The sequence below is a fragment of the Larimichthys crocea genome, chromosome XVIII (assembly GCF_000972845.2).
Source record: "Larimichthys crocea isolate SSNF chromosome XVIII, L_crocea_2.0, whole genome shotgun sequence".
NCBI lineage: Eukaryota > Metazoa > Chordata > Actinopteri > Sciaenidae > Larimichthys > Larimichthys crocea.
Window position 1 is genome coordinate 16,099,832 of NC_040028.1, and position 131,032 is coordinate 16,230,863.

The 131,032-nt window shown below is 41.5% G+C and overlaps 8 protein-coding genes and 1 long non-coding RNA gene across 22 annotated transcripts in view; 5 read left to right on the plus strand and 4 right to left on the minus strand.

The window, feature by feature from the left end:
- The window catches only part of cog3 (component of oligomeric golgi complex 3), a 22,481-nt gene extending 20,997 nt beyond the window's left edge, over nucleotides 1-1,484 (minus strand). Inside the window, exons 1-3 of the mRNA XM_019263173.2 lie at nucleotides 1,258-1,484; nucleotides 774-920; nucleotides 627-688 (exon numbers count right to left, since the gene is read on the minus strand). Coding sequence (XP_019118718.1) covers nucleotides 627-688; nucleotides 774-920; nucleotides 1,258-1,425 — 377 coding nt within the window. The 5' untranslated portion in view covers nucleotides 1,426-1,484. The remainder of the gene's footprint in view (nucleotides 1-626; nucleotides 689-773; nucleotides 921-1,257) is intronic.
- A 1,540-nt stretch (nucleotides 1,485-3,024) lies between these two features.
- On the minus strand, nucleotides 3,025-31,244 carry mid1 (midline 1). Of its 8 annotated transcripts, none has more exons than XM_019263176.2 (11): nucleotides 31,140-31,244; nucleotides 15,923-16,644; nucleotides 13,453-13,512; nucleotides 9,974-10,069; nucleotides 9,375-9,482; nucleotides 7,387-7,535; nucleotides 7,165-7,292; nucleotides 6,432-6,575; nucleotides 5,693-5,854; nucleotides 5,385-5,592; nucleotides 3,025-4,961 (listed from the first exon to the last, which is right to left on the minus strand). In XM_019263176.2, exons 2-11 carry the CDS (start codon nucleotides 16,586-16,588, stop codon nucleotides 4,613-4,615), a joined length of 2,070 nt encoding a protein of 689 aa, XP_019118721.1. In that variant the 5' UTR covers nucleotides 16,589-16,644; nucleotides 31,140-31,244; the 3' UTR covers nucleotides 3,025-4,612. The 8 variants fall into 8 exon arrangements, with proteins under 8 accessions (XP_019118721.1, XP_019118723.1, XP_019118722.1 ...); XM_019263178.2 differs by lacking the exon at nucleotides 31,140-31,244 and adding an exon at nucleotides 27,459-27,480; XM_019263177.2 differs by lacking the exon at nucleotides 31,140-31,244 and adding an exon at nucleotides 24,884-25,142.
- Nucleotides 31,245-38,590: 7,346 nt separating this feature from the next.
- LOC104928707 (rho GTPase-activating protein 6) lies at nucleotides 38,591-57,634 on the minus strand. 2 transcript variants are annotated; one of them, XM_027291002.1, is made up of 13 exons: nucleotides 57,361-57,634; nucleotides 45,787-45,946; nucleotides 45,371-45,439; nucleotides 44,295-44,557; nucleotides 43,908-44,103; nucleotides 43,743-43,798; nucleotides 43,507-43,657; nucleotides 43,236-43,384; nucleotides 41,774-41,953; nucleotides 40,966-41,063; nucleotides 40,548-40,804; nucleotides 39,964-40,038; nucleotides 38,591-39,862 (listed from the first exon to the last, which is right to left on the minus strand). In XM_027291002.1, the coding sequence occupies exons 1-13, from the start codon at nucleotides 57,505-57,507 to the stop codon at nucleotides 39,294-39,296; spliced, it is 2,370 nt and encodes a 789-aa protein (XP_027146803.1). In that variant the 5' UTR covers nucleotides 57,508-57,634; the 3' UTR covers nucleotides 38,591-39,293. The 2 variants fall into 2 exon arrangements, with proteins under 2 accessions (XP_027146803.1, XP_027146804.1); XM_027291003.1 differs by lacking the exon at nucleotides 57,361-57,634 and adding an exon at nucleotides 49,412-49,731.
- A 3,828-nt stretch (nucleotides 57,635-61,462) lies between these two features.
- On the plus strand, nucleotides 61,463-93,236 carry frmpd4 (FERM and PDZ domain containing 4). 3 transcript variants are annotated; one of them, XM_027291001.1, is made up of 17 exons: nucleotides 61,463-61,551; nucleotides 75,346-75,462; nucleotides 81,004-81,164; nucleotides 81,460-81,562; nucleotides 82,589-82,634; nucleotides 83,601-83,705; nucleotides 84,715-84,822; nucleotides 85,213-85,344; nucleotides 85,780-85,899; nucleotides 86,109-86,245; nucleotides 86,530-86,656; nucleotides 86,868-86,957; nucleotides 87,044-87,226; nucleotides 87,395-87,527; nucleotides 87,620-88,588; nucleotides 89,078-90,286; nucleotides 91,471-93,236. In XM_027291001.1, exons 1-17 carry the CDS (start codon nucleotides 61,478-61,480, stop codon nucleotides 92,697-92,699), a joined length of 5,043 nt encoding a protein of 1,680 aa, XP_027146802.1. In that variant the 5' UTR covers nucleotides 61,463-61,477; the 3' UTR covers nucleotides 92,700-93,236. The 3 variants fall into 3 exon arrangements, with proteins under 3 accessions (XP_027146802.1, XP_019118712.2, XP_019118713.2); XM_019263167.2 differs by lacking the exon at nucleotides 61,463-61,551 and adding an exon at nucleotides 67,793-68,653; XM_019263168.2 differs by lacking the exons at nucleotides 61,463-61,551; nucleotides 75,346-75,462 and adding an exon at nucleotides 75,649-75,880.
- A 171-nt stretch (nucleotides 93,237-93,407) lies between these two features.
- tlr7 (toll-like receptor 7) lies at nucleotides 93,408-98,188 on the plus strand. Its single transcript, XM_010743042.3, has 2 exons — nucleotides 93,408-94,787; nucleotides 95,018-98,188. The coding sequence occupies exons 1-2, from the start codon at nucleotides 94,773-94,775 to the stop codon at nucleotides 98,162-98,164; spliced, it is 3,162 nt and encodes a 1,053-aa protein (XP_010741344.3). The 5' UTR covers nucleotides 93,408-94,772; the 3' UTR covers nucleotides 98,165-98,188.
- A 312-nt stretch (nucleotides 98,189-98,500) lies between these two features.
- On the plus strand, nucleotides 98,501-103,112 carry tlr8a (toll-like receptor 8a). The gene is made up of 2 exons (XM_010743041.3): nucleotides 98,501-98,638; nucleotides 99,810-103,112. The coding sequence occupies exons 1-2, from the start codon at nucleotides 98,636-98,638 to the stop codon at nucleotides 102,897-102,899; spliced, it is 3,093 nt and encodes a 1,030-aa protein (XP_010741343.3). The 5' UTR covers nucleotides 98,501-98,635; the 3' UTR covers nucleotides 102,900-103,112.
- Nucleotides 103,113-104,707: 1,595 nt separating this feature from the next.
- LOC109139449 (uncharacterized) lies at nucleotides 104,708-106,398 on the minus strand. Its single transcript, XR_002042189.2, has 2 exons — nucleotides 106,350-106,398; nucleotides 104,708-105,671 (listed from the first exon to the last, which is right to left on the minus strand). It is a non-coding gene; the product is annotated as an uncharacterized LOC109139449 (long non-coding RNA).
- Nucleotides 106,399-118,220: 11,822 nt separating this feature from the next.
- Nucleotides 118,221-126,227, plus strand: egfl6 (EGF-like-domain, multiple 6). Of its 3 annotated transcripts, XM_010738539.3 has the most exons (13): nucleotides 118,221-118,658; nucleotides 119,930-120,036; nucleotides 120,390-120,482; nucleotides 120,686-120,805; nucleotides 120,910-121,029; nucleotides 121,902-122,036; nucleotides 122,125-122,247; nucleotides 122,675-122,737; nucleotides 123,119-123,358; nucleotides 124,779-124,853; nucleotides 124,942-125,037; nucleotides 125,119-125,381; nucleotides 125,622-126,227. In XM_010738539.3, the coding sequence occupies exons 1-13, from the start codon at nucleotides 118,585-118,587 to the stop codon at nucleotides 125,727-125,729; spliced, it is 1,617 nt and encodes a 538-aa protein (XP_010736841.2). In that variant the 5' UTR covers nucleotides 118,221-118,584; the 3' UTR covers nucleotides 125,730-126,227. The 3 variants fall into 3 exon arrangements, with proteins under 3 accessions (XP_010736841.2, XP_010736842.2, XP_010736843.2); XM_010738540.3 differs by lacking the exon at nucleotides 122,675-122,737 and having other exon boundaries at nucleotides 118,222-118,658; XM_010738541.3 differs by lacking the exons at nucleotides 122,125-122,247; nucleotides 122,675-122,737 and having other exon boundaries at nucleotides 118,222-118,658.
- A 2,170-nt stretch (nucleotides 126,228-128,397) lies between these two features.
- The window catches only part of rab9a (RAB9A, member RAS oncogene family), a 4,494-nt gene continuing 1,859 nt past the window's right edge, over nucleotides 128,398-131,032 (plus strand). The window contains exons 1-3 of one of the 2 annotated variants that reach the window (XM_027291108.1): nucleotides 128,398-128,610; nucleotides 128,838-128,975; nucleotides 130,142-130,357. In XM_027291108.1, the coding sequence (XP_027146909.1) occupies nucleotides 130,181-130,357 (177 nt within the window). In that variant the 5' untranslated portion in view covers nucleotides 128,398-128,610; nucleotides 128,838-128,975; nucleotides 130,142-130,180. The remainder of the gene's footprint in view (nucleotides 128,611-128,837; nucleotides 128,976-130,141; nucleotides 130,358-131,032) is intronic. The other variant, XM_027291107.1, reaches the window with a different exon arrangement.

The window sequence follows — 131,032 nt, forward strand, 5'->3', positions numbered from 1 at the left end:
GAGGAGGGATCCCTCTCCCAGGACGGACAGACGTATTGACTGAATGATAAATGATTACAGTAGCAGTGGAACCTGTGATAGAGAGACACAGATGCACAGTGGCAACAAATCATAAACTAACTATAAACTGTAATAGAGATAGTAGATATGTCACCCCACTCTTCAGCGACCTGCACTGGCTGCCTGTAGCTGCCAGAATTAAACACAAAGCTCTGACGCTAGCCTACAAAACCATCTCAGGATCTGCCCCTGCCTATCTCAGCGTCTTACTAAAGGCTCACGTCCCGACCAGTGCGCTCCGCTCCGCTCATACAAACCGTCTAGTTGTACCCTCGCCTCTCGCAAAGCGAGGTCACTCTAAACTCTTCTCTGTGGTCGTCCCCAAATGGTGGAATGACCAACGGCTACTAGAACAGCAACATCCCTTTCTACCTTTAAAAAACTTGTAAAAACCTTTCTGTTTCGAGAATGCTTCCCTGCCGAACAAAACTAACAAAACTAACAACTACTCTGTGTCCTTTACACCTTTCTCAGCTTATGTCCTCCTCTGTAAGTCGCTTTGGATAAAGGCGTCTGCTAAATACAATGTAATGTAATGTAATGTGTGAAAGCATGCATGTGTGCACCTGTATTTGACGCTCTCGTCCTGGTCCATGTTCGCCTGCAAGTTGGCAAACCAGGCGAAAAACTGCAACACAAATTGACACATTAATTAACTCATGCATCTTATTTGTTGGTGCATTATGTCTGCAAACACACAAACAAAGAGTCACCTGCTGTGCTGTCTCTATCCTGTCATTCTCCATGTCCAGCATCTGGAAACCTTTCAGCAGGACGTCCTCTGTTGATGCCGGGACAGTGGCCGTGAAGGAGGACTGCAAGGACCGTGAGGACAGGCTGCACAGGTCCTCGATGGGAAGCTGTCAGAGGAAAAAACAAACCCAACAAGCTGTCAGAGGAAAAACAAACCCAACAAGCTGTCAGAGGAGAAACAAACCCAACAAGCTGTCAGGGAGCCTGACGTGGCGGGGTTTGAGCGCAGCCCTGCTGGTTTGCACACAAGCTGACTTTAACTTTGATATCCTGTCCACAGAGCAGACTTTACGCACACACAGAGCAGACTTTACGCACACACAGAGCAGACTTTACGCACACACAGAGCAGACTTTACGCACACACAGAGGCAGCTTCGTGTTTTATTCTCGCTCACTGACACGAAGTCACTCAGCGACCCTGTTAGCCTGCGAGCTAACTCACCTCGGACGGGACAGCGAGCGTCTCCGCCGCCGCTCGGAGCTCCAGCACCGAGTCCATCTGTCTGTCCGTGAGAGGAGCCGTGGCGTCGGTGCGACGGTCCCACAGCGACAGCTTCTCCCGGGTTTCTTTGTCCGTCAGGTCCAGCAGAGACTGATCCGTGAACGACATGGCTGCTCCGAGCTAGCACCAACGTCAGCAGCAACACAGACAGGCCACTTCCGGTTCCGGGAGCGCGTGGGCGGGGCCTGGTGAGGTGAGACGGCTGATCCAGGTAAAAACAAAAAGGGAAAAAACAGAAAGATACAAAACAGGAGGAACAACACAACAACAACAACAACAACAACAACACAATAAAAGTAAGAAATTAAGCATAGAGCATAATAAGTAACAACAACAGTAGGAGATAAGTAAGTAATAAATAAAATAAAATAATAATAAATAATAACGGATAATAATAAAAATGATAATAATAAAACCAACAACAACAACAATGAATAATTAATAAAATAATATAATAATAATACTGCAAAGTATAAGACAGTAAATAGTAACAGAGAATAATAACAATTAAGAATAATAATAATAATAACAATAATAATAATAATAATATTATTATTATTAATAATAATAATAATAATACTTAATGTAATAATAATAATAATAATAATAATAATAATAATGATATTAATATATATTTATTATATATAATATATTATTATTATTATATTATTATTTTATATATATATATATATACATATATATATATATTTACATTTTATTTGGTATTTTTCCATGTCTAATGTTGGATTAAATAGTTAAAGTCATTTCTTTTTGTTTTTCTTTCCTGTGATTACTTGGAGTGCGTCATGGTGCATGTTTGAACACATCATATGACTGTCACTTCATAATTAACTTTCCATCATGCATAAACACATTTAAACGGTTTACAACTGTAATAAATAAATGCTTAAATAAAAGCTAGATATGAGCTAGATGATGTTTCGAATCATCTTCATATAGTTACAACTAACAATACATAACTATATGTATTCAGTATTATACATACTAATATGTCTTATCTTAATTAACCTACACTGTATAATTCTACAAATAATTTTCAACTGTTGCTGCTACACAAGCTGTAATGTCTTAGTGTATTACTTTCACTCTGTCCATACTGGTATATATACATAATTCATATATATACATAATTGATATTTATATCTGCACTATTATTTATATATCCCCGTTCACATACATGCTCTGCACTTTACTTTCTTTTGCACTTTTGGTTAGATCCTTTGTTTAGAACTGCATTTCATTGTCTTAGTACTTTGTGCAATAACAATAAAGCTGAATCTAGTCTAATATAATACTTCATATTTGTCTTTATTTTGATTGTTCCTCCCAAATTCCATTTATTCTGTATTTTTCTTGAAATAAATTTGCCTCACATATCACCTGGACAGCAGCTGAAGCCCATAATATTATTATTATAAAGCAAACGCCAGAAGATTAATAGACCAACTTGATGGGTGGAATTTCTGGGTGGGACAGATATGGCCTCTGGCAGCATAATCATTTATCACAGCAAATACAGATCCAGCAGGTGGAGCCCTGGGGCATATTTTTAATACTTTAAATTGAGACGTTCTGTTCATTTTCATTATTCTGCCAATGAGTTTTCTATTCTCTAAGGACTCACTCAGAATAAAGTATTTGATCAGATTTATTGTAAGTGTTGCAGTCACAATTTGTCTTATCCTCCCAAACATACAGAGCCTTACTAAAATGTTTGCCAACTCCACCATGTCTTGTCGTAGAAGATAAAGCACAAAAGAACAGAGAATATCGTGTTTGTTTAGACGTGTTTTTATAATGGAAATCAGACAGTGGATAAATATGTTTGCAGTTTTTTGTTTCAATCAGCTGTAAGTGATGAAATCATTGCATGTACCTCACAATCAATAGTCCATTGTCTTGAGAAGAGCATTTATATTTTACATATTTTCTTCAACATTCTCTGCTTGGGATGAAATGATACAATCTTGTCAGAAAATCTTTATGAAATTGTTACTGACAAATGATTTGTTTAAAACATTTTAGTCAAAACCAGAACTATGTAGCGATGATTGCACAAATGGCTTCCATTATTTCTTTGCACACATCTCAAAACCCAACAGAGCCCTGGTGGCATTACATGGGAGGAGGTTGTGCTCGCATAGTAAAGATGTTTCTGCAGGGCGTCTCATGAGGAGGTCACGCAGAGTTCAGATTGTATTTTTTTCTCTTTCTTTTTGCTCTTGTCTACTTTAGTTGAAAGGAGATGCTGCAGAATTCAAGCCACGTTACTCCAGAACAAAGAGAGATGTCAGAGCAAATCTTGTCAGAAGTTATATTTTGGCACAGCGAGGGTCAGAGCGAGTTCTGTAAATCAACACTTTCCTCTGCGGCGGTGGTGATTTTCTTTTCACTGTGGTGTCGTCGTGAGAGCTCGTTTAAGGTTTAATGAGAGATCAAGCTCAAATTAGTGTAAACAGCAAGTACACGGCATATTAAAACATCGTCTTCCTGAGTGACATGCGGCATGTCTCAAAACGAAGAGAATAAGTCACGCGGAAAATCAAATGAAGTCACTTTTATTACATCTTGTCAGAAAGAAACTTAAATGTGAAGGCTGTGATGAACTCTTTTAAAACGGCTATAATGAGGAGCTGGATAATCTATTAATGCTGAACTGCGCTGGAGCATTTACAGATAATAAATATTCGAAAACTGTTGAATTGAACCGATTCCACATTCAAATTTGTAAGTGAAACTATTGTTAACTGTTGTTATATAGGGTCTATTTAAGTGCGCTGTCCTTACATAACAACGACAAGGAAAGGTTTTGCATTATTAAGTGGCTTAGAAATACATTTTAGAGTGACAACCTTGTCTTCTCAAAGTGCTATGACTTAAACATCTTTCAAAAACATTTTAAAATAAACCTATAATACAACCTTCCAGAAACATTACACTCAGTCCACTTGCCACTCATCACCCTTAACAACATGTGACTGGAAAAGCATGTAGAAATAAAAAAAACTTTTTTTTTTTTGGAAATATCTCCAAACTTAAGCAAACCCTTATAACCATCCAGCAGTGTAATGTACATAAATGTGCAAAGCAAAGAAATACATCTACAAAATGTCTTTAAATAATTCCAGTCAACTCAGGTTTGATTAGGAATGTACACGGTTAGGTTACTGTTTTCATTTTGTCAACAGTACGCGGGCATCACAGTCAATGAGGTGCAGGCAGTTCTGGTCTCTTTTTGGGTTACACAGGAGGAAATCCAGCACGACAGGTTTTGTCAATTGTTGTAGTCTGTCCCCTCTAAGTGATCTGGGATGGGCAGTCCAGTGAGGATTGTTAAACACCTGTTCCACACGTTGAACACAGGGCAGACTGGCTGAGCAAAGGCGATGTCAAACGTATACAAGTGCTGAGAGCTGACAGCGTCGTAGAAAGACAGAGACCCGGAGTCGTAGTCCAACAGTATCCCCAGACGCCGCAGGTGTGGGGAAGGCTCAATGGGCATCTCCTTACTGTTGTGACGCACCACCCACGAGTTGTTGCATCGGGACAGTACCCAGGAGGCGGAGTTTTTGCCGACCCACTCGTGTTTTGGCGCTGACTTGTATGCAATGCCCACTGCAAACCTGCATGCCCAATGGAAAAATATAGGAATTATATTTCAATAAATACCTGAACATTTCTAGCATTGTAAACGTGAAATGTTGTTGATCTTCAACTACATACTGACGTTAAGTAGGTATAATGTTCACCATATTTATCTTAGTTTAGAGTGCCAGCGCACTAACTACAGCTTAAACACGGTACAGCTGAGACTGATGTCAATTATCACAATTAATTCTGTGGCGAACACGAATATCTGAATCATATTTCATGGAAAAACATTATTACATTATTGTACACAATACATTTCACTCAAAACCACAAATGTCAACCTCTTGGATGATGGATTTGTCATATGGGGATCATTCAACTTCCAAAAACTTCCAATCTAATTTAATAATCCATTGAGATATTTCAGCACAGACCGAACAGGTGAATATTTTTACCATGTGCTTCCTCCTATCAGAGCTTCCCAGTAATGGCGGCCACTGTCGATGTAGACGTTTCCTGTAACACCGTAGCTGCTGTGGCTGGAGAAGCGATCCTGACTGTGGCTCTTCTTGGATGATGTCTCGTCCCTCTCCACTGTCAGGTTGTCGTGGGACAACCTCAACTTCCGGTGAGCTGACTTGGGGTCCAGTTTGAATGGCTGACCTTAAAAAAAAAAAAGAGGAAATGGTGGTTTGTAAAATGCATTCAAATATTCGTGGATGATTAATTAAATAATACATTCAAGTTGGTAAACTTGACATACTGTTGGTCTTGAGTTTCCCTGGTTCACTGCTGCGGTTTCCAGCCTGGTTTATGGCCTTCACTATGAAAATGTACTTGGTGCCACACTGGAGCCCGTGCACGGTGTAGTGATTTTGCTTTATGTTTGGTACAATCATCCAGCTTTCAGCAGAGTTACACAAACCTGCAGCCCAGAGAAAGAGATAATCACTGACAAAGAACGAAGCAATTTATCATGAAAACTCACCTCGCGGCTTTACTCAGCATTTGAAATCAAGAAAAGAGACAATAAAGTGTAATTGTATGCAGCGCTTCAATCTATAGTTGCTATATTTGACTCGTCAAATATAGTACTCATCCAAGTGTGCTTGAGCGCTGAGACAGATGAGAATAAATTGCTTGATCGAGCATGTTGTGACCTTGTTAGAGCAATCAATCCAAACAGTATGCAGCGCATTTCAACCCCCCCCGAGATGTGCATATGGATGTAAATCCACTCTGACTGAAATGTTATTTTTTCCCCCCATATCCCTTCCTAGACACTGGAGTGTATTTTGGTAACAACTCATTACCCCTCAGAGCCCGGACAGAGCTCTGCTGCTACAATGCAACATTATGTTTCGATATTGTAATGCCTCCCCCTCCCCAAGCAATTTAAAGACCTCCATTGAAATCCCTTTCAAATCCCTCCATCACTGTCATGTTTCCCAGCACTGACATTATGCTTCACTCGCACACAAGAGACCTCCATATGCACTTACTGACAACATTAGATTGGCTGGTGAAGATGGCGTACTGTAGTTCATACGATACGACAGAGAATTCATCGTCTGATGTCCAGTGAACCGTGATCGTGTCATACGAAGCCGTACATAGTTCCTCGCGGATTATTGGTGGATTTGGTGCTGCGGTTGGAAAACACACACACACAAAAAAAAAAACAGGAATGAAAGCTGAATATAAAATAACAACAACAAAAAAAGCACCATCCATTTGTGTGTGTGCGTTTTATTCTGATAGATGTAATTAAACTAGGTTGCAATTCCTCCAGCTATTACAGCTACAGCCCCATGCAGAGTTAAATTCACACTGCACGCCGGGCGCCTGAGCATAAACAATCAAACCTGTTTCATTCAGCGGGAAAATAAAGCTTCACTGTAGCCTAACATTTGTGAGCGCTTTTTTTTGTTGTTTTGCTTTGTTTTCTGTTAGGCCCCATTGTTGAAATATCTTCTATCCATGCCAAAGCCTTTCAATTATATGAATCTAAAATTGAAGGCTGTGGCGAGGACGATTTCAAATGCTCTGTTTGGATAAACGAAGCCAACAAATCATCTAAAATGATCAGTTTCAAGAATTATAGAGTGTATAGCTGCCCAAAAGTCCTCATCTGGCAGCACAAACCGAGCGTGCGTTCGATTATATGAATTAACAGATGGCCTATATGTCTAACGATGCAAAAATGGTGTGCTTAACTTGCAAGACCCAACTCACCTGTGAGGTAATCCAAGCCTTCAAGCATTTTCTTCTCCCTTGTGAAGTCCAGAGCAAAAGTATCAAACGTGTCGTTCAAGTTGATTTCTGGTAACAGGATTTGAGAGGATGCTGTTGCCATAGAAACTCTAGAAACAACAACAAAAAAGCACACGTGACTAAATGGTGACAGTTTTACACATCGCATCTATCGTTTGTTGATCGTGTCCTTCGCTACCTCACCTCTCGCAGACACTTTTAGCCGTCTGGAGGAAGCGAGTGTGGTCTGTCTCCTTGAGAGTGTGGTCGGCCTGAGTGATGAGGGAGGAGGACCTCTCGATGCACTGTTTGCAGCTGGCTATCTGCTGGGCTAGTTTCCTCAGCCGCACAGACTGGGCAGGAGAAAAGAAGAAAGAAAAAGGGTAACTTTGATAGATGAAACGCTTGATAAATAACCAAGCAATGTACTACCTACTGTAGAAAGCACCGACCTGCCAGATGCTAGATTTGATTTTAACTTGCCAATTAGAAAACCTAGCAGGAGAAAATCAGATTCACACCTCTAGCAAATTGGATTCTTCGCTTGTGTAATACCCACAAGACTGTGAGCTTCGACCTGTTCTAAAAACCTATACTGGCATGAGAAATATATTTATGAAACACTGCCATAGTAACCAGGCCCTTCTATCCAACATCTGCGCCTCATCGGCTTTAGTGGCTGAAAGCAACCTCAGAACTTGACACAAGGCACAGGGTGAGGAAGGAAAGAGTCCTCCTCCAGAGAGGTCCATCACAGGAAGCGGGGATGATTTTACTCTGACACCGAGCAAGGCACAGCGTGCCATCGCCTCACTAATGGTATCCAACAGGGGGGAAAAGGGGAAGGAAACGATTCAAGGGGCATAGCATATGCACATCAAATGTATGGACGCTGTGCCAGAAGCACTCCAGAGATGAGGACTGATCCGGAAGACAAAACAAGGCAATAAACTCTGCGGTTTGTGGTGATTATTCCAGTGCAAGTAGCTTGCAGGGCTAGGCCACATGTTTACTATTAAAGACAGATTAAAGAACATAAGCATACATTTCTTGTTTGAAAGCGGCAGACAATTAGAAAGTCATCACTGTCAGATTAAGACCTTGTAGTCCTCAATTTAATACAACAGATCCGCCACAAATTCTACATTCACGAAGAAGATAATGTAACGTTTGTTAAAACTTTGCAAGAAGCTGCTATTGAGGTCGTAGTAAGTTGTGGTGTTGGACGTTTTAATGTGTTTTAATTCTCTTTTCCCCCTCGTGTACTGCATGCTCCTGTCTGCAGCTGTAACTCAGGTAAAAGGCCGCTGGTTAGATTCCTGGGCCTCCCCCCCCAGTCCAGCTGATGTGTCATTGGGCAAGATACTAAACCCCAAACGATTGTGACATCGGTGTGTGAGTGTGTATGAGTGAGATTAGTATCATCATGAGCACTATTTCATGTTTATATTCATGTTTATTAACATACTACGTCCTCGAGGAGGAGAAGAGAGGTAAAATATTACCGCGCTGAAACGAACAGTCAAAACGCCAACATAAGCAATAACACATCTTAAAAATCTTTATCAGTTTAAGCTACTGTCTTTGTTTGGATAAAGAAAAGAGAGTTGCATCATGAGAAATATATATTTTTTATCCTTATTTCCTTCATTCAGATAAATCTGTCTGGATGAAGGATTCGGGAAATGCCTTCAGAGCAGCAGAGTGTTCTTAAATCAACTGAGGTATTTATTTTTAGGAAAATCAGATGCTCTGGCTCTGTGACTCAAAAGTAGCATTAACATACAGGATGCACAAACCAGGGCTAATCTGGGACATGCTACAGTGTTGTATAACAGTAGTGTCACAGCAATGATGTGAGTGGAACGACTTCAGTGATGTCAGTCACTCTGTGAGGCTGTAGCAGCAAAACCCTATGATATACTGAACTGAGTAGGTTTTTATTTATCGCTTATGGTATATTATTTCAGAAGAAAAAACTGTGTTTCTTGATTCTTTCAGAAGTTCCATAAAAGAGTAACACTGAAGACACACAGTTTGTCCAACAACAGTGATTTGTTACTGCTGTATCGTGATAAGCGCAGCGCCCTCAGCGTGTCGGCCGTGTAAGGGAGGAAAAGGTTATCGACGCGCACAAGGTGATAAACAAACAAAGGTTATCAAGACAGAGGTGACAAAAGATGATACAGTACCTTCCCCTCCTTTATCTTGGTCGCTATGATTTGTCTCCGCTGCTGTATGATATTAATCAGCTGGTCACACTCCTCGAGCAGCTTGTTTTCCTGTCGCGACGCGTTTACCTGGGCAGAGCACAGATAAGAGAGACGGTCAATAATGCAGTGATGAGTTGTGTAATTCATTTGCTTAGACAAAATGTTTTGCTGCTGCACATCTGCGGGCTCATTTGATTCATTAATTTGACGCAAACCCCGTGTGACAGGGAAAAAACGCATTAGAGGATAATTCTGGCTTCACATGTTGGGCAGGAGGGTTGACCTCGTTCACAGTTTGTCTGTTTATCCCAAACACATGCATGATCACAGCCATTGTAATGAACAAACATGTTTTATTGTATCCTACTTATGTATATTTTCTTTGAAAATACAAGTTTACAGAAAGCTGCATACATGCTACAGAGACGATAGCTCCCTTAATTTTTCTGACGTGATGAAAAGCATCTCTCAGATATAGTAATTCATCACCAGGTTCATAATCTAATGAGGTGTTATCCATGAAACACCACAGGAGCAAGGAGCCTGCTACCTGAAAGGGAACAGATAAACAGCCTCACCTCCACATGTTGGCAGGTTTGGATAAGTTTGCCCATCAGACTTTCCAAATCACTGGTCCTCTTGATTAGACTGCTGAGGTTGGAATCCAAGGCTTGCTGCAAAAAGGAAAAATTAAAAATGAGTATTTCATTACAAACTGCCCATCGCATCAAAAACTGCAAACACCTGAATAAATCTTGCAGGAGAGCTGGGTGAATGGGAACATAAGGGACCATATCTGGCCTGGGTGGTGTAATGGCCACAGGGGAGAACACACAAGGCTGCCTCTGGATATGACTGGGCCACATTTGGGCTCGGATCAGTGTAGAGTCCCAAGTCCTTCTCTGTGTGCCAGAGATCCCATCATACTGCCTGCTGAGGCCACGGAGCTTAGCAGAGCATCTGCCAGTGATTTGGACAAGTAAACCGCGGCTGTGTTAATCACTGACTCAGATCAAAGGCTTATGTTTCAAACTTAATCTCTTACTGTAATTGGGGAGCCTGATGACTGCGTACTGTGGTGGTAGAGAATGTCTTCTGACACAAAGCATTTTTTGTTCTGACAGATCAACGTGTAATTACATCTACGCGTGCTATCAACGATTGGAATAAAAATGAAAGTGCAGCAGTGACAAAACTGAAAATAGAGGTATGGAAAATGCTGTAACTCAGTGACACCTGTCACAAATTCGAATATGTGAGTCATGTGTGATGCTGTTGTTGATTTAAATGGAAAAAATCTCGATTTTTAAGTCTTAAAAATCAATTTGAATGATATTTGTTATGGTCAAAAAATGTATTAAATGGTCAAACTGTATTATCATGGAGAGATATAACACTTGGTTTAGGAAAAACAGATGCTAATAATGTCAGAGAGGTTCAGACTGTCAGAAATATGTCTGATTTCACTTTATCAAAAACAAAATAGTCAAAAGAAGAGAACAGCCAGAGAACAAAAGCTCTGTAAAGAGCCGAGGCAAACAATAGGGAGACCTCTTTCGGGTCAGATGTTTCACATTGTGATTTCATAAGGTTAGTGCATCAGCGTGCACGAAAATAGCAGATAGCTTTATTTTACCACTCTCGCAAATATGATTTATTTATATGAGAAGAGAACGCGATGAAAGCCATTTGAGATGCCGGGTTTGCAGGTACGGGTGAGGTGAGTTCGAAAACTTTTAAAACCGACGCACAAGACATAATATATTAATCAAAAGTGATGTTGGATATAGACTCTCCAAACTATTTTGTTGTTTGAATATGACAAGTATCAAAGAGAGATTGGAAAAATACAGAAAGCGTGAGAGACAAAAGCGAGTTCATCCTCCTCTCAACATTTTGGTGCACTGAAGTTCTCCTGCAGCGTTAATACCGTCCGTGTGTTTAGACAGCTCTCTCTCTAATGGAGGTCTTTTTTCCTAGAGTCATTTCAAGCTGATGAGAGGAAAGAATAGCAGCTTCCTTTTGTACGTGAATGCTTCTGGTCCCACACCTTTGCTTTGGCCAGTCTCCCTTCCTTCCTCTCTCGGTCCTGACAGGTCACTGTCAGGTCTTGGGGGGTTTTATCCTGTGTCAACATTAGACATTTTATCCATTGTCGGAGTTTGTCACTTCATCCTGTGAGGACCAGCTGTGATTTTGACTTTGTTGAAGGATGGTTTAAGCTTTTTTATTGGATCAGAAACACATCACAGTGTGGTATTCTGCTTTGCAAATACACTCAACACCTCCTTACAGGCCAAATCTTTCTTGTTATGCACAGTATATTAAAGACATATTGAATAGTTTGACTTGCTGCAGTTTCAGAAAAGATTAAAAACTTAGATGTTAGGCTGTGCACGGGATTGAGACGTGTCACAGTCAAGAATCGCAGGGGTAAATTGTTTATTGTACATTTACGTTGGCTGAATGCCATTCAGCTGCTCCAGGCTTCAGGCTCCTGGTACTGTGCATGGCTGGCTCACTGTCACACTGTCATGGCTTACAGGGGGGACGCCTGAATAGAGCGTATCCATCTTTAATGTTATTAGTATCATCTTCGCTCTACCTATGACAAAATGTCTGCTGTGGGAAAGTCTATTAAAAGACTTGTGAGTCAAGGTGGGAGTGGAAGCAGGTTCCCAAACCTGTTTTCGAATTTCACAAAGACTGCAATGATGCATGCAGCCTTCCGTTTAAACTGGTTAGCCTTAGAAAAACCTCAGCATCAAATTATATAACAGATGAAGTGCCGAGTGAAATGCTGATTCTGCAGGTCAGAGGGTTTTTGATGTCTTTCTAACAGGATGCACTGTAGCCCAGGTGCTTATCACTGCTTCTAGGTTCTGTAGAAAGAACATTAATCACGCGATAATTATAAGGCATATGAAAAGTAGAGCAACTACAGAAGGTTCGGGCTCTTCGCTGTGTTACTAATAATCACAGCACACCAATGAAGTCTTTTTAAAAATGATTTTTTTTATCTAACGTGACAATAACTATCTATTTTTTCACTTCAACTGATGCTGTGGTTTAGTGATTATCCCTCACTGGAAGGTCCTGGGTCAGATTTTCATTCCTGGTGTGCATACTCTCTCTCTTTTCTGTTTACACGAGTTTCTTCCCACAGCTCAAAGCCAGCCGACCCGAATTCAGTTTAAACTTGAAATTGCCTGTGAGTGTTTTGTGTGTTTACACATCAGCCCTGCGACTGGGCAAAATGTTCTTCTCCCTTTACCCGACTGCGTGTTGGGATATGCTCCTGCCACTCCTCTGACCATAAATAGGAATAAATAAATGAAATAAATGGCAGATGATGGGGTAGATAATAGCATACATAATACCAGACCAGGATCATGACACACAATGCCAGACTCATAAAAAATGACTGCATTAACCATTCTTGCACACACACACACCGACACGCACTCACATCTTTGCAATGTCACAATATCCCTTTGTGTGGGAATTTCTGAGAAATGGGAGGCACTGTGACTGTAAACATGTGTTTGGAAAAATCAGCAACTATGAACAAGCTCAGCTGCATGCCACCTGGGTCCTGTCCTGTGTGCCAGGAGAGAGAGAGAGAGAGAAAAAAAATCTCTCTAAGATGGAAATTACTGTTTCCTATGTCACTCGAGCCTTCTAACAATGCAGCTAAGTGCGTGTAATAGAGGAGGTCAGCAAAGATAAATCAAAACATGAATTGGTGGAATGTGTCCCATTTAAAAAAATGACATCAAGCATTGAAGATATGATACAGAAGAGAAAGGATAAAGGATAAAGGACTCTACTCATCTCAAGTCCAACCCCCTGCTGTCTTTAAAACTTTATTATCTATGAAGAAATAACAATACATTAACTACCAAAGCAGTGATTCTCATGACTGTGTGGCAGACCTGTTGCAATGAGTGCAGAATATATTTTAATTCTGTTGCTTTTCAAAGGATAAAGCCCTTGAAAAGGCAACAACAACTAAATCTCTCCCTGAATGTGGAATCAAAGAAATGATGCTGATCACCTGGTCTGCCTCCTGGTATGAACGATCACGCCCCAGACAGAGAAAGCGGCCGGGAGATTTCTGCACAACGACAGCATGATCAAACAAAGGAGACAGGTTAAGACTGGTCCTCTGAGCTATCCTTGCAATGCAAAATGTTGCAAAAAAAAACGAATTGTTTGCTTTGCAACATCCCACGGTCCACGATGACTAAGCATTGTGATTGTAAAAAGAGAGGATCGGGGCAACACAAAAGAGTTTCGGGTGTTACTTGAGATACTGTGAATCCCCCCCCCCCCACCACCACCACCACCCCCACCACCACCACCACCTCCTCCCACTGCTTTTGTGAGTCATGCATGGACACTGTGAGTGTTTGTGAAAACAAAAGCAGACCCTCATTTTTATTTCATGCAGTGGGTGCCATGCTATTCTCAGGATACGCTTCAGGATGGACTGGAAAGCTCGAAACAATTGTTCTAAATACGAAACTAAAATAGTAACGCACTTTAAAGATTTAAGAGGATTTCCCTCGCTTCAATTTCATCCCAGCGCTAAAATTGCTATTTTCATGTCAAAGGCTTCATAATTACGTGTTATGTGGTTTTCAAATGAGCCCATGTGGTTGCTTGAGACACGTTAGAGGCCCGACAGTGTGACCGGTCAAAATCTCTTAAGATAGAATCTGGTTCGCGTCTATAATGGAAGGAACACAGAGACACCTTTTTATATTCTCCAGCTAACAGCCCCTTTCTCATGCCTTATTGATATCGGCCCATCTGCTGAAAGTGAGCGGTTCCACTTAACCTCAAACTGTGAAAGCAGTCTCATGCATTGGGTGTCAGAGAGAAAGAGAGAGAGAGAGAGAGAGAGAGAGAGAGAGAGCTTTCTCCTCACTTCATTTAAACTATTTATCTAAGGCTTAGGAGTTAATTTGATCTCAAAGGCCGGCAATATTTAATATTTTTTCACTGTAAATTAATCCCATGAAAGGACTTGAAGATGTAAATCTTTAAAAACAAGTCGTGAATATATAGCTTCATTTTTTTTTTTAAAGTCTTTAAACAGCTGTGCGCTGCATTTTTTTTTACTTCAAACAGAAGTAAACAGCGTCTTTGTCTGGGACTATTTTCGGCCGCAGAGCCGATGCGCTTAGCAAGTGTTTACGACAAGAGTGATGTTTATGTGGGATTGACTCAGAATAAACAAAAGTGCCCGTGTTCAGCACGATGAGGGAGCATGTCACCCAATGCCATTGTGTGGCTCCATGATGTGTTTTATTTTGGACAACAATGAAGGTCTATGGCACGGAGGAATAAGATATATCAGGCTTTGGCTGCACACACTAGTTAGAACGGACGTTTTTTTTCATGGGATTTGTTGACAATATTTAAAATTCATTAAGTGGGGAAGTCATTTTGTAGGGTTAGTTGTTTCATACTGTCCATACACATTATATTGTACAGTATAGTGCAGCTGTAGACCTGCTCAAAGATTATACTAGCTTCACATTTAATTTCATTTGCAGCATTAACTTATTTGCACCAAATAATGTCAATTATTTGCATAATTTAAAGACAGGTGGGATTTTATAAATTTTTAACAAAGTAAAAAAGTTGGTGTTTGATTTTATCTAATCCAAATCCTTTATTGACTCTTATTAAGTGGAACTTTCATCACCTGCAAGTCTTAAAGTTAGTTTTTTTAAAGTAAAGTAAAGTTTAAGTCACCTGTTGTCAGGGCGAGAAGCCAGAAATATCTTCTAAACTCAATCGACATTAACATGAATCAGGCTCGCGCAATTAATTTTCACGACCTGCAGCTTCGACCCGATAATGAGGTGAGCAGCGGAAGATGTGAAATGTGGCTTGTGAGCTGATACAGATTGGTGTGACCCACTGAAAATACATTTCTGAACCAGATGTTTTCACAAGCTATCACGATCTGATTCAGTGATATGTTATGCATGTATTAAAACATGTGCCACGTGCAGCTAGCTCATTGTTGAACTACAAAAAGTGAACTCCTGCTCATAGAGTCGTCGTTTCCAATGAAAAAAAGGAGCGATAAAACATTTTGTAAGAGATTGGTTAGTGTCGGGGCCTTACAAATCTGTCTATGCCGCCATTTTGGCTCCAAAATCAGAACCCAACCTTACAAAATAATGTCTAAAGCCAGTCGTTGATTATAAAACAGAGGGAGCAAATAATAAGATTTAGTTTTAGCCACTATTGTTACAGTACAAGATGCTGGTTTGAAATATATATATATATAACTTTTTGGAATTTGCTGATGAACTGTGGTTTATCTCAGAGTCTGCGCACAAAATTCAAATAAAGAAATGTATTAATAGGTTGTGTACATAGAGTGCAACCTGAAAAGAGGTTTGAACAAATGCTTTGAATTTTGTGAGACTAACATCAGCAGGGAAGGTTTTCTTCAGTGTGTCATACATCTCCAAACATTCCTCTAACTACACATCACTTCTTACCTTGAGTTTATCATATCGGTCACTCAGAGCGGCCACTTGGTGGTCCCGGTGTCGACCCACCAGCTTACACAATGCACAGATCAACTGTTCATCTGTCACACAATACATGTTGACCTTCTCATCCTCGTGCTCCAGACACATGAGACCTCGCAGATGGGAGTCCAGCAAGGGCTCGATCAGACGGTGGCCTGTAAAAGGCTTCTTGTTGGGATGTGTGGCCTTGAGACATTCGTCGCAGTATGACACCTCACAGGTGACGCAGGTCTTCACGGCATCCTGCGGAGGGTCCTGCTCGCAGAACTGACACTGCACCCGGTCACCGGGAGATGTCATGGCTTTGCAGTCGGGGACAGCTCGCTCCCGCCGAGTCTCGTTAGGAGAGTTAGGTCCGCTCAGGGAAGCCTTCTGGTAACGGTCGATGATGTTCTGTAATGTAACGTTGCGTTTTAGTCCCTCTAGGCCCCTCTGGTTGAGGGTGATGACATACCGACAGGTCGGGCACTGAAATGCACTGATGGATTGGATTGGCTCGCTGGGGGTGCAGTGTGACACCAGGATACGATGGGCACAGTTGAAACAAAGGCTGTGAGCACAGGGCAAGAGCAGTGGGTCCTCAAAAAGCTCCAGACAGATTGGGCAGGTCAGCTCCGACTCCAGTGTTTCCATCTTCAGGCAAAACAAAACGGGGACGTCAGCGAAATCCAGGGAAGCTGATCAGCTATCTGTAAAGAGGGGACAGAAATTAATTAGAAAATGGTGATTGCTATGCCAAGAGATAAACTGTGGGAAGTTATTTTTTTGAGCAGAAATACCACCAAACTTAACTGTGAGGACTTTCAGCTTTATTTTATCTCATGTGACATTGAATATCTTTGGATTTTGGACTGTTGATATGAAATTTCTACGATTCAACAGACTGAACGATTAATCTGTTAATGTTAAAATAATAAGCAGATACACAGATAAAGAAAATAATCATTGTTGCAGCCTTAATGTCCAAGTTTAGACACGTCCCACTTCAATAAAGTGGGACACTGTGTCCGTTATCAAGTGATTATGATAATAAAAACAAACTTATTCATCCCTGTTGTGATTTCATTTGATTTCCATTGCAGTATTAAAATGTGACTGTAAAGAAAACAGCGTGCTGCAGATCTTCCATGTCTGAATATGGAAATGAAACTGCAAACAGTAATACGAGCAAGCAGGACTCAGGACTCACGCACATACTATCACGTGTCCGAATATCATACATGACTTCAGCATGGTCCGTTTGTCTGAACTTACGACTCAAAGTATGCAGCAACTTCTCATTTTAATTTGGCGCAGGAATAGTCTAGCCTGTCCCCATGTGTTCCTCTCTATACTGTAGTCCGTAGGCCAGCAGGCCAGTGTGGACTGACAGCTCAGCCAAGCAGAAGTCTATTGGCCTGCTTGCTGATGGCTGGGGCTCCACACTATCACAGACACTAAGCCTTTGTTCCCGGCCAGTCAGACACCCCAGCTGCGAGTGGACACACTGTGCTCACAGCGTCTCTCTCTGTGTGAACTCTCTACCTCCACTCATTATGTGTGAAGAAGGCAAAAGCTCATTATCAGGACAGTCGGGCACAAGTAGCCTTTTGAAGTTGTGAGGATACAGCAATTACCTCTGAGCCACAGACCTGGGTTTGTTCTTCCCATTCTATTCAAATCTTCACAGACATTCAGCTATCCCACTGCCACTGTACAAGACAAGAGGCGATTGTTGCACTTGTCTCCGGTGACAACTGTGATGCATCTGTGGGCCTTTGTTTCGTCGCTATTTTGTTCTTTACAGACAAAGCGGGCGAATGCAGGTGTCTAAAAGTTATTACAGACGATCAAAGACAACCTCCTAACCGTGCAAACCCTCTCAATGTGTTCGACAAAACACGGTAAACATCACCCTTTTTGGCACAGCCATTGTTCTGGAGTTAATATTTTATCAATCATTTCCATATTCTCTTTAAAGTTTCAGATACTTCCCCTCGCACACTTTATTTCAGTTTCACTTCTAAACTAACCGCATGTTTGCAACGAATAATTCATGCATGTAAAAGTGGCATGAAGCCAAACTAATCTCTACAGAGTAACCGTGGATTTTAAACTGTTAATTACTTGTCCGGCATTCGATCCATTTGTTTGGCTTTTTTTTTTAAACTTTAACACACGAGATGACGTCTCATCATTTTTCAGCAAAGTTTTCAGCTACGACACAAAGGTTCCTGTACTCCCACAGGTCTCAAACAGGTTGATCGTTACATTGTCCAGACTGTCCTAAATACTAAATGAATAAAGAGCTTTGTATGACAAACACAATGAAAAGACGCTAATCCTCTGATGTCATCGCCTATGGTATAAAATACCACAGAAAGCTTGTAAACCAACACTGTGGCAAAGAGCCACTGCAAACTGCATTACAGCCCCAAGTACATTACGCACTCCTGAAAGCTCTCCCATTCATACACAGTTTACTTTACCCACCGATGGATTTCGCCCCACTTTGCACTGCCGAGACATTTCTGCTTGAAGGGAAAACTTCTGACCTAAATCATGAAAACATATTTATGACAACAAATGCACCAGCATGCCGTAGAGATGGCACAATTCTTCTTCGCAGCCCCCTCAAGTAATCCTGCAGCAAGAGCTGTCATTAGGCAAAAGATTGAGCAAGAGGTAGCAAGCACAACAGGAAAAGTTGCCCGACAATTCCAGGAAAGCCAGCTCCACCTACAGCTGGAGCGCTGGCCAGCACTGGAAGAAGAGAGAGAGAGAGCAGACAACAGAGAGAGAGAGAGAGAGAGAGAGAAAGAGAGAGAGAGAGAGAGAGAGCAAATAAGCAGTGGCACAGGATTGTGCACAGCCCCAGTCCATGTCCTCACAGGCAGGTTAGTGTCCTCTCAGCCATGCCCATTCAGAAATTCAAAGCATCAGGATCAGTTTCAGGTTTCCTTGTGTGACCGTCCCTCTGTTTTCTAGCAGCACAATGCTGAGGTTTGGAACTTTTCTTGGCTAATGCCACCAGGGATTCAGAGAGAATAAGCTGAAGACACAAACACAGAGAAGGCCACCTGAGAGGCAGCAGGGAGGTGGGACAGAGGTCTGCAATTCCCTCAGCATCCACAAAAACAAGGTGGAAAAAGGTGAATTACATCACAGCCGGTGTCTCCGGAGGCTTGTGATGTGGAATACACAATTCAGAAAAACCCACATATAAGCTCTGAAATCCTTATTCAGCTTCCTGAAATTGAAAAATACCTATCCTCTCTGACAGACAAGACTACAGATGAAGACAGAAACTGCATAACATCATCTGCCACATACAAGTATGTCCCAGTCGGCCCTCATGTGGGAATCACCGAGGTACCATCTGCTTACCATGTGCCTCTATTTCCAGACACACCCCCGCCGTGCTCCATTTGAATTCTCCTGTCATTCAACGGAGTCCCCAGAGTGACTATCCCGTCTGAGAGACAGACACACACACACTGTAAATATTAAAGACGAGCTAAAGTTCAGACAAAGCGGTGGGTGTGAGCGACATTGCTTTGGAGATGCACGTGGGAATGTGACTGGCATTCCCCAGGTTTCCCATGGCATTCCCCAACTGGTATCATAGAGCAAACACAACTGAAGAGAACCAGAAGAAAAGTAAGATAATAATAAAAACCAGGGTTTGTTTTTGATTTGAGTCTGCTTATTCTTCCTTTCGTCTGCTGCTGAGTGATACACGTCTATGCTGATACAACACTTTACATGCAAGTCTGATACCAATACTCATAGACAATGTGTCAATGTGCCGTTTCAGTATGAGTATTTCCGCATAAAAAGAGTACAAATCCATGTTTTAGTCAAAAGCATTAGATCTGATGACCAACAAGATTCATATTCCAATTCACTTAATTGTAATGCAGCCTTTAGGACGAGAAAACCACAAAAACTACATCTCAGCATATAATAAACAGAATCACATTGAAAAATCTAGTCAAACCAAAACCAATATTACATCTATATATTACTCTAACAGTCATGCTTGTTATGAGCAAACAGTTTGAAGAAAAATCTGCGTAATTTTCCTCCTTTCAGAGTGCAGCAGAGTTATGATTCGCAGTGCTCAGTGCTGAATATTTTTTGGATTTTTCAGTGCTGATGACACTACCGATATTAACAAACACACATTTTTTGCAGTGATATCTCAAACATGTTGATGTGGCAGGATATTTTAGGGTTTAAAGTCAGTGTAAAGTCAGAATAAATATGAGTTCTGAGTTTGTCAGACCAAAGAAGAAAGTGTTATTAACCACCCAGCCAAATTTGAATGATTCAAAATATCGACAACTTTATGAAATTAGGTGTCAAAATCGGGTAAAAATTCATTCTCAGCTCCAGGACTGTGGGGGCGTGTCCTCTGAAGGCGCTGAAGCCACGCCCCCACTCATAGGAGCAGTCAAGCAGCCATTTTGAAGCGACTGAAACGTGTCAGATGAGTTCAGAAAATGACACGACTAACTCTGAAACACTCTGAACGAGATTAATTAATCTCTATCTCTCTGCTAGGGGTGCAGCTCAGGGTGGCCTCAGCGTGTCATCGAGCCACCCTTTAAGGACCGCCCACAAAATCCTGGACTGAAAAACTGTTTTAACCTCTAACTCATTCCAACATATTTAATGTATTTTGCCTTTACACAGACTTTAACAATTAACCTTATTGGTCCAAAAAGACGTCAGCGCACCGAAACCTCACTGGAAATTGTATACATAAACACAACAGAACATAATAAACAGATCTAAATAACGTCAAACATCTTTTTCAGAATTATGTCCTATAAAAAATAGCACACATGCCAGCACAGGTTCTGCTGACATGACAGGTGTGACACTTCAGTGCCAACTGCACATTTGTGGTTTATTTGATTAGGAAGTAATGGGTCATTTAGGGATGAAACAATTACAATGTCTCAGATAGGAAGACAATTACCTGCTCAAGCACTTTCTAATCCTGTCGGTTATGCTCTTTTATCACCTTTAATGATGGCTCTTAACCATGTATTCAGCCACTGAAAGAGTATGATTACTCTTTGTCTTCTTTCCTGGGGCAGACACCTAACATATTTATCTGTAATCCTGTCTTCACAGCGTAGCTGTGACCAATGTGTGGCCTGTTGCTTGCTCCCTAAAGCAGCCAGCCAGCTCAGCAGCAGCAGCAGCAGCAGCAGCAGCAGCGGCCCACTCAAGCCTAATGTGATTTACAGCTGTAGCAGCACAAGCCAGCTGATTAGACTGACAAATCTACCTGATCTGCAGCTGCACACATTACTGAGATTAGCTGCATGAAGCCTGGACCCGGCAACATCCATTCTTACTGTTATTTAAATGAGTGTGGAGGGCAATTTAATTACAAATCTAAACAGTGAGGCTACCGAATTAAGAACTCATCTGTCAAACTGGATTACTATGAAAAGTTGGGAGTTTTTCTTTTCTTGCTGTGCACTCATCTGGCAATCTGATGTCCACGGACACAAAATGGCTCTGAAAGTAAAAGATGGCTCCATTAAGATAAACAGGATGTTTTATAATGGAGCCCCAGATGAGGAAATGGCACCAAAAAATCAATAATGTACATAATGTTTGGAGCTAATGGTGTTCTTACACACTCAAAAGTGGAACCAGAGGTCTAACAGTTCAGCCAAATCTTTCTAGATTTCTCTGTTACTTCTTACTGTTTGTGCTGTAGCATCACAAGTTGCACCAAAAGTCAGATTTCCTCATGGCTTGGCAGGTGACATCATCATAAAAAAAAATAATAACAACAATAATAAAAAAAAAAAAACTGTATCCTTTCCCACCAACCACAGGAACTTCAATGGTTTTCCAAGCATGCAAGTCTGCAGCAGCTCATGGAGGAAATGTTTCCAAGCATGCAAGTCTGCAGCAGCTCATGGAGGAAATGTTTCCCTGAGCTCAGAACTGCCGGGAAGAAGTCAGTATGTCAGTTAATATCAACGTGTAGAAACAAGTTATAAGTCGGTCGTACCTCGTGTGTTTGTTAACAATTTGCAGACGTCATAAAAAGTTTTTTTAATTATTATTTTATTGATGATGAAAACGGTCAAAGAGCGACATCGTGTGGCTGATTAACAAACTGCAACAGAAGACTACTCAGAATCTACTCAGAGTCTATTCATTTAAAAAAATGTCACCAAAAAATAACTATAATTCAAATGATACTGCAAACTTAATTTAGTCTAACTATGCTGGGTTTTTTTTATACTAATTGCAGCAACAAAAACAATCATCATCATCATAACTATTAACATGCACCAATCCGCCCTCCCCTTTGCTGACAACAGATGCAACATTACTTCATAAAGACCTCCACATGTGTTGCCGTGGTGACAGCTCGATATCTGTTTGTCACACTGGTGATCAAAGGCGGCTCGCTCTGGTGGGAAGATGTCTAACATTCCTCCTCACAGGAACAAGCTTGGTTACTAATTAATAAGGGAGACCACAGACCCAACTGCAATGTCCTAGTTTTACTCTCCATTAGCCTCATGTAAAATGACTCCTATGTGTGTGTGTGTGTGTGTTATGCATGTGGGCCTATCTCTAACTGTGTCCACATGTATTGGCAAGGGAGAAAAGTCTGTATCTCTTTATCTTATCAGTGGAGCAAATGGTATTTTGTAGGTCGTGAGGCTACCAGATAATGGATGAAAGTCTGAGGTCTTTTTATCCCCCTCAGTAAAAAAACTTTTATGATGACTAAGAAAAGGTGATACTTAGAGAGAAGGAAAAGAACAGGAACTGTAATTGTATCCTCAGAAATAATGTTGCAAGGTAGACTCCAGTGATCTCATTCAAGTGATATCATATTCTTTCAGATGGAGAGAGTGCACATTCATATATTTTAAAGAACTTCTACAGAGCAGACACTGACAATGAACACCTACTTTGGTCTGCTCTCTCTTTAAAGGCATTTTAATCACAAAATCCCCCCTTCGGCCTTCTCACTTAGTCATCTTATCTCTTTAAGTATTATCCACAGCTGAGAACATGAAGGAATCTGTGAGCACAACAAGGCCAAACAACCTCAGCACTTGCACAAAGCCCAGCCCTGGAGGCTTGGAAACATATGATGACTCAGTGTTTTGGTAGCAAAACACAGAGGCTCAGTCACATAAAAATACAGACTTATAGTTAAAGATGACCTTCTGACTTACCCGCCACATGATTACATCCATAAACAGGCAAGAGAGGAAAAAGCCACCTTTGAAGACAGTCAGTGTGGATAGGTTGGGCTCTGCCAGGCGGATCCAGAGCAGTGGACTAAAAAGTTTGAGTGGAGTAACTTGTCTCTCCCACTTCTTGTGAGTGTCTGACCCTCTAACCCTGTTCTCTAAAAACCTACTGAAAACCAGCAGGAGGATCGCAACTTTCCACCCTTTTTCTCTCTTCTCACTGAGGACTGTACCTATCCCATCTAGACACAGTGGGCTGCAAATTGTTACACTGGCCAATCACATAGAAGGGGCAGGACTTAAGCCGGTTTGGTCTGTCACTCTGGGCTATCAGAGTATGGAGCGTTGCCATAACTCCCAACAAAGCTTTGTTTTGTTGTCCTCAGAGAAACATCATCCAGAGATCTGATCAGCGTGCCACAAAAGAGACATTCACTTCATTAATAACACATTCTTTCTTGATTTGTTGTGCACGATTTCAACCGTGACATTTGCAAATAATATCAAGCATATTCAGGCAGAATATGAACTGCTGTTAGATTTGTCCTCAACAAGCACAGTCAGGGATTGCTGCAGCTGGCAATGAGATTCACGCTTAAGGCTAGATTCAATACATGCAAATGAAATAGTGCAGAAGCAAACACAGTAATCGATATTGAGTATACTCTACAGAAAGAGCAGCTTCGCTCTGTGTGTGTCCGAGTCAATGGGCTGATGCGGATGATCACATGGATGAGCAAAGACACATAAACAATCCATTGTTTTTGCATCCTTTGCTGGCAGCTGACATGTTCTTTACAGCGCAGATGGTGATCAAACTAACTTTTAGTTGGCAACTTACATGTAGCGACCTTATTTCTCAGAGCCCAATACACCCTTTTGTTTTTTCCATGTGGATACACTGAAATGGAAACACACAGGAATGTATTGTGGTTGCGACAGTTGACTTAGGTAGTGCTGAAAGTTGTCTCAGATAGTTGGCACCGCTCTTTGGCAACGTGGAAAATGTTCCCAACACAAACATGTACTGGCTGACACGACTGGCATCCAAACATCGATGCCGATCCATAAAGTTTGATCAGTTTCTCAGCTCTGGATTCGAGCCCACTGTTTTTACTGTTTAACTATGAGGTTTGAGGTATTTAGTTAGGGGGGCCTTTACCTTAACTGACCCTGTCAGCGACATCAACTCAGTGCTTTTAATGCAGTATCTCTGTTTAAAACAAATGTTTATGTTATGTGGTAAGACCCCAGCACATCAGGCATGGATAGATTGATTTGGATTAGTAGCAAACCAGAAACTCCTGCCAGGACCTCTTGTGTTTCAGTTTAGCCTGCGGGGTTCGATGAAATATTAAAAAGCAGTGCAATGAAAACAACTTAGATTTGAAGGCAGATAATGACTCAAGTAACACACACACTAACATATTGGTAATTACAATGCAAACACAGTGGTGTACCTAATTTAGGAAGCCTAAAAAAAAAAATCATTTAAACATGAAAAGAAAAACACAATAGCTGCAAAATCAACCACTGATATTTTGTTTATCCAAAAACAATTTCATAACATATATAGAAATATTGAAAAAGCAAGGTAAAGATTGCAAAGTGTTTTTTATTTTAACAGCAAAACTTTCTCTAAAAGACTTTAAGGGGACTTTTAAAGTGTCACCCACTGGAAATTCAGATGATCCCTTACCTCTCAGTCTGCTACTCAATCAACCAGACAGTCCATAGTCCGGGTGACAGATGAATACAGAAATAAAGCCCAAGAAGCGATATTTCAGAAAACACCGGCTTTCCTCAGAAGCTTCCTTTTAGCTCCTACTTTCTCTCTGGGCTCTCCTGTTTCGTCTGTCTAACTGCTATCTCTGAAATTCTCCTCACACAGCCTCTTCTACTCTAATCCTCTCTAAAAAAGAAGCTGAAAAACTGCTCCAAATGGTTCAACCAGGCGTCGACTTCTCAGGCTTTTCCGTCTTTGTATTATTTTGTTGGCTGGGATCATTAACTTACTCCCATGAGAACATAAGGAGGTAAATAACACCCCTCCTTCCTGTGGGAGGCTGTCAATCACAACTGATGATGAGGTGGTGGAGGGGAGGTGGTGGTGGTGGTGGTAGAGGGGGGGTGCGCTTTTTTAGTTGCCAAGACGGAGCTCCTGATTGGTCACCAGGGAACAGAGGTGCCCTGCATGACAAATGGGAAGCACTGGGATGGATGGGCCTGCGGAGATGCTCAGCTGAGGTGCACATTTATAATCGACTTTTTTTATGCAGCGCTCATTTGCAAACAAAGGCGCGGAAATGAGTGACTAATCAGAGTTGACACAGCAAATGTATTTAACACGGCTGGATTCATGAAAATGCCATTTATGTTGTATACTAACGAGCTGAACGTTGGAGGTCAACATGAAGAATCAAAAAAAAAATCTTTACATGACTCTTTGGTACAGTCTGGTCACTCAGTGGGGACACTGGGGAGGAAGGCATAAAGCTTCCGTTGCCATGGCGGTGTGGCAGGAGCAGCGATGCATCTTGGCGCTTGAGCCAAATGCCACTCTAATCTTTTCATTGGCAAACCCTCAGCTCTCTCTTCACAGCTTGTTTGTTTCTCAGTCAAGCCTACTGCTGTCTGTCACTCTCTGCTTCTTTCCAACATCCCATGCCAATCTGAAAGTCTGCTGCATTTTGTAAGGAAACCAAATGTGTAAAGACACTGTTAGCAGAAAAAAAAAAACAGTTCCCGAGATGGGTCACTCTGCTCCCAGTGACTCCCAGACTAAAGTCTCAGGCTGACAAGCAAGGAGAGACAATAGACAAATTAAGCATGACTTCCACCGTGATTCCTCTAATGCATTTGTAAACAGCACAGCACACAGCCATTTCCTGGGTAAAACACACACACACACACACACACACACACACACACACACACAGCTACATTATTCTCACATCACCACTCAGATGTATGCCACCTTTCCGGTAATTTACAACGGCAAGAAAATCTACAAGACAGTGTTATTGCCTCTGCCCAAGGCCACACACGGCCGTGTATCCATAAATTGTCTGTGAAATAATGACTTTGCTACTTCATTCCACTCGGATGCGATGAAATGCCATAAAACTCATGACATTTACATGGATTGTCGAGTCACGTTGACATTTGAGGCCAGTGCTTCTTAAAGGTGAAAACGGTGGGACACAACCGCGGTCGATCCAAAGTCACTCCTCTCGCTTCTGAACTGTAATAAACATTAAGTAGGAAAAATAAAAAAGTCTGTGTCTGTTTTAACCATTCCAACAAAACAGAAAGCTTGTCCAGGCTGCGGTTTGAAGCGACCGTTCCCACCTCACCCACTGGAAATCCAACCTGATCCTTGATCCAAGCTCACACATGAAGTTTATGTGGCTTCCAGTGCTGAAAATATACGAAGAAAACCATGTGTGTTTGTGTATTCCCGGGCCTCGGTAGCAATTTAACTTGCGCAAATCATAACAAATGCGATGATATTGTTTAAAACCAAATATCTTGACTGTTCCATCACAGCCATTTGATAAAATACGACTTAAAGGCACAACCTAATCTAGTCCAGAGGTTCGGATGCCGACAATAATTTCTTGTTTATGTTTTTTGTATAAGTGGCAATCATGATGTTGATGTTCTTGGTGTAATCCTTGTAAAATTACTTCCAGAAATTATGTTGCATTATACTATACATATATTCTCTTATCAATAAGTAACAGCACTGTAGAAATAATTATTCAAAACAAATGAATATTCATCCCCGCTAAATAAGGCCATTTGCTGCCTGAGGCGGTCCTCTCGGTGGCAGTTGGCACATTAGAGTGTATTAATTGGGAAAAAGAACTGAAAAGGGCCAGAAAAGCTCCTCCTGAAGGAGTAGATAACAAGTTGGAACAAAATAGGCTGTGAAATCTGAGGTTATACAAACTTTTGATGGGTAAAAAAGAAACAGGATTCCTCTCGGGGACCAAACCAGGCTAGCAGCAGAAATTTGTACAAGCTACATCATCAAGGTTATGCTTCACCTTGGTGCCCAGCCACTGGCAAGTGCAAACTCATTTTGCAGTGAACAAAGAACGGCTGAAATCTACACAATGTAAGCTGTCCAAACCTACAGTATGTCGAGAAGAAAGAGTCACGTCGCCCCTCATGGTCAACTTCACCTGGATTGCTCACTAAAATAACACATCACAACTTTTCTATTAGATCCAGCAGCCAGAACAAAAAAGGCAGTAAGCCTGACTTACATGCTAGATTGTCCTCTTGGGTGATCCTGGGTGAACACAGCAAGAAGAAGATGCATCTCCCAGTGACGACTTTAGTGGCACATGGATGAGAGACTAAACAAAACATACAGTAGCATCCAGGCTAGACTCTTCACACACTCCCTCCCTCATTGCAAGAGCACCCCACCCTGCCACTGCCCCAGCCCGTATGCTCATGCGAGCGTGAAACATGCCCAGGAAGCGTCACTTCCACTGGGTCATTTCATGGATACTGTCTCCATTAATGCTTTGGCCCATCAACCCCCAACCACCCCTCCTCCTCCTCTGTGGGGTTGCTCTTGCTCTTGCCCCTGGCTCCACACCCTCTCGGCAATAAGACAAAGATGTCGCAAATGGAGAGACAAAAGAGGAGGGGGTGCATGAACCTTGGGGACCATATTTTGATGAGTTCCTGACTAAACGACCAGGCCCCGAACAGATGGGATCAGTCTCCGGGGCTGTGCTGCATGGTTGCATCAAATATACAGCTCTATACATGCCCCTGTATTCACTAAACTCGTGCGATCACAGAACGCATAAGACAGCACGGAGTCGAATATCATGTTGTTTGCTATTAGGCCCTCAGAAACAAGTGTAATTAGAGTCTGAGTGCACATGCCTAATTGAGTTAGCACATGCTCTGGCATCAAGATTGTGTTTTTGAGTGCAAACAATGATCTAAGCAGCAATGATTGTTCTCCTAAATAGGACAGTCCAAAACAGCCACTACTTATTTTGCCAATAAACAATAAGATGAAAGCGTACTGTGTCCTCATCGTGGCAAAGGTTCAGGATTTTAATTGCTTTCATCCCCAAGGCATACTGCCCATAACTAAGCAACACAAAACCAATCCAAACATCAACCAATTAAATGAGCACCAAGCCAATTAACACAGGCGCCAATTTATCTTTGACTTGGAACAGACGTGATATTTTGGTGCAATTAAAGGTAGAATTCGGCTTAACGGTTTGAGCTATTTATCAGGAGGCCTGCTGGGTAGAGACTGTAAAATATCTGCTGCTGTGCACGCTCGTCACATTAGCCAGTGTCGATGTGCATTTCATGTGCTTTATGATTAGCTGGCACAACATACAGGACTGTTGCAAGCATTGACCTGGAACTGATTCCTTTCCTGAGTATGTTTTAGCTATATTGGTGCTGCGTTAATGCTGTGCCAACAACAGAACCAATAGTCAGCCTAGTTTTCATCTCTAATATGATGTAGAAGACCAATAAATTCTGTAAGTTTTAACGGGTGTGATTGAGTTTAACATAAAAGACTCGAAAAATGAGACTTCAGGGATGTAAAAATGCCTTAAAGACAACGTAGGTCAACGATATCAAGGCCAAAGGAAACATTCAAACATCACTCCCCATGAAAACCATACTCTGCGGTCGAAAACAACACAATGAAATACTGTGCTGTCTGGCATTTTCTCGCTGAAACGAAACAGTGAAGGAGTTTTTGGGGAAAGTAAGGTCATGTGTTGTGTTCAGTCCACACCACAGCCTCATGGCCTGAAAACTGAAAATCTTGGCTTTTATTTTTTCCTGAGAAAAAAAAAAAAAAAAAGCATCCTTCAGAAAGGGTGCGGTGAACGCCTGCCACATTCTTCGCTGCTCGGAGAAGTCTGTAATTGCTTCCAGCTTCTGAGGAGATCTACTGTATAAAACTGGTGTCACGTCTTTATCAAGAATCTTCAGCAACACTGAACTTATCTCTTATCAGAGACGAGGCTGGTGAAACTCTCAAGCTTTCCTGTCTGCCAACTCCACCTAAAAGCCAGTATGTAGTCTTTTTACAAGTGGCATTTAAAGACAACTCTTAAATGCATAAAGTTTTACTTCAGCACCTGTACTGTTCCTACGTATTGCAGTCAGAGAAAACCGAATCACTGCACTAAGACCGCCCACACTAAGAAATGCTGGAGGAGGTTTGAACATCTGTTGTGGTGTACCGTCTTCATGTGTCCAAGGAGACAAAGTCAAAGCCAAAGGCAGAAGCCCAGCTGTTAGGATCTGGGTCATCTGCATTCAGGCTGAGGGATGTTTTTCGAAACTATCTGCTGAGGATAAGACACCTTTGACAGTGCTGTCACTCTTACAGTTAGCGCCTATCGCCGATAACCACAGCAGTGTGTAGAAGAACATCAATTCAAGAGGCCTGTGTCTGCTGTGTTCCAGATGCTCTAAAAAGGGTAAGGAGCAGTCAAACTGATCCGTTTTCTGCTTTTGCTGTGAACCTTGGCTCGGTATGGGCCTACAAAATATCCTCACTTCATCTACATGTCAACAAAGCATTCCTCCAAGACAGCGTAGGACACATTCCTCATTCTTGGCTCCATAAAACACATTCTCTAGAGTTTAAAATGGGTTAAACATTTGCTTTTTTTTTTCTCCCCCAGCAGCGGTAACACTGATAAAAGAATATTCTCTTCAGCTGCACGGTGTGGAGTCGACACACACACACACACACACACACACAGCACCCCATTTCCATCCACAGTTACTGAACCAGCGTCGGCTCTCGCCCTGTCACAACAAGCAGCCCCAGAGAGCTCACAGCTGCTGATGGAGACAGTTTTGTTTATGATTTGGAATGAAAATCGGCGAAACACGACTTTGTGATGAGAGGAAGAGAGAGATTTTCAAAACAGATTGAAAAATCACCACACAGTCAAAGCACTCAAGGAACATAACAGTGCAGTCATGCAAATGAACTGCCTTCCCTGTCCACTTTATAACATGAAAGGAGGTGGCGGAGTGAATAGAACTCAATACCAAAGGCACAAAAGATTAATACGAATAAGAAAACTTTACTTTCAGTCTCTTAAAACTTGGGAGGAAGAGGGCGTCTCGTGGCAATAGCAGAACCAGATGCCTGCATAAAGGAAAGTACTGAAAACCAAAATGAATTCGCCAGAGTTCCCCATCCGCAGTTATCTGGCACAAATACGCATTCTGTTCTCTCTTAGAACAACACGGCATCGCTTTGACTCTCACCAAAACAAAAGTTAGAAGGGAGAAAAGGGCCACTCGTGCTCATTGAAAATCACAAGCCTCGTTGTACAAATACACAAAATCTTGGATAACTCGTGTATGTTTTTCCGCACAGGAAATGTTTCATTTTTGCCAGTTCACTAATTTGCCAGCAGCTGTTTTATAAGGAAGCTGATATCGGTGTGTGTTCCACTTACAGCAGATGTGATGCATGTGCAAACAGGATGAAACCTGTTGTTGAGAGAGCATATCCGGTTCCCCTCTAAATTAAAATTCTTATTGAGAAACACACGTGTTACACATCTAGTGCAGTGCTTCTTCTTCTTCTTCTTCTCATACAAACCTGTTGTTCACTTCTGGGCATCCGTGCATGTGTGTCTCTAAACTGTGCAGGCTGCAGTATGTTGATTCACATGTAGAGGGAAAGCAGCACCCCGAGTTTTATAGATAGAGATTCAGTGATTGATGTGTGACACGATACAATTATTCAAATATGCAGTAACTCAGGTAGACCTTAACGGGAGCTGCTATGCATGAGGATTTAGGCTCTGACTCAACATATAGCTCAATCCTGCCATTAACAATGCTACTCTGAAACAACTTTAAAACCTACCGCCAATTAAACCCATAACCTGATGCCTGTAAAGGTTATCAGATCTTACCTGCTTCCCCATGGCTGCGGTGGTATGTGTCTCTCCCTTGGTGAATAAATACTAGGCTAATACAGAGTGTGACTGTTAGGCAGCTGGTACTTCCCCTGAGGTAAAACAGACAGGAGACAGGAGGTTGAAGGTGTTTCTGTCTACACGTACACTCCCCTTCATCAGGGTGTGTACACACACATACCTCACTGACATACACTCTGCTTCTCATCGGCTCTACAGGTTCACACAGGAGCACGGAAAGCTCCTAAAGACGGGTACTTAACCCTTGAGCAAGCTGACACTAAATAGGTGAAGACATTCGTTAATAGGGGAAGACATTCGAAAATCTTTTCATGTGTCAGTATCACTGGCGCTGGCAATGGGACTGTTAATGAGTAGCTTTCCACATTTTGTGCAGTTGAAAGAGAAAAAAAATTGCGTGTCTTAGGCTGGACACAGTACGGATGCATTGTAAAGGCCTCATCAGATAATAGGAATAAAAGGCTTTTCTTCCATCACCATGGGCGGCTCCATTGAGTTACCAAGCAGAGGGGAAAAAAATAAAAAAATCAGGCTCAGACTGAAGGATCCACAGCAGCCAGCAGGCAGAGAGAAAGAAAGAAAGAAAAAAGAAGCTCGCTATTAAGCAAGAGAGAATTGGTTTTCACCACCCTAATGAGAATTCATCCTGCGAGATGGATGAGTCAGTCTGAAAACACAATTCCACGCTCGTAATAATGAGATCATATTTGAGGAATTGGGTGTACATCTCTCAAGTGGAAAAGAAAAAGAAAAAAAAGTCAAGGTTACTAAGATTTTGAGCAAGACCCAACCTTTACCTCGAGGAATTTCCCCCCCTTTTTCAACCTTCAAATAAAACACAAAGACTGATTATCATTCATAGTGCATACCTGTCAAAAAAAGAGTGCCGAAACGCTGTGGTGATCACCACATCAGAGCAATTGCATGGATGAAAGCTTTTAAACATTTAAATCTTGTGGGATCAGGGGTCTGGCCAGGCAATAGTCCGGCACTGCACTAAAAACAAATTTAAAAAACGGATCGGAAAGATCTGGAAATTGACAAAACCACTTGGGGAGAAATCAGAAACCTAGAACTCTATAGGCCAGATTCTTTTGGATTAGAGAAAGCAGGAACCACACAGGAGCTTAAATAAAGTTATACTTACTTATATATTACTGCATGACAGAGCGGAGTGAACCATGCTGCTCGCTTTTATGGGCAATGTCATGGGGCAGCTAAATCCCAGGCTGAGGGCTGTTCATTGACAAACCAAACGTCTGAATACTACAGTTTGGTTCCACATTAGCTCAGGGTTGGGGGAAATGGTTAAGCCTCATACCACATGACTGCAACAGGCCCTTGTTTCATGTCTGCGTCTGTACTGTCCACTGTTAAATAAAGGCAAAGAAGAGCCGACAGCCATGTTAGCGACTCTGTGAGGCTGCACTTTGGAAATTAGATCAAAGCACCACTGCTGACTCTGGGTTTCGGTAAGTGCTGTGTGGGCAGATAGTGGAGTAAGCAGGGATAACTGGAGCAAGGGTAACAATGAAAGGTTAAAGATGATGATGAATCATGAACAGGGCCTGGTCACGGTTCTTAAAACGAATTAAGGTTGGTGGATAGTATATTGGATTGTATTTGTAAAAAAGGTGGTGCCCACATGCAAGCCTGGCAGCTTTTTTTGGTTCAGCCGCAGCTTTCAAGATGACGGGATCTGCTTACAGTACATATCAGCAGGCCAGGAAGTATAAAAAAAAAAAAGAGCTGTGGATTAAAGGGACTTTTTACACACCTGTTCAGGTGGGATGATTACACCTTTGCAGTATGATTCATTCGAGTATATGGAGTTGGATGACTTCAGCAAATTTCCAGCAAAAACAACCCCCCCCCAACATCGACCTCAGTCTGATCAGCCAGATTAACTCAAGTGTTTGGCCCATGTACTAGTTATTGGTATTAAAAACAAAACTGATATCAGTAAGATCACAAAGATGTGTTTTGCATTAGAAAGATCCCAGTAGGCCACAGAAACAAATCTGAAGTATGCTCTCAATTATGATAAAAACTCATTTCATGCTTTTGGTGCCAGAAATACAAATAAAGATAACATTCACTCAAATTCAAATAACAAAACCAATAAATTTAAACCCTTTTTGTGGGACGCTGAGTTCCTCCTTTGTTTTGCTCTAAGGTTCGACCTTCTATAAACCAAACCTTCAGTTGCCTTTGTAGCTGATATCACATCGGAAAGTCAACAGCTACTCAATACTAGCCTACACTTGATAACTTAGGTTCACCCAGACCAACTATTTTAAATCCTTAAACTTAAATGACCTAAAAATGGAGAAAGAGACCGTGTTACACTTGAATTTACGACACTTTTTCAATGTGAGGTTTTCCTTAAAGACGAGGGATGACTAGAGAGTGGCTAACAAACATCTTAGAAACTAGAGTACTTCAGTATAAGTCTGTGTAAAGGCAATTCTGAGATTTCTTTCGAAATGCATTGAATATGTTGGAAAATAGCTGTTGAAAACTGGTGAAAAGACTTTGAACAATATCTTACTGAAATGTGGAGTTAGAGGTTAAAACAGTTTTGGGCGGTCCTTAAAGGGCGGCTCGATGACACGCTGAGGCCACCCTGAGCTCATTTTTACCTGATTTTGACACCTAATTTTATAAACATGTCGATATTTTTAATCATTCAAACTGTGTGCTTAATAACACTTTCTTCTTTGGTCTGACAAACATATATTTATTCTTAGTTTACATGGACTTACATGGACCTTACATGCACCTTTATGCCACTTACATTGGTCATGGAGGTGCTGCAGAGATAAGATGTGGAATTAAATACTGGATCGTGATTGTTTGCGTTTGGGAGGCTGGTCACAAATGAAGAAGAGGGAAAAATAAAACATCTCCAGGCTGGGTATTTTTTTCCAAAGCTTGGCCTGTTAGTGGTTAGGACATTAAATGGGATATTCCTAAGGCAGACTGCTACATTTGCGGCGCAGATACAAAAGCTTATGTGTGCTGACAAAGTTGAAATCATTTGTACTAGATGGTTTCTCATGTTTGTAGCTTTGCTCAGTGGTTGCTGCATTAGAGGTTGTTTTCACGATATGAAATATCACTGCCAAATTGATAACATATTTCCCATATTTCTTCTCAGTGATCTGCATATCGGTATGCCTGTTGCAGTGTGGAGACTGTAGGGTGAAGCAGCAGGACAAAAATAACAAGAATGAGGCCGCATATTATTGCAATCTGCTGGTTTTCTGAAAACATATCTGAATATTAGGACCAAAGGGACTAAAGATGAAACCAAGACCGCTAAAAGGAAGAAATCTGCCAGCAAAAAACTGAAGGACACATCGAGGAGAAGGTTCATAAAGAGCGTCTACTGCAGGAAAAGTAGTGTGAAATCTTAAAGGTGCCGATTAAAACCTTTTCTACTTTCATGGGATCACAAGCATATTACCAAAGTGTTTATGTGTTTGCATTGTAACTCTTAGAACTGTTTCATTTTTGAAGTCACTCTATGATAATTACCTAGGTCGATCCTCTGCTTAATTATTAACTGCTGGCACTTTCTTTGATGCATAAAAAAGCATGATTATATGTTTGAGGCTTGATTTAATGCTATGTGTCTTCTGCAGCCTCCAAGCGAGCAGCTCCTCTTGCAATCAGCGCACAAAGGGGAATTACATGGAATCTTAACAAACCTAGCCTACAGCGCGCCGAGAGCTGTCAGTGTCTCTACGCAAACCGCACAACTTGAATATTTTCTGGTAATAATCACTGCAAAATACACAGAGGTCAACGGAGAGTTGCCGAAAAGCTGATGTTTACATTATTAGCCTCTACCCTTTGGTCTTGGACATGGAACTCATTTCACATGATAGTGCTGTGTCTTATCAGAATGGACATATTTAAACAAGACAAGCCTCGTCCCAATGGAAAAGACATCTCAAAACTTATGATATGTGACTGCTAAATCACTTGCTGAAAGGTTAAAGCAGTATGTCAGCCGTGAAAAAAAATAAAAACAAAATCAGTTAGAATACCCATGTGTTCATAGCTGTCCCATAAAACAAACTTAATAGCAACAAGCTTTTGGAGGGAAAACATCTGGATACTTTAATTCCTGATGTTGCATGGGCGTCACTCTTCCAGCCACATAATTCTCTGTTTGTTGCGCAACTTTGAAAGGCTGAATAAGAAACTGCCTGTTGAAAACTCTGCCTCTCGGTGGCTGTCCTGAAGTGTGCTGCTGACACAATTTAAATAGCAAATCATTCGGCGTCCCGCGTGCCAAAGAACTGACATGTTGAGGTTGACCCAACTTGATCCCCTGTCCCACCCGATACACAGCCTGCATCCCAGCTGAACTGCTGCGCTGTATCATCTGGACAATCAAGAGGGGAGGAAAGAGGAAAAAAACATTGCTGGCAATGCACTCACTGAAAACCATGGCGTATCTGAGGGACAGGACGACCACATGTGCGGGCCACAAACATGCCGTATTTCATGGCCTGCGCGTAACGCTGATCATTCGAACGCAAACATCCAAATGAACAAATTCAACAGACAACAATGTGGGCCTTGTTTAAAAAATGAGAAATATTTATCAAATTTATCCCAACTGGAGCATGAGGCAGAGCAGATGGGGTGAATGAAATGAGATTTTGTGGGCTGTATAAACACAGCTCTGGTGTCTGCTTCAGTGAGCTTGTAGGAAAAAAAACGGAAAGAGGAGAAAAAATATTTCTCAGTATACTGGTCTGATAATCTCCAAACATAAATAAATCGATTGAGAAGGCTTGAAATTCAATTAAAAATAAAAGAATCTTAACTAGAAACCACTGCTTCAAACAACCCCCCCCCCCAAAGAACAGAGAGGAGTGATGCTCCATGAATCTTAATCCAGTCCAACGTTGCACCACACTTGTCTTATCATACCTCTTTGTATATTGAAATTTCACATTTCGTCCATAAAGTTTTGAACAGCTTTTGTCCATAGAGCTAAGAAGCTTAATGCAATCAATGCTAATCCTTTAATCTTACACTATTTTTTTTAAAATGAACTTCATTACCCCCGTCATAACAATGACTCCTATATGTCACTGTTATTGACATTTGGGCCCTGTGCCCAATCTTGCATTCATTAATAGTCTGCTGACTATTGTGTTGCACATTTTTCCCATTACTGAAATGATGAGCATTGTGTCCATCCATTATTGCCATACGATGCTGTATACTGTCCCTCTCTCCCGCTGGCTTTAGAAAGACATTTTCAAATACAAAAGGAGGACAAGTGGAATCATAAATCAGCACAAAATAGCTTCTGGTCTCGACTTTTTGAAAACGTTAATGCAGCACATTAACTTTAAAGCAACAGTGACGGCGATAATTGTATTTGACTTAAAGGCAAACTCCTTGATTTTGTTATAAAGTTAAATAAAAAAGAAAAAAAGAAAAGAATCAACAATAAGCTCAGGGAGTAAATCCTCAAGGCTAAGTAATCACTTAAGATCCATGGCAAGTTATTGACAAGCAGTCGCTGCACGGCAGCATATTAAGTAGTCCAGAGTTGGTGTATAAAATGACAGAAAATGGACCGAGGCTTTGCAGCGTTTGACTTTAAAGTGGTTTGTACAATACGCCTTAATGAGCTCCGCTGGGTCCTATTTTTTTTTTTATCCTCTGCAGAGATTCGTATATCAATCTCGACCTTGAAACACCGGGGCCAGGCCTCTCTTGTTTCTGGACATTCAGCCTCATTTCGGTTGTGACCTTCCTCTGTCCTCCCTGCAGCAGCTGCTCCTGATGCCAGTGAGTGGACTCAGACAGGATGGACCCCCTGATGGGAGCAGTTGCAGCTCTCTGCCAAAGGATCAAATTACATCCATCAGTGCTGCAAAGATAAGATGTGAAATTAAATATTGGATCATGGTTGTTTGCTTTTTTTGGGAGGCTAGTCACAAAAATGAAGAAAAAAAAAAAAAAAGCATCTCCAGGCTGTTTTTTCCTCCCAAAGCTTGGCCTGTTAGTGGTTAAGACATTAAACGGGACAGTCTTAAGGCAGACTGCTACATTTGTGGTGCAGATACAAAAAGCTTATGCAAACTGCAGTGATTTTTGTGTAAAAACAAATCCAGACATCCTGTTCTGTCTCTTTGGTCTCATCAGAACGGGACCGCGTGGTGGCCAAATGCAACTCAGGGCTCACACAGCTGTGCGGAGACAGATATGGCCTAGAAAGTGTAACCACAAATCTTTATGTTGAGGATTGTTTAACAAGGGGGGAGTTTATTATCAGGTCCAGGACGTTTATTGTTAAAGCATAACCCAAAGTCAAATGAATCACTCTAAAACACACTTTTGTAATTTATTATTGATATAAGATTGTACTGTCGTATCCTCAAATATCATGATTTTTACAATCTATCTGTGATCTGTAGCAGATTTTTAACGGTATCCATTCCCTGCAGAGCTGCACACTTCCAGCACCTTAAGAGTTCATCTAATGGCAAATGTAACTGTTATAGTCTCAGCTCTTTTATTGTTATTCACATGAAGCAAGGGTTACTGTTGATAAAAAAAAGAAAATGTACTCGAGGCCTTTTAGAACAAAAACCTGATTATCCATAACACATGAAAACACGGTGGGAAAAGGAGTGTAATAGGACTGAACTTTAACTAATAGCTGTTCAATTCGTAATGAGTCATTAGAACCAGCTGTAAAGTGCATTAGGATTAGAGCGAGAAAAACAGGAGGTTTCCTGGTCTTATGCTGCTCTCTTGTGGCCAGTTCAGGTAATTCTGTCATTGTCTTGTTTTTTAAAAATATACCAATAATGAAGTAACCATTGGATTTTAACTTCATGCTTCATGATCGCTGAATGAACTCCTCTGAGAGTTTAAATTTAGATTACTACTTGGCACCAGACGCCACACCTCCTTAAAGGAAACGCAGCACGCTGACTCTCACATTCATTTTCTACAGTTAAGAAAATCTATTTTAATCTGTAAACTGTGGCCGCTTTTAAAGAGTGCAGATACAAATCTATGATAAAGACGTCATTACGTAATGCTCATAAAAAAGCAGCGTCAACAACAATATCGATGGGCAGATACTGTATTACTACTACTGCATATCATTGTAATGTTCAGCACCCATCCTGTTTTAACCTGAACACAAGATACCGATAACTGCACATGCTGAGCTACTGTATATCACAATACACAAACTTATATTTTTTAGATTTGATTAGTTTGTTTCAGGTCAAATAACAGAACTGATTCTTCCATTTTTCTACGTTTATCTACAGTTTACAAACAGCTGACCGATCCACAGAGACTAAGGCCACTGATGAAATCAAACATTACAACAATAAATATATTTATATGTATCAGACAGGACAGGCTTATATTGGTTTTCATCATTCTCCATTAAACTGATCACAGTTTATTAGGCAACTAGGAAAACGTGGATAATTGTTCTTCATTAAATTACAAAGTACTGTAAATTAACAACATAATAATCGTAATAGATATCCCTGTAAATAACACTGCTTAGCTGTGGCTGTGTACAAGCAGAAAATGAATGCTGAAATGTGACAGTTCATTTAAATCTTGCAACACTAAATATAGTGTAATAACTCTTACTTAAAACATATCCTCCAGTTTTGTTGTTGAAATATGGAGGCCAAGTAGATTCGAATTGGAGACTAGTAGCCTCGGTACATATCATGGCACTACAGCGATGTTAAAGCAAAACATAAACTGGGTTTATATTTTTACATTCATGGCTTCAAATTAAGCTTCATATCATTCAAGTCTAATTATGACAGTCAAGTCTAAACACAAGGTTTTGACGGCTGCGTCGCACATTATTAATTTAGTCTGTTGTGTCTGACAACGCATAAAAAATAAACTACAAAAATAAAAAATGTATCAGTCATTTTATATGATGCAAAAAACAGATATATATACAGTTAAAGACACAATAAGACATATTTAAGAAACATTCAGTGTAAAGTTCCATCAGTCTCTCAATGAGGAACATTAACTCGTGCTGCAGACAGACAGTGTTTCATCGACTGATGACCAGAGAGTGAATCACAGTCAGGCGGTGCATCACACCAGAGTTTCAGGCAGGGTGTCTGTGTTTTCCTTTGGCATTATCTGCCATATATGCCACCTCTCCGCCCGCGAGTCCGGAGCACCACCGGGGCTCTTTGCTTGTGCAGGCCCAGAGGCGTTTGCAGTATCTGCAGACTGGGAGGCTGGGCCTTGCAGGGACTGCTGTGGAGTGTGGGAGCCAGGCTGACATGTGAAGAGGGAGGGTGTGGAGTGAGAAATATGGGTGTCCCTCAGCTGTCCAGAGTAGTGAAGGGGAGACGAATTATTCATTCCGACCTTAAGTAATAGACATGCAGCGTGTCCTGTCCTTCCTGCTAAGTCGTCCGAGCTAACAGCTGCTGATTGGCCACTCAACGCCTGATGCAATGATGCCTGCGACTGTGTCTGTCCTCTCTGGTCGTGAGGACCACTGCTGCTGCGAGTCACCGGGAGGTGTGGCCTGATTTCCAGCGTGCCCAATGAGGTTTGTGTTGGTCTGATGGGCAGCTCGCTGTTACCTTGGTGACTGCTCAGCCCCTCTGATGATCCATATGACTCACATTCCGACACGTCTCCATGGGAGCCTGGGAGAAAGTGCTCATTAACATCCAGCATCCAGCATTCATTATATATATATATATATCTCAAGACCATCTGCAACAACATGTGCAAAGGCTTTCCATACCGGTGATGTGATAGCCAGTGAAATCCTTGTTGAACAGCTCATTCCAGGTGTCCCAGAAATCATCAGTGGAGGCCTCTAACAGGAGCAAAAGCAACAAGAGGATTACTTTAGTTTATTATATCAATATAATAAAAGTTAATGCTCAATACTAAGGCAAACTTCTGTTCAGATCTGCTTTAAAAAAAGATAAATGACTACTGTAGTTATGGGTGGATATTGACAACTGGTACCAGTACCTAAATATCGATAAGCTCCTGGACAAATGATACTTGCTATCTGTATTTATGAAATATTACAAACTACTTTTTGTGCCAAAGTGTTACTTGAATGAATCTTTTCATTTTTTCATGCCACGTCTTTATTTCTTGTCCAAAATCATGGCAAATAGTATTAATAAGAATCTGTATCAATAACGATACACATCTGAATATGAAGCTAAAAACAGCAGCAGGTTAGTCCAGCAGTACTTATCGTACAGACATGAGAGAGGCATAAAACTTCTCATCTAAATGTCAACAAGAAAATGTCAAACTATTCCTTTAAATTCTGTGATCATGTATTACTAAGAAATGAATTTAGTTCACCTTTGTCTGTAGACAGCGTAGGAGAGGTGCTGCCAGAGCCGTCTTGGCTACTGAGTCTGTGCTGCCGAGAAAGTCTGGGGATCCCGTTAGAGAGTGGACTGCTGTCCTCTGGGTATTTACACAGCAGTCGATCTGACAGCACAGGGGAGTTGTTGTCGTAGGGAGACACCTCTCCGCTAGACGCTTTGATGGAGTCGTTGGATAATCGCCTTTCAGTCAGAGAGAAGGACTCTTCTGCTCTAAGAAGAGCTGGCTCTCTGCAGAAAGCAAGAAGACATAATAAATATCGTAAACACAATAAATATCCCCCAAGAGAGTAATCATGAGACATGATGCATTCTTTATATCGATCATGTGGAGGCAGAAGGGCAGCGAACACACACATACAAGAACAATATGACAAAAGGAAGACACTCACGAGTGTTGGGAAGCCTTCCTCCGCAGTAAGTAATCCACGACATCAGGATCAGTTTCTAGTAAAGTCATCAGCACCTCGTTCTGCAGGTCTGCAGAGACCTGTGAGGATCAGAAGAGACAACATAAAACTGTATTCTTTGTTACCTTCATTTCCTTCTGCCTTAATAAGAAGAGTAAGACTTATAACAGCCCTTTCTTAAAGCCTTTTATAGGATGTTTATGAACTCTTAAATGTAAATGACTGGCTTTTATCGTTCGACTCTTTTTAACTTTATTGTATCCCCCAAATGTTCTGTGTGTTGTTTTCATCTGTGCTGTTTCATCTCCTGTAAAGCACCTTGAAACCTTAAATTACTGTCGCCTACATAGATATATCTAATCTTTTTTTTTTTTAAAAAAGGTTTAACACATAGGAAACTGCATTTACATAATGTCAGTGTTGAAAAGCAGAAAACATAATGTAGAGAAGGACCCTGTCCTTATTTCCAATCATTGTCTATAAACACTTATTAGCCTCTCCAGTGCGGCCTCTCGTTTGCCGTGCACTAAAATGAGTTTTACAAAGGTTCAGGAGAGTAAAACAAACTGCACAGATTTCTCTGTGTTACTGTGATTCTACTTTGTTTTATAAGTGACTGTAAAAGCTTATTCCTTCTCAAAAAAACAGCCAATGTTTACATTTTATTACTGGTTCCACTCCATTAAGCTTAAGGAGTCCTCGTAAACACTTTTTTTTTTCTTGCCAAAGGAAGACCTCAGCTTGTTTGATTAAACCCAGTCATTAACGGTTTGCAGTGAGGGCGGCTTACCGTAAACAGTGCATCGTATGTATCGATCATCCTTTGGACCACGCTGATGATGGTTGTGCTCTCCTCTGCGCGGGCAAAACTCTGGACTGCAAACTCTTTGTCTGAGTTTTTTAGCTTGTGTAAGAGGTTCGGTCCAAAGATGGTGGCTAAATTGAGTGATGTCATCTTGTTTCCTGTGATCTAAACAGAATGGCAGACAGAATTTATTCGTCCGGACATACACACAGTCATTTTCGCAACCCTATCTACATGGTAGAACAGCAGTAAGATGTCTTAAATAAATGAAAGTTTATTTTCATTTTTAACCAACAATCTTCCAAGTTAAAACAAGATTTATCTTGTTCCACAGCTTTGAGAGTAAACCACATCGCAGACAAATTGTCTTTGATAACACAAATTTGACCCCTGCAATTACAAGAAATGTTTTCTAGATTGAAATGATTTAACTAATTTAGCTGATTTTTACAAAGTTAAAAATGGAACCAATTTCCCCTTATCATCTTTCAACACACAGAAATGAAAACTTTTAGTCTCCTAGAGTAATTATCGCATTAAAGGGTCTTTTGCTGTAGACAAACTCTCCTTGGCACCTAGGAAATGTTGGGAATGTGCGCCTTACACAGCCCTGCCACCATCAATAAGGCTGACTGGCTCCTTTTTGTTCAAAGAGGCCAAGCTGAACGTTACAGTATGTATGGCTCTAGGTTTTATATCTGTGGGAAACAATTAATCTCCATTTGTTAAGATTAATGGGGGAAAAAATTGACCAGTACAACAAAAAGGCTGTTTGGGCCCCATGTTGAACAGCAAAAATCACAAAGGCTGGAGTCTGTTCACAAGGACAATGAGTTCATTAAGTGTGTGTTTATAGACACTGACGGTGTGATGATTAATTAATCTTGCATGTTTCAACAAGGTATTCCAATCCCAGTGGTGAATGACAGATGACTGACAGTGGCTTCATGGAGTAGTGTCTGTTGAGAACACTTCCCGCTAGAGCACAATTCCCTCACACTCGTTGTTTACAATGAATAAACTATGCGAATAAATAATGACGAAGCTCTAATGACGTTTGTGATGTTTTTGTGGTTTTTGTGCAGCTGGGTGATTCGTGTTGGTTGTGCATCATTTAATCAAGATACCCACAATGGATCATCGTGCATAATTCATTGTGTTTTGGCACTTCAAATTAGAGGCTGCAGATGTAACAAACATCTGTCTCGCTGCCCTCTGATGGCTGCTCGGATTCATCACGATCGCACTGAACTTGTAAACAGATTATTTATGTTATTCAGAATTATTCTGTGATGGTTGCTCATTTCTGTTGCATATTTTTTTGGTGCTTGCTGGTGGAAGTTTTAAAACTGCCAAGAGAACTGGTCCACATGTATCAACAGGCTTGACATGTGTATGTAAATCTCATCTTGCACGAGTTTCACAGAGGTTTGTACTGTTTGTTTACCTCCTGCCCCTCACTGTCCAGGCTGTCTTCGGCATGTGCAGCCACCGTGGACAACAAGCAGAGGATGCGCTGCAGCGTGTCGCTGTTACAGGGAGGAAGCAGGAATACCAGGAGCTGGAGGGCGCTCTCTTGGTCTGAATAATCCAGCACTGCAGAGAAAAAAAAAAGGCCAGAACAATGACGTGAATTGAAAACACCACACGAGTGAAGATTTTAACCAAAAGCATGCTGACTTCTTGTTAATTGTTTTATTTACGCATATACTCCTCACACATTGCGTTGATGAAGGCAGTGTAAAGTTCTCTTGTCAGCAGCGGGTCAGGCATGTCTCTGAGGAACTCTTTCAGCAATGCGGCTACATCATGGATGCAGTGTTCCTCGTCCAAATGTACCTCCCATCCCTGGTCAAACTCCTCGCGAAGCTGCGTGAAATATTGTGACAGTGTTACAGCAAAAAAAGCTGCTGAAGTTTACTGAAGTGTGTTGAAGTTAAAGCTGAAATCGTACCTGTCGCACTCTCTTCTTAGAACTGCCAATACGGAAAATTCCAACCGTCTGCAGGCCTGTGGGCAAAAGACGTATGATTCACAAGGTTACGATCACGCAGCATGTTCTGACTGAATCCACATATGCAGAGCAATTCCATAACATATAACATGTGATCATGTGTACCGTGTTTTTCTAGGTGCTGGCAGCAGAGATCCACTACTCTCGGCACCTGTCTGTAAATGGGGTTGAGGCTGAGCTTTTTGTCATGGCGCTTCTTCCTGTTGCCAGCTGCCTCTACTGGCAGAGACAGCTGGAGGGCCTCCAAGAGCCGAGACTGGTTATCATCAAGGTCAGTGATGCAATCCACAGATACTCCGCCCTGTCAAGCAGATGGGTGACAACTGTGCTGTGAGTGATAAAATGTGCCTCCATCATCCGCTCGCTGAGCGAACATCCAAAAAAAAAAAAAAAAAAGGTCACATATTCCCAGAGAAATCTAGTGTGCGAGTGTAATCAGACAGATTCCCTGTCGCTCCACGAGAGCAGGCTTATCGTCAGGACAAAGCTTACCCTCCTGCGTGTCCGGGGGGCTGCGTCCAGTGTGCTGGGCAGAGGTGATTCATTAGGGGTCTCAGAAGTGGAGCTAAGGGACGAGTTGCTGCTGGAGAGCTCCTTGTTGGCCCTTTTGAAGCTGGAGGTGAGGTGGAGGAAGGATAGCATCAATTCAGTGGGGTCGCTGTGGCCCTCCCGTGGGGGATCGTGCCGCTGCTTAAGTGCGCGGTCGTTGGATATGACCTGCGACAGCGGTATGCCAAACGCCTGGGGTGTAGTCTCTGTGTGAGGGGAAAAGGGCAAGACAGAGGGACTTAAAGTTCACCTTCTTGGCCTCAAGTCAACTTGGTAATGCTGAATTACTCTTAATCATATCAGCACATTTTACATTCTACCCTCTGGAAGTGTGTTAAAACTCAGTTTGTATTCGGTCTTTATATTCTTTTTAATAAAACGCTGCTCTAAATAAAATATGCCATGAGAAATGCTAAGAACAGTGCTCTGCAGTGCACGCTCAATATTCACAGTCAGAGAGCACATACTTTCTGAAGTGCCTTTGTAAACAAAAGGGGGGAAAAGAGGAAAGAGGAGGGGTGGCCATGCCTGAGGATAGGCTGTAATGAATGAGCCACCACTTAAGATTGTTTTTGTTATTTCCCTCGACTGCCTGTCTGACAGAGAACATCACTTTCCTGCCAGATTGTTGCAGCGGGCGCGGCAGTCGAAGATCACATCTCCCTCCGAGACTTCTTTACTGTACTGTGAGATTCTGATCACTCAGTGCTCCACACGTATAAACAGCTGAGAATGTCTGCTTCAGTGAGCCTATACAGCTTTAACCAAAAGGATCAAGGAGTATCCCTTCAGAGTGTCAGAGGCCGACTAGACTAGAAACTAGAGGAGGAACTGAAGTCTGACAGGAATCGGAGGCAACAGCAAACAAAAAACACAACTGTTTATCTTCCCGGATTTGGAAAGAATAACAATAAGATCAGTGCGTGTGTTAGAAATTCTCATCTAGAGACAATTTACGAAGGAGAGTGCCACACTACACCCGCCGCAGCATTGAGTATATCTAGCACACCCCACATTACCTTTGTCTTTACTCTTCTCTTTAGATAATGAATCCAACTTCCGCCTGAGTGACTTCTTCTTGTGGCCATCTGAAAAAAGAGGCAGAGGTGTTAAACAGTGAAATAAAGAACCCTAATTAATATGCTGCCGCTCTCGGGTGCTCCACTTGATATTCTTGGGCACATTTCCTAAATGCTTACACGTTTCATAAGAACTAACAAACGTGTCAAGACAAAGGATGAGGAGTTTTTGTGAAAACACATTTCTAACAATAATTTGCTTAGTTTGCATCAAAACAAGGAAAATGATTCACTTTCTGACGTTTTGCTGAGCTGTTTCTGAAGACGTGCTGTGACAAGCTTCAGCGAGAGATAGAAAAGCAACTTGGTGAATAAACAAGTCGACCATATAGGTGTGTGTGTGTGTGTTTTAATACATTTAGGGATGGCGATTTGGCAACTCAGGTCACGATCTCGAAGCAGTCTCCTGAAGGCCACGTCCTGGAGACGAACCCTCTCCAACTCGGACAGGCTTTGCAGGGGGACGGGCTTCAGGCCAACGCTGCGTCCTGACACGCTGTTCCAGGTGAAGTCACCCTGAGGACACACAGACACATCCATCACTGCTATCATGACCAAATGCAAACTCTACACACACCCAGCATGCTTGACATATACGCAGGCAGCTGAAACATTCGCATTAATCATCGGCTGACCTAACACAAGTTTGTTTTTGATTTTCGGATTCAGGAAAGCGAGCGTAGCTAGAGGTTAAAGTTTTAGTTCTGTACTAATGACAGGGCAAATAATCTGATCTGCAATCCAACCTCTGAGCATCTCCATGCTGGAGATTACAGTGCTTTGATCCAGTACAGTCAAGCCAATCATATGAGCCATGTTCCAAAGAGGCTTAGTAACTCATTATCAGGATAAGGCTTACTCTAAAGTGGCTCACTGCCATTAAATGAGAATTAAGGCCGTGTTACAGTAGCAGACTATTTTCTAATACATGTATGACAAAGTATAGTACAGTACAAGAAACATGGTATGAAAAGAACATTGTCTTTGCCTGTGTGTTTGCTGTACAAAGGCAGCGGTCACTAATCCGTATGTCTACCATCAGTGCTGTTAACAAGTAAATCATTCCTTTAAGTGCACAAAAAATAATTTGAGACAGACGCAGTGCATTCTGGGCAAAACAAAACCACTTAATTATTGATTGAATAGTTGTTTGTAGCAGCAAATGAGCACGTAATACAGCCTGCAGTATGACTAAAGTGTCTAGTCTAAATACATTTCAGTCAACTGTTGGCCTCCGATTGATAATTAGGCACTGTTCATTGCAAATGAATCAACCGTTTGGCACACGAAATGTCAAAGAAACCACAACTTTTGTAAGCCTACGATGACATCATCTTGTTTTGTGTGTCCAGAATGTCGAGACACTCGATTTACTGTCACATGCTGGAAGACAAAATCCTCAAAACAATTTAGAAACTGGAATTAGGAAACATTTGCTTGAAGGATTAGGCATTCATCACGATTATAAACCTCCTCAGCGAAAACAACTCCAGCACAAAGCGCGATTAAGTGGGTTAGCCCGCCATCTTGGGTGTTCCTTTATCACAAAGGTGGCTCGCTTTCATTTGGGATAGATCGCCGTAGCGACCTACGCCGCACTGATGACAGTGGGTTAACTTCGCTTCATTAAATCAGAAATCTGTAAACAGGACGACCACTGGAAAAACATTTCAGTCATCACTCCTATGGTGTCTTAACTAAAGTAGGGACTAATATCTCTACTTATGATATCATGTTGCTCAAACAACTGGAGGTATAATTTGCACTTTAATTGTACTGTAAAAAAATCATACCATCAAATGCAACATATGCGCCAGACAGACCTGCCAGCTACTTGTCTCCTACTCTCTGCTTTGTCATCAGACGAAAAAGCAAATAAATACTAAAAGCGTATAATAACTTCAATACTTACTAACCTATTTGGAAATCATTTCTTGCTACGGCTTCTTCATTTATTCTAGTTATGTGGCCATAGTTTGGACATTTCACCTGGATCTTGCGTTTTGTCGTCGCTATAACTGAATTTTGCTGTGGGTATATTGTCAGATAGATTAGTATTAAGTATTTCATACACAGGTCTGACAATGCTCGTAAATTTACAACAAACAAACACAGTTGATCTGTGAATCCAAGAGAACCGAGCTACATTCGACAAGGCTTTTCTGTTGGGTGTAACAATGACACGAACAACTTCCTTTACGTGTTTTGTTTTACCGCCGCTACGTCAATTAAGCATGGCAAGAGATGATTGGGACAAAGTGTGACAGTGATAGAAACAATATACTGCTCATTTTTTGCTGTTACCTAACCATGTAGAACATTCCTCTTGTGTGATTATATGGGAGAGGAAACTTTCTCTCCTATCTGATGTACAGGGCCTGGCTGTGTTCCCACAGTTTGTCTCGGTCAATGAAATGACGTCCTTTAAATTGAAACTACTTACTTTGGAATTCATAGCAAACAACTGTGTCAAGCATTTTTGATGCAATACCCCTATTTCCATAAACATAGGTGTGACTGTTATCGTGCCCAGACATGACAATTGAGCACACAGTCACTTGGGTGCAGTACTGAAACTCTTATCTTAATCTTATTTCTTATTATAACTGGCTTAACATGGATAGTTGAATTTAAACTCCTCTATATGCCTTTTTCTAACATGACCTTTTATTTTTCCCCCTCTAATTTATCGCAGTGAGAAGAAAGTCAGACCCAAACAGCTGCTCCCAGCTGTTGCAGAAGCAGTCATTGTCAAAGTTGGATGAAGTTACCGGTTCTGGTTACTGAGCTCATGATTTCAACGGATGAAGCCAGTACTTTATAATCTTACAACGAAAACACCAGACTTGTCCCCTCGCTCCACAACATCATGAGCCATCTGACTTTCCAGAAGAACAGCACTCCTTTTTGTTCTTCTACTTCTGACATTTGAACTATGATTTTTTTAAAAAAGCTATTTAGTCCATTTTGTGACATTAATTTGACTTCAAAGAGTTTCTTTTTGGGTTTTATTCACCTATTTTATACAATCATTAATTTTTAAAACAATCTATTTCAACAAAGCCAGCAATAACGCCAGCATACCTATTGAAATGTAAACGATAATTTCTCCCAACACTCAACACGTTTTTAGAGAATATACAACAAGGTGCACTTTCCTCAGCCGTGCAGTGCCAAACTTTTAATTCAAAGCCTTGTTGAAACGCAGAGCTTTTGTTCGCGCTGCCTCGAACACAATGAGAGGAAACGTGCAAGGTAGTTCATACAAAATAGCAAGATTGAAAGCTCAGATTAGACCAATCAACCCCACTTGAACTAAGACGCGGCGAGGTGACGAATATTCCTCAGTGCTCAGGAAGCCATTGAATGGGGCATTGTGGGAAGAGTTTTCCACACATACTATTATTATTATTTTATTTTTTTGGAATATATCAAATTAATTCTGCATTAGATGATTAAAAACTTTAATTTAATTGGAGATGCAGTTTGTCATATTATGAAGTGATCCAATCCAAAATAGCGCACTTTAATATTTGCACCTGACACAAACACAAAAAGTCATTGAATTACTCACATCCTGTCATTCTTAGAATAAATAAATACATACATGTGGTCTACAGAGAACACTCCTGACTGTTCAAGGTTTTGTCATACAACAATGGGGGAAAAAAACCCTCTATTATTTACTAAACGTCCTTGAAGGACTGGACTAATAATAATAATAAGCTACCAAATGGTGATGACACATGCTGGGCATGCAGAGTGGGAATAAGTGGAGAAACACACATTTCTACAGCAATAACATGATGTAAGATGCGTTTGTTTCAGAACTTTTCAAAGTCTTGCAAGCAAAACGTAAACACAACGTACACGTTTCTGTTTACCTATAATTGTTTTCTCCACTTTGGAAGACAGTGGAGCCTGCAAAGGCGATATATTCATAATGCGCACTGCAAAGTTTCACCGAGAGCAGCTACTCACAAGATGGGTGATGGGTGATACAAACACTCCGGTCGCCATGGATGAAAAAGTCACCCCCCTCAAAGTTGTAGACCACCAACTAATGCCAAACAAACCGACGCCATTTGACTCCAGAAGAAACGCTCCACTGAAAGTACAGTCCACATGTTTCACAGCTGAAAAGAGTCTGGACAGGGAACCAAAGCGGGCGAGCACTTCAAAGTGGAGCAAGCTGAGCGTCTGATTTTAGACGCAGTCCCTTTGAATAACATTGAGACTGATGAATGGATTGGGAGGGGTCAGTGTTGCCACAGTGTCGGGTCACAAGTTAACACAAGAAAAGCCATCTGACTGAGCAGGCTGTAACGTCGAGTAACGTTACACGTTACCTACCACACACACACACACACACACACACACACTATTTCTCGAGTGAGAGTAACACAGTTTATCAGTAAAGCTATAAGAATGGAAACTTAACAGAGTTTTTTTTAAAGTCCTGAGTGACTTTAAAATATCGTTTAAAACATTTTTTTGTTTGTCAGTTGGAAGACCGGCTTAAACTCGCTCGTTATACTACAATACCCATAAGCCTCAGCCACTGTTGCTATGGAGACCAGGTCAAAGGCGCGAATTACAGCATTAATGGGGAAAAGCTAGCAAAACAAACAAACAAACAAACAAACTATGACTGGACCGTCATATTATAACAGTACTTACCAGAGTTTTTTTAAACTCCTGAGTAGTGTCTAACACTTTAAAATGTGGTTTAAAACATTTTTTTGTCAGTTGGAAGACCGGCTTAAACCCGCTCGTTATACTACAATACCCAAAGGCCTCAGCCACTGTTGCTATGGAGACCAAGTCAAAGGCGCGAATTACAGCATTAATGTGGAAAAGCTAGCAAAACAAACAAACAAACAAACAAACAATGACTGGACCTTCATATTATAACAGCACTACTCTGCACTACGGCTATGAAATTCATCTATAAATGTTATCGGAACAGATCAGAACAGATTGAATGTTCAGCGTTGCCTCAGTGTCGGGTCACAAGTTAACACAAGAAAAGCCATCTGACTGAGCAGGCTGTAACGTCGAGTAACGTTACACGTTATTACACACACACAACGTTATTTCTCGAGTGAGAGTAACACAATGTATCAGTAAAGCTATAAGAATGGAAACTTACCAGAGTTTTTTAAACTCCCGAGTAGTGTCTAACACTTTAAAATGTCGTTTAAAACATTTTTTTGTTTGTCAGTTGGAAGACCGGCTTAAACTCGCTCGTTATACTACAATACCCATAAGCCTCAGCCACTGTTGCTATGGAGACCAAGTCAAAGGCACGAATTACAGCATTAATGGGGAAAAGCTAGCAAAACAAACAAACAAACAAACAAACAAACAAACTATGACTGGACCTTCATATTATAACAATACTACTCTGTACTAAGGTTATGAAATTCATCTATAAACGTTATGGAAACAGATCAGAACAGACTGAATGTATTTGACAGATTTTAATTAAGCTGTTGAGAAGGATAGTTGACTTCTGTACACAGGTAAATCTTCAGGACAAATGGTAAGTCTTAAATAATCGCTGTCTTCCCTTTCGGTAATGTTTAATGTCCAGTAAATCATTATTTGTCAGGTAGAGATTGATTATGCTTTTTTAAAAGGTAGAGTGTGTAAGAGTTGGGGTACTCTGTTGTCAAAATTTGGCACACGTGGAATATATTCTGCAAAACTGTGTTTTCATAATTGTATAATTGTTAGATTAAAATCAGCCTTTTGTATCTACAGTGGGAGAGGGTCCTCCTCCATGGTGTCTGCCATGTTGAAACAACATGTTTCTAGACAAACTAAATACTCGCTCATGATGGGGCCCTTTGCGTGTTTTGCCTTTCACTAGGAAGGCGAGGTGTAGGGATTGCAATGCAACAATTACACCACTAGATGCAACTAAATCCCACACACTGGTACTTTAAAATCTGTATATGGTTCAGCTCTCCTTGCAGCAGAGCTGGCAGAGTTAAAATGAGAGTTGACAACAAGGTTAAAGAACCAGCGTGTTGTAAAAATGTAGTTAAGCCCTGCTCAGATTGAAGCTGCACTGCAGATGTTTTATCTTGTCATCGTAGGAAAGGCACAGGTGTTGCTGATCTCATTATTGATGCCTCTGTTGCGTTCCCTATAAGCCGTCGCACTGAGTCACCATGCATCCTGAAACTGGAGCAGCTAAATGGAATTAAGCCATCATTCATCTTATTATTTACATCATGTGCTTTTCCTGCTGTGCCAAAATGTCTTCCACAAAAAAGGCCTATTGTTTTTCAGTAATTGGTAATTAGCCCCTTTTTCACAGAAGACCTGAGACATTAATGATTGTATCGTGCCTCGTTAAGGGATATATCAGGTCAACACAATCTATCATCCACACAGTCCTGACAATAAATCTAATTAGGCAAAGTGAAAACACCTGTGCAGGTGCACCTTGTGTTTGTAGAGACAGCAATGACTGATTGATATGCAGCTCACACAGGACGACCTTACCCTAACCCTTTAATCTAAGTACCCCCCCTCTGACAAGGACGTTTAGTTGCCTTAAGGTTAATGTAACTGAAAACAATGATATCCACTTGTAGTTAATTACTCGAGCAAATTATGAGTTTATTGATTGTGAGACTAAAGACAACTTTAAAATACCAGTCAGAAATTTCTCTTCTTTTCTATTCTGGCATGGTTTTTGCTTGCTGGAGTGCTGGAATGAGGTTTGGTAATACTGTGCAGGAGGATCATAAACAGGAAGCAGCTTGTCAGAAGGTGATCCAAATACAAAAATCTGGAAATCCTCATTAACTAGAGAGTGAAACCGCCACCTATAACTTAATACTGGAGTACTAATAGCTCAATGTTTTGGACATTTAAACAGATAGCTGATCATCTTTGTGTCCTGTTCTCAGTTATTGTACACGCCAAAAAAATCAGTTCACATGGTCACTGATCAGGAATTAAACAAGACAAGTAAATCAAAAATTTAACAGATACGATTCATCATTTTGGATTGTTACATCAGTTTTAATAAGTATCAAGAGCACGAGGTCCCTCTTGCACAGCAGCTGGGGCAGTCACTGCCTGGGTCCTTATGTCATATATTGTGAGTAGACAGAACAGCTGCATCGGCCTCCAGATGGGATTAAATTTCCATTCTGTCGCCTGCAATTAATATCAGTTTTCTACTTTTCTTCAGCTATACTGTTACGATACTATTGCTTCAGTAGTCAAAACCGCAATCGAATCTTGTGTCCAATTATTTAGAAATGTTGTATTTCTTAGATCTCCCTAGTAGTATAGAGTTCTCTGGTGTGGGTTTCATTCGAAAGGTTTAGTGTCTCTTGATGGTGTAAATAGATTTCAAAATGTTTGTATTAGTATCTGTCTTTATCAACTTTAATTGGAGCCCTACTTTTAGCACTCTTGCTGTTTTTAAGCTTTTCCAGCTTTATTATTATTTAGAATAATATAGTAAAATACTGAACACTGCTAGATTTGACAACTCCAATATTTTCTGAAAAGCTGAAAAAGATTTTAAATAAAAAAATATTTCCTCTTACATTTAGCAAATTAAATTCCTTTTTTTTAATGAAATTCATGTGGCTTTGCAACAGGGAGGAGTTTTCGGTTTCCTCTGAGCTCTTTCTCCTTCAGGCCGTCTCTCCTCCATGGTGCTCAGAGGAATGCAGATGACTTTCCACCTAAACACTTCAATAACGCAGTACTCTCAAACTTTTCTTTCTCTGCATCATCAAATTATTCCACCAACACAACCGAAGAACTACGGGACACTCGAGATGGTTTTGAAAAAGCTGTAATAGCACACATGAAAAATACTATTCCATCTAGCACGCAACTATAAATCCAGCCTCCCCCAGCTTGAGACAGATGATTGAGAATAAGATAAAAACACATTTTAACTATGTGTTTAAATGCCAGTGCCGCTTTAGCACACATCCAAACCAAAATGTTGAAGCAACATGCTACATGTACAATGTAAATGTTTTCTAAAACTTACAACTGAAGAACTTTCCTTGATACAAGATGAGTGCACACCTCTTCGGATGCTACCTCCTGTCAACCCTTAATCTTTGTCCCAGTGATTAATGTCCTCATTTGGTCACTGCATTACTACAACAGAATGATAAATGGCTCCCTCTAAAGGCTTTGTAAGATTCTGCAATTCACTTGCCGCCTAAGAGAATCCTGAGCGAACGGAGAGATTTTTCATAGTTGTATATCTGATCTGGCTGTTTAGAGTGACTTATAAAGGTATTTCTCTAAGGGCTTGTGCATTATATGAAGATCACACAGTGCCTAGGGTCATTTCAAAATCACCATCTTCCATAGACAATGTGGACACTAAAACAAGACATAGAATGATACAATAAGTTGCCTTACGTAAAGGATTTAGACATTTAGGCATTATTCTTCAGTATCTTACAAGGTCTTCATATGCAGGAGCTAGTCTAATAACAGCCCTAATGAAATGGAAACCAATGCCTTGCCAATCATAAACATTTGTCTTGCAGTCGGGCAATGACATTCAAAGGCATCCAAAACACTTCTATAGTACAATATGGCAGGCAGATGTATACAGGAGATGGATGAAGATCAAAGGTATTGCAGGCTGCTAGATTTACTTGAATGTACTTATTGTTAATGCTGCCTTAAAAACAAGTTTGAAGCTTCAGTGTGTCTGTTCCATTTTTGACCCTTAAACAATGTACTCCAGTAAACATATTGATCTTCTTTGATGGCAAGTCACACCGTTCAGTGTGATATACTGAGTAAACCCAAGACTGTTAATATGCCTTTCTTCTATCAGCCTAACTGGCAGCTTGAAAAGCCCAACAAATTCATTTTTACACCATATTATACCAACAAATACTGTATTACCATAGAGAGGCTGTAAACTGAATTATTCTGTGCAGGTATCTAGCTATTGAGGGTGGAAATAAGGACCATTTTACTTACAACAAGGGGATAATATATGTCAGGTATGTAACCATATAAAGGCACATGAAAGTCAGATTAGATTTGATTGAAGTAAAACAATGATTGATCCATCTAACCCACTGTTTATTCTTCCTCTTACCAGACACATACTGGATGCTACGGTGCTGCACTTTCAAGCCAGCAGGCTTTAGTTCCATGCCATGCTAACGGACAGTCTCCCCGTGGGAAGAAATATGTGCCTGAGGGACTGCAGCCAAGGATCAGGTCATGCTGCTGTACTGTGAGAAATAAAAGTTGAGGCTTTGTTCATGTAAACCAGATGTCTCTGCTTTCCATCTCAGCTCAGCCTACTTGACACCCTGAGTGAGTACACCTCTATTAGAGCACAGCGATTTTCAACCTATTGAAAATACGAGGTCAAAAATCCCCCTCTGACACTTTTTAAACAAGGGAAAGGATGTGTTTTTTTTATGCCAGGATCATGACGTAATACATTACTGCAGGGTGATCATGTAAATCATATGTAGCACAGACATATAACAGAGCAGCAGACCTTAATTAGGATACACTATGACCAAACACATTGGAGTGATTGATTTGCATTGTAATATAGACAGACTCCTCAGGCCGTGGCACCAGGTATGTGGTGCGCCCCTATAGTTGCCTGTGTGATTTATTTTTTACGAAGCACAATAAATATACACTGGATGGCATGCAAGAAACTAAATACAGTAACTTTTTACTTTTACAAGAGGCCTGGACGGCCTGAGTTACAAGACATATACTACGTCTCATAAAAGGAGAGTCTTGTAGAGCGGGGGCTGTTATTGGGCAGTGTTCCGTGCAAAGGGAGAAACACTGTCAGCCTGACTTCACCACTGTTGTTGCGACGGTATCTTAGATACTATAGTCCCTGGATGAATAGCTTGCTGGATACTTGCACACCCAGAAAATGTGACTTTCATTACAGACTTGGAGTGCAGTTTGCATACAGTAAGGCACTTACAGTACTTACTGTCAGTATAAGCCGACAGCATGGTCATGTGAGTCTCCAAAAGGGATCTCTGGAGTTCTTCTCAGTGGCATGTTAAAGCTCTTAAAATACAGTAGTACAGCTGTACTGGCTCCAAACACCCCAAAACATCTCGTATTTGTGGTAAAAAATCATCAGTGATTAATGAGAATATCTGTAACTAACTACATTTTCACAGTGTGTCTGAGGTAACATTTTCCAACTTTACAATACTTGGCAAAAACTACACTGTAGTGCATCTCTCCGAGCATAATGGTGTTGGCAGCACACAAGCGCTCCCCAAAGTCATAAATCACATTAAATAACCTCTCTGACACAGAGCTGTCTCCAATATTAATCAGCTTCATCCAGATTTACTGTGATTACATTTCTACGAGCTCAGGCTGTAGGATCTGGGGTTATTGTTGATGACGGTAAGAGCGACCAGATACCTGGTATTCATTACAAGCCTATTGTAATGTCATATCTGCAATACATTTCCATTATACTAAACAAATAGTGTTACCATGAGGACCAACTTAAGCGCAGCAGTACAGATTGGCTCAAATTAGGCACATGGGACATTGCTGAATGCCATAAATCTAAAGTATTATATTCATCTCTAACAAAAGAAGAGCTGGCTATTGTAATAGATTTTAAATATACCGTATTTTCCCTCTACTTTGTAATTGCAGCAAGGCACCTCCTCATGAGGGGGTGGACATGGACAACAATCTTTTTCCAGGTATCCAGGCCTTAATATGAAATAATAACTCAGGTGATTTGTTTCCTTTGGTGATATGGCCATTACACAGAAATGTCAGTGCTTTTATCTGCATTTACTGCCCTGCTACCACTGCTTTACATGGTGTCATGGTCATACATTCATCGCTCAGGCTACTGATGAATAGGTACATGAATAAATCCAGAGTTTCTTTTGCATTTCTAAAGAACAAAGGGCAAGTAAAACCCTCACTCTGAATAAAAACTGAACCAAAGTGCTTTTACCAAAGGCTGGAATGACCGTGAAAAGAGTTTCCAGGCTCATTCAGAGTTATTTAACAGTCACAGTCCTGTTCTAAAGGTCACGGACAGACTTACAATGCACAAATGTGATAATTTCTGCTTCCATATTTGTGCTATTATCAGGCTGGAAGCTTTATGGGAAACCATCACAGTCCCCACCTTTTAAAGTCTCACTTATGATGTGATCTCTCCCTCTCTCTAACTAAACAATTGCCAAATGTGTCAGGCATACCTCTCCCAACAAACATCAACAAGTTGCCACAAGCAAACACTGTCTGCTGACATCATTTCATGTAAGAGAGCTGAATCATTTGTGGTGTCCTGTGACGCAGCTACAAAAAACTATAGTGCCTCCCTTTACTAATAACTAATGTTTGTCTTATTTGTCACACTTGGTGATGTTGCAATGGTTAATAAAAGCCATATGCTTTGGATGTATTACATAACATGTAGGGGTGCAGTAAGAGAGTCCGCATGAAGAAAGTCAGAATATGACCGTTTAAGGATCAAAGCAGCATACCGACAATCTTGGGGCTTTAGGGATTTCTAGCAACTTCCGGAATTTGGATATACTGTTTATACGAGGCGCAGGAGCGCGCTTAAGTCCTGCTCGCTCCCGAGCGTTAATTCTTGTATGAAGTTCCTCACGGATGCAGTGCAGACATATAAAGTAACACGCGTAAAGAGACCCAAGTTTTTGGACACTTTTCGGACCCACACAGTCGCATTGCCAAGGTAATTATCAAAATCAGTTGACGCAAACACCATCACCGTCTCTCCAACCTGGACGCATCTCCAAGAAATATTAGGAAAGAGGTAGACAACTCCGGACATGCTCTGAATTTTTTTTTATTGTTAACTCATTAAATAAAATCTGACAGCTTCAATAACGTGCACCGTGAAGTTTTTCACTGACCTTATACGACGTCTCCTCTACTTCGGTACCATAATGTCGCATCAGCGTCGTGTCCAAGCTCCTGGTCTGCCTCAGTCTCCTCCTGGAAATACTTTTGGGGCTCATCGAGCACGAGAAAACACTGCTTAACAATCCTTGAGCGGACATAACTCCCTTTCAGTGGATCAATTAGTGATTAAAATAGTCAAATAAATAATGAAATTATTATTCATATCTCTGACACAAGTCCAGTGTGAAGGAGCAGCACCAGTTTGTTCTTCACAGCAGCAGCAGCAGCAGCAGCAGGTCCCCAGCGCGTCACCATGCTGAGTATTATGAAATACGCGCCTGGAGTCCCCATGGTCACCACCTCCACCTCCCACATACTCTGACTCGGTAGTTCCTCCTTTCATTGTTTTAATAATGATAAAAAATAATAGCATAGCCCCCCCATAACACAAACAAACAAATTAAGCATACACATTAGGGCATAAATCCTTTATTTGCTTGGTGGAGACAAAGTGCACGTTTGTTTAAATTAAATTAAAAAGATAAATGAAGTATGCACACCAGTCAGTGTAAACAGAAGGTAATTAAGCTTTGAAATATGACTCATGCAGTTTGTGGAAAAAAAAAAATACTGTAAAAAATGACCCACAGACTCAAATAATATATAAAAAATCTGGTTTGGTTTTAAACAGCAGTATCTATTTATGTATTTATGGACTATAACCCCCAAACAATATATAATCCTTTCATACACAAAACTAGTTTTTCAGATCTAAATATAACATATAATAGTCCACGTTTAATATATCCTGCTCACTGATTTACTACACTCTCACCCACCTCTCGCCTCATTTAACATATTTTGTGCTACCTCATCTTGATCTACACTTAAAATAATCTGCACACTGTGAACTCTTACTATTATTTCCTGTCAAATGCTTCTACACTGCTGCACAGCAGCTCATATTGTGTATTTCTATTTCTATTGTTTATATTTTTTTTAAATCTTATTTTTTTTATATTTATATGTTTTAAAACATTTGTGAAGTAAATTTAAGTGGAGCTCTTTTAACTCAATCAACTAAAACTGTTAAAACGGAGCCATTACTTCTAATTACTCTCATTTGGCTCTCACTTAGTCTCATTATGAGAGTGACATAAACATTGGACAGACCTTGCCTAAATTCACTGTCCTCTTTTGACCACACTGCATTTTTTCCTTACCGTAAGGCAGTTGAGATACTTGGCATGTAGCGCCCTGGGAACAGATTCTTCCTGTGGGAGCCCTGGGGAAAGGACTTGTGTGATAACATGACATGTGAACCAGCACTGTATGGCCACGATAAGGATTCATCTGATACCAGAGTCCACCAAACAGACAGGGGAAGTAGTGATAAGAGGGCAGCTTTGCCTTTGATGAACTTATTTGGTGGATGGTGAGGTTTGGAGTAAGACTCCTAGCAGATTCGCATCGACTTCCCGTTATGTCATTTCCCAGTAGGATAAGTGCAGCATCGGGAGCTTGCATCTACAAACCTTGTAACGGTTGCCAGAATAAACATTTGGCCCACACAGGTCCTTCATGTGTGGTGTGTTTGTGAAATGCAATTCATATTTCTGAACGCGGACAATAATTTCTCTCTTGATCAGCTTAACGGCTTTCCAAGAGGCGCCCTGTGCAATGCAGAGTTATACAACAGGAATATAACGAGGAGTATAACGAGCAGCTTCCTGGCAGGGATGCCGTTAAGACTGCTGTCTCACTGGAACCATATAGGTTTCAGGGGTTATATGTGGGAGATCATTTTTCCGAGTGATTTATTGGATCAGTTCTCCAGTGCCGCTATTAGATTGTTGTTTGAAAGCTTACCAGGCTCGGTTGAGGCATTTAAATTCTCTTGTATAGACTTCTTCATGTGAGGCTAAGACCTGTGATGAGAATATGATGGCAACGATGTTTGTCTACAGCAACTCCATCAGGGAAAATAATGTTAATGTTACATATTTAAAATCATTTTGTAATACAATGGAGACTGGCAACATCAGATATATGTATGAGAGGTAGTACTCTAGTACTTTAGGTTATAGCTGAAGGACATTTACTCAGTAACGCTGGTTTTGAGTGTAGCATGCTGTCCATGACTGTATGAGTCAGCATGAGATAATGTATACTCCCTTTGTGAAGAACAGACCACTACACAACTGGCCACTAGATGGTGGTAGTACACCCACATTGCTTCTTAAGCATGAACAGAGTTAAGGCAGAATGTGTTGTAATAATGACTGAAACAAGTGATTTGGAGAATTTACCTGGGTGGATTGTTGCCAGATTAAGCTGCTTGTAGACCTGGTCTCCGAGTAATCTCATCTTCAACCTCTTCCCTGTGCACTGTGTACAGTATTTCTATGCAAGAATATTACAGCCCCAGGTTTGCTGCCTGGTCATTTTAATAAAAAACAAATTAGATTATTAATTTGAGATATGAAACATGTATCATGAAATGCAAGATTTTCACATAGGGTCCCCTTTCAACACACGTAGGCAGAGCCCACTTTCAAGGCCTTCTCATGTGAGTGGATATTGCTGTATATGATATTCCCTTAGTCCCAAATAAAATTACAAATAATCTTATTGCCACAAACCAATTGCCACACAGTGAATGAGCTTTCTGGGCCCTGGTGGACCTCTTCTATTACAGAATTTACGAAACAATGAAAGCAATACCTATACAGTCCAATGCAATCCAACACAAGGCAGCAAATTCCACTTCTGCAAGGCTTATATTATCTTAAATCGTGTTCAGTTTATTAACTGTGACAGATGCACTGATTCAACGCTTGCTTGTGGTGCTGTTTGACTGTATCTTGTGGACAAAAATGCATGAATAAAATCCAAAGCACCTGCACAACATCTACTGTAATACAACAATGCTGCAAAATGCGCCTCTCGAAATCAGAGTTAAACTAAAGCTTGTTTGACCAAAGAACTTCACTACAATAAAGATTTTCTTCATTTCAAGTCAGTCTTGAAACCATTTTAAAGTAACGTACACAAGAGAATCTTGAGGTCAAACTCATGTATGTCTACCTATGTATGCCGTGCACAAGTTCTTCTTTCCTGCTACAAACTACGGGGAACAAATGTAAATGAAAGAACGTTGCGTAAATAGCCCAACTTAACTTGATCAATGTGCAGTGCCTCCTTTCTGTCACTTGTCTGTGCTGGTGCGCTGTCAAACAGATCTAGTACAAGCTGCAGCCCCATGGCGTCATACTGTTATGGACCTTTAATGATACACATTAAAAAGAAAGTCTGTCCCAGTGAGCTGTCAAAAGTGAGTGAAATGCCACCTTTGGAAATTACCATTATGTTTATGACACCTATTTCTCTTCCATTAGTGTGCAGATATTGAGCAACAGCCCAGATTTTTTAAGATGCCTGTTGTGTAGGCGAGGGACATGCAATTTAAATGCATTTCCTTTTTTATTATTTAAGATCTCAACAAAATGGTAAGGTTCACTTTAACACAGCAGAAATCTAACATTTTACATCAGTGCGTCATCGCAGACATCATTTCAAACTGTACCTAATATATGTATATGTAGCTCATGTGTTTGACACCTTTGTGTAGATGCAGTCAGTGCAAGGAAGTGAAAAGCAACGCATCCGTCTCCTGAAAACTGAGATGTTGAGACAAGACCCTTTAGTAAAGTGCAGCTACATTGCTATTATTACTCCGATTACCATCTCTTACATTTGATAGTGCATCTTCTCTACAGTGAAGGGGGGAAAATGGGAGTAATGGTGAGAGGAAAATGCAATCTTGATGTCAGACAAGCACTTGATTAACCACTTACAGAAGCTGCCTCTGTGTCAGGGTAAGGCCATGCCATCTCACATTTCCACTCAGCCTGATCCTTCAAACATTACTGGCCACACGGTATTGATTTTTCATTCTTCTGAATATCTCCTTGCCGTTGATCGAATTCACACCAGACTATCAATGTTTCAAAGAGGCCTCCCCTCCCCTTACAGTATTGCCGGTATCTTCTCACCCTCAAAGCGGGCACACTCGACGCTTGCCCTCCATTAGCTTCAGTTGTGAGTTTTCAACCAGAGAGTGAAGACATGGAAATTGACAGTACAGGCAAAAATGAAGTTTGTGTCAGCAGCACTTTGGACAGCACCCAAGAGCAGCAGAGGTGAGTCTGAGGCTTTTTTACTTCTTTCCTCCCACATATTTCAAAATGGTTGACAACAGAGAATGATGAGTCATTTACGATAGGGTTGAAACATGTCCCCCCCCCTTTACTCGTCTGTATTATATCTTACAGGAGTTGGTGTAACAAATCTAAGTTGTAACTGCATCAGTATCGATTGTGGACCGTGAATTCTGTCTTAAAGTTAAAAAATGCTACGTGTCATTCTCACTATAAAAATTGCAATTGAAAAGACATTTCGTTTGTTTAGGGCTGAGGTGTATATATAAACCGAACATAAAACAACACAGTTAGAAAGAAATATTGTTTTTTTATAGGACAGATATAAAAAGTAATAAAATGAAAGTTATGTGAAACAATTTCTATATAAAATGAGATTTTTCATCATACTAATAGATGACTAGAATCTGTGATAATTGTCTATTCACATGCAAAAACCAATTATCTCCCATGTCGTCAGGCTAATAATTATCGTAATCCATGGCATTACAAATGATGTTAGTGTTCTCACAGATGCTGGCTGATAGGCTTGGAGCCCAGCCTGCAGCGACGCAGTGCTTCTGATTCAAGTGACAACATCGGCTTGGTGACCTTAGCGGCTTTCCATGGACACATTGATTTTTCTCCCACATTACAGATAATTGCTGGATGCTGTGAATCCTATCCTCCCAGGCCAGCAGGGAGGGGCTTCTGTAGTGTGTCGACACAAGAGTGTCTATCTGATTTGAGGAATGTGATATCCTGGCATCTCATTGACTGCCATTGACTTCTGTGCACTTCCTTTCTATGGTATGGGAGTATTTAACAGCTTATTAGGAGGGTTGTTTTTATGCCTGTTGGCGTCGTTGGTGTTCCACTTTACTGACAGTTAATTGTGTCCAAGGAAATATAATTATGAACGATGTTCTGAGAAAAGAGTTTGACTAAATGGTGCACTTTGATGTTAATGTTTGATTTAAACAGTAGGAACACCTTTCCGGTGTTAATGAGAGCAGCAGCTTTGTCCAATCAGTTAATGGGTTTCCAACTTGTTTAATTAATTATGATTAATGGCCTATTTGGCATTCTTCTGTGACGGCAAAAAAGATAATTATCACAGTTCTGTTTTGTAGCCAAATGGTGTAAATCACATTGGAACGAATGCCGTCTACGGCTTTTACAAATACATCTGTAACCTTTAGTCAGGGCCAAGCAGCAGCTCTTATTATATTAATATGGGTTTTTCTGTTCTGCATGGAGCGACTCTCATCATTTTATGCAAATGACGGCATCTTCTGTTTGTTCTGCTCCATAAAGTAATGGAAAAAGTCACTTTTATTATGTGAGGCACGAATCTGCTTTGATGGACTAAAAAGGAACTTGGATCTTGGGCACATGGAAGTAAATGCAGCTTTTGCTCATTCTCTCAAGCCGCTATTTATTAGTTATTTTAGAACATTGGGATTGTTTTTGTTTCATGTCCACGAAAGTGGATTTTAGTAATTAATCAGAAATCCAAAGCTGTCATGTAAGCTGTCAGCGCGTCTTCACATTGTTCTAAGGAAACAAACGAGCCATCCACCCACGCACGCCGAACAGCGCTGTCAATTAGACGAGTCTCAGAACACACATTGCCTATCATCACCGTCTGAAGGCATCACTGCCGTGACCCCGAGATAACATGTTAAATGTGATTCTCGCCATGTGCACTGTGCAGGGTTATTATTGCTCTTTGAACATCCCCTGCCTATACTCTAAGTGGTGTGGCCTGTGTGTCAGGGAAAAAAAAAAAGAAAACAGGCCACTGATGCAACTCACTGTGACCCAGGGGCGGGTGTTAGGCCACATGATTGGATGGTTTCATGTGAAGCATTTATCTCACAGAAAGGTCTGCTTTTGTCTCCTTTAACCTCACACAGCGCTCCGCAGTGGCCATATGGCCACACACAGCTACTGTACACGCTTCAAGAGAAACTGTGTGTGCAGTTTGCACATTGCACAAATTAAGCCACTAAAAAACAATAGCACGGTAGTGCACTTAAGAAATGTTTCCATGAAAGCACAGTCAGACTTGATGTTGCAGTTTTGTTGTGTGTGTGTGTATATATATATATATACATAGGAAGCTGAACTTTTGCTTGTCACAGACTGCTGTGTGTACATGGCATGAGATGTCTTATGCAAGCAGTTCTATTTGCTTGCAGAGGCAAAGACACGTGCCTCAGTTCATAACTAATGGAAGACTGTGTATGCCATTCATGCATGAGAGCGTCTGCATGGCATAATGCGGCGTGAACTATCATGACGTTGAAATGTCATGGCTTTATGGGAGAATGCCCTAAAAAGCCCCCAAAAAATGTGGACTTGATAAAAATATTAAATATACTCATTATTTGACAAACAATGTGTAAAAAGACATTGAAAATATGTGATAAAATAATATCTGATGCCACTATATAACATTTAGGTTAAGATCTAATTCTGTGATTTGTATAGGATTTCGATTTGGCTCTGTTAAGGGTGACAGTTGGCAGGCAGATAGTGATAGAGTTTGGATTATAGTCGAGGCTTAATTTTTTAAGCTTTCATGGATGATAAAACACATGCCCATTTCCAAATGCCTCATATGGGGATTGGATTAATATTTCAGATACTGCAGTCCGGTTGTGTTCTGAAATGTTGTTAATAATACCACAGAGAAAAAAACAGATGTTTGCTGAAAAAACACTCGAATATGTTTTGCTGTGACCAGTAGAATGGAGTTGAAATATAAAATCACCACAGGTGAACCAAAACAAAACATGTTTTTTTTACAAGAGGCAGCCTCGACCAGCACACCAAGTCATTCCAGTCCAGCTGTTCGGCATTGATCCCTCTGTGTTTTCCGATGCACTGGCCCGGAATGTGATGTTATTTCATTACTGAGGCAGAAGTGACAAGCTCAGTCTCCTCCCCCAGGGCACCGGCCACTCACTTGGACAGGGGCACTATATGTAATCATAACTGAAGAGTCAGACGAGCACAGTTGCCTATGGAAAGCCCAAAACAAGCAGGCAGAAACTTTGGAGTCAGGAGACAGGACAGGAACACACATCAAGTAAAAGAGGCTTGACAAGTGCTCGTCATCAGAAATGGATCCAGACGACAATGAAGTCGGCGTCTTCACTGTCATTCAGTGAGTAGCGTGCTGTGGATTGACGTTCTCTTTTTATTTTAAACCCAGATGCAGTCCATGGTTAATATCATGCATGCACTAGAGGGCAACAGACATAGTTAAGGCTTTTCTCCTCGGCCTTACATCGGTCCTTCTGAATTTGAGAATTAATAATTGGTTCAATTGATGCTCTGTTGGGGGGATTTTTCATATTGTGTTTGTTGTTGTGATGCAGATTTCTGCCTCAATGTCGTGGGTTAGCCAGCCTTTCCTTTACCACTGCGTCTCACTAATGATGTATTGGATATTCCTGTGGGATTGCCAAGGTTTTCCTTTGAGATTCACAGCCCTCCTTAAAAAATAATTAGTGTTTACAACTTTCTCAACAACTCTTCCTTTTATATCCTTGAGTGACAGTGCTGTAACCAGAGTATGGTTATACAGAGTTTCCCACTAAAACATCAGTGTTTCAAGGCTATACATGTACGCAATGAGGCACTGCGATGTCCTCTTAATAGACCTTATTTTTTATGTCATAGGAGGAAAAGCACAGTAATTAATAGCTGTGATCGATTGATGGCTGCACACCATTTAGATGTGTCTTTGGCTTCCTGGGATACTTAAATGTAAAATGGAGTTTTCGCTATGTTAGATATAGATTAGTTAGTATCAAGTAGCAAGTTAGGAAAAAGAATAAGTTGTCTAATAAGTTAGCAAATGTCCATGGTGTGCCCTGCCTTCTGCCCAGTGCATGCTGGGAGAAGCTTCAACCCTCAGTGACCCCAAATGTAGACAACAAATGAATGGATGGAAATACCAAACATGACCCGTCAGTAACCTACAGCCTGCACTCTAACACTGGGTGTCGAGCATCTTGGCTGTATCCCCATTATGTCGTTTTATTCACTCCACACAGAAAAGGCTACAGCCTCAGCGGCACTACTTTGAACTTTATCAGCAGGTGTAATGAAACTAGCAAACCAAATCCATAATCTTTTTCTAAGCGTGGCATAACTCAGCCAGGTAACACTTCACTTCTTATCCCAATTAGTCACACCGCTGAATATTCATGGAGAACCAGCATTCGGATCTTTAAACTCCCTCCTAAAAGCTGTTTAATTCACTGAATAAATCAGCCGTGACACAGGCATAATTTGCATCGATCGAACAGATTGGGAAGGTTGAGGTACTGAGGTGGCTCAAAAATGTAGATGCATATTGACAAGCGCGCACAAACAACCAAACAAAACCGCGGCAGATGAGTGGGTTAAGTGCGGTTTTCCGAGGGCAGCTTGCTGTTGTGCACATCTGGTTGAGGTCCAAAGACCACTAATGCTACATTGTTGGGATCAGAGGGAGGTAAAAGCTACAGCGTCACATTAATGTACAGCACAGTCTATAATGCTGCTCAGTCTGCAGTGTTTTCATACACTCGATGTCTCACAGTCCTATTCTGCTATTGCCTGACAAAATGTGTCCTCGAGCTTTTTTACATTCATGCCCTTGCTATCTAGCATGGTTAGCAATTTATTCAGAGTGGTTATGCTCTTCTTAAAGGTGAACGACGTGATCCAAAGTCAGGACTTTGGACACTGCTGTGTTTTCAAGTGGCAGAGCGTGCCAGAATGAGTGAAATCAGCTGTTTTTAAAGGGACTCAGAGAGAGGAGAGGAGAGTCAGGGATCAGCAGGGCAGTGGGGGTTTTATCGGTCAAAGCTTCAGCCATAGTCTCCTTAGCTCACGCTCCTGTCTGACCCTAATATCCCCTGCCACTCATGTCGGCCTCTGGGCCGCGAGCCCAAATGGACAAACACGACCGTCCAGAATACGCTAGGTCTCTCAATCCTTGCAGCAGTTGCTGTATATAGTCAGACAGTGTGCTAAACTGTTGCGTTCCTGAATTGGATTAACATAATGGCACATCAATTTAAGCAATTGCATCATCTTCACATATCTCAAGTAAAAAAAATGTAAAAATCCGCAGGTTAACCTTCTTTTCTCTTTTTTTTTTACACATCAAGTTGCATCTTTTCTGTGGCAACAAACATTTCTGAGCCTGAGTGGAAGTGACAACATTTTTTATTGCATGTATCACTCTCAGCAAAGGCACATTGACTCACCCTGCAGAGCCTTACGAGCTGTGGCATTTTAATATAGGGTGGTTGCTACTTGACTGCGGAAGCAGTAACAAACCGTGGCTTGAAATTCCCCAACCAGTATTTTGCATTGTATGTATTTGTATTTATTCACCCATTACTGGCTGACATTTGTATCAGTTGTAGTGTTTATTATTCTGTCATGCGTCCCAGAAGAGATTCACAGTGAATATAATCAGGTCTCCTTTTTTACCTTCTAAGTTACTTTTGACAGTGCTGTTGCATAGATGAGTGTTATGTCTGTTCCCACACTTTATTGACTCGTTGAGGGGAATTTATTGATGGCAGTAAAACTCTGTATTCAAATATAATTTCTAGGAGCAGGTACCTCTTGTGGAATATATTTGATGTAAGCTTTATCTAGCTGTGTGATTCACAGATCAGGATAACAGACATAAAATGGTCTTTATTCTTTTTCATCAACCTGTCTGAGGCACACGAAGAAGTATCAAACCTCCCTGGATCAGAGACGAGGCTAATTGGCTCTTGGCAGATTTCAAGTCTGTGCTGTTTGATTCTTAACCTGGAGATGAAACTGAAACGGGATGTTATCCTCTGCTTTAAAAAAAATAAATTCAGTCTCCTGCTTATTTATCGGCTTTGGACCCCGACGTGAAATAGAAAGTCCCCAAACACGCCGAAATTGCATCTTCAGATAGATGGAGAGAAAATATGAAAATTTATGGAGATGCATTTCGATCTAAAGCAATATCACAGAGAAAATGCAGCTGACTACTTGAAGCACAGTGAATCACAATATCCCCCCTCCCCTTTGGGCATCGATTAATCACACGAACTCCAGCTTTTGTTCTCCACAATGAAATTCAGTTCTGCACACGGCGATCTAATGCCGATTGCTAAAATGTTTGGAGGCCCTTTCGTGAATGGCCTTATTGAGAGTATAAGCATTTTAGCAGCTGAACTGTTTTGAAAGGTCAAAACGAATACAGCGTACAGTATGGGCATCCTAATGTGCAGCTGTGAGGCAGAGACCTCAGCTGGGGAGGGGGGGGGACACATAAGGTCCTTCCTCTCTCTCTCCAGCTGCTCTCGCTTCTCCCTTGTTGCATTATTGTGCACATCATGCAGCGTGTCCCTGTTGTTTCACCTCTGTCATCCTTTTTCCAAACCATGCTCCTGCCTTCTGGAAACACACCACATGGCTGAGGATTGATGAGGCAAGCCCTCGGGGAATTCTTGGAAGCTGGCTGCATCCTTTTAGTAGTAATTCTTGTGGCCCTTGCTACCATACAACATCCTCTCACATTCCTCTTTCCTCTCTCTTCTACTCTCATCTCTCACCACCACCACCGCCGCCGCCGCCACCACCCCTGTCCCTCCCTCTCTCCCTCTGCCCCTGGCTCCGGCTCTCTCTGCCTCTCTCCAAAGCTGTTGTTACTGTGCGGCTCCCGCACATCATTCCACCGCGATGGAAATTAAATGAAGGTGGCTTAACGCAGCTAACAGAGGCATGCTTTGAAGGATGTAACCGGGGGAAGCTGCACTGCCAGATCCTTTTCCATGGGCTGTGGATTTGCGCTGCTGATGCGAGGACACAGCAATCACTCAGGCATGCAGAAGCCCAAACAACAGGACTAATCTCTCCACCTGACTAGTGGAAGCTCCACTTTTCTTTTTTTTTCTTCTTTTTCTTTCTGATTCATTTATTCCTCGCTGCCAAAGACAGTGTGGGACAATGGAGCCAGAGTGAAGTAGATGTTAGATTTGTAGCTTTGACTGCAGTCTGCAGCACACATGGATGTGTTCAGCTTTGTGAAGATGCCAAAGCTGTCAGGGTGAGTCCGATGGATGCTGCTATGTGTTTGCCTTGTGTCTGTGCATGAGCCTGTTCGTTCTGTAGCAGGTGGCGTTATGTACGTTCATGTAGGCGCGATTGAGAGAGAGGGAGAGGGGGGGGATGATAACACGGGTATCACATGTGGAACGGGGGGTGATTAAAAATGCTGAGTTATTGATAGCTCGAGAGAGCAAGTTGTGCAGTCATGTATGATGTGAAATGAATGAGCAAGTGAGGTTGATGGGAACGGGGGCGGATGCAGAAGCTGATGCGGCTCATGTATCGAAAACTGTCTGTATCGAAGTTCATAAAATTTCTCACGCTGCAGATGGTGGTTATGGTTTGTTGCTTTTGTGTGTTTTGTGGTGTCATGGCGACATGCGTGTTCTGGAAAAATCAACCACCACGGGGTTACCAAATCAGAGCAGAGTTCTGAGTGACTTTTGGTAGTGCAATATAAGCAAATCCTCCTTACATAAAGACACATAAATGATCTGTTTTGTGCATTACAGTCAATAAATATCAGTGTTCAGTCATTTAATATTGTATTAGTGGTGAATAACAGCCGGAACAGGAGGACAAACAGCTGAATTTTTGCTGTATTAGCAATAAAAACAAAGAAAAAAGGACAAACACAATGTTTTTTATTCTTATTCTAAATGTCTCTGTAAGAGAGAATATATATTGGTTAGTTTTGTTTTGCATAAAGTGATGGCGAGTGTTTTATTATGTGAAACATACGTTAAAACAGCAGCCAGAGGAATTCATTCATTGCTGACACCTCACCTTGTGCACTCAGATTGAGTTGATCTGCCCCAGCGGGCAGTAATCCTCCTAGAGGATTTGGCTCCATCAGAAACACTACAGACCACTAGTGGTGGGAACAGCTGATCATAAATGTGAAATATTAAATGAGAAGCTCTGTGTGTGTGTGTGTGTGTGTGTGTGTGTGTTTTCTGTGTGTGTGTGTGTGTGTGTGTGTGTGTGTGTGTGGCCATTCAGTGCATTTCATTTCACTTATGAGTCATCAACAGACTGCACTGGCATTTTTTCTTCCTTTAGTAGACAGAATGATTATGTTGGAGAATTACTCTAATGTTGAAGACGCGTAATATCACACCTCAGCATTTTCTATCACATTCCTACAGGAAAGCAGTGGCAGGTAGCCCGGGATTTTCCATCGGATGATAGGACCGTTTCTTTTTTCTTTTTCCTCCCCACTTAGTATCCCCTCCATGGCAGCATTTATGATGCGGCTCCCAGCGGACCACCAACGTCACTGCATCCTGTCACTGTTAATAATGCCACACAATGCTGCCACTGATTATGAGTTACCACTGCTACACTGGCATTTGTTGTTTTTTTTGTGTTGTTGTTTTCTCCGGCTTCAGCTGCCAGCGAGAATTTAAGTCAGCAGGATGTTGTTTTTTTTGCCAAAGCTGATAGAAAAATTGTCCAGAAAAGCCCGGCGTATGTACTTAGAGATCTAAAAAGAAAGGCGACGTTTTCCCTCATTGTCTCTCGCCTTCTGCCTCACAACGCCCCCAGATGTGTCTTCTGCTGTCACGAACAAAAAGCACGCTCTTCTTTCTTTGTTGTGCGTTTTAAATCGAGCAAATGTTTCCACGTTTGATGTTCTTTTAATGAAACTCACACTCTTTGAGCCATTTGAGCAAAGAAGTTAAAGCTGCTCTGTTTTTGTGTAACATCCTGTGGGTGTTATAAATGGTTTGCCGGCAACAGCGGTGTTTGGCTACTGAGCATGAACTTCATGTAATAAAGTGAAAACAGTCAATTATCGCTCAGTCGGCTGTGATTGCACGACTCGGCATGGTTACTTAAATGTATGAAGGCATGCATGCTTTAAAAAAAAGTTCAGATTATTTGTTATTGTATGATACAACTACGTTTAGTCATCCTTCGATGCAATCATCACATGTGTTAGTGAAATGTTTGTCCTCAACATGCATGACTTCATTCCAGGCTGTCTGTTTCTTTAAAGGAAATCTATTATATGAGCCATTGTTCGCCGTGTTTTGACTGCAAACTTTTTTTTCGCACAGGAAATCACTGGTCCGGACACAAATTGATTAGCCTAAATGTTCATCAGAGTACGCAAAGACCCAAAAGATCTGTCATTTGTATGGCCCCGTTCACAGGAGGCGAAGAGTAGCTCAGAAATGGCTCAGGGTCAGAAACGAGAGCCAGCTGGCTGGTGGACGAGATCTCAGGCAACCATTTATTTATTTTTCGTGTGTGTGTGTGTGTGTGTGTGTCCTTTGGTGCTTTTAGCATAAAAGCAGCGAGTAGCACAATGAGGTGCAGGAAAATTCAAGCCTAGTTGCCCACAGGGTGAGTTCATCACTATATTTGGTTTTATATAGAGCACTGTGGAGCAGAGCAGGCCTTGGGAGAGTGCAGAGTAATAATGAAACCATAATAAAAACATGTTTTTCCTGATTCTCGTGTCCATCTTTTAACAGCAGTATATGAACTTACCATGCGGTCTAATGAGAAAAGCTCCAGGTTGATTCGAGCACTAACCTCATTTGTAAGATCGTAGTGTTTAAACAGGTAAACTGGAGACTCGCTCGCAGAGAAATAGCAGCAGGATCGTAGTGGGTGGGCTGTTTCCCAGATGCAGTTTTTATTCCCATCCAGAGGAGATTAACTAACCAAAAACCTTTCTATATAGAGGCACCAGAGAGCTGCTCAGGATAGTGCGGTCTCCCATGGCAACAATATCAGTGCTTCCAAAGACAAACACAGAAATACAATATTCAGCTAGAATAGCTGAGGGAAAACAGACACTCTGGTTTCTGAAGTGAGTGTTATTGTGTAGAGAATCTCAATATTACTGCATGATATACAAAATTCTGATGTCACGTCATCATCGTTTGCTTTTTATATGCAATTGGCTGTGTTTTCTCGTCCGACGTCAAATAAACAAAAGCTTAAAGTGGATGTGAAAATACGTCACAGAACGGGCAAGAACAGCAGCAATTACGTGTAACTACATGGTCAGCAGAATTTTTGAAGTGACTGATAGTTTTTACTTTAACAGCAGAGCATAAATAGCAGATTGGATGTTCTTTTGTTCTGCTATACTAATCAAAGGATTAGAGCCAAGGTAGTTGTGGTGGTGGTGGTTGGAGAAGTCAGGCAGAGGGCAGATGTTTTCTGAAACACCAGGATGGAGGCAGTAGTCTAAAAAAAAAGAAGAGGAGGAATAAGGCCTTTAATCAGAGAGGTTCCTCTCTGTCTGAGCCACTTCTCTGCTCGGCCTCCTCCCAGGAGATGGTCATCTCATCCGTCTCTCCACAGATTTCGTATCCAAACAGAATCACATTAGCGGTCTCGCTCTGCGCTAAGAGTCTCTGTTTAATTCAAGAACACAAGAGAAAGCAAGCGGCGTCACTGCCTCTTCACCGTGTAGCTCAAGACACACTTGTAAAACTGCACCCACCCACCCCATCGCTCGAGGAGAGCGAAGAAATGCCTTTCGTTTTAATCCAAGTTTGTAAAAAATAAAAAAAAAGGTGGGTGTGTGCTCGGTGGCAGATAATAACAGCGGAGTGAAGGCGGTTTCAGATCCACAACACGCAGTGGATTCAAGAAATTCAAAAAGACTTTGAACATTCTGTCTTTTAAAACTACAAATAATGTGGATTATTTTGTATTTCATGCAGCAGAAAGAGGCTGAGACTGGATTCCTGTATTCAATTACACACACCAAACTGGCTTGCACCGGAAGAGAATAATGTAATGCTTAATTGATGATGGCATATGTAAAGAAAAATTGAGATTAATATGCCTCTCTGGACCTGTTGGAGATACTTCCCTCTCTTTTACCCAATGCATGCCGGGATATAAGCTATAAGAACCAATAACAAAATGAGTATTGTCCTCTGAATGTCATACACAGAGTTACTCATGCAAAACTTTTCCGAACCCCCCATGCAAAAAAAATCCATATCTTTAATTCTCACCGCGTGTGACGTCAGGCCCCGTGACTCTACAGTGTGGTTTCATATAGCCGAACCCTCATGGAGATTGTTGTTGTAAATTATTCAGACTTAACTTGAGTGTCTGCGTTGGAATGTGCTCTTCCCCTCGAGCTTGCGGCTTACCTACAACGCAAAGTTACTCCTTTACATTGGCTTAAGACTTCAACCTTTTTTCGTGAACGCACTCGACGAATGCCTCTTCATTGCCAAGCTTCGGTATTCGGAGAGATGAAAAGGGAAAGTGAACTACCGTGATAAAGCAAGGATCACATTGTTCATGCAAGTTTTATGAAGGACTGAAAAGTGATCTTTTCCTCATCTCTTAGACGTTGCAATTAAATCTTCCAAATTATAAATGATACTTTTTTGGATGACAGACCATCGCCACTGTTCATTTTAAATAAAGAGATCAAGATTGACGCACGAGACCTTTAAACAAAATTGCGCCGTCGTCTTCTAATTTAGAAGATGAGACCCTGATCTCTGTCACTGTGGTAGCAAATGCTTTAATGCATTGCATTGTACTTTATTGATTTTTTAGGAACTGTGAGTCATTTTTCCTTTTGTTGTTGTTAATGTCTGTTAAAGATTCCTCTTTGCTTGCCGCTGAACAGTGAAGTCAGCAAAAATCCCTAAGAGATTCACAAACAAGTCACCATGCATTCGGTACTTTTAGTGCAATTTGTCCTGGGAGAATTCCTCTGGGAACATGCATCCACTTCCAATTTTTTTATTCTAATTGTCCTCCCTCTGACTCTTGGGTAACCTGTTCATGAATTGTGCAGCATGGCTTGCCCACTTGGCGCTCGATTACTTAGTCCGATGTGACTGTGGAGGGCATCATTTATTAATGCGGGCTGAGGAAGATCAGTTTCACTGTCCACCAGTGGGTGAAACCTTTCCAGCCTCTCTGTAAGCCTGAAGTGCTGCGACTCAGTGGCATAATGCACCTGCTGCCTGCAGACAAAAGAAATCAAAGATCACAGTATCTATGACTGTGCCGTCAATACGAAGACGCTGTGGCTGAGGCGCAGAAAATGGATTTTGGGGGACAGTTTGTCAGTTCTGAAACACAATTTGAAGGCACGGCGTCTGAAACTGTAAGTACAGTGTGCTTTATTAGGCTGTAGACCTTTGGAGAAATGTCAACCATAGTGTCGCTAAAGGTGTAATCCTCCAAAAAAATACAGTCATTATAAAATATCATTATTTTTGCCGCAATCCTTTGACCTTTTATACGTCACATCGCTTGCCTCATGTTAACATGTTGGCTTTTTTCTCAGGAGCTGAAATGGAGGGTAACAAGTAGGACTCATCAATGTGGTGAACATTGCTCCAGCGGTGTCAGACAGTATTCAGTGTCCACACACATCATTTGAGCTGCAGGAAATGTGTTTCTAAATATACACCATCGAGGCCTGCTCCAAGCTAATGTACTGTGGGTCAGATAAATCCATATCCATGTGGAAACACTAATATCACACACTGTATTGGGAAAGAAATCACATTGCTTCCTGTGCTCAACTTCAAACGTGGCACACAAAAAGAAAAACATCTATAGTAGATGTTCTCTAATGAATTAATTATGATTTAATGCACCCAGAGGTAGTGGGTTTGTTTTCATTTTGTAGACACGTGCCCAACTCTTGCACTGAACAGCTTTACAATATGTTCCTCCTCTCAGCTTATACATTGTAATATTTTATTCATATCTCATGAGACGGGCACGTGTGCCCATGCAGACAGACAGACAGACGTGTTCACGGGGACACCCACACAAAATACACACTCTAACGCATACAGGCACGGCGGCGCGCAAGCAGCACAATTTATTATCGCCGGTACAGTAACTAGGGAAACATTTAGAGGGAAAGAAAGAGGAGCTTTGAATAATGAATGCGGAGAGCCCTGTTACACGGCAGACAAGCCTTTGAAGTGACATAACTTACTGTCACCGCTTTCAGAGCATCACCAGCGTGCAGAACACAAAGACAGAGATAAAGGAAAGACGAGGACGACGACGGTGGTGGTGGTGGTGGCGATGGTGATGAAGGGACTGCAGACAAAAAGACGGATGAAAACATTTTAACCAGTTACAGTTCTGCTGAATACCTCCACTCTGCCAACCTGTAGCACAGAGTATACACAGATGATGATGTTTGGTTCAGACTGAGATTTAGACAGGTGCTACAATAGCCTAACAATTCATTGTTTTGTGAAAATGATGCTTGTATTCTCTGATAAACTTTATCAAATTCGTCTCGGAAATTAAGCAAATCAAATAAAGCACTTTATAAGAACACTCCTCTGGGCTTTCTTTTTCTAAAGATTGTGCTGACGTCTAGAAATAAAACCAATTTCATGCCTCTTAAAGCACAAGAGTGAGGCATGACAACTCCGCCTGTGTGCCTCGCTTACGTAATTAATTTGATTTGTATTCGCTGAGTGAACTCTGCCTATGGAACATTGTTTATCACGCTGGAATAAGACATCACTTGGGTCGAATCGCTTCATATCAGCCTGTGACTAATTCACGTCTGTTAAGATTTAAATATCTTCATGACAATTATTAGGTCGAAATTCCTTTGGCAAATTGTTTTTACACTGTTTTTTATGCATGTAGATGAAACCACATTTTATGATATAAAGTTGATCTATGTTTATTCTTCCCCCCCCCTTTCAGCCACAGGACCAAATCCTCCGGCTGGCCGCCCCCGTCAGGGACCTGGAGCTCTTCGCAGGGACCCCCCAATGGATGGGACATGGGCACCAATAGAGAGGGGCGTGACTGCTACATCAAGTAAGTGCCCTGTGTTTAAAGAAACAGAGGGGGAGCTTTCTCTGTCCCAGATGTTTCAGATGCTTTGCCAACCTGTGATTATTCCAGCCACGTCACTGCCTCCACACTGTCTCCATCTGTGCATTCAGAATACTGATTCTCTGTTCTCCTCTCACTGCTGCGCACACTCCATGCCCCTGCCTCCTCTCACTCTCTCTCTCACACACACACATACACCCACGTTGCTCTTCATGCAGTCGCTCCCAAATGCGAGGCGAGTTTGTGTGCGCACGCTTGCCCGCTGATGAAGAAATTCACCTGCGCGGGGACTTTGTTTTGATCCGAGAGTCTGCGCAGTTCCTCAAAGGATGCTGGGTTCTAGCGTTATCGGGGTAATTGATCCTTCGTAATTGGCTCTTCTGGATATCTGAGCAGGCAGGTAAAAAGAAACTCTCCGCTGGCTCTTTATATGTCTGTGTGCACGTGCTCCAGTGTAACAAGTGAGCGTTTTGCTTGTCTCTTTATCTGTTCTCTGTCGATTCGGCTGATCTCTCCTCTGTGTTTGCACACCAGAGTCGTGCAGCATGCATTCATACCAGACCTAAAAATACTGCTGCATTTATGAACCTCTGTGCATACTAGATTTGATTTTTTTTTGTGCACAATCATTCAAACATCATGCACAGTAGTTTTTGTGTGCCAGATTCATCTCTCTAATGGGTACAAAAATCCTCTATATTTGCATGGCATATGGGAATAAGGTGCTGGGCACTTGTCACACATGGGTTATAGCATGGGAAGCATGATGTCAGAGGAGTTATATAAGAAGTAAGGAGCAGTGAAAGTGCTGGATGCAGAGTGAGCCTGATCACGGAGGCCGTTTTGGCTCCGGCTTTGGCTTTCTAAATTTGAGGAAGACTCATGAATAAGCAATTGTCTGCTTCTGTGATTGTCAGTGGCCATCTGAGTTTGTCAAGGCTACAGGGCGCTGATACTAAATTGTTCTATCTTTCGGCAGAACACATGTCTGGCCTACGTGACAGGGAGCGCATGAATAAAGCAATGCTGTTTAATATTTACAGTGTGACTCACTGTATTTAACATAGATGTTTTTGAGACTGCTGTGACTATATATAGTGGAGGATTGGTCAACGCTGTGACAGATTCAACGGAGACGTCTCATTATAGCAGGATTCTTTTCAGCTTTAAAGAGCTCATCAAAACTTTTACCACATTTAATAGACAATGCTTGATTTCTATCTGGCAGGTTTGGAAAATTCACAGTCCTCTAAATGAGAAAGAGTGACACAGCAAAAAAACAAAAAAACAATATAAACTGGCTGTGACTGCATAATTTTAAAAAAAGGTTGTGTTCTAGGCAGGATAAATATATCCGCCTCAGCACCAACAAATTCTGAGCCGTGTCAAAGCAGCCTTTCAAAACAAGAGTAACAGGATATTGCTTTTGGTAATGAGCTTATGCCACTTTGTCCAAATATGCTTCATGAAAACAAGAGTGGAAAATAGTCACAGTGACAGTCACTTTTTTTTTTTTGCTCATCTTGTTGCTCACAGTGCAGCTTCTGATTGCTATATAGAGTGTTGTGTTGAGCTACACTAGCAGCTAATGAGTATGATTAGAGACCATTAGATGCATGGCTGTCTGCACAATGGGAATCCGGCCATGTTTAGCAGGTGGCCATGCAGGGGAGGAGACTGTACTCTTCCTGAATGCACAGGTCCATATGGTTTTGATTTGTGCACAAGCTGTTAAGAGCTTTTTTTTTTGAGAGATTAAACCTGTCGCACAAATTAAAAAGTAAGTGTTTCTTAGAGGAAGCTTTAGAAATATAAAGTGATAAGAGTTGGTACGAGCTCGTACGAAACAACATGTTTTTATGTTGGAAGAACAAAAAAATGCATGCTGCATTTAAAGGACCAGTGTGTAGGATTTAGTTCTGAAGGTGTAGTTGCTGATTGCACCCTCCTCGCTTCATCCTATTGTCTCTCTGAGCATGAAGAATAAACTACAGGGGCTGCAAAACATGCAAAAATACTTGAAACACCCTATCTAGTTAAACATGGCGGACCTGCATTTGTAGATATAAAAGACTCGATTATATACTCATGAAAACGTAGTTATGCATATTCTATCACATTTGTGTAATATTCTGTAAGTAAATCTTGCACACTGGACCTTTTAAATGTTAAAATTATAAATTACTGATATATTTGACATACTGGCTCTAGCTTTAACAGGCCTGTGTATGTGTTCTGAAATCCTGCAGTGGGTCTTTTATGACTGTAATATGTTGCCTGCTCTCACTAGTGGATAACGATTTCACCCTGCAGTCCTGCTCAATAATACGACATACCAGCCTGCCAGTACCATGACAGAGAAATATTATAACACATTTCCCGGCTGGTTGTTATTTATACGGTCCCAGAAATGGAATTTGTTAAAGTAGCTACCAAAGGAATAAAGTTATTTGATCTTATTTAACACATTTTCTTATTTTTAAGATGACAGTCGGAGCGATTCTTACCTCGGGTAAATACGGTGCCCGGAGAACCTACTCAGCTCATTATTCTTAATTCCACCTCCACCTTTTTGGTCTCGTTACCGCAGGCTTTGCACACCCCAGCGCCGATCTCTGTGCCTGCCCATATTACTGCACCACGCTGCTGCGAAACGAGATATTTCTGCTTATTTGAAGAATTAATAAATGCACTTTTTTTCCCCCCCAAATACAGAGTTTGAAATGTCTTTGTTACTCATGTTTATTTATGTGTCGTATACAAATCATATATACCTTCTCACAACGATTTATTTATATATATTTCACAGCTGGAGGGTTCATGTGTTTTGCATTTTATCTCCTTGGTAACCATTTTCACTGACTTTTATAATATTGTACAGTGGTAAGCATAACGGCTGTTTTATGTACAGTAAAAAACTGGTGTGGAGTATCCACATCTGTTTTTTTACCCCCCCAAAAAAGTTTGTATGAATAAATACAGCAAGAAAATTGGATTCCACCTACTCACTTCAACAAAATTTGCATGCAGGAAAGAGAGAGGGTTGCTGTCTTTATCTTTTTATTACACCTTATTGCAGATTATCGAAGTCACCAATGGAAGGCTCGGGGTTATGTCATTTTTAATTGAAACAAAGAGGATAATATCTTAATTGCAAATACATGTATTATGCCCTCTGCATAATACTCACGCGGCGCGCATATTATATTAACTTGTATTATCGTTTCAATTGAATCAGAAGCACATTACTTTTGAGGCCTTTGTTTAATTACCATAACAACGAGATTGGCGGCCCCTGCCAGCATCGGCGTGCCGGCGGGTCAGATCTTGCACAAAAATCCGCTGGATTCTCTTACAACACGAGTACACAACTTCAGTCTTATCACGAGTTATCGTTTGGTATTGTTACAAAGGTCTCATTACATTATTTATTCCTTCTTTCCTCTGCATGGCAAAGGCATGGAGAGCGAAACAAGGGAGCAGGAGGAGGGATAAGAACGTCAGATTTATGTCAAATGTTTTGATTTTGAAGACACCTTCAAGGAGGTGGGTGCAGTAGAGGATGCCGGCCGTGGAAATCTTTGGACCTTCAGCTGATAGGAAATGGTAAAAGAGGAGGCTGTGTGGTTGATTTAGAGCGTTTCGACTTTTTAACCTCGCTATATAAAAGCCAGGTTTTACTAGAAATGTCTAGTAAAGTCAGTGTTTACAGAGTGGTTGTACTATTTATCTTTCTTTGTCCTATATTCTTTTCTTTTGGATTAGGGTTATGAAAGGGCTGAGCATTTGATTCACACACATAAAATGTCTATTTCAAGGTGTGAGAGCGTCACAGAGAGTGGGTTCACTGTCAGTTCAGGGCTGATATCACCTCAGAAGATGAAAGTTGGAAAAACAAAATGGTATAAACAGTCTTCCCACCTCCTTTCCGTTATCTGTTTACCAGCTCCATTTTACATCCTGACAGAGCACACGTTCAAGATGTTTTTCTAGTTTGCAGCTTTTGGGAGAGAATCGTCGATTCCAAAACATCAGCTGACAGTCACTTCGCTTCGAAACATCTTGCTGTCCTCGTCTTTTTTTCATAGTATTGGGATTGCGATTGACAGATCTCACTGTGTCTTTGTGCCACGAAAGATTAATTGTTAGTATTTAGTGGTGAATAGTACATGTGTCAAGAATAACTGTGAATTACACACTGTCTGCCCACGGCTCTAATTAACCAACATTGTTGGCACCATACGGAGCTGCTACTGCTGCTGCTGCTGCTTTTGCAGCCAGAGAGAGTGGAGAAAACTCTGATCAGACGATATGTGAAAGATATAAACAGTTTGTGCACGTCTCAGGAAGCTAAAAGAATAATAACCACGGACAAAGGAAAAATACATCAATCAGAGTAAATGAGGTTCAAACCGCACGGCCTTTGTTTGCAACCAGCTATTAAGGGCAGGATTCGTACCGTCATGGAGATGGCAAGTCTCATATTCAGGTTTCAACAGCAAGACACAACAAGACATCAAACCTGTCGTGCGTCGTCGTCAGTGTGGCCTATTCTGTTACACACACACACAGTAACAGTAACAGTGTGAAAACTACAGTCTGCAATGTGAGAATACAAACATTGGAGCTTGATTACCATCGCCCACATGTTCCATCTATTTTTGCACCAATGTTGTTACAAGACAATCTGACATCTTGCCCTTAAACATTTTGGGGATTTAGACATGAGGTAAACAAATATAGTAATAAAATATAGTAACTACAGTCTGAGCTGTCATTGTTTCTTGGAGATATTCAGCACTCATATTTTGAAATTGGAACACTGAACATTTAAAATGCTTTGCATATAACCTGCACAAACTGCTACAGCTCTTTTCATTCTAAAACATATATTTATTTCCATTTTTTTAAATATTTTTTTTACCTACTGTTTGCTGTGCACCAATAACACCAAGACAAATTCATTGATTCTGATTCTGAACCGCATCTTAACGATTATTTTCCATTATCGATTAATCGCGCGGTCTACAGAATGTCAGAAAATTGCATCGCATCGCAAGTTCTCCAATGTTTTGATTTGTCTGTCAGTATTGCATCGCAAGTTCTCCAATGTTTTGATTTGTCTGACCAACTGTCAGTATTTAATTTTACAATCATATAAAACAGGGATATGCAGCATAAATTCACAGAATGTTTTGAAGTTTGTGCTTAAAATTTGACTTAAACGATGAGTCAGTTACCAAATCAACTAACCAATTAATCCACTAATTGTTTCAGTTGCAGTTGCAGTTGAAATTATTGCATATTTAGGGTGAATATTTCTTATATAACAGCAGTTTTCTTCAATATTCAGAATTAAATCTACCACTCATGTGCTGTAATCACTGAACGCACACTGAATACAGCAAACTTTTCCATAGTAACATTCTTATCATATTTTTTCCAAACAGTCACTACACTGCAAAAACAACCAGCAGTTATGACAGAAACAAATATATGGAAATATATTTCTTCCTCTCACAGCCACGTCTCCCACAGCAGCTCCCTGGAGGAGGTTCGTCTGGACGGGGACAAGTTTGTGCCACCAGCGCCCCGGAAGGTGGAGATGAGACGAGACCCAGTGCTTGGCTTTGGATTTGTGGCAGGCAGTGAGAAACCTGTGGTGGTGCGCTCAGTTACACCAGGTAAAGTGCTCCATCGATACGGTGATCTCTAATACAACGGTGACTCACTCTATCTGTGGCCATTATTAACGCGTTCCCCCAAACAAAATGAAATCCCCTTTAAAGTGTAGCCAGAAAGAAGCAAGGAAAGAACCCACTCAGGCTGAAGCTTACCTCTATGATTCATTGATTTTAACAATGAGTAAGCATTCGTTACAGCCTTGAGCCACAAGACAGGAAAGCAAGAAAATCAAGAAAAATGTCATGACTGTGCACAGTTGGTACCACTTAACTCTTATTCGGTGTGTTTTGGCAGGGGGTCCATCAGAAGGCAAGCTGATCCCAGGGGACGAGATCATGATGATTAATGATGAGCCTGTCAGTTCAGCACCCAGGGAGAGGGTTATCGACCTTGTCAGGTATGACAATAGACTAAGGTGAGGTGCCATTTGCCTGCTGTCCATAATATGACAGTGCCTATAAAAGGTATTCACCTTTCCCCTGCAAGTTTTCATGGTTTCAGTGTTTAATCAAAGTCGATTGTCTTTTTTTTTTGACACTGATCAACAGAAAAATGTGAAAATAGATCTCTACATATTGAGGAAGTTCTGAGATTTCTTTCAGAATACATTAAATATGCTAAAAAAACATGTGAAAAGACTTTGGACGATATATTACTGAAATGTGGTTAAAACAGTTTTTCACCAGTTTTCAGTCCACTGAAATGTGGTTAAAACAGTTTTTCACCAGTTTTCAGTCCAGAATTTTTGTGGGCGGTCCTTTAAAGGGTGGCTCGATGACACGCTGAGGCCACCCTGAGCAGAGAGACAGAGATTCATTCATCTCACTCATAGTGTTTCAAAGTTAGTCATGTCACACTTGTCAATATTTGAAAGGCGCTATATAAGTACAATGGATTACCTGTGTGTAAACCATGTAACCCAGTCAAAGAGGAGGAAGAAGCACAAGTAAGATTTTCTTGTGTCCTTCATGGACTTACTATATATAGAAATATAGTCATTCTGATACAGATTTGCTGCATTTTTGGAGCCACCTGCTGCATTCACTGTGACTTAGCAATATGCTGGTGTTGATGTTTCGTCATGCGTCTCATTAGATTAATATCACTGACACAGCTGAGTGGCTGGCTGTGAGCGTTTGGTCCTTGTATGACCTGTGCGGCAGTCTGTAAACAGTACATTAGCAGAGGGAAAAGTGCCCATGTGGCCACTCCTTCACAGCTCCTGTGGCCTTTGAATGAGCTCAGTCTCTGCAGTGAAGCTAAGACGCTGGGAGGACACGGTGTTCCTCCCGCAGATTTCCACCATGACGTCTCAACAAACAAACAAACAAGCAAAGAAACAAATATATTTCAGACTTCCTTTAAGACAGTGTTTTGTTTATTTGTTTTTGTGATTAAAAATGATTTTTTTGGTTTCTTACAGGAGCTGCAAGGAGTCCATATTGTTGACCGTCGTTCAGCCCTACCCAGTAAGTCTTTCCGTATTCTATGAATGAAAAGGAATACATGCCAATGGGCTGTTTGTGTGTCTGTGAAGCTGATTTTTGTTGTCGACTCCATGAAAGCAAGTCATTAATCACGCCATATGTTTGTGCTGGCACTGTATCAGTAATGGCTTAGCTGAGTGTTTGAGCCCCGGCTAACTCACAGGGAGTCCAATTGCTGCAGTCTTTCCAAGGCGTCTCATGTTGTAGCGTCAGATCTTCGCAAAAAAAAGCCTCAGATGAACCTGCCACATCAACATTTACTCGAGTCACAGTGCACCAGATGGCGTTGAACACGCAGTGCCATGAGCACACATTCGGCCTTTTGTTTACAGCTCACATAATAAATCAGTGGGAATGGAATTCTGCTTGAATTCCCTCCAAAAACAGACCAAACATCAGCGCCGCGCTCACAGAAAATAACATATATGCAGGCGACTCTGATGAAATCTGGCGATTCTTAACACACCGTGACGGTAATTTTAATGTTTTTGTACCACGCAGCGTTTCCTGAAAGTGTCTAAATACATCCACTCATCGTGCGTTTCAATTAATCAATGAGTGTTTCAGAGGCTCAGCACGATGAGTGTTAACAAAGAGGCTTAACTTGAATAAGGATTTGATTTCCAGAAAAACATGGGTGTAGTATTCCACAATACTTAGACGACCAGGCAGCTCTTATAATCCAGCCTGTAATTGCTTCCGTTTACCAAGACGTTTCTTTGCAGCATCAATGACACACCAACACTGAGGGTGTCCTTGTGCCCTTAAACAGAGGCACCTTAATTGCATCAGCACCGAAGGCGGAGGATATGGAAATGGGAGGTTGTCATGTCTCAAGAAGTGAACGCGCCCTTGAATTTTGCAGAGCTGAAAACAACACGACTCATCTCCAGACGAACTGATTTCCTGTTTGTTTGTTTTTTCTCCTCCTTTCCCCAACCACAAAAGTCGCCCAAATCGGCATTCATCAGCGCAGCCAAAAAGGCCAAGTTAAAGACTAATCCTGTTAAAGTCCGCTTCGCCGAAGAGGTCATCATCAATGGCCAGGTCCCCGTAAGTCACACCGGACACTGATTCATTTTGTACACATCAAGGATCTGAACAGGAGACAGCAGCAGCAGACTTAAACACTAAAAAAACCGGCATAGAGCTGAGTTAAAATATTAGAAGACACGCATGAATAAGAAGTGCACCTCTTCCTCTTTTTTTTTTTTTGCTCATCATACTGCCATTACTGGGATGAAATAGAGAGCGTGTGGGTTTGATTGACTCAAAAAATGGGGACGCTCTCACAGAGAGTTTCCCTGATTTGTCGGATGTGTCACACAGAGAAGAGGTTTTTTTTTTTTCAAGAGAGCATCCACAAAGTAAGAACACCATTAGGGAGTCACATCCTCGGAACAAAGACACAGGATCATACATAAAAACCAGACAGTGTTTACTGAGGAAGATGTGTCATAGTATTGCTTTGTATTATTTTGACTACTATTCTGTCTCAATGAATCACAATAGGCTGCGTACATTTTTGTTTGACATTTTGGGAAACATGCTAATTTGTTTTATTGCTGAGAGTTAGATGAGAAAATCTATACACCGTTTTACAGTATCTGTACCCTTAAAATATGAAGCTATAGTCAGGAGAGCGTAACTTAGCATTAAGACTGGAAGGTAAAAACAAACACGCCTACCAGCGACTTTAAAAGGTCACTAATTCACATATTATATATTGTTTTTCAATCCTTCTGCAAGTCTCTGCTATGCTATGGTAAGCCAAAGGTCTCCTGACTGTAACATCGTAATTAATGCGGCTATAAGAGTGGTGTCAAATCTCTCCCAGCAAGAAAGCAACAATATTGTTACCTAAACTTACAAGTATTATTTTCCTTTAACCCACACAGACACTTTGAGTTCTTGAATATTGCAGTCATTTTCTCCCAGGCGTCCTCTAATTAGAGAATTTTTAAACCCAACTCCCACACACTTTAACCAACAGCGTTGGAAACGACTTTAAATTAGAAAAACCGAGATCTGTTGATCAAATGATTCTCATTCCGCCCCTCAGGAAACGGTGAAGGACAACTCCCTTCTCTTCATGCCAAATGTTCTGAAGGTGTACCTGGAGAACGGGCAGACTAAATCATTTCGATTTGACAGCAACACGTCGATTAAGGTGGGTACCATGAAAGAACCTCGCCCTCGCTGTGAATTGCAGTCGCGTAATCTGAAGTGACACTTAAACAGATGTTCACAGTTAAAATGTACATTATAAAACTCGGCCTTTGGGACCTTATCTAAACTCAAATTATGATTCAGACAAAAAAACATTTTGAACTTAATTAACAGTGGAGCTGAGGTTACATGATCAGCATTTACCTCGATAGTTGAAATCCTGATTTCATGTTCAGTGGTAGTTTCTTTTGCGTGTGTGTATGTGTGTGTGTGTGTTCGGCTGTGAAAATGATTAATGGTCATGACATCGATCTTAGCGACGAGGAGGCTGCTGCGTCTGCACGGCTCTCATATTGTATTAACTACTACTACTTTGTCTTTGTGAAAAAAGGATGTCATCTTGACCCTTCAAGAGAAGCTATCCATTAAGAGCATCGAGCACTTCTCCCTGATGCTGGAGCAAAGAGCCGAGGGGTCTGCCAGCAAACTCATGCTCCTGCATGAGCAGGAGATGCTAACTCAGGTGAGACAGCTCTCCTGGGTGCTGCTAAAAAGGAGACAGGCAGTTAAATAATAGACTTGACGGCAAAACAGATGACACCACCCTTGTCTTCAGTGTGCAGTGAGGTATTTTTGTATTGGTACGACGACAGAAGCAAAACTGCAGGTTCTTTATCAGTATGACTACGTATGAAAAATGTTAAAGGAATAGTTTAGACATATTAGGAAATATGAAAATCAATACATTTCTGTAATAGTCCCTCTGGGAAAAAACAATGCTTCTTGTTTTTACACCTAATTTGTCAAATAATAATAATAATATGTCAAACTATTTCTTGAATCACTGTCAAAATTTGACTCTTAATTTTAAATGTTGCATGTAACGCACTGTTTATCTGTGTGTACGCACTTGTTAGGAGACAATTCGACTAATTGGATCTTCTGACTTGTGCCCTAGGTGACACAGAGGCCAGGGTCGCACAAGATGAAATGCTTTTTTCGCATCACTTTTGTCCCAAAGGATCCCGTGGACCTGCTTAGGAGAGACGCGGTAGCATTTGAGTACCTATATGTTCAGGTAAATATCATCAGTTTATTTATATAGTAAAAGTCTTTAAATGTGCTGATCTGGAAACACCTCAGGACCAGGACCTGAGTCCTGACTTTAGACAATGACCTCAGCCAACACGTGGTTGCTGTAGGTGTGTTGTTGTCTCACATTTCATGATAAGGAGAGTAACTGAAGTGTAACCACCTCCTGTCCTCTCCCTCTCCGGGCTCTTCCAGAGCTGTAATGATGTGGTACTGGAGAGATTTGGGTCAGAGCTGAAATACGACACGGCCCTCCATCTGGCTGCCCTGCAAATGTATATTCTAACCATCAATACCAAGCAGTCCCAGAAAGTTTCCCTCAAGTATATCGAGTAAGTAGATTGGATTTTCGCATTTTGTTGTTTTTCCATGAGCTGTAGGAGACACTTGCAGAATGTTGTTATACAATAAAAACAACCTCGCTAGGATTGTTCTCCTGAAATGTCAGAACACACACGTCTGCTGGTTAGTTGATGATTCTGATCGCACCCTGTCAGTTAATCAATACACCACCTGTGGGTGAAGTCAATCGATCACGGGTCAAGAATGATGACTTGGCCGTTTGTCATAGTGATTGAGTGACCTTCTCTAATCTTTCTGAATTGTGCGTCTGCAGGAAGGAGTGGGGTCTGGCGTTGTTCCTGCCTCCTGCCGTGCTGTCCAGCATGAAAGAGAAGAACATCAAAAAAGCACTCACTCACATCCTCAAAACCAACCAGAACCTGGTGCCGCCTGGTAAAAAGGTAGTGTGATTTAACCTCTCCAGAGAGAAAAGAGAGAGACCTCTGAAGAGACTCTTGACTACCACCTAGTGGACTGTTAAGTTTCAGAAGAAGAAGAACAATGGGTGGAACAGATAATGTTGCACCTTTTTAAACTCAGCTGAGCATTACATCATTTTAATTATTTCAGCTTCTATCTCGTCCGACGTCTTTTGTGTCCTCTCTTTTCCAGCTGACCGCCTTGCAGGCAAAGGTCCACTATCTGAAGTATCTGAGTGACCTGAGGCTGTACGGAGGACGGGTGTTTAAATCCACCCTAGTTGTGAGTGAAACCATCTTGCTACCTGGCATTATACGCAGAAAGTGATATATAAATACGTGCTGACAACTCCTTTCCCGCTTTTGCAGCAAGGCGAGAAACACACAGAAGTGACGTTGCTGGTCGGGCCCAAATACGGTATAAGCCATGTGATTAACACCAAAACAAACCTGGTGGCACTTCTCGCCGATTTCAGTCACGTCAACCGCATTGAGATGTATACGGAAGATGAGAACAGAGTCAGAGTGGAACTGCATGTTCTGGACGTAAAGGTTAATAGAGTTCTTCTTTTTGAAAACAATGCACATAAACATATGCATTTTCTGTGTGTGTGTGTCCCCAAAACCGAGTGTTCAGCAGTCATTATAACCCCATTCCACAGCTGCGCTCTCCCATTTATTCTGCGCTCATTGTCATCTGCTTATCTGCCTCTTTCACAGCCCATCACTCTCTTAATGGAGTCTGTTGATGCAATGAATCTGGCCTGTTTGACTGCTGGCTACTACAGATTACTGGTGGACTCTCGGCGCTCCATCTTCAATGTGGCCAAAAACACAGACAGCAGAGAAACAAGTACGTCTGAATTTATCACAGAGATGACTCATCAGAAAAGTGTTGTGTTTTAAATAGAGCTTGTTTTTCAATTTTGGTTCCTCTTTTGCCAGGCCACATGGGGAGAGTAAAGCAGAACTACCAGGCCATCGAGTGTACATACAGCACACCCCATAAAGGATGTGAAGAGAGAAACAACCAGAAGTGCAGCCAAGACTATTCTGACCAGGAGTGTGAATACCTCGATCACAGGAGATGTGAGGGCCAACCTGTCTACATAACTGAGATCCACCAACCCCAGCACACGATGCACATGGCGGAGAGAGTGGAGTGCTGCAGAATCCCTTGCTCCCAAACTTACCTCAACGTCACGAGGCCCAAACCCCAAGAGTCCTCCAGGAGTGCAAAGGTCTCCTTCATATTTGGAGATCCTCCCTTAGACAGTGTGAACCCCCAGAATCTGGGCTACCAGAGACTGATGGATGAGGGCCCAGACAATCACAGCCCCATGTACAGGCGTCTCGAGGACGACTATAAGATGATGGATGCCATAGAAGACGGGGACGGGTATCAGTACTCCACCAAAATCTTTGGTCCTACCGAATGCATCGAGGAGCCGCTGCTGCACGACATCTGCTACGCGGAGACGACAGACGACGCGGAGGACGACGATGACATCAGCTGCGAGGAGGACTTGGTGATGAGCGACATCGACAAGCCGATGTTGCTCTCGCTCTCGGGGTCCAGCGATGACATCATCGACTTGACCTCCCTCCCTCCCCCGCCGGAGGGTAACGACGAGGAGGACAATGACGTACTGCTGCACTCTCTTAACCTGGCTATCGCTGCTCCTCCTCCAGGCTTCAGGGACAGCTCGGACGAGGAAGAGCAGCAGGGGGCCGGGACTCGAGCCCAGGGGGCCTGCAATGATATCCCAGTGTCTCTCATAGATTCAGTGCCCACCCACAGAGCAGAGGAGCACGGGGAGCCTCTAAACGACGCGGTGGTGTCCACCTTACAGGCACTCGAGGCCCTCGCTGCATCCGAGGAACAGAGTCCAGCACAGTCCGAGAGTAGCACAGGTTCTCCTTACACTATTGTAACGTTCATCCATTAACACAGCAACACGTTCCAGCCATTCACCTTTGATTTGTTGTTGTTGTTGATTTTTTTTTTTGTTTCTTTTTTCAATAAAGCCCATTTTGTTCTATGTTTCCATTTGTGTGAGTGTTTCTTCATTCGTTTGAGCATACAAACAATTGTGTTCATTACAGCATCATTCGTTTTGTCATGATTTATGGTTGCTTTGTGGATCAGTTTTATTGTTTTTTCTCAACTGTACATTATCAGAGTTGTGTCACTAATGTAGAAAACATTTAAACAATCATCCAATTTCATCGCTGTCAATATTTATAGATGCTATAATCTGGCGTTCGGACTGTTAGTAGTGATTTATATTTGTTATTATTCATGACCATGAACTTTATTTGACTCGTTCCCTAATCTGTGTTGTCTTTCATGTGCCTCGGATGAAGTTGTTAATGAGCTGTTTGTCTTTCTGTGGTACACAGGTGTAGAAATATCACGAGCATTTAGTCCCGAGTCCTCAGATTCCGGCAACGAGACAAATTCCTCTGAGATGACAGAGAGCTCCGAGCTGGCCACCGCTCAGAGACACTCAGAGAACCACCTGAGGATGCACGTAGCCATGACAGAAGGGTACCACGCCGCGAGCGAGGAAAAGGCGGAGGTGGCTGCACCTAGAGATGGCGGAGCGGCAGCTATGCAGTACAACCCCCAGGAGCATCAGGAAGAGGAGTCCAAATCATCCGCCGTCGCCTCCTCCCAGATCTTTCACTCAGATGGCGGTGAGATGGAGCCAGAGACGATGGAAATCAAATCAGTGAGTGAATACTTCACCAAGATGCACATAGGCTCGGTAATGAGCAGGCAGAGGGGAAAACAGAGGGAGGCAGAGAGCAGAGGCCAAGGAGAAACCTGTGAGTCCTCTGATAGATCTCACGTGACGTCTCAAGACCCACCTAAAGACGAAGCCCCTCACCTTGTTGGGAAGTACAACGCTTTCACTGTGAGAGATTCCTATTACATGAATCAACTCGATCTGGGCCGAACGCACTTTAAAGACAGGCATCAAAAATGGCAGCAGAGAGCGCCCGGGCACAAAATGGTGGAAAATCTCTCTCCAGAATGTGTGAATGACTCACAGGCTTCCCACGCAGATAGGTTGACAGTGAAGGGAGAGAAACAGGACTCGGATGAAAGAAGCCAACACTTGAATGCCCATCTGCGCTCTCCGTCCAAAGGACCAGTGTCTGCAGAGGGAGACGCTTCTTCACAAGATAACGAGCTGCAGCAAATGAAGATCCCACCGTCCGAGCAAGACGGCGCGCGGTTATACGAATACCACGTGAGCAAGCGCATGTCATCGATACAGAGCGAAGGCGTGCATTCTCTCCAGAGCTCGCAATGTTCCTCTATAGACGCCGGTTGCAGCACAGGCAGCAGCAGCTGTGTCACTCCCATGGATTCTCCCCTTTGTGCCGCAGACAATATGCATGTACTTTCAGAGTCCTCGCTCAAGGGGCTGAGTTATGTAACCGCTGAGGAGAGAGCTTACGGGCCCCTGAGTCAAGCGAAAGTTGGCCATCCCATGGACCCCACCCTGCTGAGGAAGATCCATGCAGCCACCAGCGCTGAGCCCGGGTTTGCGATCACACGGGACGGCAGTCACAGAATGCCCAAAATAAAAGAAACCACAGGTAAAACTAAACAGGAGGGTGCTCTCTCCTACCGACGTCCGTGTGAGTGCACGTTTACTAAAATGACTCAGTGCAGGCAAATAAGGATCCATACAAACAATACAGTTTCTCATTTACCTCATGGTGTCTAGCCCTGCAGATAGTTTTATTTCCCCAGTTTTAAAATAACTACTGCCGTGAAGCTGTACTTGAAAATGGCTTACAGTGTTAACCACATTCACCATCCTAGTTTAGCAGCATGCAAGCATGGCAACACTGGCTAATGAGAACTAAACATAGTACAGCTGAGGGTGATGAGACATTAGCTTTTGCAGGTTTGGTTATTTGACAGTATAAAGAATGGACGCCCATAAGCGTGACGTCACCTGTAGGTTTGTGAAAAGCTGTTTGAAGCTCAGTATTTTGGCAGTCCTACCCTCCATCTCTAATGAGCAAAGACATGGATCATTGGTCACTTGACCTGAGGCGGATCAAATGACGCCTGAGTGCTCAAACGAGCCATTTGTAATTGCATCTGCCTGTCAATCAAAGCAGCCACACTGTTAATTAAGCTTAATTTTAAGCCTTAATATAATTTGAATGAGTGAATAAATAAATGTTTTTTTATTCACTTTATTTGTACCAGGCTGTAAACATTTTACATTTTAACATGGGGACTTATGGAGACTGACTTGTTCTGTAGCCAGCCTCAAGTGGACGTTTGAGGAACTGCAGTTTTTGGTACTTCCACATTGGCTTCACTTCACAGTCACAGAGGTTACAACCTGTTATAAGCTGAAATAGTAGAGAAAACAAGACCTGCTGGAGGCGCTAAATTATGTTATTTAATGAATTTTCAATGGTTGAGACCAACAGATATTATCATTATTTTTATTATTATTATTAGAGACTGATAATTCAAAACCTTGGCAGATAAAATAATAACTATCTACATGGCAAGATACTAAAAAACCCTTAAAATGAAACAATCTGTCTCAAAAATAAATGTTTTAATGTGTCCAAAGCCAAAAATGTTGAGAGCCACTAATCTAAAACATATTCATGTCCTTATTTTCCTGCAATAAGGACATTTTCTAAAATGTCACTCATCTATTTGAACCTTTAGGAGTTACTGTAAGACAGATGAACATGTGCTGGGTGAGATGCTTAACAATTCTCTTTGTTTCCTACTACCCCTAGTGTAGCTTGCACACAGCTGAAGAAGGTTGGGGAAGAGTCATCTTTAGCTCTCTGTATTGAGACCAGTACCACCACAACAACCACGTCACCATCATCATTAAGAAGTAGCACAGAGCCCAGCGGGCTAACACAGGCCAGCCCCGAACCCGACCCACATGCCCTGGCTTTCCCTTCAAGCGGATCTTCATGCAACCTTACATCAGGCAGCCTCGGGAAGCCACGCAGGGTCCGGATGCTCAGGAGGAGCTGGAGCACCATAATGCCAGGTTCCAAGAGCTTAGAAGCACTGTTAGATAAGACCAAAGCCACACTTACAGGGAAGAGTCGTGGTCTGAATTTCCAGTCTCAAGATCCCCCAAAAGTACAGAGGATGTTCTCTGCCAAAACATTGCCCAAAAGCTTGTCCCAGGGTTCAGTCAATTCATCTGGTAGGAGGCAGCTAAGGGGAGCTCCCCTCTTGCTGCCAGAGTCACCAGCACCAAGGCTGGACGCCGGTATGTGGAGATGCCGTGGGCCACTCAGTCACTGCTTCCTGCGGAGAAAGACAACCGCTGACGGTGACAATAAAGACAGACAGATGCCCACACATGCCGTGTTCTCTGTCAGCTCGGTTCCTTTCAGTCGTGACAAAAACACAGTCTCGAAAGCTGACCGTGAGGCTGATCAGAGTAACACGGCCTTAGCTTTGGAGGACATGAGCCTCAAAGCAAGGCTAGCTCGTGTAAATTCCATGAAGGGAAAAACCTACAGCCTTTGCACAGGATTCGCACTTGCACGGAAAGATGCCTTAGATATGGTCAGCGTGTTGCGCTCAAGCGTCGGCATTGCAGGTGGGAGGCAGGAGGTCAACGGGGATGACATGGATTCGTTCTCCCAGCTGCTTTTCATGCAGGCCAAAGTGCTGAGAAGCGACTGCAGTCAGATGGCCGCGGAGTACAGCAGTCCAGAGGAGTTACTGCTCACTCTGACGCACAGCTTCCACACGCTCTGCTGCCTAACGCAAGCATGCATGTCACTTGTGGAAGGCCTGAGCACCGAGGGCGAGCGGCGCGAGGTGGTAGCCAAGGTGGACGAGGTCGTCATGAACTACGTGTGTCTGCTGAAAGCTGCCGAGTCGGCCTCAGGAGGATCCCCCAGTGACCAAAGTGTGAACGCATTGACACATCACTCTGCCACCATGTCTGCTATTCTAAACACACTAATTCACTCGCTGACAACACTGCTCAACAAATAAACTGTTGTTCTTTTGTCCTGATTATTGATTTCAAAGCCATACATAAGAGACATGGGTTTAACAACCAATGTGAACTGCTGTGAACGAAAAAAAAAAAACTTGCCTTGTGTATACAATATTTTATTATGTAAAGTAAAAATTATAAGAATCATTAGAGAGTTTTAAACAGATTATATTAAGACCTCTTCAAAGACGCATAAGACACTCCTCAAGTATATTATCTAATATGACATAATAGGGATTATTTTAAAGATTTATTGGTTATATTAGAGGCATAACATGTAGATTATTACAACCTTATTAGTACCTTGTTTATAAATTGTAAAAAATATATATTATGTTGGAGAAATGCATACACTATATACAGCTCTAGACGAATCATTGCACACGACAAGACGTGATCGAATTAAAGTAACGCGTATGACTTTTTTCATTTGCTGGATTCACCAGACTTAATTTAACGAATACTTTACACATGAACACACGAGTACTTCTTTTTTCCTGTTATTTTTTGTCAACATCATTAAAAAGATTAAAACTTTAAAAAAATGTCAAATATTAGTATTTTGTTTGTCTGTTTGTGTTTTAATAAATAAGAGTTTGGTTCCCTCTCACAAAAAATATCATATTCTTTTTATTTAATTTTGCATTTGTTCCCCTCAAAGTCGTAATCATGAATTCTCTTTTTAGTCGAGCACTGTTCAAAAACACAATAACAGGCTTTTTCTAGATTATACAAGTTTGCTTCTGATGTTGTATTACTCAAATATAAAAGTTGCACACCCAACAATATGTTTTGTTTCATAACAATATTTAATAATTCATGATTTTGCTATTTACTCAAGCCTGAGTGTTGGTAATGCTCTTTGCATTAATGATGATCATGGCCCACTTACTCACGGGAGAGAGCGCTTGCACAATGTGTGAGTAGTCAAGCACGCGCTTGCAGTCTGCAGCCATGCCAGCAGCTCCCTGCCAGCTGTACTCCGAGCTAAATGCTAACATAAGCATGCATCAACATGCTCGCAGTGACAATGCTCATATTATATTGGCCATAGTTCAGCCTGTTGGTGTGCTAATTAGCACAAAACACAAATCACAGGCTGACGGGAATGTCATTAGTTCGGTGAAAAAGCTCGATGAAAAGTTCATCCCGAGGTGGGTTATGAACATATGTATCAGCTTTAATGGCGATTCGTCTAATTTGTGAATTTACACTGACATCACAAATGTCAACCTCATGGTAAGCACAAGAGGAAAAGTCAGTATCGCCTGGGGACTGTGAATATCACAAAAGTCTAGTCAGATGTTGAAAACTTCGACCTGCCGGTGATGTCTAGAGGTAAAGACAGGGTATCACCAAAATCAGAACAATTCGTCCTCCGAGGACCATTAATGTCTGGAGAAATGTTCGTTACAATCCGTCTAGTAGTTGTTAAGATATTTCAGTGGACAGAAAAACAGGCTGACATCGTCATCCCCTAGAGCTGCTAACATGTCTCTTGTCATCACGCCTCTTTACTGTAAAAGAAGCAGATCAGGTAGATGATTTTTCCAAAACTGCAGTGTGTCTCTCAAATAGTCAGTCTCAGCCACAAAGTAGTCACGGATTACAGATTAAGACGATGTCTAGCGTGGGAGCTGGTAAACCTCAACTCCACTCCAAGCATAGGTTTCATTTTACCCTACAAGACAGTCAGAAATGAAACCACCAGTGGTTTAATAACCTGAGCAACCAACGACTCCTCCAGCCGTGCCGTTAAGACACAAGACACCATAATCATTCTTTTGTAAAGAAAACCTCTTCATGGTAACATTAGCATAAAGCATCATTATATAACAAACAGCCACCAGATGACTGTTATCACAGACGGGGTAAAAGATGGAAGGATTTGGATGTGTGTGGTTCGTGAAAAGAGGGAAGTGATTCTGGCTAATAATACACAAAATGGGTTAACCCAGACACCTGTTACTTTCCCCCTATCACCGAATATCAATGTTAGTGTTACAGTGTTCTTTCAGTACTCGTACAGGACGCATAACAGGACCTGTTTTGAATCTCTCTCGTGAACAATGTTCTTCCACTCGGTGAGTGTTCGCTCTATTGTATTATAATCGCGTTCATACTGTTAAGTGGTGAAATGGAAGGTTGGCTTTGATCAGAAGGACTCGTACCATATCGGGAAAATGAAACGCTTGTTCCACTTTTTAGTTTTATTGTGCTGTTTATCTTTACCTGTGATTCTGCTCGATGTGTTCATTGTGTAACTGTATTTTTTTAGCTTTTTCTCAGTGAACCGCCTTGTGTTTCAATACAGATGTGCGTGCCGCTGCTGGGCCTGTGGTGCTTTCTCTCCATATCAACATCTAGCATCTCATACCCAAAAACTCTGCCGTGTGATGTCAGCGAGGAAAGCAACGGGACTGAGCTGAAAGTGAACTGCACTGAGAGAAACCTCAAAGACGTCCCCAACGGCATCCCCAGAGACACTACCAATCTGACGCTCACCATCAACCATATCCCTCAATTAAACTCCACCTCCTTCCGAGATCTGGTGAACCTGACTGAGATTGACATGAGGTGCAACTGTGTGCCCGTCAAAATCGGGCCCAAGGACCGCATATGCTCCAAGAGCGTGACAATAGAGGAGCATGCCTTTGCCGGTTTGAAGAATCTGCGAGCGCTGTATCTAGACGGCAATCAGCTCGACAGTATACCCAAAGGCCTGCCTTCAAACCTGATCCTGCTGAGCTTGGAAGTGAATAACATTTTTCATATTTCTAAAGCAAACCTCTCCGGGATCAGAAATGTTGAGATGCTTTACCTCAGTCAAAACTGCTACTATCGTAACCCATGCAATTGTTCCTACTATATAGAGGAAGGTGCGTTTTTGCAGCTTGAAAAATTAACATTGTTATGCCTTAAGTCAAATAACTTATCCTATATTCCACATCAACTACCCACAAGCCTCAAGGAGTTGTATCTCTACAACAACAACATTGAAGAAGTCACAGATGAGGATTTCAAAAACCTAACAAACCTTGAGATTCTGGATATTAGCGGAAACTGTCCCCGATGTTACAATGCTCCTTACCCATGCAACCCGTGCCCGAACAATTCGCCGCTTAAAATCAGCAAGACGGCTTTTAAAATGCTCAAGAAACTGAAGACGCTCCGCATGCACAGCAACTCTCTGATTTCCGTACCATCTGACTGGTTTGCGAACATGCAGGAGCTCAGGGTGCTTGATCTCTCGTCAAACTTTTTGGCAAGAGAGATGGGAGTCACTGCCTTCCCACGTTTCCTTGGCAAACTCGAAGAACTGGACCTGTCATTTAACTATGAGCTGCAGAAGTATCCTAAAACATTGAGACTGAACTGCAGTTTCACTTCCCTCAAATCCCTTAAAATTCTCAGACTAAAGGGCTATGTGTTTCAGCAGCTAAAGCCTGAGAGCATTGCTCCTTTAAAGGCTCTCCCAGGCTTGCAGGTTTTAGATCTGGGTACAAACTTCATTAAAATGACAAACCTTAGTATTCTGATGGAATTAAAAAGCTTTCAAATAATCAGCCTCTCTGATAATAAGATATCTTCCCCCTCTGACGGCCAAGACGCCGTCGGTTTCTCTGGAGGAGAGCCGTTTGAGTGGTCACCCATGTCAGCTGCTGCTCCGTATCAAAATAAGGAAGTGAGAGAGATTCATTACTTTAGATATGATGAATATGCACGCAGCTGCAAATACAAGAGTAAAGAACTCGGCGTCATTACATCCTTTGTCAAAAGGGAGTGCAGTCAGTTTGGCAAAACCCTGGATGTGAGCAGAAACAACATATTCTTCTTGCATCCCAGTTTTTTAAATCTCGGGGAGCTGAGATGTCTCAATTTGTCTGGAAATGCAATGAGCCAAAGTCTGAATGGATCTGAATTTACCCATCTGACTAATTTACAATATCTGGACTTCTCCTCAAATCGCCTGGACCTGCTGTACTCCACTGCGTTTCAAGAGCTGAGCAATCTGGTCATTTTGGATATAAGTAAAAACAACTATTATTTTGAGTCGGAGGGATTGACTCACATGCTTAATTTCACTCAAAATTTGAAAAAGCTCAAGATACTGATGATGAACCACAACAAGATCTCTACTTCCACTAACACAGAGCTGGAGAGTGAATCTCTAGAGAGGTTAGAGTTCAGAGATAACCGGTTAGATGTGATGTGGAGAGATGGGACCAGCAGATATTTCAATTATTTCAAGAAATTATTTAATCTGACCGTCCTCGACATCTCGGAGAACAACCTCGATAATATTCCAAAGCCTGTGTTCAGCGGTCTGCCAGACAAACTGTCTGAGCTCTACATCAAAAAGAACAGACTACATTCATTTTACTGGGGGGAATTACAGTTTATACAGTCTTTGCGAGTCTTAGATCTGAGCGGGAACAGCTTAACTACTGTTCCACGCATGCTGTCAAACTGTACCAAATCTCTGGAAAAACTCGTTTTGCATCATAACCAAATCCTAAAACTCACACCAGATTTTCTCAAGGATGCCTACAACTTAAGGTATTTGGATCTTAGTTATAACCGCCTAAAGAACATTGACAAATCGAGCTTTCCAGATGATGTTGTTGGTCAGATGCATATGCTGCTTCTGCACAACAACAGATTTGTGTGCAGTTGCAATACCACTTGGTTTGTAATGTGGCTCAACAGTACAACGGTGCCCATCCCCAGACTGGCTACAGATGTCACCTGTGCCTCTCCAGGAGCACAGAGGGGTAAAGCTGTGGTCTTAGTGGACCTGCAGGCCTGCCAGCACAGCTACCTGTCGATCATCCTCTACACCCTCATGACTTCTCTGATCCTCAGCTTCCTCGCTCTGTCCATCTCCAGCCACCTCTTCCTGTGGGACGTCTGGTACATCTACCACTTCTGCAGGGCCAAGCTTAAAGGATATGGACGCCTGTACTCCCAAAGCTCCGTCTATGATGCCTTTGTCATGTATGACAAGGAGGATCCTGCAGTGACCGAGTGGGTGATGAAGGAAATGTGCTTTCATCTGGAGGAACGCGGAGACCGTCCTCTGACGCTGTGTCTGGAAGAACGCGACTGGATCCCTGGATGTCCTCTAATCGACAACCTCTCCCAGAGCATCCACAAGAGCAAGAGGACCATGTTCATTCTCACCAACAGATATATTCAAAGTGGCAACTTCAAGACAGCTTTCTACATGGCTCACCAGAGGCTGATGGATGAAAAAAATGACGTCATCGTACTGATCTTCCTGGAAAAAGTACCTTGCAATTCAAGGTACTTGAGATTGAGAAAGAGACTGTATAAGAGGTCCGTGCTGGAGTGGCCAACAAATCCTCAAGCCCAGCCGTACTTCTGGTTCAGCCTGAGGAGTGTATTAGCAACAGAAAGCCACAAACAATACAGCAACCTCTTCAAAGAGACACTGTAAATAGAACATATACTCTAATATGGCTGTTCCTTCTTTCTGTATTCTTTCTGTATATGAATTACAAAGTGTAGACATTAAGTCTAAGTGATTGGCACTCTGTCTTTTTTCTATTTGTGTCCAAGATGGCAGTGGAGCTGCCAGCATAAAACAGGGAAATGAAACCAAAGTACTTCTTGTATTTGATGTGCTACTTCTGTCAGAGAGCCGATCTGGATGTGAGAACTAGTCACTTTGTTTCTGTTATGACTGACTTGAACAACGGCAGGATTCTTTTTTTAACCATGTAATGTATACATAGCTACAGAACACCAAGATGAGTGCAGAATATTTTGGCTTGCGTTGACTTGATGACACGACAAGCTAGGCGTTTTTTTTTTTGTAAATAGTGATTTTTTTTTCAAGCACTAGAACGTTACCTCTTTTCAAGGCTGTCATTCAAGGATCATAAGGAATCAATACAATACGTGCACGATGGTGAGTTTTGCTCATACAAGTTGCTCTGTGCTATTTTTAAACTCAGTCTAAGCTCTGTGTGCAGTAGACTAAAAATGAACTCTTTACTTATCGTCACGTTATGCATGTGCATGTGCTTTTCTGTAATATGATCTTTAATGATTTTGTGCTTCTGTGATTGTTTTTGTTTTTTGCAAAGAACTTTAAGTGTTCTTAATACAGCTCATTAAAGTTTACTCACAAACTGTGTGGTGGGAATCGCTATATCGGATCATCTTCACCTCTATCTATCACCTTTGTGCTACGAGTACTTTCCATTTTTAGAGAATGAAAAGAGTTAACCACTTAACAAGTTTACCAGAGGACTAGTGATTAAAAGTCATGCTGTGCAGCCAATCATTGTTCAGACCCACACAGAACTTTTTTGTGAATTCTAGTTTCTAAAGTGCCAGGCTGAAATTTTTCTATAAGTAATTATTTCAATTACATAATTCATTCAAGAACATGTAAAAAAAAGTCACACTTTTATTAACTGTAAAGCTCATACAGCCTCAATGGGAGAGACGGAGCAAGTCGATACAGGATATACTGTGCGATATTGTCTAATAAAAATAACTTTAACAACCTATAGCTACTTATTCCAGGAGTAACCTGGATGTTAAAGTGAGGATATGCAGCTTTTGGAAGAAGAATTAAGTTAACCTAAATATTGAAAATTGATGTAAAACACACACCATTTCGTGGTACAGTACACTCTACTCTTTGCTGCTACTTGGTCTGGTACGACCAGAAGCTTATGTTAGCTGAACCTAGCACAATTTATTTAAATGTTGACATTCAGAAGTAAAGTCACTGACTATTGTGACTTTTCTCGACTTGTGCTACTGTTGCAATATGATATTTAGTATTTACCATCATGCCAAAATTGTATAGTTTCAGTTAAGCAAAAGTTAAGCTGTAAGGGGTTAACAGAGTTCATACCAAGAGCAGTTATTCCAGTTGAGTGGTATTTAATTTAAAGACTACTGCCACCTGGTGGTTTTATGTGGTGCCATTCTGAAAAGTAATATTGTAATGAAGTACGGCTTCAGATAAATGTTGGAAATGCACTATGAACATTTTCTTTAAAACTGATGACCTACTGTGTAAGTTAAAGTTCCTCCATTTGACTTATTTTATCATTTATCTACAGACCGTCACATGTTGGATGCACTTGCTGCTGTTGTCACTGTGGTGCCATTATGACATCCAGCCTGCTGCTTGTAAACCTATGTGGATGATGCCGCAGTTCCCTTGTGACGTCGAGGCCTACAACACCTCTAAGATCCTATTTGACTGCAAAGGTCGTCGCCTGCGTAGAGTACCCTACGGGATAACTCCTAACGCAACTGAGCTCGACTTGTCAGAAAATTTCATTTACAATGTTTCGTTTCATTCATCTCCTGAACTGCTCAATCTGACACTGCTCAATCTCAGCTGGGCAAACAAGAAGCAACCAGTGATCATTGATGTGAACGCATTCAAAAATCTGACAAAACTGTATGAACTGAGACTACAAGGCAATTGTCTGACCAGAATCCCTGAGAATCTCCCTCGCAGTGTGAGAAAGCTTGGTCTGAATAATAACAAAATTATGTTCTTGGATAACAGCAGCCTAGCTGGTATAACAAACGTGACACACTTATGGTTATCCAAAAACTGCTACATCTGGAATCCTTGTGGGAAGTCTGTTGAGATTATGGACAACAGTTTTGAGGTTATGACCAAACTGCGAGTTCTGGACTTGTCCTATAATAACTTAACTAAAGTTCCCAAAGGATTACCCAAGTCATTAGAGGTGTTAATGGTGGGTTCTAACAGAATACAGGACATATTTGAAGATGATTTTTACGGGCTAACACTTTTAAAAGTCCTAAAAATACAAGGGAACTGTCCAAGATGTCAAAATGCTCCGTATCCCTGTGTTCCTTGTAAAAACATTTCTCTTGCCATCCATCCTAATGCGTTTCACAATTTGACAAAGCTTGAGAGACTGGACATGGGAGGAAACTCACTGAACCAAATGAATCCTTCCTGGTTTGAGAGGCTGACCAATCTAAAACAATTGTTCCTGGCATTTAACTTCTTGCTAAAACCAATAACTGAGGAGGCAAAATTTCTAAGTTACCTTCCCCACCTTGAAAAACTCGATCTCTCATTTAACTTTGCCCTGAAGGACTATCCCAAGACGATAAATCTCTCAAAAGAGTTTTCAAAACTTGTGTCACTTAAAACTTTGCATTTAGAGGGTTTGGTCTTCCAGAGTATCGGACCAGACACGCTCAGTCCTCTGTATGAGCTCAAAAATCTGTCTGTGCTGAACTTAGGCACTAACTTCATTATTCAGTCCAATTCCACCGTAATGAGTAAATTCTCCAAAATGAAAATGATATACCTCGCGGAAAACAGGCTGTATCCCATACCAGTGAAGAATCCCCCACATCCAAGTGAGGGATACAATCAGAGGTCAGACCTTTCTATTTCACCGCTCGTGAAACCCAGTTCAAAAGATTTCCGTTTTAAGGTGTCACACAGCTTTGTCAAGGCAGAATGCTTCAACGCCGGACGAGTGCTAATCCTCAGCTCAAATAATCTCTTCTTCATTTCTCTGAAGCAATTTGACGGCTATGGCGATATTGCATGTCTTAACCTCTCAGGAAATGGATTTAGCTCAGCACTTAACGGAACAGAGTTCTCCTTGCTGCCTAATCTGACATACCTGGACCTGTCATGCAATAAGATCGATTTGGCCTATGACCACGCCTTCACAGAACTAAAGAAACTAGAAGTACTAGACCTCAGTCACAATTCTCACTACTTTGAAGCGTTTGGGGTAACCAATAATTTAAATTTTACAAAAAATCTGCCCGTCCTGAGAGTGCTGAATATGAGTCATAACTCCATTTCCAGATTAACGACAAAACAGATGTACAGCAAATCATTAAACGAGCTTCGGTTTTCGAATAATAAGCTCGGGATTCTTTGGAAAGAAAGAGATGGCTCATATAAGATGCTTTTTACCAATCTTACTAATTTGACCATTTTAGATATATCCTACAACGGCATCACAAAGATCCCGGACAACATTTATGAATATTTGCCACGCAATCTTACCAAACTATACATAAATCACAACTCCCTTACTGACTTTGAATGGAACTATCTGAAGTTTTTCCATCAACTTCAAACTTTAGACCTGAGCTACAATAAGTTACGTCATGTGAGAGGTATAAACTCAAACTTCACCCACACTAATCTGACGTTCCTTGACCTGAGTCATAATAATATTTTCCACTTGGACAATGGACTTTTTAAGCATTTAGAAAACCTTAAGGCTCTTAGCCTTAGCTACAACAAACTGACCATCATCAATCAATCCACCTTCCAATTGGGACCAGAGAATCAGATCAAGACTTTGTACTTGCAGAGAAACCCGTTCCAGTGTACCTGCGATTCACTAGATTTCATTTTGTGGATTGAAGACAGTGATATAAAGATCCCTCGACTGACCACTGAAGTGATATGTGTCACACCAGAAAACCAGAGGGGTCAAGCTCTGATAGGTTTTGACATTAACCAGTGTGTAAATGACAGCGAGGCGTTGTTGATCTACATTCTCACGCATGCCTGCATTGGTATTTTTATGTTTGTGACAACTGTTGCTCACTTGTTTTACTGGGACGCCTCCTATGTCCTGCACTATATGAAAGCTAAGATGAAGGGATACAGCCCCTTGAGCTCGCCAGACAGTGCTTATGATGTCTTTGTGACTTACGACACCACAGACCCGCATGTTTCTGAGTGGGTGATGAGGAATCTGCGAGTGAAACTAGAAGAGGAAGGAGAGAAGCATCTTCCTCTGTGTCTGGAAGAGAGGGATTGGCCTCCTGGAGTCCCGTTGGTGGATAACCTCACTCAGAGCATCCGATACAGCCACAAGACGCTGTTTGTCTTAACGGAGGGCTACGTCAAGACCGGGGTTTTCAAGCTGGCGATGTATCTGGCCCACCAAAGACTGCTGGATGAAAACGTGGATGTGATCGTGCTGCTGATGTTGGAGCCCGTGCTGCAGCACTCTCACTTCCTGCGCCTGAGGAGGAGGCTGTGCGGGAAAAGTGTCGTGGAGTGGCCGAGAACGGCGGCCGCAGAGCCCTGGTTTTGGCAAAACCTGAGGAATGTGGTCAGAGTGGACAATCAGGCCATGTACAACAAGGCTTATTCAAAGTACTTCACAAGCAAGTGAAGCAGAAGCTGGATAAAGTGTCTGGAGATGAACCGTAACTTTACTACGTGGATGATAATATTTGAAAGCTTGTTTTTTAAATCATTGTTTTATATCATAACTGATGCATGACTCCTCCGGGAGCTTAAAAGAATACAATTATGTGTGTAATGTAATGTGATTTGTGTGCAGATATTACACTGTGTGAATAAATCAAACCATTTCAAAACTGGACATGTCTGTTATCTGATCTCCAATAAACCCAGAAAATATCTTTAAGTTTAACCAGTAAGTCACTCAAGAACAAAATGCACTATGATCTCAGTTATTTTTATTTTTTAAAGAATCATAAGATAAACTCCCTTAAATGAAGTCCCACTTCCTCATGGGTTGCATTTCCTCTTGCATTATTTCCTGGTTATTCCTTCATTTGCCCACAAGGTGTCGTCCCTGATGCAGTTTTGAATAGTGTGCAAACTTAAACCCGAGCTAATTAACTCAATGCCTCACTCGTAAATCACTTTAGAGCGTGCGGTTTTTTGGATCGCTTTGCAACAAACACCTGGATTTGCACCTGGATCGATATGATCACAAAGACTCCTGCAAAGAGACAAAGTGAAGAACTGATCACAGTCCAGGATCTGATGTGGGCGGTCACAGCTGACTGAACGCAGAGAGTTTCCCTTTAAATAAACACACAGATTTGACAAAATGTCAAACATGGTGATGGTTTATTCAGTGTTTGACTCTTGGCATTAATGTTAAAATAAACATATTTGTACAAAAGCAGGCTTTAGAGGCAGTGGGCGTGACGCCACAGGCTCATTTGCATACTGCGCACTATTTATTGTGGGATGGACGCTCCAGTCGTCACTGCGTGCCTGCGCCAGACAGACATCCACCCAGTTATCTCTCTGCCTGAAACCTCGGTAAGTGTGTTTGAATGTTTCTTCCAACAGATGCTGCTTTATGTTAAGCCTTTTTTTTATTTTTAGTGATTTTATTCCGTCTATTTTCATGGATTGAGCGTCCTGCTTTATTATAAAACGGTGTCAGCTGTGCAGGATGCGTTCAAAGCCACCAGAATTAAATCAGAAAATGGCCAAAAATGTGACGTATTAAACAAAGAAACGCAAAAAAAACGTCGTTGCTTTGTCTGCTCTGTCTTCAACAAAGACTTCATGCTGTTTCCATCACTTCAACATTTAACTCGACGCCCTTTGACTTGCATTAGATGGCATGTGCTCAATTTTTTTTAAAAGTGAGTTATTGTTCAGAGGCAATAGTTGCAGGCAGCTTACTCATCTGGGCGGTGGTCCCACAGCTGCACGCACTCACCAACTGACACAAAGCTGTTCTCAAGTCAGGCACTGATAGGCACACCAGGGAAGTTTTGAATAAGGGTCAGTGTGTTCCCAACCCCCCATGCAAAAAGAAGTCACTTCTGCATGAAACTGATCTAAGTTTAATTCTGATTTCTTAAGTAGGTGTCCACATGGAAAAACTGTATCAAGTCTCTTTGTCTGTTTTTCAGAGCATCTGCAGACATGGGCGACAAACCAGACGTCACAGAAGTTCTCAGCTTCGACAAGTCCAAACTGAAGCCGACCGAGACTGAAGAGAAGAACACATTGCCAACCAAGGATGGTAAGTATTTCACAAGTTTGCCTTAACCCAGAATATTCAGCCGCCATGGTTCACAGCCTTTGGAGCTAATGATGCAAACTTCCTCTTTTTTTTTCTTTGCAGTCATCGAACAGGAGAAGGCGGCATCGTAATGCGGACCGGCACGCACTCCTATGCACTGTACATTCCACATGCCTTGCCTCTTTTTTTTCCAACCTTTTCCATCATGTACCCCCCAAGTTGAAGTACTTAACAAATTGACAAAGCAATGGCTGTACAACCCTCACCCCTTCAACCCCCCCACTCACTTGCCTAGATGTCTCGCCGTACAGTGGAAGTGTCTGACTTCAGCGTGGTTTCCTGCTAATCTTGTCGCTGTGGCTGCATCTCTGGTGTTGCATTTGAAGAGCAGGCGTGTGAAACATCTGAGGGGACCCTGCACTTTTGTTTTTTTTATTTGTAGCAGCCGTACTCTCACGCCACTTGTGAAATGTTAACCAAGCAAGCAATGTGTTTGGGTTTTTTGTAAAAATCTGGAATGCACAAGTTTGTTAAATATGCAAAAATAAAAAATGTAAATTGACTTTAATGTGTCCTCCATTATGTTTATGGGTTTTTAAGACTTGAGCAGCTCTGAGCTGGAAGCGCATGCATCTGTCTTTAGTGCTGGCACAGCAAAAGGTACCAACTGACCCGTAAAATGCTCACAATCCTGAACAGCTTACTCCCTTTTTAAACCATGCTTCCCACAGCAAGACTTAAATTTCTAGACTCAGTTTGAGTGCACCTCAGGAGTAGATTGGACTACAGATTCTCTTTACACCAAATGTAAAGGGGAACTAAAACAGGAACAGACACTTAGACATTTGTGCATGCAGCTTGTGTCTTTCAATAGTCTCAAATGACACAGGTATGATTGACGCCATTTGCTCAGATCCTGAAATGATTGTAGCTCAGGAGAAAATCCTTTAAAGTAGTCCAGTCTTGTCTAATCCTATTTGGTGCACTTAAAAGTTCGTCCTTGTTCAGCTTAACTCCGAGCAGGAGCACCTCCCCAAGTCTCCACCGAGCTTCCAGCTGTAGCTACAGCAGCTTCCCACTGTGAAACACCAGAGAGGCAGACGAGATGAATCACGTCTCCTCGACTGGATTTCAGGTGTTGGATGACTAGGGGAAAAATACAGAATGAAACTTAAGTTGAATGAATATGATCTATGGGGGAAAGGTACGTTGATGCTATCATGTGTGCTGACCTTTAAACTAAAATTTCTTTTTTTGACATGCCAGAAAAAGAGAACTGGATTAGGGTTTAGTGTTGTGTGTGGTAAACACACAACACACACAGTCAATACAATGAAATGTGCTGGGACGAGAAGAACCGGTCAGCTCAGTGTTAAGAGCATACAAATAAATACATGCAAATAAATGCTGTAGTATGAAATAAAACATGTTACAAAAAGTTAATTGAGAATTACCAGTGTATGCTGTCAGCTGTGTGTCCCATGGTGCTGTGTGCTTTAATCAGGTGACGCACACACACACACACAGACACACACACCGAACAGCCTGTACCTAAACTGGGTTGAGCTGAGGTCGTGTGAGCTCAAACACATAAGACAGGAGCAGTATAGCTCAGCTTCTGATTTCTAAAGAGCTTGTTGCCGTGAAGTTTTATCAAAGAAAATGCTGGAAAGAAAAAGTTTCATAACTAAATAAAAATAAACTTAATCGTCTAGGGCTGTGATAATCAGTAAACAATGTCAATGAGTGCCTCTGTCTTTAAAAAGTGCATTATTTGGAGACTGTCACCAAGAAAATAAAATAAAAAATGAGAACCTGTTCTACCTCATTCTGCTGCACGAGGGACAACACAGCTGTATCTCTTTGTGTGTAGAGAGTGAGAGAGAGAAAGAGAAAGAGAGAGGGGGAGAGGAATTACGTAACTGCAGCGGGTCTATGGACCATAACAGCTGTGCTGTAACAGCAACAATAGGCTCTGCTGAGGGATTGGCACAAGTCCACGTTCATCCTCTTTCCCATGAGGCTGCATTTAATCTGAAGTCATTTTTAGCATGGGAAACAGAACTTTTTATTTATATTTTAATTTGCCCTTTTAAGAAGCACCAAAAGGCAACAACAACATTTATACTCTTACACACATCTGGAATTGCCGGACCCTCCCAACTCTTAAGTCCTCCACCATCCTTATGTGCCAGTCTGGTCACACAAGAGCTCCTCAGTGTCCAATAACAATGTGTGTCTTTTTGGTGAAAACACAAGCCAATACTACACATTACAAGACACTGCTATCTCCTGTTACACTCTCTCCACGCGTCGTTATACTGATGAATGATATATGGAGGCTCGGACAGATTTATCCTGGCAACTTGACGACAGCTCGAGGGGTTCAGCATCTTTGCTCAAACACAGAGAGCAACATTCAAGATATTAACCGTATCATACTGGGAGGTTTTTTACTAATGTTGCTTATAGGGGGACTGTTATGGGAATTTTAAAGAAAAACCCTTAAATAAGGAGGATCGGATTCAAAGCATCAAAGTTTAAGTTGAATTTATTGTTCTTGTACAAGAGGAGCGTTTTCTCAGTGCAACCCCCTACAGAGAAAAAGGCTCCCTGAGGAGCGTTAACAGTTGGTTCTTATACATTTTCCTGAAGATGGGCTGTGTCAACCCCTGTAAATCCATTATCACTATATATGATTTCTGGAAATCCAAATCTTGGTGCATCATTTCGTGTGGTTGGAATAACTTCAATCCATTTTGAGTATAAGTCTATGATCACTAGACAATACTTTTTGTTTTCACATTTATTTAATTCAATGAAATCCATGCATATCGTATGAAATGGATATTGAGCATTAGGCATTTAACAGGGACAGTCCATGAAAACGCATGCTAATGATACTAAAATGATACTAAGGGCCGATTGTGGTGAGCTTGGCCTGAGTGCAACAAGAGACCATCTGCCCTTGTGTTGTGACGGGCACCCTCTGGACCGGCTGTAGCTCGGACCGACTGCAGCCCCGCTACGAAGAACACAGATGCCCTCTGAGATTGCTCATGGCTACGTAATGTGTGCTTTGAGAATGAAACCACACTGGGAATGCTTCTCCCTAAAAAAATTATACTGTACATCAACAAACCACGTTGTACTGTTATTTTAACCGACTGGCTTTAGAAATAACTTTGTGGTATTCATCTGTAGTTTGACATGTGGGATGATTCTGCTTTGCATGATACAAATAAACTGACCTCTTTCTTTTTCTTCTAATATGTCATTATTTTTACATGCAGGAGGAAGTGACAGGATCTCACAGCTGCTCGGTGAAACTCATCTCTGCGTCTCGGCTCCTTCCTCATGTTCAGCCTAAAACATAAACACATCTTTCTTGCGCCCTGTTTCCATGGCAGCAGACAGGAGATTTTCGACACACGATCAGAGACTGCAGTATTGTTCAGAGCATTTAAATGCAATTACGTTCACAATATAAAGGAGTTTAAGCCTCCACTCCTCTTCTTACAAAGTATGGCGGCTTTGCTGTATGTATAATTTTTCTTCCCCTAATACTTCCTGGCAGAACATTCTGCCCTATTTTCCTCTTTAATGTTCTCTTCTAGGTGTGCTATGAATTAAGACGGGACGTAGCTGTGGAAAACAAATAGATATAGAGGCTATATCTGTCGGGAGAAGCTAAAACTAGAAAAGGTGAAATGTTTTCTGCCGGGTGGCTTCACACTTATGCAGGTCAGACGAATGTTTGATGCTCTTCACGGCCTCTGGAAGAATTGTCTACCTGTTCAAGTATGTATCTCAGCTCTGTCGGCACTGCTCTGCATTTTGAAAGGGGGGGTTTAAGTATGCTGCATGGCACAAATGCTGCTGAGCAATGGGCTGTGTCCTAATGGAACACCTAATGCATTATTGTGCCAGACAGCGGTTTACTAGCGCGTACGGCACCAGCCAGAATGAAAGAAACATTTTCTGAATGTTTTTTATGAGACATAACACAGCTTTCACACTCGTCCTATTAAATGTGCTGCAGGGAAGAGTTTGCATCATACAGGAGAATGTTTCCATTCTTATTTTTTTATGGGGAAAAGGAAAAACTCACATAGAGCGCTGAGTATTTCTTGACTTTTATGCTATTTTACATTCATATCTGGCAGAATTTTTTATTTTTAGCCCAGTGGGACATGTCTGCTTCCTGAAACTGTGACAGAAGATATGATAAAAAATAATGAACAACAAATCTTGATGTCACCAGATGCATCCGTTTGGTTCAGACTTATGGAGCAGAATAATAGCACATAAACAGGAAGAGGAACACTATGGGATGTTATCAACAAAATCCACTCGTAGTAGTAAAACTATATAGGAACCATCGACATTAATCATAAGTGTGATGAAAAGCTGGAGCTGGGACAAAAAAGGTTTATTCATGTGTGTAGGGAGGTCCAGCGTCTTTATGTTCTTAATTCAAAGTGCACCAAAGAAAGGACAATTCATCTTTGTCTTCTTTATCATAGCCACGGTGGGAAAAAGCAGTGCAGCTATTGTGTGATAGGTAGACACAAAAGCAGAGGGTGTGAGCTGGCCAATCCAGTGACACACCATAATGGTTGCTATGTGTGTGACAAAGAAACTCCCAGATACGTGTCTTGTGCTATACTTAAGATTTGTGGCAGTTATTTATTTATTTATTTATTTATCTAGCTGACCGATCAGAAATATTAATCTGTGTACATATTTTGACGGGGAAAAGTCTGGAAAAGATATGTAGCTGCTTAAAATCTATTTGAAACATGACCTGAACAAGAGCAAATAACAAAAGCAGAGTAAATACAAAGACAAGAGTTGCTTGTCCTGTTTTCTATTTAGAGCAATGAACAGAAAACCTCTACTTAGCAGACAATGCACCTTGCATTTACGGTGTCAATCCTACAGAGTTATACAGCCAGGCGGGCAGCAGCCAAACGGGCTCACGTGCCATCATGTGAAACACACGTAACCACCCAACTAAGGCAGAAGTAGATAAAAACGTGTCATACAATACTTCATCACAAATTCTGACAACAGTTATAAAGCACGAGAGGGAGGATTGTGTTCTCAGAGTAACACGATACAGCAACAAGATGTAATAATATACAGGAAGAAGAAGAAGAAAAATAATAGTTTGAACCTAGTATTTCCTTCACACTTGATCAGAAAGCCAATTTAAATCTGAAGTGTAAAAGCAGTCCACTTTTACAAGATGTATGGACACAAAATCTGAGAAATTGTTGAACGTGCCGAGCGCTACATTCACAACAAATACACACACAAACTGAACTGCAAAACAGGAACGAGTAAAATGCACAACAAACACACACAAACTGAACTGAAAAACAGGAACGAGTAAAACCTATGAAACTAACCAGGCACGAAAGTAGGCCTGTACTTTTTGAAGCCATAGTCCATAGAGCGCGACCCCCGTCCACCCGCCAAAATAAACATGAAAAATCAACATTTAAAACTTTATCGATTCATTTTAATGTTGTTCTCTACAAAATGAAACACATCAACAGCTGTATCATCCTCACATACTACTTTTTTAAAAATGTTTCATTTCCAACCTTTTCAAGAGAACAGCTGGTTCTTGGAAAAACACACTGCTGCGGCACCAACCATACAAGGAAGTGAGAAAACCTAAAGGGTAGATACACACAAAATGTTTGGAACCTGGCAGATCAAATGTGACATGTGCATGCAACCTTTAAGACTCATTGCGGTGCACACCAGCGTCCTCGTGTACAGTCCATATGCATCACCTGTAATAATTCACAGCGTTGTATGTTACATGAGCTGAGCTATACAACCTGCGTCGTACACGACACAGGATGTAGCACAGAGAACAAGGTGAGGGTTTAAGGCCAGCACAATAACAGTGATTGTGTGTGACAGGAAGTGAGAGGAGTGAGTGTGAAGTGAGACGCCAGAGTGCAATGTGTTTTAAACGGGGGGAAGAGAAAGAGGTTGTGTGGCTGTAATCATGTGATGGAAACGCTGCAAGTGCGTGTGTTTTGGGAGAGTTTGGAGGAAAAGCTGCCTGAAAGTTGAGGGAAATATCTGAGATTTTATCATGATTGATCCACGTTTAGATGCATAACTTAAAAAAAAAAGATAATATAATGATGAACACGTGTTGAATATCTTCATCCGAACATGAATTTTCGAAAGGTCAAAATGGAAAATGCGAACACCGGCGTGTCTAAGTCACAGTCATTTCACGCTTTTGTCCTTTTGCCTCAGATGCTGAGTAAGTGGTCCTATTCCTTGGCAGCGTGGGCCGCACATTTCCATATAAATGAATGACCACAACCTCTGCAGGGACACGCAGTTAAGAAGACAATAGGCAGATGAATTAAGATATGGCTTTTTCTATTTCATGGCTTTTATCTAGTGCGGCCGTTCTTCCTGTGCCGTGTCTTTTTGATCAACGCTTTGGTCACCGCGGTGGATGACGCTTTGTCACGGTCACAGGTTAAATCTGCAGAAAGGAGACTTACTAAAGTTGAGTTTCCTGAAGAAAGCTACACACACGACACATAAAAATATGATCAATACAGCTTTGGTTTGTTGCAGATATTGTCTTCATAATAAAAAATGAAGGAGGCATTGACACATTATCATGATTGTTGTTACTGGTCGCAAAGAGCCAAAGCTCTACTTGCAATGTGGCTCTGTAGTTCGGCTTGTAAACATCATACCAGAACAGGATGCTCTTGACAAATCCCCAGCGCTCCACGATGTGTCAACTCCTCCTCCTACTTGCGTAGTAACACAGATGTGTCTCTAACTTAACAGTACAGCTTATTACACGGTCTGCAAAGGATTAACATCTCTCCAAGACCAAATATACTGACTTTTTGGGCACTTATAATGTGCCGGTTTATTATTTTTATTATAGTATTTGTGGCCAAACAACTGATTATTATCACGCTTTAGCGTATGTTGATATCATTCCCTTGATTTCCTTCACAACTCACTTTGTGCAACTCACAGAGTCACTGAATATTGCAGAAGCTAGTTTGTGAATTAGTCTGAACTCAGAAGTTTCAAAGGTGTGCAACAGGATGTGGTTAAAGAGCTGCAGTGCCGTACTGTAGAAGCAAAACTCCACTGTTAAATGAACTGTGCTGGGGGACTTACAGACTGGCGTAGTGTTTAAATAAAACCTGACCTGGTTAGATATTCTTGTTTGCAGGAAAGTCAGAGAGAAGATCATTTTAAAAAAAGGTCTTATGTCATTTCTGACTGTGCTTAACAGCAGCTCAGGGCTATTCACATAAGGAGTAGGTACATAAAGTTGTACAGGCTTACAGTGTTGTCTTCAGGATGCATGTCAGACGGTGGTAAGGAACATTGCAAATTGCACAATGTACAGAACGGTGTGATTAATGCGTCAGTGCACCCTACCAAAAGCTTCACGTCGTACTTTTAGTCAGGGTACCTCTTCTGACAGACACACATTATAAACCTGGCGGTGGTGGATTCAGACAGTTTGATGAAAACAGTCTGAGGAATGTGCTTAGCTATCAGAGCTCCAGCAGTCCCAGCCACATACAGCATGTCTCGACGGTATATTGGTGAAATGCCGGGATTTATATGTTGATCCTTTGTGTAGTCTTGCTATTTATGATAATAAAGTCAAGCACACAAACTCAACCCATTGCATCCACGTGTTCTGTGTGTTCAAAAAGCTTGTTGTGAAACAAGGCGAATAAAGCTATGGCATTCAGATTAGGTCTAAGAATTGGTTTGATCTCCCCGTAATTAATGTGGATAAGCACTCAGATTTGTGTGTATGCGTGTGTCTGTGTGCAGCTTTGGGGCCCGTGGAAGTCGACGAGACAAAAGCCTGCTTCTGCTTTTGAACTGTAACTTCCGACTTCGGCTATTTGTGACATTTTCTCTCTTCCTTTTGTGGCAGGCTGCTTCTACTTCATGCTGTGCTCTGCCACAGAGGAACATGTAGGTGGAACATACATGCCTCGTTCCCCCGTCAGCCCTGATCCTAAACATTATGCAATAAGGCAAATGTAAACTGCAGCAGATTGTTATATAATTGTTGGGGTAAAAACAATACCCACATATAGTATGTGCTATATTAAAAACAACTTATATGCAGTTTAGTTATGCATTAAAGTTTAATACTACACTATATACAACCCCAAACAGTTCATCACTGATGTTTTTTTCTATTTTTATCCCTGTATTTCGTGTGTGTGCACCTGAGTAGTTACACAAAGGCAAACAGGAAATGAAATCGGGTTTGCTTTCATTGTGCTGATAACCGCACAAGTCCGTAATAACAGAAAATACATTTTTTTACATGTATTGTTAGAAGCCAATAATCCTCACAACAGCGCGGTCGCATTACAACTCTTGTGTACACACATGGTCAGAGTTAAAAATGATACTGCAGCATGTCTTATCCTGTTAGGCATGCGCTTTACCTGATCGCTGCAGTAAGGTGAAGTGGTTCTTTGGGGGGGGGGGTTACTTAGGGTACATAGTTGTGTAATTATACCCAGCATGCACCTCCCAAGTTAAAAAAAAAAGAATAAAGGGCAGGTTTAAACTCTGACCTTTGAGGTCTTGGTACTTTAAAAGGGTTAAATGGCAAAATGAACCCCTGCAGACATCAAGGAACAATGTAGATCGTAGCTGCAGTATACAGCTGAATCATGAGACATATGTGAAATATGTTTTGTATTATTACACCTTAGAAAACATACAGAATGTGTCATGAACTAAGTGAACAAATCGTGGCTTTAAACTACAAACTGTTAGTCATGTTAGCACGATGGAGCATTAGTGACGAAAAGAGGAAGAAAGAACATAACGCTGTGAAATATTAAGGCCCGACTTCATCCGAAAAGAATACATAATTAATAAAAGAGGCTGTCATGTGGCAGGAAGTGCACTGCCACATGACTTGCCACCGCTTTGAAGAGACAGAAGTCGAAAACTGCACTGCAGCTTCTCCAGATATATGTATGCTGTATATGTGATGTTGTTTAACGGTGCGTGAGGTCTAGTCAGGATCCACCACGGAGGGTAAATCTTGAAAAAAACACTGTGTTAATTCATCACCCGGATTATTGAGAAGTCAGCATTAATGAAGCAGGAAAAGGCTGGTCTCCTCTGATACAGGAAGACTTTTACAACCCTCCTTCATCTTCTTCGTGCCTGTAATTCAGTTTCAAGATTTCATCAGTATCTCTTCCAAAATTACTAGAAACTCCAGTTTTAAGTTCAGTGTTACATCTGTGAAGCTGTATCATCAGTTCTGCAGCAGAGTGGGCAACACACAAGCTTTCTTTGAGACAGTGACAGATTTAACAGGTCGCTGTAATGTCTCTGATTAATAAATAATGGCGAGCAACACATAAACCCTCTTGAGATGTCTGGTGCTTCTCCCATCAAGTCACCCTCACAGCATGGCACAACCGTGTCTGCTCCTGCTCCTGCTGCTGCTGCTGCTGCATTATTAATGACAGGAGGACGGGGAGGCGTCCAGCTGAGGCCGAAGCCTGCGTTTAACCAGTCACACCCGTCACGTTGAGGAGGGCAAAATGCATCTGTGTGATCTCGCAAGACAGCCTGAAACCCCTAAAGGTCTCTCTTTGGGTGTGCTGGGTTCAGCTTCACTTAGCAGCAGCCTGTCATTGTGTAATCTGTGGGCAGCAGATGTTCAAGGAGGAGCACCTGGATTTATAAGGATTACAGGAGGTTTCTGTTGGGTCGAGTAAAGGACAAAGCTATAAAGTTACAACTCAAAAACTACAAAAATGAAACATGAAGTATCAGATGCTTCGTTTGGACACAGATTGCACATATGGCGCTTGAACACAGAGGTGGGCAGACCTGAAAGACATGCCAGTCTGGGTTGTACGCACCCGGTCGAAAAGATTTCTCAAGGTCACATCTATTATTGCAAGGGGAAGTCACAGTTCCCTCCCTGCACTGTTGCACAGATATTCTTGCACAGTTTGTAACGCACAACTGATGAGCTTTGTGTGTTTTGGAAAGATCACACTGCGGTGGAACTTATTCGGAGAATGAAAGTTTTAAAGCAAGATTGCTGATTTTATTTCTAATAATTAACCAAATTTCAATAAAAGTGCACCGATGCTTGTTCCACACGGCCTTTTGCCTGCTCTATAAGTTTGTCAGATCTAGACAGCAGTGTATTTAAGCACACCACAATCATCTTTGATGAGCAGTGGCCCATTTCCACAGCAGGCAGTATTCTTTTGCAGTGCATTCATTGCTCATTTCATCTCCCACTCAGAGCAGGATGTGGTTGTGTGCACACATCACTTTCAAAATAACTTCTCAACAGTCTTGTCTCTCCTTTTATAGTAAAAGCCTTGCTCTGCTTGGCCCTTGATAAGGGCCTCAGAGTGGATGAGTAAATGTGCCCACGTTAGGGGCCACTGATTACTATTTTTTTTTTTTTAAAAAGGAAGCCTGCACCTTGCAGATGGCAGTGAAATGGGAGTTACTGGAGTCTGCTAATCCCGGTAACAGATGCATTATCAAATTATAACTTTTATCGACTCATGTCTGCGAGCTGGGAGTCGATTTAAGTAAGAGGAGAGTATTGGCCTGAGTCAATGCCAGGATGTGGGGAGGCACACTTCCTGAATGTGCCTCATCAGAGTGCTGCAATACTTGCAGCCAGTTTGAAAACAACAGAAGTCAAAGAAACAGAATATATCGACACCATACATGACAGAGTGTGAGTTTAAGTCACATACCCTAAAGAATAACAAAAACTAACCCTTCACTGCTCAGAACTTAATGCCAATGGCTATAGGAAACAACATAGTATACCACTATAAGCACTTCTCTTTCTAAAGGGCTTCAGCTTGTACACTCATTCAGGATAAGATGCAGCTTGCTCAAGTCAAACACAGAATATACGCAGACAGACGGGGACCTCTGGTGAGAGGAAAGAGACAGAGCACGCACAAACTCAAAAAGCGCCTGGTAAAATTCCACTCGCAAACAGCTGAGCTCAGCCGAGATCTATGCAGAACGCATTAAACCACACGTCACGATAAGACAGACCCGCCGCGTTAAAACGCATCCACGAACCAGGCGATAGAACAGCTTTGTCATTGTGAAGAGGAAACTCAGTTACATGCAGATTACAGGCAAAGTATTTAGCAACACAAAGCCTTTTGTCTACTCGAAATGTGTTGGTAAGTGTTGAACTGTGTCTCCCCCTCCTGGAAGAACACAGGACTCAGACAGAGACTCATCTGTGGTCTTGGTGTAGATTTATTTATACAAGGTGCAAAGCAGACTCTGAATTTATATTAGACTAATAGTAGATGTGAATTATATATATATACACTTGTGATGTTAAAAAGAAATTATTTCTGAATACAGACACAGCTGAATGTGCCAGACCAAACTTATAACTTACAGCACGGTGTGCTTCATGACTACAACAAATGAAACAATCCTCCTTTAATGTTTTTTGCAGTTATTTCAAATATAGTCACATATTTCCGCTGAGAATATTTCCATACTTGCAAACCGAGAAAGTCTCTAAGCTGCAACAAAGCCAGTGAGCTGCACAGGAATCCTGTTTGATGAAAGCTGGAGCCGTGGGGTTTAAATCCCAGGGCTCTCTCTCCCTCGCTGACAGAAGATGGTGCTGTTGTTGTTGTGTTGTTGTATTGTTGCGAGATAATAATGGCTTCATCAGGTTCACCCAACACCTACCCCCCTTAGCACAGAGCCCACAGAGCCGACATAGCAGCACCAAGGAAACAGCTCTAATAGTGTGCATGGCCTACATGCTTGAGATGTCAGTCATACAGAGTCGGGTTGCAGACCTGAAACGGGACGCACAGGGGAATGTGTGTGTGTGTGTGTGTGTGTGTGTGTGTGTGTGTGTGTGTGTGTGTGTGTGTGTGTGTGTGTGTGTGTGTGGGAGTTATTCTGTAGCACGAGAGCTCTTTTCTTGGACAGTCGGAGGTGGTAAAGAGATCAAGCGTGAAATTAAATGGGGACTAATGATTATAGAACAATTACGTTATTATTTGATGCAATAAGACTGTACAGAAAATATCACAACAAGCCTTTGTTTGTTTGTTTGTTCTCTTATTTCATTGCCTAAATTATAATTCTTGGAGAAGAACATTGCTTACATTCAATGAAAGTTGAATGAAAAGCTATTAAAGGTTTTTCCATACAGTTTTGGTTCCTTCAACCTCAAAGTGACCTCTTAAAGTAGACGTTCATCCGAGACGACAAGATTAAGGTCACCACACTTGGAGCTAAACACAAAACTGATTTGGTGTTGCAACTTCAAAACACCTTTTAATTAGTTCTAAACACCTTTTAATTAGACTGTATAAATACAAACTGACTCGCACGACTAGGTGGTCCACATGGACAGACCTCTCCGAGCCCTCCGAAGGTAGCATGGTTACGCCTCAGAGAGTAAATTTACTTGGATTATGGTCATGAAAAACTAAACTATGCAGTGAAGCTGTGGTGAACTAAAGACTATGTTAATTGTCCGTGGGGTGTGCCAGAATATTTGCTCCCTTATCAAGAGCTATTACTTTCTGCCAACACCGCTGCTCGGTTCTGCATATTTACAGCAACCACTGCTTGCTCCCCAGCAACGAAACTTCCACAACCCCCCGGACGTCCTCCCTGAATAAGCATTTTCAGGAATCGCTGCATGTGGATTCACCAATACGAGCTGAAGTTCATCTTAATTGTGGTTTGCAAACCCCCCTCCAGCTCTGTCAAGGATGTTTCTGAGTTCAGGACCTAAGATGAACTGATTGGATTAAACTTAAATGTGTATTTATTTATTTTTTACAATAAATGGGTGTCCAGACTCAATTTGTTTTGACTCCTCGCTCCATAAACAAAATGAGACATTTAACGAGCCGAAACATTTCTGCTTCCTGACATGAGTCCTGAAAGTCTGGCAAAAAAAAATAATAACAGACTTTGTATTGTCGAGCTCAACTACAGTGTTTAACTGCAGACTTCCTTCACATCTGAAAGCTTTTTTCACTGCGGTGTTCAAATCTACATTTCGAACCTCCCCGGACAATGCAACATACAGTGCAAGTGAACTGAGTGAAATCTGTCATACAAAACATGGGATTTTTAAACTGAATCCTAAAAGCTTCCACAGAAACATCACCTGTCTATTTCTTAAGGCTTTACAGAGGGATCAGGACCAGATGTTGGAGCTGTGACTATGAAAGCGTGAAAAACTCATTAAATGAGTTTTATGGCTGAACTTGGGAGTTGAGCATGTGTGAGAGAGCAAAAGCTTTATGTGCTACCTGTGAGAAAGACATCAAAGAGCACTGGAGCGGCTAATGACAGGCCTATGCATGTCTGAGTTCCAACAATTAGCCGATGGAGCTAATTATTGCCCCCCCCCACAATCCCACCGAGAAAAGGGAATACATCAAGGACAGACTATCAAGCAACAAATGCATGTGAAGCTCCCAGAAAAGACAAAATAAAATCAATAGGCACTTTTTTCTACTGGTGATCCACACAGGACTCCCATGTGGCCTTGTATAGGGTTTCAAGTGAAGAGTGCAGCACCCCTAAACATAATCCCCACCCCCCTTTGCAAACCCACTCCTACCTCCAGAAGTCACAACCTATCCCTCACCGTGCAGTGTCATTTCCCAGAGTGTCAACCCACCTCTGGAATTTCAGAGAAGAAGAGGAAGGGAATTATTGGACGTAGAGCATAGGTGCAGCATTGAAGAGAGTTGAAGAGAGACAGATTCTGTTTTTTTTTTTTGGGTTTGTTTCCCCTGGAGAAGACTTTGACTTTGTGCTCTGGAAATACATGTGCTTTGTGCGACTAAGATCTGCTCCTGTCTAAGCATTTTAGCAAAGCGGAAACCCCCCCTCCACCCAACCCCCCCAGGAGGAATAATCAGAACTCACAGCAAAACCAAAGTCAGCCCTGTGGGAAACAAAGCTCTCCGGCTGACTCACGGTCACAGACATGCAGCCGTTCACCTTTGTCGGTGCGTTTTTCCTCCTGCTCCACATCTCCTCGGGGAGTGCAGAAGCTCATAGGTAAGTCACTGAACTACTGATGTCGTGTGGTGTGTTTTTTTACCTTGATACCTGCAGCAGGTGTAAAACTTTACTCTCATGTTTACTCATTGAAGAACTAAAAAAAAAAGACCTTCCAGGATCATGCCAGATAGATTTTGTTTATGTGCTATGAATCTTTTATCAGATTGCAATAACTCTCAAATACACTGACACTAATAATAAACAGAAAAATGTCACAACAAGCACTGGTAATATATAATTTAACCAAACTTCCTGTGACCAAATAAAAAAAGGAATTACTGCCATTTTAACTGCTAGTTTCCTCTGCATGCTTTTATTTTAAGAGAGAGTGTAATGAGTGACACGAACCCCCTTATTTTGCACTGAACTATGCGCTTTAAATCTTTACTGGGGAAAACTGTTGTTTTAGATGGTATGCACGCACTGCCGTCCCTGCTATGAGAGCTATGACGGTGCGTCAGCTAAATGTGGCACCGAGCAACTGTTAATAAACGAAAAGCACCTGTCACACTTAGGAGCCCCTCTCCTGTGGGCTATTCTGGTTGATTTCTATCAAGTCTCAGATTCCTCCAGTCCCACTGGAGCCGAGGTTGCCCCTGTGACACCCAAACATCTGGGATATTAGAGTTTAAAAGTGGAGATAATCTGATAAAGTCAGGTTTGGATGTGAGATTTGAACATGAATTTACTTGTTCTCTAAGCCCGACAGCATCATAACATAAGTTAATTTACAGGTTAATAATACACACATGCAATATAATCTATAAGCAGTGCAGGTTATTTTGAATGCGATGCTGACCCGCCGGCGGCAAACTGAGAATAACTTTACTTTACAGAGTCAGATTCTTATCTGACTCTAGAAATTGGAGTCAAGGTGGAGTACTAAAAAAAAAAGGACATATGTTTGTGCATAAGGAATCAATAGGCAACCGCAGGAAGTGTCTGATTAGTTTGTTTTTCTTCATCTGTAGCCCACATCCTGTCAGCTGGCTTCGGCTCCACAGGGAGCCCCACTTTTATCACCAAACAAGTCAGCGGAGGGGACACTTTATTAAGGGTGTTTGTTTTTTAACGCAACTGCCAAGAGAGAAAAGGATGGCTGAAAATCTGAAGAGAGACTGCGTGACGACCTCAACTTGTCATCAGTGTTTTATGGTCATTACTGTGATTTGCCAAATTTGCTATGTGATGCATTAACCCGAGTGGACCATAAATTTTTGCTAAGACAAGTGAAATTACATCTTACCTCCTACTCCTCTCCTACAAAGGCACTACCGACAAGTCCTTACTGGAAACCAAGCGGGTGTGTGCCGCTATGGCAGGAGACTGGAGTGTTGCTATGGCTGGAAGAAAAACAGTAAAGGACTGTGTGAGGGTAAGATGATTTATGAGACATATAATAATCATACTTTTCATATATGCCATACATCATTCATTTAATACCCACCTCCAGATGCCAATTCCAATTTTTTACAATGTTTTTTTTGAATGAACATATCATATATTTTGAGAGAGAGAAAATGTACTGCCATAATACACAATGTCCTAAAAACTGTTATTCTTTTCATGAATGGTATTTTCCTAACCCAGATGATTTGGAGGAAATGACAATGTATGATTGAAAAACCTTGCCTGGATAACAGAAAATGTGCGGTTTGACAACGATCTCTCATTTTCAAACCACTGATATTTCTCGTGGTATTTTCTCCATGTTAAATGTTTTACCAGCTCAATGCGAGCACGGCTGCAAGCACGGAGAGTGCGTTGGCCCCAACAAATGCAAGTGTTTCCCAGGATACACCGGAAAGACGTGCAATCAAGGTGGGTATTTTTAATTTGGGTCAGTGAACGGGGGTCTGGAAAACACGGGTCAAACTGGGTACAGGATAATCTAATTTCCAGCTGATTGCTCAAGTTACTAATGTTTTGCTTCGGGCTCATTTTTAGCAACTGTGTTTCAATAAATAAAAAAAACAAAAACTTCTGAAAGGAAGGTGTTTAAAAAAAATGAATCTTGTTTTTAGATTTGAATGAGTGCGGCCTGAAACCTCGTCCCTGTGAGCATCGCTGCATGAACAGCCATGGAAGTTACAAGTGCTACTGTCTCAATGGTTACACCTTAATGCCTGATGGATCTTGTGCCAGTGAGTGATCTTAATGTCTTGCTTACTATCCATAAATACAAAAAAAATAAAGTTTTCATATTTGTTAAATTTGTGTTTTTCTGTGTTTGTGTGCATGCACGTAGACTCCAGGACATGCTCTCTGGCTCACTGTCAGTACGGCTGTGAGGAAGTTCAAGGGGAGATTCGCTGCCTCTGCCCGTCTGCGGGGTTGCAACTTGGGCAGGACGAGAGGACTTGTGTAGGTGAGAAACCGCACTCGCAGTGATTAAAGTGCATATGAGGTCGTGTGAAGAAAATCATTGTCAAATATGACACACAATTAGAGGCAGGCCTAAGCAAGAGGAGTGCTATTATCTAAATCTAAAGTACAGAGTGAAAAATGACTGACTTTGGCTCGTCTCCATCTCATGGATTGGGATTTTTTCTGCACACTGGAGCAATTCAGTAATGAATCTATTATGTGGCTTTTTCATGCTTGACTAGTAAATCAGATGGATACAATTATGTTATATTTCTTTCCACGAAACTGCTCGAGCTTTGACAGAGCCCATCTGACATACTGATCACACATAGAGCATTAAAACTCATGCTGAAATACAGAGGTACAGCAGAAGTAGACTTTTACTGTGAAAATGTACCTTTTTTCCCAGATGTGCTGTACTAACAGACTAATAACATGTGTAAACATGCATACAGGTAGATAAATATAAGTAAAATAACATAATCAACAATATATCAATAGAAGCTCCAAATCAACCTAAAGTGATGGCTAGTGGGAAGCCAGTGAGGGATCACGGGATGGTGTGATGCACGCACACCGAAGGTGGTTAAACTCCCTGCGGGCAAATGAAAAACAGCTGCCATTGACTCAGTGTGAATAAGAGGAAGCATATGGTGGTCTACACCCAAACCAGGAAGCTCATCAGCATTGTCAAGGAAAAACCATTACAAAAAAAAATGTTGTTTAATGATTCTCCATCTCCACGTTTGCTCTTTTATATAGGGCAGTGTCCCGGCAACGGGATTTTCTACTAGCGACAACTCTGCTTGCTTTTATTTTGAAAGAACAATCCAAACTTCATCCATTTCTCTCCTGTTTTCTTTCTCCCTTCAGACATCGATGAATGTGTAACCGGGAAGAACCTCTGCCCGTACAACAGACAATGTGTGAACACCTTCGGCAGCTACTACTGCAAGTGTCAGGACGGCTACGATCTGAAATATGTTGACGGCAAATATGACTGTGTAGGTAAGGTATACGAGTTCAATTACGGGGGTGAAACATTTCTGATCAGTTCTGCTCCTGAAGGTACAAATGGGGCTTCTTCCAATTCCAGACCACGATGAGTGTGCAGCTGACACCCACAAGTGCAGCCACCACGCTGACTGTCTGAACACTCGAGGATCCTACAAGTGCAGGTGCAAGTCTGGCTTCAGAGGCAATGGCTTTGAATGCTCTGGTGAGATCTAAGACCTATCTCGTTTTAGGGGATGCCTTTTATTTATGTAATAAATGAGGACGTTCACAACAAAAACCCATGTCTGAGGTCCATGTGAGGGCAGTCAGTCAGTCAGAGAGGACAGGAGCGGTTTATAGCCACATATTTCATTTGGACTCTTTAAACATCAGCAAACAACACTCCTGCCAAGGCTAGTTTCCTGCTTTGAGACTCCACTCCTCTTTACAGATGTTATAGCACGAGAGAGAGCCACAGATTGAAAACACACCTGTGTAAATACGACATTGAATGGTAGCCAGCCATCTGAAGAGGAAGGGAGAAAGACAGGTTGTGTTGTACTTTGAGCCAGGCCCAGATAACAACAGGTGAAGCCTCACGTAGGCCAGGAGATTGAGCGTAAATAAGGATGCACTTTATTTTTTTGTAGTCAAGCCATTTTATCAGAGGTCGTGGGACGGAGACAAAGGCAGTGCAGATGATTTCCTCAATGGTGAGATTGTGTGGAATCCATGATGCTGCTTCCGCCGTTCACTCCCCGCCCTGCAACCCCAACACCTCCTCAAACTCTTTCTCTTGCTCATGGCTGGAAATGTTGTACATCCACAGCACACACAGCTTTATATAAGACCTGGAATTCCCCCCAGCATGACCCTACCCTCGCCTCGCATAATGTATGTGATAAAACGCTTAAAAGTTATGCGCCAATGAATGTCGCTGTCATGCTTCACGCTGCATGGAGTAGAACAAGAACAGCGGCTGCAAAGTACATGACAGCAACCAACGAACGCATCCGAAAGCTGGTAAAATACTACAACTTCCACTCGTGATTACCATTCCACATGTCCAATCTGATGCCTCTTCCTGTCTGCAGCAATCCCAGACTCCCAAGTCAAGATTCTGGGAGGTAAGCTGGACAATGAGGACATCAAAAACGTTATTCCCGAACCAGCTGCGACGCCGCGTCCCAAAATCCGTCAGCAGCCTTTCGACTATGAGGGAGAGGTCTACATCGGCCCCCAGACTAGGGGGCAGGAGGAAGCATTTCCTGAGGAGGAAGAAGAGGATGAGGAAGAGGAAGAGAACCAGCTCAATCCAAGAGGAGATGTTTTCAGTAAGCGTCCTTTTTTTCGTTTTGGCTCCCTTGCAGCAGTTCTGGGTGGTCCACAATGTATTAACCATACACAGACTAAACAAACTCAGTGTGTTTCTACAGCGAATTTTCTCTCGTGTCTACACGGCATCTGAATACAATTATCGATTAGATTTTTCAGTAGGAAGCTGAAATATGCATAGGTTAGCAGATCAGGTCTAAAACCTTGATCAGAAAGGGGAAAGGGGCTTGTTGCTTCATGTCCCCTGTCGACCTCTAACTCCTCCAAGACCTGCGTAACTCTTCTTTAAAAGATTTTCGTTGGACTCTTCTTTCTCCTAACAACATGCTAAGACACATTGAATCTAATCAGTCAGAGATGCCACAGTTGCAGTTGATTATTTTGGCAAAGAACTCCCCGAGCATTATTACTGTCAAAATCCTGTAAGCTGACACTTAACTCGCTCAAATATCAAGCCATTGGCTGAAAACAAACCAAATGCATGAAGATCAGTGTATTGATTATGAGATGTAGGTCCAATCATCAGAGGGGGCAGCGTGGTCAAGCAGAGGTATGCACCCCAGTGAAAAAAACCCCCCATAAACGAGGTTACCTTTCACCACTAATCTTGATCTTTATGGAAACCCCCAAGTCTGTGTAAGAAATCACATAGCAAGAGGAGACAGGCCCCAAGATATCCATCACCTCAGGGAAGGAATTTTTCTTCTGTCGGCATGTGAGAGCCCAGGGATACAAGTCATCCCGGGCCTGCCTCCCATCTCTTAGGAGCAGGGTGAGAAAGGGAGGGAGGGTTAAGAAGCCTCCAAGCCTTTTATTATGTTTTCCCCAAAACAGCTGTTGTGCAAACAGACTTGACTCCTAGTAGGAAAGTCTGTCATCAGCACTCTAGACCTTTCTAACACTAGCCCACTCCGGCTGAGCAGGTTCAATAACCCCAGCTGTCACGGTGTTGCTTCAAGAGCTTTAAAATACTTGAGGGGGGTTGTAACCTGAAGTTGTAAGATCCATCTGAAGACATGAGTGACAGCCGGGCAGGTCTACACCTGTCGGTTTAAAAAGACCCTTTCTGGCTTTTGTTTCATCATGGAAAGTCTCTTTGGTGCATAATTTTGGAACGTTCTTTGTCATTTTTACGAGGCGACGTATAGGAGGCAGCTTTTTACGAGACTTTTGTAGGAGTGTGATTGTGATACGGCTTTTATCACATTTGCCAGTGCCAGTTTAATAGACACACCTTTCCAAAACAAATGTTTACAGTCCTGAAATCAATCTTAGCTACATTTTTTGTTGAAACTGGCCATTGTAACTTTGTTAAAAACTGTTTTTATTGCAGGAATGTTGCTTAAGATTAAGTGTGTATGTATTTAGCTGAAAATTCATGATCTCACACTGTTCTCCTCTTTTAATCTCTAAACACAGTATCAGAGGACTTTGAATCGGTGTTCGGCCCTGGCACAGAAGTCAAAGAAATCCAAATAACACCAGTTCAGGAAGGTAATTCAATATCTGTTTATGTGCCATTGTCGTAATGACTCTTTATGCGACTCATTTGCTAATGCGCTCCTATCGTTTTACCCTCTAGAGTTTATCATGGATTGCAACTTTGACCAGGGAGCATGTGAGTGGGTCCAAGACAAGGCCGATGACTTGGACTGGAGCGTGGCCTATCACCGTGATGGTAACAGAATTATTAATATGTCTCTTTCGAGGTTTTTAAGATTGATTTATGCATTCATATAAGCGCTACAAACTCACTCAGGTGGTGAGTACTACATGGCCATGAGTGGGCTCGTAGGGGAACAGGAGGATGTGGCCAAGCTGAAGTTGCTCCTCAGCGACCGGACCCAGCGGGGCAGCTTCTGTCTCACCTTTGACTACCGTGTTGTGGGTCACAACGTGGGAACCCTCAGGGTGCTGCTGGATAACAATGCTTACCCTGTATGGGAGCGGAGCCAAAGCAACGAGCAAGGCTGGCAGACAGAGCTCCTCACTGTGGCCTGGAATGAGGTGGCCCCAGAATCTGTGAGTCATTTTTTGCATTTTATGAGATGGATGTCAAACTCGTGCAGTAACTGCTAATAACAATGATGCCTGTAATAACAAAGGAGGTGTAACAGCATAAGTGCTGTACCATAAAACTATACAGTACATGTGATGAGCTATAATTAAATTCTTTTGGTTTGCAGCGTGTTTGAAATACAAACCCCATTGTTAGCTCACTACTGGAATGTGCGAACTAAAGATGCATTGAATGTCTTGCAGGTTATCTTTGAGGGTCAGCGCGGGAAAGGTGTTGGAGGGGAGATCGGCCTGAACAATGTTGTTCTGACCTCAGGGCCCTGTCAAGAAGACGTCGGCCCCAGCTTTTAAGAATCTCCATCCGGGAGATTTACACCTTGAAAATTTGCTCTAACTGACACGTGTCAAAGATTCCTGTTTCCTGTCTGTATTATGATCTCTTCCCTGTGGGGAATTTCTCACGGCTTTAGCCACAGGACACCCACATAAACATACAGACACATGACCTCGAGGGGAGATTACGTACAATCAGTGCATGCATGTTTACTTTATCACCATGCTGCTACATATTCTCTATCGTGACTTTCAAAGTGGTCTCTTACGATACAGATAACTCTCAGGAATACGTGGAAATGCTTACTTTGTCCGTTAGGTTTAACAGTATTGTGCGTAGCCTTTTGTTGTTTATGTGATAGTGCATCGCCGAAGTTAACTGAAAATAATCTATGACATGTAATGTGAACTTTTAGGTGAATTATATCTGAAATTCAATCTTAGATGATTAACGTTTTTTTGAAGGCTGGTTAGTTTATATGATAAAAGATATCAGTGCTGTAAATTTTGCTTTCATATTATACTGTACTATTGCATTAAATCTGTTTTTCTGTTTTCTAACTCTGTCATTCATTTTGTTTGTCCACATATCTTATTACTCTTGATCATGTCGCGTTTACTGCGGGTTTTTATGCAGACAGAAATCTGTCATCACCTGTGCTAATCTGGTAATGGCGGTGTCATAAGATTGTGTTACAGTGTGGACAAAAATACGGCGTAATATGACAAAAAGATGGAGGTAATTTTGGGGGAAAATTGAGTCTGTTGACTTAAAAAATGCCACCACAAATGAATCATACATTTATGGATGCCAGGGCTGGTATTTTAACACAGAAATACATTTTTTTGTGGTAGTTAATAACACCTAACGTCAATGGGAAAAGTAGGATTTGATGATAATATATAAAATGATATATATCCATGTCCAAAAGGGGGGAAGAGGATTGTTTAGAGTGACAGTCTTGGAGACAGCTGGTGAGATAATGGCTGCATGTTTGTCTGGCAAGAATAAAAAACAGTAACACACTTTTTTTTAAAATAACTTTTGAGTATATCATGTGGTGTGCATTTTCTTGTACTCGGTACAAATCTGGTTACAAAGCAGTACATTTGCTATGTGGTAATTCAGTGTTTTCTGTAATGATGAGTGGATTTTGACACAGTTTTGCAGCTAGGACAGGGGTGTCCAAACTTTTTTTTTTTTAAAGAGGGCCAGATTTGACAATGTGAAGATGCCCAGGGGCCAATACTAACATTTTAAAAATGAAAAATAAAAGGTACATACAAATGTTCTGTAACAATTTTGTTTCCATTGTCACAATTATATATATTTTTAAATGACAATGTAAGACAATCAGACGTGAACAAATCTAAAAACCAGTTCTTTCATATCTGGAGTCAGATAACAAAAAATAAATTGTGTCGAACACGTTAAACTTGCATGAAGTTGATACAAATCTGAACCTCATGTTCATGTTAAACATTATTACTTATTATGAGCAATGCAAAGTCTGTTAACATTAAGGTTTAAAAACGTGTCACTCTTGCTCTCCTCTTTCCAAGATCATTCAGAAAGTAATATTTTGTGTCACATGTACAGATATATATAACACCAGCAGTGATGTCCTTAAAGGTTCAAATGCTTCATTATGTCAACCAAAAAGCATCTTCCAGCCATACAGTGTCTGACAATCCTAGCAGGCCATAAATAATAATAATATAATAATATTATAAAAATGAAGCTTCGGGCCCCGGGCCGTACTTTGGACACCCCTGAGCTGACATCTTAATGGATAACAGCTAAATGTCTCCCTCTGATGGATGTGTATGAACAATACATGAGAGCTAACACCCCAAGACGATTAAAGTCTCATTTATAAAAGTAAATACTGACTTATTTTTCAATAAGAATGATATAACATGCACTAAATACTAATGTATAAGTTAAAGGTGTATTAAACGTTACCTCATCGCTCGTTTGGTTGTATCTGTCTGGGCAATGGTATTGGGAAGTTAGAGTCTTTTTACTGAATCGGATCACTTACTCTCGGACGGTAAATAGAACGAATCTTTTTTTTTTGAGTCATTTCGTTCATTTTGTTCATTCACTAGTGCAGCGCTGTAGTACGGTGGCCTTGAAGTGCAAAACACAACAGCAAATTCAAAAACACAATAGCAAATTCAAAAACACGATAGTCAATGACACAATGATTTGCTGTTGTGTTTTTTTTTTATTCGCTGTTGTGTTTTTTTTAAATTTGCTGTTGTGTTTTTTGATTTGCTGTTGTGTTTTTTTTAATTTGCTGTTGTGTTTTTTTTTTTTATTTGCTGTTGTGTTTTGCACTTCAGGGCCACCGTACTGAAGCCCTCTTGTGGACAATGTAAACGAAAGAATCAGAATCAGAATCAGGAAAAACTTTAATAATTCCAGGGGGAAATTATTTAATTTAATTAGACCGATCTGTATGAACGAACCTCTCGTCACACAGCCCTGTGACAAATAAACAAGAGACTCAAACTTTTGAAGAAATCGTTGTGGAGTCATGTGAACTAATCATTACTGTTTCTTGTCCTGACTGAGCTTATGCAGCTGAACGTACTACATGTAAAATGAACGAATCATTATCACTACTCCCGAGTCATATAAAAGATTCGTTCAAATTGAACGATGCGTTCACGAACGACACACGACTGCTGGGCAACTCTCAGATCACATGACCCGAGTCTCTGTCTGTCTGTTAGCAGCTAGCCGCGTTAGCACCAGCAGGAAACGAGCTGACGTTAAATCGAGCAACAACAAGAAGAGACAGAGGAAGGAGCTGTCAGACATATGCGCTGATATCATTCCGGTTATTCAGTGTTTTTATCTGTCGGCAGCGGCTTTGGCCTAAACTGTGAGGTAAACCTGGAGCGAGCGGATTTAGTGTTTCTGTAGCTGCTGTTAGGCCAGCTGCAAACACACACACACACACACACACACACACTCTGCAGCTTTTCTTTAATATTGTCACAAGATAAATCTGTATGTCTTATCAGAGGGTGGATAAACTGCGTATTATAGCGTTATTGTTGTAAAGGGTGAGCTGTATATGAGGAAACCTGATTGTGTGTGTTACTGTTTCACAGCTGCTTGATCTCCACCTACATGGCTGCTCACATCAACATTAAACAAACGAGCATGTGACCGAGAGCAACAGGGGGTGTACTGTACAAGCACATGATCTGGGAAAAGAGGAGGAGGAGGACACGAACATCAACCCAGGGGTGAGACAAAAACAAAAAAAAAACATCCATCAGAGTTTGTTTCTGCAAGTCAAATGTAAAGTGTTGTTGTAAGGATGATACCTCTGCTGCATGCTGTGACTTTCATTCATCTGTTTGCAGCCTGATTTAATCGTGCACAGTCTTTGTATCCCCATGTTTTTATCACATATTTCTATTTCTATGGTCCAATTTCTATTCATAATATAGATTAGATTAGATATACTTTATTCATCCCACAACGGGGAAATGTACTTGTTACAGCAGCAGAGCAAAGTGTAGCATACACTACAGAATTAGAAAAGACAAAAAAATATATAATAATAAAACAATAAACAGACAGAAATATCTATAACCTACAATAAACACGAAAAACATCAAAAATCAAAATTAATCAAAAACAGACAAGTACTGAGGATAAAAGTGGCATGATATATAAAAAGAGTATTGAATGTAAAGTGACCATAGTGTAAGAGTTAACAATCCTAACACGGTATATATTTATTTTCTATGCAAAACGTTTAATCCGTCTGTACATATTTAAATTTCCATCTATCTCAGGTTAAATTTTAACATTTGTGTTATGAGAATTTTTAAAGAAGAACCCTTGAATAAGAGGACTGGAGTCAAAGTATCAAAGTTTAAGTTGAATTTATTGTTCTTGTACAAGAAGGAGCGTTTAACAGTGCAACACACAAAAGGGGTTACAGAGAAAAGGCTCCTCGAGGAGCTCTAACACTATATTTTATATCCACATGGTAAACCTCTAGCCTGTCTCACCTGTCCTTGTACCACTAATTTATAATTGTCTCTCCCTGCCAGCCTCAGTAAATCAGAGGCCAAATAAGGGAAGTATGCGAGACAATAAAAGACAGGACACACACACTATCTATATTAAAACATCTGCAGCCCAGTATAATCCTAATTTTTATAACAGTATGGAGACTGTGTTATAGGTTAATTCTAATGTATGTTCAATGTATGTTTGCATGTATAGGTTAATTCTAATGTATGTTCAATGTATGTTTGCATGCTGCTATCTATCTATCTATCTATCTGTCTGTCTGTCTGTCTGTCTGTCTGTCTGTCTGTCTGTCTATCTGTCTGTCTGTCTGTCTGTCTGTCTGTCTAATAAAAACGATCTTTTGCATGTTGTATCTCTCTCTTAGGTAAATCATTTCAAAGTGGTCGGTTTGGAGTGAATAGCCATGACAACAAAGACATCCCTGCTAAAAGTTATCCTGCTGGGCGACGGCGGCGTAGGGAAAAGCTCCCTCATGAATCGTTACGTCACCAACAAGTTCGACGCGCACCTTTTCCACACCATCGGCGTCGAGTTCCTCAACAAGGAGCTGGAGGTGGACGGCCACCAGGTCACGCTACAGATCTATAATTACAAGAGTATTGCAATGTAAAGTGACTGGAGTGTAAGAGTTAACATCCAACAGGGGTTTTTATTTTATTTTCTATGGCAAGCGTTTAATTCTTCTGGTGCATTTTTAAATCCTATGCAAATGTTTAATTTGCTACAAATCTTTATCCGTCGTACTATTTAAATTCCATCTATCCAGGTTAAATTTTTAAACGTTTGTGTTAGAGAATTTTTAAAGAAGAACCCTTGAATAAGGGAGAACGGATTTAAAGTATCTAAGTTTTAAGTTGAATTTTTATGTCTTGTACAAGAAGGAGCGTTTAACAGTGCAACACAGAGAAAAGGCTCCTCGAGGAGCCTAACAGTTGGTTCTTAACATTTTTTTAAAAATGGGCTGTCTCGGACACCTCCCCACTGATACAGATAATATCAAACATTCCTTTAGTTGGTTTACTGCTCAAAATAGCACTATATTTATATCCCAGGGTAAACCTCTAGCCTGTCTCTCTCTGCCTTGTACCACTAATTTATATTGTCTCTCCCTGCCAGCCCAGTAAATCAGAGGCCAACTAAGGGAAGTATGCGAGACATATAAAGACAGGACACACACACTATTATATCAAACACTGCACCAGTATAATCCTAATTTTTATAACAGTATGGAGACTGTGTTATAGGTTATTCTAAT

Bases quoted from the DNA above. Each gene is read 5' to 3' on its own strand.
- egfl6 (XM_010738539.3), top strand. From the start codon at position 118,585: ATGCAGCCGTTCACCTTTGTCGGTGCGTTTTTCCTCCTGCTCCACATC. The intron at 125,038-125,118 runs GTAACAGAATTA...AAACTCACTCAG, and splicing joins CGTGGCCTATCACCGTGATG to GTGGTGAGTACTACATGGCC. The intron at 125,382-125,621 runs GTGAGTCATTTT...AATGTCTTGCAG, and splicing joins ATGAGGTGGCCCCAGAATCT to GTTATCTTTGAGGGTCAGCG.
- mid1 (XM_019263176.2), bottom strand. From the start codon at position 16,588: ATGGAAACACTGGAGTCGGAGCTGACCTGCCCAATCTGTCTGGAGCTT. The intron at 13,513-15,922 runs GTAAGAAGTGAT...GTCGTTGTGCAG, and splicing joins ACCGATATGATAAACTCAAG to AAATCTCCCGGCCGCTTTCT. The intron at 6,576-7,164 runs GTGAGTTGGGTC...TTCCAACCGCAG, and splicing joins AGGCTTGGATTACCTCACAG to CACCAAATCCACCAATAATC.
- LOC104928707 (XM_027291002.1), bottom strand. From the start codon at position 57,507: ATGTCCGCTCAAGGATTGTTAAGCAGTGTTTTCTCGTGCTCGATGAGC. The intron at 43,658-43,742 runs GTACGATTTCAG...TATTTCACGCAG, and splicing joins CTAAGAAGAGAGTGCGACAG to CTTCGCGAGGAGTTTGACCA. The intron at 39,863-39,963 runs GTATGGAAAGCC...ACTTTCTCCCAG, and splicing joins CACTGGCTATCACATCACCG to GCTCCCATGGAGACGTGTCG.
- frmpd4 (XM_027291001.1), top strand. From the start codon at position 61,478: ATGGAAATTGACAGTACAGGCAAAAATGAAGTTTGTGTCAGCAGCACT. The intron at 87,528-87,619 runs GTACGTCTGAAT...CTCTTTTGCCAG, and splicing joins CACAGACAGCAGAGAAACAA to GCCACATGGGGAGAGTAAAG. The intron at 90,287-91,470 runs GTAAAACTAAAC...CCCCTAGTGTAG, and splicing joins CAAAATAAAAGAAACCACAG to CTTGCACACAGCTGAAGAAG.